This window comes from Chanodichthys erythropterus, chromosome 9 (assembly GCF_024489055.1).
Source record: "Chanodichthys erythropterus isolate Z2021 chromosome 9, ASM2448905v1, whole genome shotgun sequence".
Lineage (NCBI taxonomy): Eukaryota > Metazoa > Chordata > Actinopteri > Cypriniformes > Xenocyprididae > Chanodichthys > Chanodichthys erythropterus.
The window spans coordinates 4,065,486-4,209,664 of record NC_090229.1 but is presented as its reverse complement, the minus strand read 5'-3'; the positions used below and the strand labels follow the sequence as shown (position 1 = coordinate 4,209,664).

General features: G+C 37.3%; 5 protein-coding genes across 12 annotated transcripts in view; 2 read left to right on the top strand and 3 right to left on the bottom strand.

Moving 5' to 3' along the window:
* Positions 1 to 54,286: 54,286 nt before the first annotated feature.
* polb (polymerase (DNA directed), beta) lies at positions 54,287 to 62,202 on the bottom strand. 3 transcript variants are annotated; one of them, XR_010895857.1, is made up of 16 exons: positions 62,009 to 62,202; positions 61,300 to 61,357; positions 61,146 to 61,212; positions 60,972 to 61,046; positions 60,776 to 60,834; positions 60,648 to 60,697; positions 60,518 to 60,569; positions 59,291 to 59,345; positions 59,145 to 59,217; positions 58,996 to 59,066; positions 58,835 to 58,921; positions 58,698 to 58,765; positions 58,475 to 58,614; positions 57,024 to 57,150; positions 54,630 to 54,753; positions 54,287 to 54,399 (listed from the first exon to the last, which is right to left on the bottom strand). XR_010895857.1 is itself a non-coding variant. In XM_067393454.1 (15 exons), the coding sequence occupies exons 1-14, from the start codon at positions 62,067 to 62,069 to the stop codon at positions 57,056 to 57,058; spliced, it is 1,011 nt and encodes a 336-aa protein (XP_067249555.1). In that variant the 5' UTR covers positions 62,070 to 62,202; the 3' UTR covers positions 55,742 to 55,776; positions 57,024 to 57,055. The 3 variants fall into 3 exon arrangements, 2 of the variants coding, with proteins under 2 accessions (XP_067249555.1, XP_067249554.1); XM_067393454.1 differs by lacking the exons at positions 54,287 to 54,399; positions 54,630 to 54,753 and adding an exon at positions 55,742 to 55,776; XM_067393453.1 differs by lacking the exons at positions 54,287 to 54,399; positions 54,630 to 54,753 and having other exon boundaries at positions 55,790 to 57,150.
* A 1,759-nt stretch (positions 62,203 to 63,961) lies between these two features.
* Positions 63,962 to 77,068, bottom strand: enkd1 (enkurin domain containing 1). 4 transcript variants are annotated; one of them, XM_067394302.1, is made up of 9 exons: positions 76,933 to 77,068; positions 76,380 to 76,454; positions 67,835 to 67,929; positions 67,542 to 67,757; positions 66,875 to 67,047; positions 65,015 to 65,167; positions 64,643 to 64,785; positions 64,429 to 64,565; positions 63,962 to 64,350 (listed from the first exon to the last, which is right to left on the bottom strand). In XM_067394302.1, the coding sequence occupies exons 3-9, from the start codon at positions 67,917 to 67,919 to the stop codon at positions 64,190 to 64,192; spliced, it is 1,068 nt and encodes a 355-aa protein (XP_067250403.1). In that variant the 5' UTR covers positions 67,920 to 67,929; positions 76,380 to 76,454; positions 76,933 to 77,068; the 3' UTR covers positions 63,962 to 64,189. The 4 variants fall into 4 exon arrangements, with proteins under 4 accessions (XP_067250403.1, XP_067250404.1, XP_067250405.1 ...); XM_067394303.1 differs by having other exon boundaries at positions 76,380 to 76,473; positions 76,933 to 76,988; XM_067394304.1 differs by lacking the exon at positions 76,933 to 77,068 and having other exon boundaries at positions 76,380 to 76,629.
* vdac3 (voltage-dependent anion channel 3) lies at positions 71,416 to 85,409 on the top strand. 2 transcript variants are annotated; one of them, XM_067394305.1, is made up of 10 exons: positions 71,416 to 71,565; positions 74,422 to 74,509; positions 77,015 to 77,086; positions 77,768 to 77,817; positions 81,496 to 81,648; positions 81,733 to 81,785; positions 81,961 to 82,188; positions 83,955 to 84,105; positions 84,185 to 84,242; positions 84,723 to 85,409. In XM_067394305.1, exons 1-10 carry the CDS (start codon positions 71,431 to 71,433, stop codon positions 84,812 to 84,814), a joined length of 1,080 nt encoding a protein of 359 aa, XP_067250406.1. In that variant the 5' UTR covers positions 71,416 to 71,430; the 3' UTR covers positions 84,815 to 85,409. The 2 variants fall into 2 exon arrangements, with proteins under 2 accessions (XP_067250406.1, XP_067250407.1); XM_067394306.1 differs by lacking the exon at positions 74,422 to 74,509 and having other exon boundaries at positions 71,457 to 71,565.
* Positions 85,410 to 85,439: 30 nt separating this feature from the next.
* Positions 85,440 to 122,267, bottom strand: ikbkb (inhibitor of nuclear factor kappa B kinase subunit beta). The gene is made up of 22 exons (XM_067394298.1): positions 122,111 to 122,267; positions 121,191 to 121,311; positions 114,902 to 114,996; positions 110,354 to 110,471; positions 110,169 to 110,238; positions 102,092 to 102,180; positions 101,809 to 101,898; positions 101,588 to 101,712; positions 100,546 to 100,653; positions 98,934 to 99,150; positions 98,404 to 98,598; positions 98,210 to 98,324; positions 97,278 to 97,401; positions 97,048 to 97,199; positions 96,898 to 96,959; positions 95,304 to 95,407; positions 94,699 to 94,748; positions 94,521 to 94,620; positions 91,269 to 91,416; positions 91,026 to 91,147; positions 90,842 to 90,941; positions 85,440 to 88,603 (listed from the first exon to the last, which is right to left on the bottom strand). Exons 2-22 carry the CDS (start codon positions 121,293 to 121,295, stop codon positions 88,556 to 88,558), a joined length of 2,337 nt encoding a protein of 778 aa, XP_067250399.1. The 5' UTR covers positions 121,296 to 121,311; positions 122,111 to 122,267; the 3' UTR covers positions 85,440 to 88,555.
* Positions 122,268 to 131,705: 9,438 nt separating this feature from the next.
* Positions 131,706 to 144,179, top strand: part of plat (plasminogen activator, tissue) — a 20,318-nt gene continuing 7,844 nt past the window's right edge. Inside the window, exons 1-11 of one of the 2 annotated variants that reach the window (XM_067394299.1) lie at positions 131,706 to 131,761; positions 132,475 to 132,547; positions 132,636 to 132,771; positions 139,367 to 139,459; positions 139,541 to 139,583; positions 139,801 to 139,845; positions 141,090 to 141,224; positions 141,785 to 141,895; positions 143,560 to 143,734; positions 143,941 to 144,032; positions 144,121 to 144,179. The exon at positions 144,121 to 144,179 is cut by the window's right edge and continues 116 nt beyond it. In XM_067394299.1, coding sequence (XP_067250400.1) covers positions 131,710 to 131,761; positions 132,475 to 132,547; positions 132,636 to 132,771; positions 139,367 to 139,459; positions 139,541 to 139,583; positions 139,801 to 139,845; positions 141,090 to 141,224; positions 141,785 to 141,895; positions 143,560 to 143,734; positions 143,941 to 144,032; positions 144,121 to 144,179 — 1,014 coding nt within the window. In that variant the 5' untranslated portion in view covers positions 131,706 to 131,709. The remainder of the gene's footprint in view (positions 131,762 to 132,474; positions 132,548 to 132,635; positions 132,772 to 139,366; positions 139,460 to 139,540; positions 139,584 to 139,800; positions 139,846 to 141,089; positions 141,225 to 141,784; positions 141,896 to 143,559; positions 143,735 to 143,940; positions 144,033 to 144,120) is intronic. The other variant, XM_067394300.1, reaches the window with a different exon arrangement.

Here is a 144,179-nt window from a genome sequence, read left to right as displayed (position 1 = left end):
TGAATCAACGCCAAATAGAAAGTAATGATTTAACAGTTGTTCTGCTCCTCCTTCTCTCTCTCTCACACACACACACACACATAACTAACAATAACTGTACATTTCTGCTCATAAGGCATTTCTTAAAACAAACAAAAATAAATAAATAACAATAATATTGTAAGTAATGCCAAATATTTAATACATTGGCCAAATGTGTAGCAACAGGCATCTAAAATCTAAAATAATAATTAATAAAAAATAAATAATAAAATAATAATAAAAATGTCATTTCCTTGATATAATACAACACAGTATAATCTTTAAAACTCATTATTTCAATGGACATTAATGGACAGAGAAAACACAAACTGACCCAAAACAAAAACAAAAGTCAACATTTTCACAAAAATCTCATGGTTTTTGAATGACAGTGTTTCAGTTCATATTTCCTGATCTATTTTATGGTTTCATCACCATATTATCCCAATACATTATCTAAAATTTAACACAAAATCACCATTCACAACTTTTTTCTCTTCAGTTTACTTTTGTACAAACATTTCTAAGAAACAAAAGTTTGCTGCTATACTTTTGAGAGAATGACAATCTTGTAACAGAATGAATCATCTCAGTATTGACATGTGACGTCATTTCTCTCTCTCACTTCACAAACTTCAATTTAAATAAAAATATTATGCATGACTATTATTATTAAAAGCACCATCAACTTTTGTTGTGTAGCAGGTTTCACAACTTTAAACACACTCACATCTCTACCAAAATGTCTCTTTTACTATTAAATACACTATTATGACCTCAATGACCAGCACACACACATTCCCTCGTCTGACCAGAGGGTGGCGCCAGCAGCTCAATCATCAATCCATCAGCCTCCCAATGTGGCTACAGCACAACATCATACAGGTGTAAATTCAATTTTGGGCGTTTCTTAAACTAGAGGCACTTTTAGCCTTGTAAAGTTAAATAAAAAAAAACGTCATGTAACACAGTCTCATAAGTTTAAATAATTTGTCTAGTTTTAAGGTGTGTGAGAGGACAAACTTTCCACCACATCTCAATATACAGCTGTTATTTAAAAATAGAATAACTTATGCCACTCAAGAATTCTCTAAGATCATTTTGTAACTAGTTTTACCAGTTTTTCCACAATGTACATTAATTATACATTTGTCAAATAGATAAATTAACTGCTCTAAGGACCAAATGCTGAACTGTACACCTGTCACACTCTGAAATCTAATATTGGTTTGGGTAAGAGTTTATTATATTAGATTTTGATCGATGTGCCCAAATGAAAAGAGGAGTTGATTGAGCAGACTGAGACGACACTGTTTTTGGTGTAGGCCACACCAGAGTAAAGTGAGGCATGTTTATCTGAATCTCCAAAATGTACTGCTTGGATTTCACTCCTGTACTTGTCAATATGCAGGACATCCTCACCTTCGCTCAGATTTTCTTTCAAACCACGAAGAGCAGCACACTGGTGTCTGATGTTGGAGACACGCTTCCCCAGTTTAGTCCCATGGAAAAGTCTTCAAGCATAATATGAATACCTTCTCTTTAACTGTCAAATAGACTGGATTTTTTTTTTTTTCATCACTACCATCTTTCTTTTTCTTCAGTCTCTCCTCAGCTCTCCTACATACATTGTTTGGTATAGTTTGGAGAACAGCAACAGGGTACAATCAAATCCTCAATGTTGCTGCTTTTAGTGACTTTATGATAAAGCAGCTTGTCTGCCATACTCTGCAGATTGGCACGTGTCTTGCAGTCTGGATCTAGTCAAAGATGTCCTTCTGACTGTCCACCAGCAGAGGCTCTCCAGCCACACCTGTGTGAAACGGTCATGTGACATCAGAGCGGTCATGTGACATCAGGTACAGTCACTCTCACAGTCTGATGTGTCCTGCAGTCAAAACTTTCAGACTCCAGAAACAAAGTTGTGTTGAGCAGCTGCCGGGGTTTATATGAACACTTTTAAAGAAGAACTGTCACTGGATAGACAGTAAATCAGCAGCAACTGAACTAGACTTTTGAATGGACAGAAACTCAGAGAAACTGTTGTTCTGCTGAAGTCAGTTCAGTGTTGATTCAGTTCTGTTATGAACATCATCAATTGTTAAATAAGTTCATTTCATCTAATTGTCACTGTGCAGCTCAGTTCAGATCTCAAACAGCAGCGTCAGTAAAGTCAGATCAATGATATTGTTGAAATTTAAATGACAGAGACAATAAATGCCTATAAAGTGTTCAGTCAAACTATTGTCAAAAATATCGTAATTTCAGTAAGTATTGATACAGAAATATCTGAAACTGTTCCAGTACTCATTTTCTGCAGTATCGATACACTGATATCAGAAGTGTGTTCTCTCTCTCTCTTCTCTCTGATGGTGAAGTGACACTCACCTTCTCCTCTCTCTCACTCATCTCATTCACTCTGGTTCAATAGTGCTCATATTGCACATAATTTTAGTCATTTCCGCAGGTTTAGCGCTCACACCAAAAGCTTGTGCACCACAGAACTATAACTGTTGCACACATAAAGCCAACTCTCAAACAGCTCACGAGTACCAAATTGAGTTATTTTTTCGTGTCCTATTGCACTTTCTACTTTTTACGATTGCTTACACACTAAAATTAAAAGTAGTACACTATTAGCAAAACCTTACACTCAAGAAGCAAAACATCAGCCCATATTTGCACAACTATAAGCACATTGTCAACCTCACACTTGTTGCAAAACTCTACACACAGTGATTTGCAAAACACTAAACACACTTAACATACACTACACACAAAAATCTATCATGAAGTCACTTCCTTGCAATACCACAGCACTGACTGTCAAATTACCACACCGTCCAACCAACTGGTTCAACACAGTCATCAGGTGTGCAAACACTTGTTTGCTTAATTGTAGACACACCAATCAGGTGTATAAGCACTATAAAAAGCAGCAGGTGAGTTCATCGGCTTTACAGTTTTTTACAGACGCTAGGACACATTTCTCAATACTTAGGTCACTTTTGCAAAACTCTTCACACAGTGAGCACAACAGAAGTCTATGTGGGCTAAACTGAGGATCAATTATCATTGCTTTGGCACAAAATGCATTCAGTGACTACATCTCTCAAATTTCATCAACTCTTTTCTCACTCAGACACAACAACTGCCAAAACTCTTTGTATGTACAGGCCAATCTGCACATGCTTACATACTGTTTTCAAAACTGTTAAACTTATGTTCAAAACAATAACATAATACAAAACTGAATAAGACAGAAATTTGCTACATTCCTACAGTAATATTTTAATGAAATATATTTTAAATCTGAAAATTAAATGCTATAAAAACAATTGAATTGTATCTGTATCAGTGGATGGTGTGTATACAAATTCTTGTATTTTGGAATTATAAAAAAAATTATAAAAATAAATAAACAACATCAAATATTGACGAATTCTGCATCATGTCTGATTCATTCCAGTAACATATATTGCAGTGAATTATAAACAGAAATGTGTCCTTGTTTTACACAAGAAAACATTGTATAATGCTACATGTTGTTAGTGTTTTTCAGGTCATTGTTTTGTGGGTGACAAAGTGTGTCTGTCGGCTGTCAACCTTTGCTAGTGCTCTGAAAGAATGAGTTGATTTGAGACCTGAATACAGTGATTTGGTAGATTTAGTGCATTTTGAATGTGAAATGAACTGCTTTGCCAAACTGAAAGTTGGTTAGGAGAACTGTGTGAAGAGTTTAGCAAAAATGACCTAAGTATTGAGAAATGTGTCCTAGCGTCTGTAAAAAACTGTAAGCACAATGGAAAGAGTCAGAGAAAGAGTAAGATGAGGAGGAGAACGAGGAGAAGGACAAGGAGGAGGAGGAAGGAGAGGAAGAGGAATCAACAGAGGAAGAGGAAGAGAAGGAGGCCATGCTGGAGGTAGAGGTAGAGGAAGTGGAAGACAAGAAGGTGCTCAAAGAGGACCAAATCTGACAAATGAGATCCGCGCAACACTGGTTGACCACAATTCCGAACGGGTGAAACAACTGCGGCATGATTATGCAGAAGTATGTATTCACTAGCAGTGTGATCTTGCATACTGTCTCATAATCTTACTGTACTGTAATATGTATACTAGATCTACACTGAACTACACAATTTTGCCTGACACTGTTCTTCAGAGAGTTTTACGAATGGATGGAGAGGAGATCCAGCATGAGTTCATTTACATAGATGAGGCTGGGTTCAACCTGACGAGAACACGAAGGAGGGAAGAAACATCATTGGCCAGAGGGCAATAGTCAATGTCCCATGGCAACGTGGGGGTAATATAACACTCTGTGCAGCCATTACACAGAATGGGGTCCTCCACCGCCATGCCCATTTGGGCCCTTACAACACAGCACTCATACTTACATTCTTGGACCAATTGCACAATGTTGAAGCCATTTCTATGGAATTAATAATATTTTTTGGTTTATTTTGTAAAATCTGAGAAAAACCTGTGTTGCAAATGAAACGTAGAAATTGGAACGTAAGCATAGCCAGTGATTTAGTATAATGTAATTTGATTGGCTGTTAGATTTAGTATAAAAGAAATAGAACCCTGTGAAACAGTCAGAAGCCACTCCTAAGTTTTTATTTCTTTTTATGTTTTGAGATTCATAATTAAACAGTCAAACGAAGAACTTTGGATTCAAGACTTTTATTCACTGACGTTTTGTGTTGAGTACAAAAGAACTTTGAAGTCCTACGCTAGTGAGTAAGCTTGTTGCACTCACATCCAAAGTCAAAAGACTGCTCGACATAGTCAAAATATCGAGTAAGTTCAGAAGATCGCTCGACAAAGCCGAAAGACGAGCCGCGTGAGAAGATCGCTAAAGAAAAAGACACTCGTGATGACGGCGATCTAATCGACTGGGCGAATCTGAGGGAAACACGCTAGCGGCTGCTAACAACAGACAAGGGACAAATTCGGACGAAAAGTACGTCGCAGCAAAAGAATACAGAAAGAAAGCCAGAGGTAGCCTATCTTGAGAGTGAGTCGTTGGCTGAATGAAACTTTCCCTGGAACAGTTATTCTGATATTTTCTTCATGACTCTATTAGCCAACGTCTAAAAGTGAAAGTAAGTGTTCACTGGATATTTCATTCTTAAAGTCATAGAGCTTGACATAAATCCTGCACATCAGTGACTCTTTTAAACGAGTGTTTATAAGAAGATTAAAAGCTGTGGAAAATATTAAGAATTGTGACAGTTTTGCGTGAAGATTTTTAAAGTGACATGACATGGCAGATGAAAGCGCAGCTGCGTGTCTTGACCAAAAGAGGGCGCCAAAGCCCACAGAAAAGGCTGTAGAGGAGAAACTACACAGGCTGAAAGGAGAACGCAAGGGAAAGTTGGCACAATTAACCAAACAGAAGAATGATTTAGCCAAATTGAAGGAAAATGAACACAATGTTAATTTCATTAAAGATGAAGAATTGCTACGTTTCGAAAGATGCTTAAGACAGTATGAACGGATTAATGAAGAGTTGTGTGAGTTAATAGATGAAGATGATAAGAAAGCGGATCAAGATGCTTATCAGAACAGATATTCAGAATTTCAGCGGTTTATAGAAGACACAAACAAATGGATTGCAGATGTCCTAAAAGATGAGGAAGATGATATTAGGCCACATGATAGTGTATCCAAAGCTAACTCCGTGGTAAGCCATACTTCCAGTACGACTTCTGCAATGCTGAGAATTAAAGCTGAACGCGAAGCACTGTTGGCAAGAGCTGCAGCAATGAAAAAGAGAGAAGCAATAGAACAGGAAGAAATTCGCTTGAGAATTAAAAAAGAGCAATTGGAGCTTGAAACTGAGCTTGCTGCTTCAGACGCCAAACTGAAGGTTTACGAAGATTTTGAAGATGCTCATGAATCTAAATATGATTTATTAGAGCTACCTTCAGGACCCAGATTTGAACCCCTGATGTGTAGACAAGAAAAACACAATGTAGATGATTATGTGTGTCGTGGAGCTGGTAAGATATCCCTTACATTCGATCCAAAGCCAGTCACTCAAGTTGGTGCTTCAGATAGAAGAAAGTCATCGTCAAGGTTTGATGCTGTCAGCAGCACGCCACATCTTAATCATCATGATCACACTGATTTTTCTACAGATAGCCTGCACGAAGTGTTACAGCGTCAAAACGAAGTCACAGAGATGCTAATTAAACAACAGAGTTTGTCTCAACTCCCTCAAAGAGACATACCCACATTTACAGGAGATCCTCTGACTTACAGATCATTCATAAGGGCATTCGAGCATGCTATCGACAGTAAAACAGACAGTCATCAGGACCGGCTGTACTACCTCGAACAGTTCACGAGCGGAGAGCCACTTGATCTCATTCGGAGCTGTGAGCACATGAAACCCGACAGAGCTTATAAAGAAGCCAGAGAACTGCTTGATCGTCACTATGGAGATGAAATGACCATCGCTACAGCTTATATCAAGAAGGCCATGGAATGGCCTCAGATAAGGCCAGAAGACAGAAAAGGATTGAATGCTTTTGCTTTGTTCTTAGTTGGATGTTGTAACACAGTGAATGATGTGGACTACATGGAAGAAATGAACAATCCTACCAACATGAAGTCCATTTTATCCAAACTTCCATTCAAACTGAAAGAAAGATGGAGAAGTTATGCTTATGACATACAAGAAAGAACAAGAAAAAGAGCCAGATTTCCTGATTTAGTGGAATATGTGTACCGACAAGCAAAGGTTGCCAATGACCCGCTGTTTGGAGATATCCTGGACTCCACTTCAAGTGATCAGACCAGCTCAAAAAAGAAACCAAGCATTAGAAAAAGTGAGTCTAAAAGAAGCAGTTTTGCTGTGAATGTATCTGCTACTGAAAATAATGTCAGTAAAAGCCAACCTGAGAAGAAACCTTTTGCAGCCAAGTCAGCAAGTGTTTTTCAAAGTCCCTGTCTTTACTGCCAGAAGAACCATGCACTGAATGCATGCAACAAGATTCGAGAACAGCCTCTAAAAGAAAGAATTCAGTTCTTGAAAATGAACGGCCTTTGTTTTGGGTGTCTGACGGCAGGTCATATGTTCAAGGACTGTAAAAAAAGGGCCTCTTGTCCAGATTGTTCATTCAAGCACCCAGCTATCTTGCATGTTGTTAAAGAAGATGCTTCATCAAAGAACAACAGTGCAGACGACAAGTTACAAAGCACGAGTGAGGTCACAAGTGCTCTTGCTAGAAAAGGTGACCATACTGGGGCCGGGAACAGTGAGTGTATTCTTCCCATCGTACCTGTGCAGATAAAACACAAGAAAGACACAAAGATAATCAAGACCTATGCTTTCCTGGATCAAGGAAGCTCAGCGACTTTCTGCACTGAAGAATTGGCGAAGAAGTTGAATATGCGGGGCAGAAAGACAGAGTTCCTGCTTCGTACTATAGCGCAAGAACAGAAAGTGAATAGCTATGAACTTACCGATCTGGAGGTGTGTGGTTTAGAGGAGCAAGATTACTGTAACGAGTAGAAATATGGTGTGGCCCCTTTAAGAACTGCGCGCTCCCGTTAAACTGTTGATGATCTGCATTGTATGTGTGATCAGAGCACCGCATGTATGCGGGTTATTTTCATTCTTTTTCTGTTGCTCTTGTATTTTCATTTATTTCTCAAGTAATGCTGTGGACGGCACAACATTTGTGACAGACTGTCACCTAAATTCCATGGGGAATAAAGCGCCGGTTATGTGACACCCATCGCCTCTGTGAAGTCTGTCTAATAGTGAGCTATCCTTGTTTGCTCCGTAACCACCGCGTTACATTACATTCAGCTTCCCAATGTGTATACTCAGCCGGATATACCTGCAAAAAAGGCCAACATCCCACAGAAGAAAGATTTAGAGAAGTGGTCTTACCTGAGTCGAGTCCATCTCCCAAAACTTGAAGCAGAAGTTGGTCTGCTCATCGGTGTCAACGCGTACAAAGCCATGGAGCCATGGGAGATCATTAATAGCCAGAACGACGGACCATACGCTGTGAAGACAGCTCTTGGCTGGGTCGTCAATGGGCCAATCAGCAGATGCCAAGAGAAGGAATCAGATGATGGCAAAAGACAAAGTTTCCTTGTCAACCGTATTTCTGTGATAAGCGTTGAAGACATGCTTATGAAGCACTACAATGCAGATTTTCCAGAAAGAAGATGTGACGATAGACGAGAACAGTCGCAACATGACAAACAGTTCATGCATACGGTGACAACATCAGCTCAGCTCGTGGATGGACACTTCTGCATCAAGTTGCCTCTGAAGGATGACAAGGTGAAGATGCCATGCAACCGTGGTATTGCTGAACAGAGGCTTAACTCTTTGAAGAGGAAGATCAGTAGGAATACAGACTTCTTTCAAGAGTACAAGGCTTTTATGGACAACATACTGGTAAAAGGCTACGCAGTAAAGATTCCAGAAGAACAGTTGATTCGCAGTGATGGAAGAGTATGGTTCATTCCACACCATGGGGTTTACCATCCAAAAAAGAGGAAACTCAGAGTCGTCTTTGACTGTGCGGCAACTTACCAAGGTGTGTCGCTAAATGACCAGTTGTTGCAAGGGCCTGACTTAACTAACAACCTCATCGGAGTATTGTTGAGATTTAGACAGGAGCCTGTAGCCATGATGGCAGATATAGAGTCCATGTTTTACCAGGTGTGGATTCCAGACACAGACGCAGATATGCTGCGCTTTCTCTGGTGGCCAGGTGGTAATCTGAATGTGGAAGCAGAAGAGTACAGAATGTGTGTGCATTTGTTCGGTGCTACATCATCTCCTAGTTGTGCGTCATATGCATTAAGAAGAACAGCGGAAGATGCAGCATCAAAGAGTACCCCAGAAGCCACACAGACAGTCCTCAAGAACTTCTACGTGGACGACTGTTTGAAGTCAGTAGCCACAGAAGATAAAGCCGTTGTTCTTGCAAGGGAACTGATGACATTGTGTGCCAGTGGTGGTTTCCATTTGACCAAGTGGGTCAGCAACAACAGAGCCCTGCTGAGCCCCATTCCTGACCACGAACGAGCGGCTGAAGTGAAAGATCTTGATTTGGAGCATGATGAGTTACCAGTGGAACGGGCATTAGGCATGCAGTGGTGCACAAGTTCTGACAGCTTCAGGTTCAAAATACATTTGCCGGACAAGCCATGCACAAGACGGGGCATTTTATCTGTAGTCAGTTCGGTGTATGACCCAATGGGTTTTTTGGCACCACTCCTACTACCCATCAAACTCATTTTAAGAGATCTCTGCCAAGAGAAGAAAGGTTGGGACGAAGAGATCCACGAAAAGGAATGCCGGACATGGATGAAGTGGCTGACAGACTTAGACAAGCTTTCAGAACTCCGTCTGAACAGATGTTTCAAACCCCCTGCATTTGGGCCCACAAAAGCTGCTCAAATTCACAATTTCTCAGACGCTAGTCGAGACGGATATGGCGTTGTGTCGTATCTCTTGCTGACAAATGACCGAGGTGAGAAACACGTATCATTTTTGATGGGAAAGTCTAGAGTCGCTCCGCTCAAACAGATCACGATCCCGAGAATGGAGTTGACGGCAGCAATGATTGCAGTCAAGATCGATCGGATGTTGAAAGAAGAACTTGAAGTTCCCCTGATGGAGTTGGTCTTCTGGACGGATAGTACAACGGTACTAAAGTACATTGAAAATGATGCCCTTCGTTTCAAGACATTTGTAGCCAACCGTGTCTCTTTCATTAGAGAAGCGACTACATCTTCTCAGTGGAAGTATGTCAACACCACACAAAACCCAGCAGATCAGGCTTCCAGAGGTTTGAAGATCCAGAGCTTCATGGAAAGTAAGAGCTGGTTTCAGGGGCCTAGTTTTCTGCGAAAAGAAGTTGAATGGCCAAAACAACCTGAACAGTGTCCTTACCTGACTGAAGATGATGTTGAGGTGAAGACATCTGCTGCAGTGTCATGCACAAACTCAAACGAGTGCACAGATCCACTGAATCAGCTCGTTGAGTATTACTCCAGTTGGCATAAGCTGAAAAAGGCGGCAGCCTGGATTTTGCACTTGAGAAGGATGTTGCGGCACCTGAGCGAGAAGAGAAAAGAGTTTGAGCAGAACATACAGCAGAATGAAAATGATCTAGAGAAATGCAGATCTATAGTTGAACAGCAAATGGTGATGTGCAAGAAAAACCTAGAAAAAAGAATACTTACCGTGGAAGATCTATCCAGAGCTGAAATTGAACTGGTTAAATACAGTCAGAGACAAACTTACATGGAGGAGATAGAAGCCTTGCAGCTGGCAGGCTCCCTTGTGAAAAAGAACAGTTCTATCTTCAAACTGGATCCATACTTGCAAGAGGATGTGTTGAGAGTAGGAGGACGTTTGAACAGATCGGCGATGCCTGAGGAGGCTAAGCATCCTGCCATTCTGCATAAAAAGCACAGAATAGCTCACCTCATTCTCCACCACATCCATCAAGAGTATGGACATGGAGGTAGAAACCACGTCTTAGCCATATTGCGACAACGGTATTGGATACCAAGAGCCAATGCAGCAGCAAGAAAAGTGATTTCAGAGTGCAACCTCTGCAGAAGAATGCATGCAAAGGCAGGAGAGCAGAAAATGGCAGATCTGCCACAAGACCGTCTGCTCCCCGACAAACCACCCTTCACCAACACGGGTGTAGATTATTTCGGACCTTTCGAGGTCAGAAGAGGACGTGCAAAGGTTAAGCGTTATGGAGTGCTCTTCACAACTGTCAGGGCAGTACATATAGAAGTAGCCCATTCTCTTGACACTGATTCATGCATTAATGCCATACGGCGTTTTCAGGCCAGAAGAGGTCAAGTGTCAATTATTCGTTCCGACAATGGCACCAACTTTGTCGGTGCTGAACGAGAGCTGCGCGAGGCATTGGCAGAGCTGGATCAGTCTCGCATTAATGAAGTCATGATGAGGAAGGGTGTGCAATGGATTTTTAACCCGCCTGCTGCGTCTCACCACGGCGGTATCTGGGAGCGCCAAATCCGTACGGTGAGAAAAGTGCTGAGCTCTGTTGTGAAACAACAGCTCTTAGAAGATGAAGGACTACACACTCTTTTATGCGAAGTTGAGAGCATCATCAATGGGAGACCTTTAACCACGAACACAGATCATCCCAATGACCTCGAGCCGCTGACGCCAAATCATCTGCTCGCGTTGAAAACACAGCCTAGTTTTCCACCTGGTGTGTTCACTAAGGATGATGTCTACGCCCGCCGGCGCTGGAGACAAATACAATATATGGCGGATCTTTTCTGGCGAAGGTGGACTCACGAATACCTACCGCTTCTGCAAGAACGGCAAAAATGGCTCAGCTTAAAGAGAAGTTTCAAGGATGGAGATGTTGTCCTCGTCGCAGATTCGTTTCTGCCAAGAAACTCCTGGATGTTAGGCAGAATCATGAGGGTATTGCCTGATTCCAAAGGCATTGTCCGAAGTGCTGAAGTTCGGACGAAGACCAGCATCATTCAAAGACCCATAACTAAACTTTGTTTGTTGCAGGGAGAAGACTGAAGATGGAAGAGAAAGATTTGAATAGAATAGAAATTACCAGTTAATGTTTACCTTTAAACACTTTCCTGTGAAGAGAAGAAGATTCTTGCTAAAAGAAATAGAAAAAGTGTTAAATGTAAGTGTAAATGACTTCAGTTTAAATTTAAGTTGATAATTGATATGTTAAGGCCTAGTCAATTAGGGACCGGGATATGTTGAAGCCATTTCTATGGAATTAATAATATTTTTTGGTTTATTTTGTAAAATCTGAGAAAAACCTGTGTTGCAAATGAAACGTAGAAATTGGAACGTAAGCATAGCCAGTGATTTAGTATAATGTAATTTGATTGGCTGTTAGATTTAGTATAAAAGAAATAGAACCCTGTGAAACAGTCAGAAGCCACTGGACTTTGGAGCAACACAGTCTTTTGACCTGCACGGAACTGCAGTTAATTTGTTAGAAAAGTAAAGATCCTAAGTTTTTATTTCTTTTTATGTTTTGAGATTCATAATTAAACAGTCAAACGAAGAACTTTGGATTCAAGACTTTTATTCACTGACGTTTTGTGTTGAGTACAAAAGAACTTTGAAGTCCTACGCTAGTGAGTAAGCTTGTTGCACTCACACACAACATAACAGCAGCAAATCAGATCATATGCAATACATTGTTGAATGTGTCTTTCCACCGCTCTGCTCTGGTTCAGAACTGGTTTCAGCAACATCCACATTTCACCGTCCTATATCTTCCACCATACTCTCCATTCCTCAACCCTATAGAAGAGTTTTTCTCAGCATGGCGGTGGAAGGTATATGATCTCCGTCTCCAGGCTGAGGTACCCCTCATCCAAGCCATGGAGGAGGCCTGTGACCAGATGGAGGTAGCAGCAATGCAAGGATGGATTCGTCATTCAAGACGTTTCTTTCTTGCTAATGACAACATTGCCTGTGATGTTGATGAAATTCTCTGGCCAGATCCAGCTAGGTGAAGAGACAATGTCTTGTTTTGTTTTGTTTTTTTGTTTTTTTTTACAGTAAACTTACAGTACAATACGTAAAGTGACATTTTGTTACAGTATTATGAATCTCCATGTCAACATTTTGGCCGTGTTGACAAATAAATGAGTTTCTTCAGTCTGCAACATTGGTCTTGTGTAGTGTTTGGTGAATTAACATTATATTTGTACTACACACTGTTGATGGTAGCCTACTCTAATCATAGGGAAGTAGAAGTGCTAAAAGTGTTTTAGGTTTATCACAGCAGAGTGTAACTCGTGCAAACAGAGTATAGAAATGTGAAACGTGTGGTAACAAAGTGTGGTTTTTAAACAGAAGTGTATAGTTTTTACAAGAGTGTTTAATTATGCAAAGGATCTGTAGTGTTTTGCTAATTGTGTGTAGTGTTTTGAAAACACGGGCCCTCTTTTGAAAATTGTGCTTAAGCAATCCAAAAAAACTGTAAATAGTTTATTACAGTATTTCACAATTGCTAAAACACATTTCTTGAAACCATCACTCATTTTCTCAAAACATTAAACACAAATCCAATCTTCAAACTAATTTCACAAAACTTCTGACTCTTATGGCAAAATCAAACAAAGCTTTCAGATCATACACACATTAAGCAAAATATAAACACATACAGATCATTCATTAGACACTACATTAAAAAATGGAAAACACAACATCCAGAACATGAGGTTACAGAAAAAAAAGTATATTGTAATACAGTAAACACATTTTGCCATCACATAAAATGTATAGAAATCACAAGTAATGTGAATTTAAAGTATACTGTATGTACTGCAAGTACAGTATTATATTCAATATTATTGAATGTCTGTATATACTTACATACTGCAAACATTCAGCAGTCTAAATGCAAATGACTAAAAGGTCAAAGAAAACTCTAAATGAAAAGCATGATACAGTACACACACACACACACACACACAAAATCTAAGTTCAGAGTCAGTGAGAGATTCATTCTGCTTCAGCATCACGTCTTCATGTTGGGTCCGGCCTAAATCAAGTCAAGTCACCTTTATTTCAATTGCTATTTATACTACACAGATACTAGTCTAGTCTAGTATAGTATAGTATAGTATAGTATAGTATAGTATAGTATAGTATAGTCAAAGCAGCTTTACAGTGATAACAGGTACATGATAATCAGTAATGCAAAGAGGGTTCATTTTGGCTGTACAGCTCTAAAAGAAAATAGTGTCATTGTTCAGCTGAAGTCAGATCAGTGTTGATTCACTTACATTGTAAAGACTATCAGTTATTATGTAAATTACTGTAATTATTTTCCTCTATAAAGCAGTTCTGCAGAAAACAGTGATGTCATCATCTAGGCTAGTTCAGTTCTCATCCCATAATGTCAGTACTGTCAGATCAATAATATTGTTGATCATTGAATATTGTTGAGGACATTTTCCACATCACAGGCAATGTCGTCTCCTGCCAGGCAAAGGGAAAAACCTGTGCCGGATCCAGCCTTGACAGCCTTGTCTCCACACCCCTTGCTCTTTCTCCTCATCATCCTCTTACACATACTCTTCCTCCTCTACTTTTCAGATTGTTTCCATCTATTGTTGGTATCATCATTCAGCACCTGTGTTACCTGTGCACTCTGAACTGACCTATATTTTATACAGTCGATTTGATCACATCATTAGAAATAAGTGTGAATAATTTTGAGTCATTGTGTTTAAAGGATGACAACTGTGTTGTAGTTGTGTTTAACTTTTGCCACATGCATTTACCATTTTGCAACACAGTGCAAAATGTGTTTTAGTGAGTAAGAATGTGTTTAGAGTTTTGCAAAAAGAGTGGATGAGATTTGCAAACAGTGTCTTAACTACCTGAACTTGTTTACTGAGTTTTTTACGATTGCTTAAGCACAATTTTGAAAACAGGGCCCGGTTTGTCAAAACACTACACACAATTAACACAACCCTACACCAAAGTAGCACAACACTTCAGATCATTTGCAAAATGAAACACTTCATTCAAAACTTTACATTAATTTAACAAAACCCAACTTTGACACCGTAAGGAACACACATGGTTCATACATCCTGATTCTGTTTGATTCATTTACACACTGCTGTGCTCAATCTTAAACACTTGTAACTTTTATACTTTTCCAATGATATAGTCTGGGTTTGATTTTTTCAGAGATATTGTTAGAGTAAAGTACTTGAATATATATATATATATAAACACAAGATAAGTACTGCACATTGATGAAAATATTTATTTCTCACCACATTGTAAAAAGCTGGATCTGGCCATATCGCTTCATCCACATCTCAGGCGATGTCCTTTCACGCAAGACAGCGAGGGAAGAATCTTCTTGAAAGGTGAATCCATCCTTGCACAGATCCTGCATCAGTTTGGTCAGGCTTTCTCCATGGCTTGAATGAGGCATATCCTGACACAGGGCTGGAGATTGTAAACCTTCCGTGCCAAAAAAAACAACAAACAAACAAAAAACTCCTCAATGGGTTTAAGGAAGGAACCGTATGGTGGGATGTATTGGAGTGAAAATTGTGAATGCTAATGAAACCAGTTTTTTGACCAGGGCAGATAGGTGGAAATTTACATTGTCCCATATGACAGTGTATCTCATCTGCTCTGCATCCATTTGGTCTTCTGCTGTGACGATTTTGTGCAGTCTGTCTGAAATGTGAATATGTGGGCCGTGTTGTAAGAGCCTAAGTTGGCATGCTGGTGGAGGACCACATTCTGCGTGATTGCAACATACATTGGGATGTTACCACCGCGTTGTCCCGGGACATTCAAAATGATTCTAAATTATGTTTCTCCCTCTCCCTCTTACTGCAACATTGCCTTTCATTTTGATGAAGACTCATAAACTCACATTTTGCCTTTTTATAGTACTATAGCACCTGATTGTTGAGTTTACAGTAAAGCACCTGAGTGTCTTCACACCTGACGGCTGTGTTTGATCAATTGGTTTATAGGGTTGGTATTTTGGAAAGCAGTGTCTTGAAATGGCAAAGAAGTGACATTATGTTAGATTTCTGTGTCTAATGTAGAGAAGTGTGTTTAGTGTTGTGCAAAACAATGTGTGTAGTGTTTTGCAAAAAGTGTGAGGCTGAGAATGTGCTTATAGTTGTGCAGATCTAGCGTTGTGTTTTGCTCCTTGAGTGTAAGGTTTTGCTAATTGTGGGAAAAGTTTAATTTTAGTGTGTAAGCAATCGTAAAAAACTGTAAGGTTTTGTCTACAAAGTTACTGATTCGACAAATGGGTTTAGGTCACTGAGCATTGGGTTCAGAGAATGGGGTTTAGTGTTTTAGCAATTGTGAAATACTGTAATCATTTACTTACACTTCCTAAATGAACTACTGACAACTCCTAAATAACTGGTAAATAATGTAATACTTAATTTAGAAATGATAAATTGATTATTAATAAAGTATGAAAAACAATTATTAAACACATTATAGATATGCTTATAAATCAAGAATAAAGTAATTCTAGCTGTATTTATAAACTACTTACTAATGTCTATTAATGCTTTATAAGTGATGAATTAACTATTAACTAATGCTTAACTAATGCTTAATAGTGTGCAGTTATAAAGTGTTACCCAGTTTTTTAAATTAAGTCACCAGTAAATTGTATGGATCCTACAGTAAATGTTGTATTGTCTATATATGTTTTATTTTACCAGTTGTGGAATCCAACCATTCATCCATCTGAGGTAATGTAGTTAGCCTACTTTATTGAGTATTTCCATTTTATGCAACTTTACACATTTATTAATAGTAAATAAATAATTAATAAATTTAAGATCATTATGTTTGCAGCGAACAATATATTTCAGACCTAGTGGAGTAATAGTAATAATATCTAGGTCTGAATTGAAATAGGCTATATTGTACGTTTTAATGGATCACGCTACAAACATAATGATCTTATAATACATGATGCATTGCTGTGTCCGTTATCCTTTAATTCACACTTTTGGACACTTTTGCTTTAACAGACATTAGACAACACTGCAAAATCAAGCTGTTATATTCATATATTTATTGTCCAAAATTCCCAATTTTTCTGATGCATGTCCTTAATTTAATTTCATATGTTGGTAATAATTCAGTGTTTATAAGCCTTTTAAAGACTTTTAACCCAAACTGACTGGGTTTCTAGAGCAAAGGTTTTGTGAAAAAAGTGGAAGACTTAAACACAAAGTATGTAAAATAAACTGTAAAAAGGATTTGATGATCACTAGTGATGTTAAAGCTGGGCGACGGTGTTCCAATGGAACGTTCTGTTGACTGTCGATTCTTGTTATATTCTTTGCTAATATACAATCTCTGACTAGCGGCTAGAGAATACCCATAATGCTCGCTGAATGAATTCCCGCGTCTGACCAGAGGATGGCGCCACCAGCTGAATCATCAATCCATCAACTTCCTAATGTGGCTACAGCACAATATCAAACGTCAGTTAGTGAAAATTAACCAAGCAGTGGGTTACCTCACTTGCAGTTCAAATCAGTTAATAAACACAGACAAAAACAGATACAGAATAACTGGAGCTCTTTAATTATATGAATGATAGAAAAGAGAGAAAAGTCTCTGACTCGATGTGAAACAGTGAACTATATGAAACACTTCTATTAACACAACATTACTAATAACTCCTGGTTAATATTTATATAAATTTATTGCATTTATTTATTTTTTATTGCTTTTATATTCCACAGTTCCACATAGAAAGAAAGTTATTCATCTTTTGATCACCATGAGGGCAAGTCTAAATTGCAAGTAAATTATATATTTTTTATTTTTGATAGACATGCATTAGGAATGACACATTAAACTACTTGATGTTGTTCATCTGTCAGTCTACCGGGGGAAAATAAGTTTGAATAAACCGTGTTTATGTGCATGTCTGTGTCTGCAATGATGTAGTGAGCAGAACTGACTGCTGAACGCAGTGTTCACGCTAACCTTCTGGAGGATCCAGCAGACTGTTCGACCTGTTTTACTGCGGGGATTCGGGGAACATTGTTCGTAAAGCATTTCCTCATGACTGCAATGCAGACGGCTCTTTATAAAGGCAAACGATTGCTGCTCTGCTCTGGATATAACCCTCCTCTCCATCATATAAATTAGGCTACTGCTGCTACAGAAGCATCAACAGTAGGGTACAACGGGGCTAAAGGCACACCTTAAGAAAAAATTGCCTTTCACTACTCTCAAAGTGTATGATTGCAGGAAAAATATATATGTTTGTATTGAACATTGATAAAGCAACAGATTTTGTGTGAAATTAAAGCGGAACTCAGTAAGATTTGCGAAGCTCCCCCTAGAGGTTCCTTCAGTGAATCACACCCCAGCTAACACACGACGTAACAGTTACGTAATGTATTCGTACTTTTTGGTAATGTCATGACTTACTAACTGACAACGTAACTACGACGTCGCATGCCAGTAATTTCATTACCTTCAGATTACCATCTCACAACGTCGTCAGTACGTTCTCCTAACGTTATAAGATTACCCAGAACGTTCCAGATACGTCCTCTATTCGTAATATATTGGTAATTCCATGACTTACTAGTAACGTAACTACAACGTTGTATGCCCGTGTAACAGGGTTAAAAAGGTGTTTCCACTTGCTACACATTTTCATGTATGGCCCCTTTAATTGCACTCAACCTGTACACTCCACCCATAGAATGAACTGGTTCCGGTAGGGTCATTTAGATTCGCGCCAGCCGAGAGAGTGAATGGCTGCGGTGAGTGAGTGCTCCGTGATAAAAGTATATTGTATTAATTGTATAACCATTTCATGGACTAATATTGATATAGATATGTGTTTAAATGTATATTGTATGATTTGTGTGCATGCTTCATCACATTTATAGTAACATCAAGTTTGTTCACCTCAATATAGAACACACGAGGGTGATTTGCGAATCTGATCACTGCTGTTTAATGTTGCCAACAGAATAAAAGCCTGGCTTCAAGCGCGAATCGGTGTCCATCCTGACTCATACACAACACAACGCAGAGACAGCCCCGTTACACCCGTAATAATATTACCATCAAATTACCATATCACAACATCGTCAGTACGTTCTCCAAACGTTACAAGATTACCAAGGACGTTCCAGATACGTCCTCTATTCGTAATATAATGGTCATTCCATGACTTACTGGCAACGTAACAGCAACGTCATGTGCTCGTAATTTCATTACCATCATTCTTTATATGTTATTATTACCAGAATTTGCAATATAAAACGTGTAATTAAATGTCAGACACAAGACTGAAATGTCCCCTTAAGAAAAAAAATGTTTGTTTTCACCAAATCAGAGTATGGATGACTGCTTTTTATATATAGTGACGTGACATACAGCGCGCGCCTCCACAAATGTAGTGCGCGCGTACCCACAGTATGTTGATAAGAGTGTAAAGTTAATTTTTCTGAGAGGAGAATTTATTTTTCCGAGGTGACAACGAATAAATGGCTTTTATAAAAATGTATAAAGTTAACTTTGGAAAGACGCAAAACCTTTTTTTATTGTTATGTTTACGTTAGTGCAGGTGGCCGTTAGAGTTGCCATGGCAACCGGGAAAACATTCAAGCTGCTGGAGAGGACAGCGTCGACGTTTCTCCGTGTTTCTCGTCAGTTTTATAGCAATAAAGTTCAACAACTGCGTCAGATTGGTTAAGTAACATTACCCACAGTCTACTTTAAGTACTTTTGTTAATATTTTTACCTTTGTGATTTCCTTGATCGTCTGAAATATGTGTTATGCAAAATGTTACGTTAGCATAGCATATGTTTTTAATGATACTGAGAGCAAAACGTCTTGAATGCTTTTATTTTATGTTTCGCTGTAGGCTATATGTTTTTATTTATAGTTTGAGTGTATTTCATTATTTTTATTTGGAGTTTTGTTCATGTTCTGTGTGTTTTTCAAAATAAATGAATTGAATTAATTTCGAGTCTGCATTCATCGTTCACAGCTGTTGGAATAGCCTTTACATTAGTTTGGGCAAATGAGGACATAAATTAGGTTAAACTACTGCATGTCCGCCCATAGAAAAATAAATAAATATAAGAATTACCAACTGATGACCAACACACAACTATTGATACACAACGTTGCCACGACGTCGCAGTTACTAACTGGCAACGTCACAAAGTTACGTTGTGGCGACGTATAGGCACCTTTCACTTTTCCGGTTACGTCGCCACGACGAAAGTTTGGTCACCAAATTACGTTGCAGTTACGTAACAGTCACGTATTTTGGTTAGCTGGGACTGTCGTAAATACTCCAAGCGCAGCTCTGGACTACAACGACTACAACGCTCACCAGCGCAGCAGTTTTGGAAATACAGTACAAGAAATCTCGATGGAGGTGGGTAAATTTCGAAATAGTCTTATAAAGTCATAATATATACATTGTTTTTGAATTACCATAAAGCATTTTGTCACTCTCGCATGAATGTGAACATGAGGCGAGATTGTGTCGGGTCGAAGTGCTGTTTTTTGGCGTAGACGTGCCAGAGACGCCTCAAACACACCACTACTAAGTCAATTAACCATCGTAAGGACTTAGAAAACTATTTATGAAGGTAAAAAAGTTACTTAGTTCTGCTTTAAATCATAAAGTAGTTAATTTTGTTTAAAAATCCTATAAATGTATGAGTTGGTGAGGGGGGCCTTTTACCCCACACGTGGGTAAAAGGCACACAGTATTCATACAAATACTTTAGCTAAAATATGTTTTAATAATAATTAATAATGTCTAGGTTACTACATGTTGGAAAAAAATCACTAATTAGCTAAGTTTGTTCTATTTTCTGTTTATTTTGATAAATAAAATAATTATTTTTTGTTCAATAAATATACTGTCATTAAAATAGACCTAATAAATAGACATAAAAGTACAATCCTGAAAGCGTTGAAGGAGATTCCATAATATTTCATATAGATTTACAGTAGTAACAATAAATGATATTTTATTATGATATGATGGTTGTTTCATTAAATATGGGTATTATCTCTGACCATGTCATATCAACAAATGGAAAAGTCAGTAAACTATGTATTATCATTATTATCATTTTTATTATTATTATCATCGTCTTTTGCCCCAACAGCAGCGGCGCTTTTTACCCCAAATACCATACTTTTACATATTCTTCCGTTATTGAAAAACTATTGCTTGAATTACCTCGAACAAAACTGAAAATCATTAAGAAGACCTTTGTCTGAAAATACAAACATTAATTTATTCGATTCTCATTTGCTACGTAAATCAGCAATTTTAAAAAACATCAAATGTTAGATCAAACTGAATCAACTTTGCGTTGCTGCCCGCGATCGCATCAAGGATCAGACAAATTTGCACGTGCATTTTGAAAAGCGGACATTTAGGAAAGTGCATAGAGGAGAATAAAATCAAAGGCGACTTTACCCTAGTGAAATGCGGACATTTTGAAAAGCGGACATTTAGGAAAGTGCATAGAGGAGAATAAAATCAAAGGCGACTTTACCCTAGTGAAAAGCGGACATTTTGAAAAGCGGACATTTAGGAAAGTGCATAGAGGAGAATAAAATCAAAGGCGACTTTACCCTAGTGAAAAGCGGACATTTTGAAAAGCGGACATTTAGGAAAGTGCTTAGAGGAGAATAAAATCAAAGGCGACTTTACCCTAGTGAAAAGCGGACATTTTGAAAAGCGGACATTTAGGAAAGTGCATAGAGGAGAATAAAATCAAAGGCGACTTTACCCTAGTGAAAAGCGGACATTTAGGAAAGCGGACATTTAGGAAAGTGCATAGAGGAGAATAAAATCAAAGGCGACTTTACCCTAGTGAAAAGCGGACATTTTGAAAAGCGGACATTTAGGAAAGTGCATAGAGGAGAATAAAATCAAAGGCGACTTTACCCTAGTGAAAAGCGGACATTTTGAAAAGCGGACATTTAGGAAAGTGCATAGAGGAGAATAAAATCAAAGGCGACTTTACCCTAGTGAAATGCGGACATTTTGAAAAGCGGACATTTAGGAAAGTGCATAGAGGAGAATAAAATCAAAGGCGACTTTACCCTAGTGAAAAGCGGACATTTTGAAAAGCGGACATTTAGGAAAGTGCTTAGAGGAGAATAAAATCAAAGGCGACTTTACCCTAGTGAAAAGCGGACATTTTGAAAAGCGGACATTTAGGAAAGTGCATAGAGGAGAATAAAATCAAAGGCGACTTTACCCTAGTGTGGTATTGAGCTCTGGTTAGGCGGGGTCAGGGAGGAACTATGGGAATACTTAAGGGAGACAAGCACGGAAGATTTTGAGCGATGCACAGACACCGTGGTATACACGCCAAACAAATGCGGCACTGACGGAGGATAGGGTGAGTTATATAGTCATTTTAAGGGGTTTGATTTGACAAGAAAATAGTGTGGGGTGTTTGGTTAAGGATGTGTGTTTGTAGACCGCGAGTGCTCCCGAGAACCCCAGTAACTAGAGCGACCAGAGAGTGTAACCTGGGTGTTCTAAAAGGTATGAAGTGTGAGATTGGTTGTGGGGTTTTGAGAAGAAATGTAAAGTTATTTTATTTGTATTATATGTATTTGTAGATCGGAAGCACCTCTGAGAATCCTAGTAACCAGATTGGATAGAGTAAGAGTGGGGGTTTTTTGTAACAGGTATGAAATTAATTGGAAATTATTTGTTTGTATTATTATTATTATTATTCTTTGGGAATTATGTGATGTGTGATTGATATTTTTTTTGTATAATTTTGTTTTTTTTGTAACAGATTGCTTCGGTTTTGATTTAATTTGTCCCAGTTTGTTGATTTAATGTGGTTATATTTTGAGTTTGATTTATTTTGAATTTTCTTTGTTATTTGCAGTTTTGTAGGTTGTTTTGTTTCTTTTTGATGTAATTAAGTGTCTAAAAGGTTTTTTAAAGAAAAGGAACCCTTGTTAAATAAAAGAAATATTTATTAAGAAAGTGGAGTACCTTGTGGTGAGTGTAAACACCCACACAACAGAATTTTGGCGACGAGGATGGGATCTCCAATTTAGGGGTACTTCTTTTCTTTTTTCTTTTTTTTTTCTTTTTCTGTTGTTTTGGGGTTTTTTTGTTTGTTTGTTTCGGTGGGACAAATTAAATCAAAACCGTGGCGAAGACAGAGACGATCGAACAGGGGCTAAGGACTGTGGTTTATCAGCAGTACAGAGAGTCATAATGGAGGAGCTTCAGGAGCAGCTGGCAGACCTAAAGAGGAGACTGGCGAAGGAGAAGGAGGAAAAGGACAGACTGGCCATTGAAAATGAGAGACTTTCAAGAGATGTAGGGATGGACACTGGGACTGTGCGGCAAGAACGAAGTACAACAAAGGTAGAGGTAGTTTATGTACCAAGAGAGAAGAGATGTAAAGTGTATACAGGTAAATCTTCAAGTGTACCTTTGAGTGATTGGATTGAGGACCTGAAAAGTGTGTTTAAGGCCCGAAATTTCACTCAAGCTCAGGCAGCAGATTTTATATGGGAACACTTAGAGGGTGAGGCCAAACAGGAAATTAAGTATAGACCCAAGGAAATACGTTCCAGCCCAGAGGGAGTTTTTGAAGCTCTTCTTGAAGTGTTTGGGAGTGCTCAATCATTTACTGCATTGCAGAGACAGTTTTTGAAAGACAACAAGGGAAAACTGAAACTCTGATTGAGTTCTCACATGCATTAATGGCTCTGTTAAAAGAATTGAAAAGTTGTAATCCCAGGGGCGTGTCTGAAGAAGATATCATGCTTAGGGATCAGTTTGCAGAGAATGTGAGAAGTAAAGAACTCTGTAGAGAGCTAAAAAGAATGATTAGACAGAAACCAAGCCTAACATTTCTTGATGTCCGCAAAGAAGCGGTTGAGTGGGCTGGGGATGGAGTGAGTTCTTCTGAAACATCAGGGGGGTCTGAGACCTTTAGTACTATTGATAGTGAAACAGTGATTGCAAAGCAGAGTTCAGATTCAATGTTAGTAGAGTTGTTTGGTATGATGAAAAGTCAGCAAAAGCAGTTAAGTGATTTAACTGAAAAAATGGCCAGTTTGCAAGTCGTTAATAGGCAGCCGCAGGGAGTGTCACGAAGATCATATGCCTTTGATCCCTCAGGACAGCCTATTTGTTTTAAGTGTCAAAAAGTGGGACATATTGGACGTTATTGTAATGAGATTGTGAACCCCGGTCAAGTATGGGGGCAGCAAAGAAATACTGTTGATAATGTATCCCAGTTCCAAGCCCCCAAGCCTGGCCAGTTAAACTAACACCCCTTGCTGTGGAGAGCCACATAGTAAATAAGGGGTTACCTGGCTCTGTTGTTCGAGAAACCAGCCCAGAAATTTTCAAACAATTGGTGGGTCAATGTCCAGTCACTGTGGTGAAGATGGGGGATGCGGAAATAAACTGTTTGATTGACACTGGTTCTATGGTCTCCATGATAACTGAGAGTTGTTTTAAACAGCATTTTGCAGGAAAGAAGACAGATGCATTGAATGAGTGTGGTTGGCTGGTGTTAAAAGCAGCCAATGGCCTAGATATCCCATATGTGGGATATCTAGAGCTAGATATCAAAATCCTGGACCAAATACTTCCAAAACAGGGGGTGTTAGTTGTGAAAGATACACTAGATCTAGAGACAAGAGAAAGAAAGAAACTGGTGCCAGGTTTGATTGGTATGAATGTAATTCGAAATTGTCATGGTCTTTTGAAGCAACAGTTTGGGTCTCAGTATTCAAAAAGTTCTATAATGCAGCAATGTGAAGTCTCTTTGAAACAGGCGTTGGAAATTTGTCAATTGCATGATACACAAAAACAATCTTTTGTGAACCTGCTGGCCCCAAGTCCAGTTAAGGTGGCAGCAGGTACTCTTCAATTGGTTTGTGCAACAAGTGGGTATACTAGACTCATGCCTAAAGAATCCTTGCTGCTAGAACCTCTAGTAGAGAGTGAGGGGAGTTTACCAGCAGACCTGTTAGTGGTAGGTTCAATAGTGTCCCCAGAAAAAGGACAATTGCTCGTCCCAATTATGAATGTGGGTACTAGTGATGTGTTTTTAAACCCACACATTCGACTTGCGTCTGTACATAGGGCTGAGGTGGTAGTAAGTGGGGGGGATTTTGATATTCAGTTTATTCCGGTACAGCAAGAACAACAGTGTACAGTTTTTATTGAACAAAGTAATGTGGCCCAGTCAGGGGTAACAGTCCCTCAACGATTTAGTACCCTTAATTTTCCTCGGTTGAATGTGGAACAGGAGGTGAAGGCTAGGGAGTTATTGAATAAATATGCCTCTGTGTTTGTTGAAGGAAGTGGGGATTTGGGGTATACTGATTTGATTGAACATCGGATTCCATTGTTAGATGATGCTCCCGTCTGTCAAAGGTATAGGAGGTTGCCCCCTACTCAATATGAGGAGGTTAAAGCACATATTAAACAATTGTTAGAGCAAAATGTCATTAGGGAGAGCTGCAGCCCATATTCATCACCGATTGTGATTGTAAAGAAAAAGGATGGATCAATTCGGATGTGCGTGGACTATAGGCAGTTGAATGCTAAAACAAGGAGAGATTCATATCCCTTGCCTAGAATTGAAGAATCTTTAGATGCTTTGAGTGGAGCATGTTGGTTTTCCACCTTGGATTTGGCAAGTGGATACAATCAAGTGGCTGTGGCAGAGGAAGATAAACAAAAGACTGCTTTTTGTACTCCTTTTGGCCTGTTTGAGTATAACCGTTTACCGTATGGATTATCCAATGGGCCAAGCACTTTCCAGCGTCTGATGGAACGCATATTCAGTGATGAAAGTTTCCAGTCAGTGCTCTTATATTTGGATGATGTGATTGTATTTTCATCAACAGTGGAGCAACATCTGGAGAGATTGGAGAAGGTCTTGCAACAACTTCAGCATCATGGACTTAAAGTTAAGCTCAGTAAATGCTGTTTTTTCCAACAAGAGGTACGTTACTTGGGTCATGTCATCTCTAGTGAGGGGGTGGCGACAGACCCTGAGAAGATTCAAGCAGTGGCAGAATGGGCGAAACCTCAGACAGCGAAAGAGCTTAGATCTTTTTTGGGATTTGCAAGCTATTACAGACGTTTTGTTCAAGGATTCGCCAGGATTGCAGCCCCGCTACATCAATTGGCCGCCGTGGGGGACAGGCTAAAGGGTAAGAAGCAAAAGAAACGAGTATACTTAACTAATGAACAATTCAGACAGAGGTGGGATGATCAATGTGAAGAAGCTTTTCAAACATTAAAAAGGAAATTAACATCTTCTCCTGTGCTAGTGTATGCTGACTTCACTAAGCCTTTCTTGCTTGAAATAGATGCCAGCCATACCGGACTCGGAGCAGTGCTTTCCCAGGATGTGGGAGGTAAGCGGAGGCCGGTGGCCTATGCTAGTAGAGGTCTAAGGGAATCGGAACGTAATATGGATAATTACAGTACAATGAAGCTGGAGTTCCTTGCCCTTAAGTGGGCAGTAACAGAGAAATTCCGGGATTATTTAATTGGAAATAAGTTCATCGTGTTTACTGATAATAACCCACTGAGCCATTTGAAGACCGCTAAATTGGGGGCGGTAGAGCAACGATGGGCCTCACAGTTGGCCATGTTTGACTTTGAAATTGTGTATCGTCCAGGAAAGAGGAATGGAAATGCCGATGCCCTGTCCCGACAAAATGCGGTAGGAGGACAGGAGGAAGGGAGTGTTTTACCTCAATCTGTAGCTGCAGTGGATGTTGTTTCAGTTTTTCCTGAATTCCAGACACAAGATTTGCAGAGCTTGCAAGAACAGGACCCCGTTATCTCCCGGTTTAAGTTCTATTGGAGTAAGGGGGAAGGGCCAGGTAAGAAAGAAAGAAAAGAGGAGTTAAAAGATACATTGGAGCTGTTGAGACAGTGGGATAAAGTGGAAGAACATGAAGGCATCTTCTATAGGGTCATCGCAGATGCTAGAGGGGGTTGGGTAAAACAGCTTCTGCTACCTCAAGTCTTAAAGCAGGAAGTTCTGAGTCAGCTGCATGACCGTCAAGGTCATCAGGGGATTGATAGAACATTTAAATTAGTACGGCAACGCTTTTATTGGCCCGGGATGTACCAGGATGTTCAGGAGCTCTGCAAGAATTGCCTTCGTTGTATTGTGTCTAAGGACGTTCAGCCTAAAGTAAGAACAGTGATGAATAGTATTCAAGCATCTAAACCCTTGGAGGTTGTGGCTCTGGACTTTACCATGCTGGAACGTTCTCAGAGTGGAAAAGAAAATGTGCTTGTTATAACTGATGTCTTTTCTAAATTTACAGTAGCCATACCTACAGCTGATCAGAGGGCCATAACAGTGGCCAAGGTGCTTGTCAAGGAGTGGATTCATCGATACGGAGTTCCAGTTCGAATTCATTCTGATCAAGGGCGGTGCTTTGAGGCCGAAGTTGTGAAGCAGTTATGTGAAATTTATGGTATGCAGAAGAGTCGAACGACAGCATTTCACCCTCAAGGTAATGGGCAGTGTGAGAGATTTAATAGAACATTACACGACCTCCTCAGGGCCCTTCCTCCTGAAAAGAAATTAAGATGGGATGAATACTTACATGAAGTACTGTTTGCATATAATACCACTGAAAATAGCACAACTGGATTCTCTCCCTTCTTCTTGATGTTTGGCAGGAGTCCTGATCTCCCAGTTGACCATTGGTTAAGTGGTGGGGTGGCAGAAAGAAAAGGACGGGTAGAGACGTGGGTTACTGAACATCAGCATAAATTGCAACAGGCATATAAGTGGACACAGAAGCGGTTACAGAGTTTGGCGAAGCAGAGGCAAACACGACAAGGGGTTGTAAAAGATGCCAGTCTGAATCCGGGTGATCTAGTGTATCTACGAAATCGAAGAGTGAGGGGAAGAAATAAAATCCAGGACATCTGGGAGGATTTGCCGCACTGTGTGTTGGAGAGATTGGACCCGGATAAGGCGGTCTATAAGATAGTTCCAGTGGATCAATCACGTCCACCAAGGAATGTGCATCGTTTGGAGTTACGACGTTGTGTACCATTACAGAAGGACCCTGTAGAGTCAATTCAGCATCAAAGTACAGACTCCAGTTCAAGCAGAGCATCATCTGGGTCTGAGGAAGATTTGGAGGAGCTCCGAGTGGTGGTACCAGTAAGCCTGTCTTCGGGGGTGGAAAGGGAAAGGAGTGCAGAAGAGGATTGTTCCAGGGAGGAGGATCAAGTAATAACCACTGGGACAGACTTTTCAGTTCGACGCTCGCAGAGGGCTACAGCGGGACAGCATAGGAATCCCTTTAGAGAGCCACGATCTGTGCAGGGTATGGAAGCTGCAGCAATCCCCCCAGAATTAAATGATGGGTTAAGGCCCGCTTCCAGAAAAGTAGGGGAAATGGCAATGGTCCTAGAACAGTTGCTGCAGGTGATGAATGAATTAAAAAGAGTGATGAAAGAGGCGTAATTTAGTTTTTGGATTTGGGTAGCCCAGATAAATATGTAATCATCGGGACGATGATTTGATAAGTGGGGGTGGATGTGGTATTGAGCTCTGGTTAGGCGGGGTCGGGGAGGAACTATGGGAATACTTAAGGGAGACAAGCACGGAAGATTTTGAGCGATGCACAGACACCGTGGTATACACGCCAAACAAATGCGGCACTGACGGAGGATAGGGTGAGTTATATAGTCATTTTAAGGGGTTTGATTTGACAAGAAAATAGTCTGGGGTGTTTGGTTAAGGATGTGTGTTTGTAGACCGCGAGTGCTCCCGAGAACCCCAGTAACTAGAGCGACCAGAGAGTGTAACCTGGGTGTTTTAAAAGGTATGAAGTGTGAGATTGGTTGTGGGGTTTTGAGAAGAAATGTAAAGTTATTTTATTTGTATTATATGTATTTGTAGATCGGAAGCACCCCTGAGAATCCTAGTAACCAGATTGGATAGAGTAAGAGTGGGGGTTTTTTGTAACAGGTATGAAATTAATTGGAAATTATTTGTTTGTATTATTATTATTATTATTCTTTGGGAATTATGTGATGTGTGATTGATATTTTTTTTGTATAATTTTGTTTTTTTGTAACAGATTGCTTCGGTTTTGATTTAATTTGTCCCAGTTTGTTGATTTAATGTGGTTATATTTTGAGTTTGATTTATTTTGAATTTTCTTTGTTATTTGCAGTTTTGTAGGTTGTTTTGTTTCTTTTTGATGTAATTAAGTGTCTAAAAGGTTTTTTAAAGAAAAGGAACCCTTGTTAAATAAAAGAAATATTTATTAAGAAAGTGGAGTACCTTGTGGTGAGTGTAAACACCCACACAACACTAGTGAAAAGCGGACATTTTGAAAAGCGGACATTTAGGAAAGTGCATAGAGGAGAATAAAATCAAAGGCGACTTTACCCTAGTGAAAAGCGGACATTTTGAAAAGCGGACATTTAGGAAAGTAGTACTTAAAGGAGAATAAAATCAAAGGTGACTTTATCCTAGTGAAAAGCGGACATTTTGAAAAGCGGACATTTAGGAAAGTGCTGCGGCAAGTTTTCCATCTGGTTTAGAGGAGAATAAAATCAAAGGCGACTTTAGCCCCGTTGTGTACACCAATACATCTTTTAAATAGAATTCTGTTTACCATATGTGTTTTCTTTATGAATCAAGCTTTGTATTTCATAGAAAGGAGATGTGTTTGCGATGAACATTGACATTGTCTCATTTCCTCAGTGCAGCTCTAACTGCAGGTGGTCTGTGAATGAGATGCAGGCTTTTGCACTGAAACACAGCAGGCAAATGTGGCACTACTGTCTCGTGAGTGTTCGTCCCGGCTGTCTCTCGAATTCTGATGTCTGACAGTTCTACAACAGCAGTGAACAGACTTCATTAAATCACCAACATCAGGCCTCATGAACAAGTACAATAAACAGTCAGCGAGTGGGTTCAGAAACAGGAGGATTTCAAACAAAAAAAAAACTTTAACAAATAATAAACTGTTCCACAAATTGGGAAAGATATCACAAATCAAACACAGGAGTACATGGGGGAGAATGAGAAATGTGTAAGTCAGCAGCACCAGGAACAAACTTCCCAAAATTAATTTGCGCTTTAGAGAAGTAAGAGATATTGCGTGTGAAAGACCGCGATAGGTACCAACAAAACACAGAATGATTATCGGGTAGGGGATGAAACAAGCGATCGATACAGGCAGATATTTAAACAGAAAATGGTAGTTTACATCTGCAAAGATCAGAGGGACAAACCAGATGATCACTGAAATAACACAGGAGACATTTAGTGAATGATGAGATTTGTACCAGATTGGATGAGAAACCAGAAGATATCGTTCAAAAGCGACACATGCCATAAAATGCAGACCTACCATCAAAGAATAATAATGTGCATCACCCAATTTAAATGACCATTCAATTCTCATCATTAACTTACAAATTATCTGAATGAGATCTGAAAGAATCAATTGAATAACAAAAACTGAAGCAGAGCGATGAGATTTGATAAGAGCACACAACGCGAACAGAGTTAAGATCATGATTGGAATCTCAACAACTGAAATGATCCAGATAAATAATGGTTCTGCAATATCACGTTTCCTGTAAAATTCCATTTCCTCCCTTTTATTGTCATCATTTACTCCAGTTGATCCGTTGATGCTGGTGTTTTGTTGTGCCATTGATTCGTGAAATCTTGACAGGCAGCACTAAATAACAAACCAGTCATTAATTTATTTAAAAAAAAAATTCATTCATTTCCTATTGTAAAAAAAAACAATATATAGCATTATGTGATTTCTCTGTGATTGTTGAAATACAGTTTCCTCAGTTTGCTTCACATTTACTTTCGAGTAGACGTGTGTAATATTAAAATGCTTAAAATACATTAAGAATAAAGTTTGAAAATCCTCCATCTGAACAATCACACAAACAAGAATGCTTTTGTTCTGAATATTCAGTACAGCTCAACTGTACAATGTTTTATTACTTACGATACTGACAGGTAGTTTGTATGTTTCGTCTGCAGGTCAAGGTTTGTCGAGCAGCACACAGACTGACAGATGTTTCGCATGTTTCCACTGCCGTGTTTGAAGAGCTCTTCATTCGGCTACACGGTAAATACACACATTTTAATGGTTGTTGATCTGTAGGAAATGGCTGAGATTACAGACAAACAATCTGATACAATGTCACAATTAACACAATTAACTAACAATGATAGTTTGAGTGAAAAAACAGTGTAACTTTCAGAACTGGTTCGAAACTGAAAAATGCTTTGCAGCTGGTTGATTTCATTTTTATACTTCACACAATGTTTTTTCATATCCTCAGTAAAATAAGAAAACCATGAATAATCAGCGTTAGAAAGCACAAATGCTTTGATCTTCGTAAAATATTGATTCTTCTGCTGCTTTTCAAGCATGTTTTCTTAAAGAAATAAAAAAACTCTTTAGTTTTTCTATTTGGTGCTGCTGTACCGAAATCACACACAATGTTAAATAAAGGAAACTAGTTAAAGTAAAAATGACTACAGTGATTCCAGAGGCTGAAACACAAAGATAGTTGATGATATAAATATAAATATATATATAAATGCCTCACTCATTCATTCATTCATAAACTCACAGATGAGATGATCTCATGATCTTACCTGGAATCATAATGAACATCAAACAACAAGACAGATGATGATGTTTATGAGCTGATCGTCATTATCAAATGAATCTCAAGAACCTAAAATGGAAAGAGGTTCTGACAAGGACCTGAAAGAAAACTTCCAAAGCTGAATTAATCCCATTTTAATTTCTTCGACACTGTTCCACAAAAACAAGTGCTGAACAACATGTGCTCACGTTTGACTAAAGGCTGAAACACAATGAGATGACATGATCTTACCAGGAATCAGACTGCGGACTGAAGACGCTGCAGCTCATCAGAAGATGATGGTGTTTATGAGCTGCTAAGTGCTCTTTTATAGCCTGAATAACTCCGGAAACATCAAACAAAGATGCATTAAACATCATTTACACTTAATGCACACGCAACCCCATCAGCAAACGAAACCAAACTTCAAATTAGAAAACCACTTAAAAAAAGAGCCCTTAAGTGTTCTAGACAGGACAATGTGTACAGTGATATAATACTCAGATTTTGTCATTCTGCAAGTTTATCAAATCATATTATGCAGTGAGAGCAAAATAAAGACAAAATCTTAGAGCAACTTTTCCTACTGAAAACAAAATCGCTGCATCTATATTTGCAGTTTCATTCCAGGCTCTGATGTTTGTGGAGCATCACATCGATCCATCAGTGAACTTTGTGTTAGTTTGATTCTGCACTGTTTTAATGATGTTCCACTATTTTACCTCTGATTCTAATTACTTGATGTAGTGATAAATGGTGATAATTGGTGAAAACCTAATTCATGTTCAAATATGGTGAACAATAGAGTTTTTCACAGCAGAATAAATAATGACAGTAATGAACACTTTCATTAACATGTTGATTGTGAACACAAAAGCCATGTGATGCATATATCTCACATATGATTATTTAAAAGATTATAATAGCTAAAATGATAAACAATAGAGTTATGCATTCTTTATAGTTTCAGTCATGATGGATTTAACTTGAACCACTTCTACTGAGTATCATAATGGTTTGGTTTCTTCCATTAGGAAAATCTTCCCTGATTGAGAGGATGTGGGTGATTTTTCCTCAAATTTCACAAGATTGTTACTAAGAGAATTAGTAGTGGATGCACATTTCCTGAATTCTCATCAGCATTAATTCATTATGCATGTCACAAGGCCCAGGTCAGGAAGCAGACAGACTGGCTAAACGACCATCTGCTAGCTGTGTCACATCACAGAAGTCAGATAAATCCCAACACATAGAGACTTACATCTATATATCATCACAGAGACTGTGTCTGTACCCCAAATGAGTAAATACAAAAACTCCCAAACCCATTTAAGGGTAAAAATGAAATTGATGTTCAACAAACAAAAAACAGAAATAATACTGATGAACAAATGATAAAGCTTGGGTTGCTGAATATTAGATCCCTTTCTATAAAATCACTCTTTGTAAAGGATATGATTACAGATCATAACCTAGATGTGCTGTGTTTGACAGAAACCTGGCTAAAACAAGACAATTACATTACTTTAAATGTGTCTAGCCCTTAAGGTTACTATTATTGACACAAGCCGCATCGGAAAGGCAAAGGGGGAGGTGTTGCTGTAATTTATAGTAATATCTTACAAATATAATTCCTTCGAAGTGATAGTGCTTTATGTAACGTAATGTAAGTTGACATTTGTGCTGGCTACTGTATACAGGCCACCAGGACACCATACAGACTTTATCAAAGAGTAAGTACTGGCTGCGGATAAAGTCCTAATTGTTGATGATTTTAATATCCATGTAGATAATAAAAAAGACTCATTTGGATTGGCATTTACAGACATTCTAAACTCTATTGGTGTTAGACAACACGTGTCAGGACCCACTCATTGTCGTAATCATACTTTAGATCTAATATTGTCACATGGAATCGATATTGACGCCGTTGAAATTCTGCAGCAGAGTGATCTCAGATCATTATCTAGTCTCGTGTATACTACATTTAGCCAAGGCTGCAAAACTGCCACCCTGCCATAAATATGGTAGAACCATCACTTCTACCACTTAAAGATTGCTTTGCACTTAAATGGTCAAATACACAGTAAATTATGTGCCAAAACAAACAAAAGTCTGTTCAGTCCAGAAAATGTTCATCTTGAAATATTACTAACAATATTAAAGTTATTCTTATGTTTCCTTTAGATCAGAGCTTCCCAAACTTCAGAGTGGTAAGGCCCCCCCAAAAACATAGCAAAAGCTCCACGACCCCCCAATCCCACCCGCCCCGCCCCACCCATTATAAACAAATATATAGATCAGTAGTATATATATATATATATAATTTCATAAAGTCTCTTTGCGCAAAATTATGAACATTTATTAACCAGTTTGTAAGAATTTCTTGTGAATTATGAGAACTACCATAAAATGTAATATTTTTATATTCCTGTGAAAGATGACGTAAACATTCTTTACAAATATATTTGAAGAGTTCATTTGCAAAAACAGATAACTCCGTTTTTATGAATTCTCACAAATCACGTTTTTTATCAATCAAACTGCAGTTGGGTTGTTTTGATTAAGTAATAACTCCAAAAAATACAGGTAACTTAAGGTAAAAAAAAAGTACGTAAAAAAAAAAATAAAGTTTTAGCAAAAGCAGATAACTCCAACAGTTGTTTTTTGGCAAAAGCAACTCCACATTTCATTTTTCAGTGTTAAACAAAACCAAGTAATTTAAAACGCACTCAAACACACGTGCACGCTAACATCGGCACACGTACACACGCATCCACGCACTTCTGCATACACGCGCGCGCACACATACACACACGCAAAAGGACAAACAAGGGTTCAGCATGTAAAAGTCGTGTAAGGTGTACAAGGACTTGCAGGAGTCGAAATTATAAATCCTCGATCACTTTTAGTCAGCTTTGACTAAAATACCGGCTTTTTGACAAAACGGATTTTGAGTTCAGAACGTGCTATAGTCTGTGGAAAATAATGCACACGCACAGCAGCAAGTTATTTATTTATTTATTTATTTTAAAATGGCGTTTATCGGTTTTTGTAAATGAACTTTTCAGGTTCATACAGGATACATGTACTCCTCGCTGTAGCTACTTACTAGTTTTACATTTACTTGAAGTGCAGTTAGGTCTGTTATTGGGTTATTGTCATCCTCTGCTCCACCGTGGCATTATTGAATTGGAGGTTAATTGTGACCAACTGTGAATTCCTGCTAAGCAACTGACGTCAGTTTGAAAATAAGTAATGTATCTCACCTCGCTATAATGTGAAAAAAATAATGTTTTTATATGTTTTATGTTTGTGTAATAAGGAGGGAAGAAATCACATTTCAGAACAATTAGAATATTTTAATTTTTTAAATTATTTTAATATCTTGATTTAGCCTATCGACGGCCCCCCTGCAATACCACTACGGCCCACCGGGGGGCCGCGGCCCACAGTTTGGGAAGCACTGCTTTAGATAAATCAGTGCAGATTTCACAGCAGAAACACTGAATCACGAGCTGAAGGTGATTTAACTTAATAATAGAGTCTAAACTATCAATCAGATGACAGAAGGACTGCAGCAAAGATTTGATACATACAGTATATATAAGGAAAATTCTTACATTGTGTCTTACCTTGTACCTGTGGTGATTATATGATGATTCTCTCAGTGTCTGTGACGCTTCAGACGTTTTTGACCGAAACTAATGTGAAATTGAAACTGACTCAACCTGTTCCTGCTACATTACAACCTGACCAGATCTCACGTGACAACATTTACAATATTACAAAACTGAACTTCAAAAATAATGACACTTCTTAAGAACGTTAAAAAAAAAAAAAAACTCTTTAATGTATAAATAAATGATACAAATTGAGGTAATACTGTCACCACAGCAGCAACATCATTACAGCCATCAAAGCCTACAGACAAACATGAAACTAACTATATATTGCAGGTTTACATTCATTAAATTATGCGAAATTAGCACACCATTGGATCACCTCATATGATTTACACTTATTTTCTGTGTAACGACTGTAACTAAACCATCGAATTTCACATATCAGAAATACAATTCTTACTAGTAAAAATTAATTTTTTTAGATCAATAATTACATTGTTATTAGTAAAAATGTGAATTTTTTAGATCAAAAAATAATTTGGCACTTGAAACGTCAGTTCTTGATATCAACAATTGAATTGCTACTATAAAATATCTAAAAATGTATTTCTGATATCAATGTAATTTCAGATATGTAAAATGGCTTTCTTACTAGTAACAATCAAATTCATGAGGCTTGTAATGTATACAGTAAACTCAATCAAGATGGCAGATGTTCTTATAAGAGCAGAACCAGTTCTTTGTGTCCTTGAGTACATTTCTGCTTATATAGTATAGGCATTTCTTAGAAACAAACAAATAAATAAATAAATAATATTGTAAGCAATGCCTAATATTTAATACATTGGTCAAATGTGGAGCAACAGGCATCTAAAATAAGGAGGCAGGGTAATTTTCATTCTTTGATATAATACAACACAGTATAATCTTTAAACTCATTATTTCAATGGACAGAGAAAACACAAACTGACCCAAAACTAAAACAAAAGTCAACATTTTCACAAAAATCTCATGGTTTTTGAATGACAGTGTTTCAGTTCATATTTCCTGATCTATTTTATGGTTTCATCACCATATTATCCCAATACATTATCTAAAATTTAACACAAAATCACCATTCACAACTTTTTCTCTTCAGTTTACTTTTGTACAAACATTTTTAAGAAACAAAAGTTTGCTGCTATACTTTTGAGAGAATGACAATCTTGTAACAGAATGAATCATCTCAGTATTGACATGCATGTGACGTCATTTCTCTCTCTCACTTCACAAACTTCAATTTAAATAAAAATATTATAGGTGACTATTATTATTAAAAGCACCATCAACTACTATTATATAGCAGGTTTCACAACTTTAAACACACTCACATCTCTCCCTAAATGTCTCTTTTACTATTAAATACACTATTATGACCTCAATGACCAGCACACACACATTCCCTCGTCTGACCAGAGGGTGGCGCCAGCAGCTCAATCATCAATCCATCAGCCTCCCAATGTGGCTACAGCACAACATCATACAGGTGTAAATTCAATTTTGGGCGTTTCGTCAACTAGAGGCACTTTTAGCCCAGATTCATCTCATCCTCCATGATTTAAACATGATTCATTCTGGTGTGATTTGACTTTTAAACCTGTAAGATGTCACAATGTTGTTTTTTTGTATATTGTTTTTCTACGGAGCCCTGCACATGACATGCAGGAAAAAAATAGTAGATAAATAGCTAAATCGTGTGCATGCTTTACTTTTTCCCCTGCGTGTCATGTGCGGGGCTCTGTTGTGTGTTACATGTTTACAAATTTTATACTGCACCAAAAATCATCCTTTGGGCTTATAATAAACTGTAAACTTGATCTTGGATAGTCAAATAAACTAAGTTGCTTAATTCTAGAAAGTGTTCATCTCTAAATTATCAAAGTTATTTTTTCATTTACTTAATACAAATTAGTAACGGTTTCACAGCAAAGACATGAACCATGAGCTGAGGGGAGGATGTTTTATTAATTATGTGGATAAAATAAATTGTGTTTGAACCGTTGCTGAACCTCAGCCAGTTTTGAAGAACACAATTCTTTTGCCAGCAACAGAGAAGCTGATATAAGTGTTCGTGTTAGGTGACACGCTGGCACTAAAGTCCCCTATAATGCAGTGCCAGGAGAGCCCATGCCTTCTGTCAAACTCCTGTAAGGAAAGACAGTATTAATGTTCCACAAACTCACATCAACAAAAACACTCAATCTCCTTCATCAAAGTCCTGACCACAAGACAAAAAAACCAGAGCACATTTTCTCAATACTGAATCAACTGCATTTCACTCAGACATTCAGTTTCATTAAAACAGAACTGACCATCTTAATGTATTGAGCAATGTCTTTATCCTCTGTGTACATATTCACAGCCAGAAGAGCGACCTGAAGAACCTCACGCTGCATCTCATCACTCATCTGTGATCTACGGACCTCCATCGATGTCTTCAACATGGTTGATCTGCAGCTGTAAACACAAATGTTATTTTAATGAGCAAGTGTGAAATAAACAGGATAGAATTTTTAGTGGTTCGACATCTCTTCATCATGAAGTCCTTCTGCCATTTATGATCAGAAATTGTTGGTCCACCATGACACTATTATCAGACGAAACCAAACTTTAATACCACAAGCCATAAAAGTTAACACTATAAAGCCTGACCTGAAATAATGGTCAGAAAACTGAATCTTTAGACAAAATATCTAAAATAAATCTTTAAAAAAAAAGGTATATGCATTTTTGTTAAGTATCATATTTGATTTATCAGACTGTCATGGCTCATATTATAATGCAATACAATGATGATTGACAGATGAATAAATAAACTACTCAAAAGCCTGATGATCGTATTTAAGCCTATAATTTTTCTAAAAAATCATGTATGGATAATCAAGTAAACAAAAGTCTCAAGTGTTCATCTTGAAATATTACTAACAATATCAAAATTATTCTTATGTTTAGATGACAGAAGGAAGTATATTGTGTGTGACGGGTTTATCACCAAAGTTTTGATTATGCTGATATATATATATATATATGGGAAAAAAAACTTACATGGTGTCTTACCTTATTTATGTGGTGATTATATGATGATTCTCTCAGTGTCTGTAATGTATCAGACGTGTTTGACCAAAACTAATGTAAAAGTGAAACTGACTCCACCTGTTCCTGCTTCACAACCTGAACAGATCTTACAACATTCCCAACATTACAAAACTGAATTGCAGAAATAATTACTGCATAAATAAAGTATTACCTCAATTTTTATCATTTATTTGTGCAATAAATAGATAAATGATAAAAAATGAGGTAATACTTTCACCTCAGCAGACACATGAAGCATTACAAAGCCTACAGACAAACATGAAACTGTTTATTGCAGGTTTACATTCATTAGATTATGTGAAATTAGCACCTCATTATGATTTTCACTTATTTTCTGTGTGAAGACTGTGTAAATATGAAGGTTTTGAACTGAAACTAAAACCAGAACTATTTGTGTGAATTGAAGAACAAGTAGGACTAGATTTTTGTAACTCTCAAAATAAAACATGAATGACGGGATCAAACACACCCATGACACAGATCAGTTCTGACAAACACTGTCTCAGGACATCTGTGCTTTAAACCGGCTTCACACATTACAGACACATGAATCACAACAAAGTGTTTGAAGTATGAAACACACACACACACACACACACACACAACTAACAATAACTACATTTCTGCTCATAAGGCATTTCTTAGAAACAAACAAACAAACAAAAATAAATAACAATAATATTGTAAGCAATGCCTAATATTTAATACATTGGTCAAATGTGTAGCAACAGGCATCTAAAATAAGGAGGCAGGGTAATTGCATTTCCTTTAAATAATACAACACAGTATAATCTTTAAACTCATTATTTCAATGGACAGAGAAAACACAAATTGTCCCAAAACTAAAACAAAAGTCAACATTTTCACAAAAATCTCATGGTTTTTGAATGACAGTGTTTCAGTACATATTTCCTGATCTATTTTATGGTTTCATAACCATATTATCCCAATACATTTATCTCAAATATAACAAAATCACCATTCACAACTTTTTTCTCTTCAGTTTACTTTTGTACAAACATTTCTAAGAAACAAAAGTTTGCTGCTATACTTCTGAGAGAATGACAATCTTGTAACAGAATGAATCATCTCAGTATTGACATGCATGTGACGTCATTTCTCTCTCTCACTTCACAAACTTCAATTTAAATCAAAATATTATGCATGACTATTATTATTAATATAAAGCACCATCAGCTACTATTATATAGAAGGTTCCACAACTTTAAAACTTTAAACACACTCACATCTCTCCCTAAATGTCTCTTTTACTATTAAATACACTATTATGACCTCAATGACCAGCACACACACATTCCCGCGTCTGACCAGAGGATGGCGCCAGCAGCTCAATCATCAATCCATCAGCCTCCCAATGTGGCTACAGCACAACATCATACAGGTATAAATTCAATTTTGGGCGTTTTTTCAACTAGAGGCACTAGCCTTGTGAAGTTTAATAAAAAAAAACTTGTTCAAACGTAACGTAACAGTCTCATAAGTTTAAATAATTTGTCTAGTTTCAAGATGTGTAAGACCATAAATGTCATTTCCACCACAGAGGGCAGTGTGGTGGAAATGACATTTCTGTAGTTTTTTGTGGAAAAATGGAAGATAGCTTCACTTATTAGCTTTGAAGTAATATTTAGCATTTCATGTATGCAAAATACTCAAATTTTACTTAACATTTTTAGCTTTTCAAAAACACCTTTGAAGGGACAGCATGTTCGGAAATGACGTAGGAAAAATATATTAACTGATCAAGCAATATTTACCTTGATTTTTCTTCATTTGTTGTTGATGAACATTTAAATTTCCTCCATGTCCAACATGTGCTCTGGTGTAACTGAACATTTCCACAGAAACCAAATAAACAATCTTCCACACAAACTTTTTAAGGGGACATTACAGCGTTCTGGTGGAAATGACACCAATACTGTGCGACAGCTATATTTTGTATAAAAAGTAATATTGATAGTGGTCTCACATTAAATACTATAATGTATTTTAATTATTTTACTAGTGCTTAATTCAGGTACATTAATAGGTCCGTGTACCTTCAGATAATTTGTTTTCTTGTTACCTACATATTCGACCCTCCTTATGAGAAACAAATCTCGAGTCGTTTTTTCATATTTTTATTTTGATCACACTTTGTTCTAATCCGCCAAATGGAAAGTCAATAAAAACCAAAAATGGATAAACAGCTTGAGGGTCCGTTCACACTTGTAGTTCAGTTTATTTGGTTAATTTGGTCCGGAACAAAGAAGAAAAAAAACAAAAACATTTAGTCCTGGTCCGATTAGCGTTCAGAATGGCAATTTTATCACCGAACCTTAAGGCATAGGGATACATTCATAACGTGATTGGTTGGATTTTATGTCGTATTGCCTATTTTAAAGGTTCTCTAAGCGATCCTGGGCGGAGTAACTTCCTGTTGATGTTTGAAGTGTTGTCAAACAAAACAGAGGCTTGCTAGACCCTCCCGCACGTCTGATGCCTGTGATGGGCAAACTCGCAACTATGACAGGAAAAACCGACATGCGTGATGAATCTGTCCTTTTTAGGTTCTCATCTTCCTGTTTTTGGTTCGTTTACATGTCTTTGGTCCATGTTGCATTCATACTGTATATCATTCGAACCGCACCAGAGTTCGTTCGGAAGAGGACTGAGGGTGCATTCACACGTCTGTCACGTTTGGTTCGATTAAAACGAACCCTGGTGCGATTGCTCGGTTAGTGCGATTCATTTGAACATATGTGAACGCTGCCATCCGAACCCTGGTGCGCACCAAACAAGCGGACCGAGACCGCTGAAAAGATGGGTCTCGGTCCGCTTCCAAACGAACTCTGGTGCGGTTCGAATGATATATGAACGCAACACGGACCAAAGACATGTAACCGAACCAAAAACAGGAAGACGAGACCCTAAAATGGACAGAATCCTCACGCATATCGGTTTTTCTCGTCATAGACGTGAGTTTGCCCATCACAGGCATCAGTCCGCGTCTCCACGCAGCAGATCATTTGTGTGTGACGGATGGATTCCCGCCGGTGTTTTGACTACTTTACACATTTTATAAGCTCTTCACGAGTTTCCAGCTGGCCAAAATACCATCACACGCAGGCTACGCACACACAACGAGCGAATTTACCTCAGCACACAGCACTGTTTTGGATGTTCGGTAAGTTAAATAGGCAATACGTCATAAAATCCGACCAATCATGTTATGAATGTATCCCTGTGCCTTAAGGTTCGCTATCTTTAGGTTCGGTGATAAAATTGCCAAACTGAACGCTAATCGGACCAGAACTAAATGTTTGTTTTTCTTCTTTGGTCCAGACCAAATGAACCAAACGAACCGAACTACAAGTGTGAATGCACCCTGAGACCCATCTTTTCAGCGGTCTCAATCTGCTTGTTTGGTGCGCACCAGGGTTCGGATGGCAGTGTTCACATATGTTCAAATGAACCGCACTAACAGAGCAATCGCACCAGGATCGCCATCTATTACTCGTACTGAAATTAATACGGATTCTTGCTTACCTTTTGTTTTGTTTCTGCCATTAAGTGGAACATTAACATTTTAATAGTATCGTTTGCAGGGAATATAAGGTATTTTATCGCATCGCACGATCATTTTATTTATTCATTTATTTGTTCACTGAAGTTTTGTAGAATTTCGTTTACAATGTTGTTCCCTTTCGATACTTCACTCGTACTGCGTATGGGGAAAGGTCTCCCTTTTTCCCCGCTGCTGAAGCCTTTTTCAATAACGCAGTGTAACTGCACCGTCATTGGTTCACTCATAGACAAGTTGTTGAACCAATGACGGCGCGGCATAGCTGCGCGGCCTATGGCGACAAAGCGCGCGAATATTCCCGCCGAAATGGGCGGGGTTAAGGGCTATATAAGCAGGCGTTTCGCCATAGGATTTCAGTGTTTTCTCCTTCAGCGACGACCTCATCATCTCCTCGCTGATCTCCGCCTGAAGCCGAGAAGCTCGCCGCCTTCCTGACTGCTCTCGCCGCCGTCTGAAGAGGCTCCCGCAGCGGACTCGCCTGGACTCGCCGGACTGAGGACAGCGCCGGCGCCCTCTCCGACTGCAGCGTCAGCGCCGTCGCCGAGTCGCCGCCTCCCGCTTCCCGCTCCCGGTCGCTTCCTGTGTGTCCCCTGCCGCCATCCGGCGCGCCGTCTTGAGAGCTTCACCGCGGCTTAACGCCGCTCTAAAAGAGCGTATTTCAGCGGTTTTCACCGCTTCTAGAGCTTCCGCGGCCCTCGCCGCTCTAAAAGAGCCACCCAAGTGCCGTTTTCACGGCAACGGCGTCTTCTCAGATGCCCCGCCACTCGTGTGGCACGTGCAGGGCCCCCCTGCACGACGGTGATGGTCACAGCGAGTGCGTCGCTTGCCTGGGCAAGCCCCATGCGGACGGCGCGCTCGCTGGGGACTCATGCCCGCACTGCGAGTGCATGAGTCTCAGTTCCCTGCGCTCGCGGGTCGCCTTCTTCACAGAGGGTGATCTCGCCGCTCGCGCCCTCCCGTCTCCTTCCTCCCGCGAGCCGGCTAGGAAAAGACAGCGGGGCAGAGCGACCCAGCGCCAGGAGATAGGCGAGCTCACGCCGGCCCAGCTCCCGCGTGCCTCGCCCTCTCCTCCGAGGGAACCCTCTCCCGTCCTGTTCTCTCGGCCTGAGCAGCGTCCCTCTGCGGAAGCGAGTGACCTCGTCTCATTCGGTGGAACAGACGACGAGCAGGACGACTCCATGTCTCTTGCGGCTTCCGAAGCAGAAGTGTGGGCTGGCGAATCGGACGATCCCGCCCCCCCGCCTCCCTTGGAGCCCATTGAACATGGCCAGGGCATGGATGCCGAGCTTTTCCGCATCCTATCCAGAGCCGTAGAAGAGCTGGACCTCGACTGGGCCCCACCTGAGGAGCCGTCGCGCAGTCGCCTTGACGAGTGGTTCCTGCCTGGCCGCCGCCAAGCCCCTCGCCAGCGAGCAGCGCCCTTTTTTCCCGAGGTCCACGAGGAGCTGACGAAGTCGTGGCGCGCTCCGTACTCCGCCCGCCTTCATACCACGCACCGCTCCGCCCTCACTGCCGTCGACGGCGCCGAGGAAAAGGGATACGAGCACCTGCCACCCCTTGACGAAGCAGTGGCTGCTCACCTCTGCCCTCCCGCGGCTGTGGGATGGAAAGCTAAGAGGTCACTCCCTTCCAAGCCCTGCCGGACTACTTCCACCTTAGCTGGTCGAGCTTACACTTCGGCAGGACAGGCCGCTTCTGCGCTACACTCCATGGCCATATTCCAAGTCTTCCAGGCCAAACTCCTCCGCTCTCTGGACGAGTCTGGGATTGACGCGCCGGCTTTCAAGGACCTTCGCAGCGCTACTGACCTTGCCCTGCGAGCCACGAAGGCTATGGCTCAGGCCATCGGCCGTTCCATGGCCAGCCTGGTAGTGTTGGAGCGCCACCTGTGGCTTAACTTGACGGAGATCAAGGACAATGACAAGACGGCCTTCTTAGACGCCCCGGTCTCTCCCTCTGGTCTCTTCGGCCCTGCAGTGGATGGCTTCACTGAACGCTTCACAGCGGCACAGAAATCGTCTCAGGCCATGAGACATTTCCTGCCCAAGCGCTCCAGCTCTGCTTCCAGCCGCCCCAGGACTGCGTCGGCTCAGCAGCACAAGCCCGCTCCACCTGCAGCACCGCAGTCAGCGCCACCTAAGGAGCAACGCCAGCGCTCGCGCTCTGCCAAGCGCCATCCCTTCCCGAGACGCCAGGGACCCCGGCCCAAGATTGTGCTGGACCCGGTGCCTCCGAAGTCATCCTGATCTGCCAGGAAGGAAGAGGATGGGGAATCGTCCCGTCGCGACCGGACCACCCCAAAAGCTCCCACGAACATTTTCCCCTCCGCCTCGTTTAAATCCGGGCGTGGGAAACATGTTTCAAGTGACAACTGGGCCCACAACTGTTGCGCCCACTCCAAACGCCGTTTTCACGGCGAACAAATTTTTATATCATCTAAAAGGGAGCAAATTTCCTCTTCCGCTACTCTCGGTGTACAACCCCCTCAGCAGCGGTCTGTCACACGATATCATTCAACCCCTTGCCACTCGGGCCGAGGCTTGGCAGGCCATCCCCGATGTGTCAGATTGGGTCATGGGGATCGTAACTCAGGGTTACTCGCTCCAGTTTGCACGCCGGCCCCCTCGCTTCGGCGGGGTGCTTCAAACTTTGGTCAATCCGGACGACGCCCATGTCCTCCGAGCCGAAGTCATGACGTTGCTAAGAAAAGGAGCTGTGGAAATAGTTCCCCCCGCGGAAAGCGAGTCAGGCTTCTACAGCCGCTATTTTCTGGTCCCCAAGAAAGATGGTGGTCTCAGACCCATCCTGGATCTCAGACTTTTGAATCATTCCCTCATGAGACGGAAGTTCAAAATGCTGACACTGAAACAGATCCTCGCGCACATCTGCCCTGAGGACTGGTTCTGCTCGCTGGACCTGAAGGATGCGTATTTTCACATCCAGATAGCCCCTCGTCACAGACGATTCTTGAGATTCGCATACGAGGGAGTGGCATACCAATATATACCAACATACCAACATGTTGGTGGCATACCAACAGCCCTTCGGGCTGTCTCTGGCTCCTCGCACTTTCACCAAGTGCATGGACGCGGCACTTTCCCCTCTCAGACAGGCGGGAATCCGAGTCCTGAATTATCTCGACGACTGGCTCATTCTAGCCCGTTCGCGAGTCGAGCTGGAACACCACAGATCCGTGCTCCTCAGCCATTTACAATGCCTGGGTCTCAGGGTCAACGCAACCAAGAGCTTGCTGTGCCCCACTCAACGAATATCGTTTCTGGGAGCAGTTTTCGACTCAGTCCATATACGGCAGTAGTCTCGCCAGAGCGCGCTCTGACGATTCAGCAGCTCACAGCCTCAGTCAAGAACAGAGCCTGCCTCCCTCTGAAGTTTTTTCAGAGGCTGCTAGAGCTAATGGCTTCCGCCTCTCCGGTACTACAGCTCGGCCTTCTTCGGATGCGGCCTCTTCAGTACTGGTTGAAGTTCCGGGTTCCTCCCAGCGCTTGGCGGCACGGCCGCCTTCGCCTCAAGGTCAATCAGGCCTGTCTTCTAGCCCTGAAACCTTGGACGAACCCTGTATGGTTCAAGCGCGGAGTGCCCTTACAGGCGGTCTCACGAAGGACGGTGCTAGCAACAGACGCCTCCAACTCGGGTTGGGGCGCTGTGTCCGACGGCAGACCGGCCTTCGGCTCTTGGAGCCAAGAGGAAAGCCTTCTGCACATCAACTGTCTAGAGATGCTAGCAGTGATGAAGGCCCTTCAGTTCTTTCAGGCTCATTTGACAGGGCGTCACGTTCTAGTCCAATCGGACAGTATGACAGTGGTGTCATATTTAAACCACCAGGGCGGTCTCTCGTCCAGCCGCTTATGCGCTCTGGCGAAACGTCTACTGGAATGGGCTCTTCCGAGGCTTCAGTCGCTCAGAGCGACTCATGTTCCTGGCAGGAACAATCTGGGTGCAGATATGCTGTCACGGAGCAACGTCCCCTCCGACGAGTGGACACTCCATCCCCAAGTTGTCCTCAGGATTTGGGAGCTCTTCGGGAAGGCAAAGATAGACCTCTTCGCCTCAGAAGACAACTCTCATTGCCCAACATTTTTCTCGAAGGAGGTCGACGCTCTGGCCCATTCATGGCCCAGCACGCTCCTTTACGCTTTTCCTCCGATCGCCCTGATCCCTCAGGTCATCAGGCGCATCAGAGAAGACCAACACAGAGTCCTTCTAGTGGCCCTGCTCTGGAGGAACCAGATTTGGTCCTCGGAGCTGTTCAAGCCCTCTCTGAGAGCCCCGTGGCCGATCCCCCTGAGACGGGACCTCCTCTCTCAGGCGAACAGGGCAATCTGGCACCCACAGCCGGAGCTCTGGGCTCTGCACCTCTGGTCCCTCGATGGGAGCCTACTAACCTCCCCAGGGACGTCCTAAATACCATTTCTCAGGCTAGAGCGCCGTCCACGAGACGCCTCTACGACCAGAAATGGTCGGTCTTTGCTGACTGGTGTTCGTCACGCAACATAGACCCAATGGAGAGTGACGTATCTTCTATACTGTCTTTCCTCCAAGAACGCTTGGAAATGGGGCGCACCCCTTCCACGCTCAAGGTTTACGTAGCAGCCATTGCAGCGTTCCATGCTCCTATTGCTGGCCAATCAGTGGGACGAAACGGACTTGTCATCCGTTTCCTGAGGGGCGCTAGGCGATTGAATCCTCCTCGCCCCCTCACCGTTCCCTCCTGGGACCTGTCTTTGGTCCTCAGGGCCTTAAAAGGAGCCCCATTTGAACCAATGGGCTCAGTCGACCTCAGGCCATTGACGCTAAAAACCGCCTTGCTGTTAGCACTGGCCTCGGTTAAGCGTGTTGGCGATTTGCAGGCCCTCTCTGTGAGCCCTGCATGCCTCGAATTCGGGCCTGGAGACTCTAAGGTCGTTCTGAAACCCAGGCATGGCTACGTCCCTAAGGTGCTCTCAACGCTGTTTAGAGCTCAGGTCATCTCGCTCTCTGCTCTGCCCCCTTCGACGGAAGAGCAAGGGCTGGAGTTACTCTGCCCTGTCAGGGCATTGAGGACCTACATAGAGCGATCGCAGTCTTTCAGACAGTCAGATCAGCTCTTTGTCTGTTTTGGAGGCCGCACCAAAGGATCTCCGGTCTCAAAACAGCACATTTCTCGTTGGATAGTGGACGCTATTACGCTGTGCTACTCCTCACTGGGAGCCAAATGCCCCATAGGAGTCAGAGCCCACTCCACTAGAGGGATGGCCTCCTCATGGGCTTGGTCCAACGGAGTTTCCATCCAAGACATCTGTGTGGCGGCCGGCTGGTCTTCGCCGTCCACCTTTGTCAGGTTTTACCATCTCGATGTCCCGACCTTACAGGCTCGAGTCCTTTCAGTGTGATAGCGGCCTCAGATGAGCTCCGCCTCACGCTATCATGGAAATAAATTTCCTCTAAGTGTAACGCAAGGGTTCGGTAAGGGCTTGCCCTCTCGCTTGTCTTTTTGGCCCCCTCTCAGGTGTCCAAGCTTCAAGCTATATCGTTCCCAGCCGTGGCACGGCGTGGTTGAATTCGTTCCCCATACGCAGTACGAGTGAAGTATCGAAAGGGAACGTACTCGGTTACTAACGTAACCTCGGTTCCCTGAGATACGGAACGAGTACTGCGATACTTGCCGTGCCACGAGGTTGCGGCTCAGGGTCGTCGCTTCAGTCGAATGACACTGAAATCCTATGGCGAAACGCCTGCTTATATAGCCCTTAACCCCGCCCATTTCGGCGGGAATATTCGCGCGCTTTGTCGCCATAGGCCGCGCAGCACGAACACACTGTATTTTTATATTTATTTTAACAAATGACAACCACACTAAGCAATTTCTTACCTTTATAAAACCATCATGAAGAAAATGTATAAAATGCTTGCATTTTAAGTGATACTGAAAGTTTATATTTTTGTCTCATCCGTTTTTCATTCATATTTTGGGCTCATTTGCGTATCTCCACACAGTATGCTTTAATAAATATGTACAGAATTGTTTGTTTGTTTCGGCGCATTAAGTCACATGAAGTGTTTTTCTTGTTAAGCATTTGAGTCCCCGTTCAAGTTCTGCTAATTCGCGAGCAGAGTCAGACTTGCAAAGGTAACGTTAATTATTAAACCAAACAAAATCAAAACGTTCAAAAACACTTAGCAATGTGATTCTTTTTATTGAGTGATAAACAGTGGGTTTAATCAGTGCCATTATTAAGAGATTTGCCACCTGTCGTCTTCTCGTCATCTCCTCGACCTGCTTCCCTTGGTGTTTTTACACGTAGAAAAGGCGAAAAAACGTTTTTCACTGTCTTGTTTTCTCTCAGAACGATGATCTGAGTTACTGTCACAATTATCGATGCAGCATTAATGACATACAATGGTGACATTTTTCACAATCATGACAGAAAACAAATTACTGCACTAAACTCAATAACGGAAAGGCTGCGCGATCCTGTCAATATGGCGGATAAACATAGAAGTTACTGTTTCGCGGTGTGTATTTTGATCTTAACACCTTTTAACTTTATTATTTATTATTCTCAGGTTAGGTAAAGTAAGTATAGTCTGGCCTAAATTATAAGCATTTTAAATAACTTACAATTTGGTCAGAAGACTCCTCTGTGGTACGTTCTTTTTCAAAGTCTTAAAACACTATAAATCAAGCTAAGGTATAGGCAGCTTTTGTAATCAATTAAATTTCTTTTAATTGGTTACTTTTATAATAAACAAAAATGTAAAGGCAAATAAAACTTCATCATTAAACTAGGGCTGCACGATTAATCGCATGCTATTCTCACGCGCATTTCGTCAGTAAAGCCGGTTCCCTGATTACCGCTAAATCGCCATCACCTGCTTTCAAATGAAGCGTCATTTAATAGACAGAGCCGTAGATCACTGAAAAGCCACGCAATATCGCGTTCATATCGCAGATGAATCGCCTGCGATAATGAACGCGATATTGCGTGGCTTGTCTGTGAACTACGGCTGTCTATTAAAAGGCGCTCCGTTTAAAAACAGGTGATGGCGATTTAGCGGTAATCAGGGAACCGGCTTTACTGACGAAATGCGCGTGAGAATAGCATGCGATTAATCGTGCAGCCCTACATTAAAGTATAAAATACAGTAATCACTCTTGAGTCAAAGGTGTAGTCAGCTCTGGGCTTCCCATCTTCAGCTTGGGGTTTCTTGTCCTCAGCTCTGGGCTTCTAGGCGTCGGGGGTGCTGACGTATCAGTATCCGAAGAGGCAATCAACTCATCAGTCTTTTATACTCGTGCTGTTTATTGCAGACGTTGGGTTATCTTCTTGATTGACGTACGTTGCTTTTCACTCTGTACATGCTGCCCTTGGGAGATATCATTAGGAAGCATGGCGTTAGTTTTCATTGATACTCAGCTCTATATTTCTTCACGCCCTGACGAAACTTACCAATTCACAAAATTAACAGAATGCATAGTTGATATAAAAAACTGGATGACCAGTAATTTCCTACTACTAAATTCCGAAAAAACAGAGATTCTAATTTTTGGACCAAAAACTTCTTCACGTAATAACCTAGAATACATTCTAACACTTGATGGCTGCTCTGTTAAGTCTTCGTCCTCAGTTAGGAACCTGGGTGTGCTCTTCGATACCAATCTTTCATTTGAAGGCCATGTTACTAGCATCTGCAAAACCACATTCTTCCATCTTAAAAATATATCTAAACTACGACATATGCTCTCAATGAAGAATGCAGAACAGTTAGTTCATGCGTTCAGGACCTCAAGGTTAGATTACTGTAACGCTCTACTGGGTGGTTGTTCATCCCGCTTGATAAATAAACTACAGCTCGTACAAAATGCAGCAGCTAGAGTTCTTACTAGAACTAGGAAGTATGACCATATTAGCCCAGTTCTGTCATCACTGCATTGGCTTCCTGTTAAACATTGTATAGATTTTAAAATCTTGTTAATTACTTACAAAGCACTGGTTTACTTACAAAAATGGTTAAGCTCCCCAGTACCTAAGTGAGCTCTTAATGCATTATAGTCCTTCACGTTTATTGCGATCTCAGAATTTAGGCCAGTTGATAATACCCAGAATATCAAAATCAACTGAAGGCGGCAGATCCTTTTCCTATTTAGCACCTAAACTCTGGAACAATCTTCCTAGCATTGTTCGGGAAGCAGACACACTCTGTCAGTTTAAATCTAGACTAAAAACGCATCTCTTTAACCTGGCATACACATAACACATTATCAATTTATATTTTCAAATCCGTTAAAGGATTATTAGGCTGCATAAATTAGAAACAGGGAACCGGGAACACTTCCTATAACACCAGATGTACTCGTTACATCAGAAAAAGAATGGCATCTACGCTAATATTAGTCTTTCTGTTTATCCCGAGGTTTACCGTAGTCAACCGGATTCACGGCCATTTCCAGATGAGACCGAGGACCGGTGCCTTGATACGACCACAACGCAGCCCTGAATCAGCAGAGATCGAGTCGACTAGATCATCCATTGTGAAGACATCATCGACACGACAGCCAGTGCCACAGTTTCCTCAAAATTATAATCACGATTATTATTGTTTATTCTATCAAAAGAGTAATGTAACTATGGCTATTTTGCAAATTCTTTACCAACCTACACCCAAAAGGCCTGTAGGTGGCACAAAGACTTAAATTTAACCAACTATGATAACTTCGTTAGATGGTAAATCAATACAAAACATGGTTTTGGTGAGCGCTTTGTAATATGTATTCACATTAGATTTTAAAAGCAACACAATTCGTTTGCAATAAGACAAACCAGATTCAAACTGCCCAGCAAATTCGTAAAGCAAAGAAAAATCATTTCTAGCTGATCAACATTATGAAAACTGGTAAAACCTTTAGGAACTTAAAAAGATAAACCAGCGAGATTCCTAATATTACTTCCAGTATTTCCAAATTATGTTCATTTTCATAGAGCGGGCCAATATCGTGACGATTATTTAAAATCAATCGAGAGAAGCAGATATCGTTATCGTGATAAAATACGATTAATCGTGCAGCCCTAATTTAATTTGACTTGACATTTGATATTCAACAGTATCCTTGACATTTATTCAACAGCGCTTTTGATCTGCCTGCATTGACACTATTCTTTAAAAGGAAAAATTATATACCAATTATCACTGTAAAGCTGCTTTGACACAATCTGCATTGTAAAAAGTGCTATATAAATGAAGGTGACTTGACTTGACTAAGAGCTTTATTTTTATGCAGAAACTAACTCAAAATATTGTTTTTTCACTAAAAAGTAGAGAAACATCCGCCATGTTTTTTGTTCTCACGGCCGGGCTCTCTAAAGTCACGTGACTTGGACGCAAAACAATAGGCAAAAAAAAATTATGTAACAGTCATACAATTTAAGGGCCATTATTGTAACCCCTCTACGTTTTGCACTTTGGACCAATGTAGTCAGGATACGTTTTCATATGAGAAATGGTTGCAAGTCAATTTTCGAATTGAATATTAACTTTTATTGTTTGTTTTTAAATCCCTGAATGGGCTGGCACCAAAGTATCTGGAGACCGTAATGAACCGTTATTCTTCTGTGAGGCCCCTGAGATCTTCTGACCAGCTTCTTTTAGCGGTCCCCAGATCTAAACTAAAATTACGCGGAGATCTTTCTCAGTAGCTGCTCCGAAGTTATGGAATTCACTGCCCCTTTCTATTAGATCTGCTCAGTCAATTTCTAGTTTTAAATTTCTGCTGAAATCTCATCTACTTAATATGGCTTTCAAATCTTCAGGTGATTGATCCTTAGATGTGTATGTGTTTTATGTTTTGTATGCTTTATATAAATTGTGCCTTGTATTTTCCTTATTTTAATGTACAGCACTTTGGACAGCTTTTGTTGTATTGAAATGTGCTTTATAAATAATAAATACAAATACAATCCAAAACGGATGTCTCTTACAGAACTCACTGCAGGTCAACATCCTGTTCTGCAAGGCAACATTAGGAGAGTGTGGCGGTGGACATATAGGCCTGCATTGTGAGGGTTTTTTAATTTCCTCTCGTTTATTTCTTTGATTGATTCTCCATTGTCTTTCCCGCTTTGACAGATCTGCAATGGCTTTTACTACTCCTTTTTCTTTTTTCCTCAGCTATCTCTCCCTGTCTCTTTTAAGTCTCTCTTCATATTTTATAGGGTCAGCTTTATTTTGTCCCTATAGGCCTGTGACCTTTCTTTTGTTGTCTTAGGTGGCATCTCAAAAATAGATCAAAATGAAATCAATTATTATGAAAGTAATATAATTTAGAAATAAAAATAATATCATAATATAAATATAAAAGTATTGTAATATATTATTTATAATAAAAAGTATTACCTAGACCCTTAACACCACCAGTTATTCCCATGTGCTGTGCGAAGAGGATGTCAGCACTGTGCTGTTTTCTTTACTCAGAATCCATCGTGTCTGCACTACTTTACATACACTCTAAAAAATGCTGGGTTAAAAACAACCCAAGTTGGGTTGAAAATGGACAAACCCAGTGGTTGGGTTACATGTTTGCCCAACCTGCTGGGTAGTTTTATTTAAACCAACTATTGTTTAAAAATTGCTATATGGCTAACTTAAAATGAACCCAAAATAGTTGGGAAATTAAAAACCAGATCCAATTAGAGACAACAATAATAGACAAAAGGTGAATGTTTATTAATAAGCTTTAATATTTTATTAATATAAATTTAATAGTTTATTAATATAAATTTATTAATAAGCAATTTAATAAATGTTTATTGTTTAATAATTATTCATTGAACATTAATAAATGTTCATTTCAAACATACTTTGGGTTAATTCTAATTAAGCAATACAGTAATTTTTAAACAATAGTTGAGTTAAATAAAACTACCCAGCAGGTTGGGCAAACATTTAACCCAACCGCTGGGTTAAAACAACCCAATGGACTATATGCACGGAGCGTTCTTTAGAACTTCCGCATTAATATAAGCCAGCTCGAAAACTTCCGGTGAGAGTCATTTGCTGGTGTGTTGAGCATCAGTAGTGTAATACTTAGTTTATAATCAGAATATAGTCACTTAAATATTCAGGAATAGCATTAATTTAGTTATTCAAACGCAAGACAGCATAAAAAATAAATAAATAAAGACGTACCTCAATGTTCCTCCTCGCCTAAATTCAGTTCGACCATTAGTTTTCAAACTTTTATGTGAGAAAAAAAGCTTCAAAAATTAAATATTTATTGTGCACTTTAGTTAGATTAATTGAATAAATGTGTGTTTTCACAAGTGTGCTGAAATCATTGATCTTGCGCTGCACTGACTGACAGCTGCTGTGATTACAAAGGTGCTCGCTTTCTGTGTCATTCACAATAAAAGTTATTGTTTTTCATAAGATTTTGTGAGTATTTCATACTTCACATTGACAAAATGTATTTTAAACCTAGTTATTTTTTTATGTTTAATATTTAGTCAAAAACGAAGTGAAAAACGTTTAGAGGAAATGGCTGATATGTGCGCAAATAAATGCTACTTTGCCGCCATCTGGTGGTTAAAATGCTAATTACTGTCTTTTTTATTTTTAAATTCGTGTTTTCTATCAAATGTTAAATTTCCTATATTTTTAAACGTTCGGTTTTACAATGGGGACAATCTCAGAAGGATGAACAAATAATGTTTGTGGTCATCACATTAAAAATAACATTTGAAGTGCTGGGAAAAAATGTGTGTGTGTGTCTAATTACAGACAAGGCATTTTTAAACGGTCCCAATAGCTTCGTCTTTATTGCAATCAATAAAACTGGTTTATTGGCAAATTAGGTAAATGTGATGACTACATTAAAATATAAATACAACATTAAAAAGTCAACCATAGATGGTTTTCTGTCGATGTACAGCGACTACAGAATGAACAGCTAACAGTTCACTGGAAATGCTCGAGCTGGCTTAACCACAACCAGGAAGTAACCGTGAATATAGTCCATTGCTGGGTTTGTTTTTAACCCAGCATTTTTTAGAGTGTATTACCAGAAATAGGAAATGTGGGTGTGTACATGTGTGTGTGTGTGTCTTCAACTTCTGGTTGTGACAGGTGGAACTCTATGAAATAAGAAAATATAAACAGTATGGTAAATGTTAAACATTGTCAACCAATGTAAGATTATTGTCATTAAGCAGACCGGATCATCAATGGTTGTTTCACAGAAAGCTAGAGCTACTCTTCATCTCATCCACTGTTCATGAATTTAACATGATTTATTCTGGTATGAATCATAGTATCCCTACTGGACATCAATCGGCACAGTCATTCTTTTATTCCCACTGCAGTAAGGATTTTACACTGAGAGATGTCAGAATGTTGTGTTTGCTGTTTGTGTGTTGATTATTGTGTTTTGTACTACTTAAATATATTTATACCTTTTACTGTGCCAAAATTTGCCCTTTGGGCTTATAATAAACTTTGAACTTGGATAATGAAATAAACTAAGTGTTGAATCTTGAATTATAACTAACAATATATAAAAATATATGTTTACTATATAAAAATCAGTAAAGATTTCAAAGCAGAAATACACTGAAGCACGAGCTGAAGGAGGATGTTTTATTAATGATGATTAATTGCTGAATTTCAGCCAGTTCTGAAGAGTGTAATTCTTTTGCCGTCAACAGAGAAGCAGATATAACTGTTCCCTTGATGTTGCACCCAGTAACCAGAGTTCCCCATAATGCAGTGCCAGGTGCGCCCATGCCTTCGGTCAAACTCCTGTAAAGAAAGACACAATATTAATGTTCCACAAACTCACATCAACAAAAACACTCAATCTCCACCATCAAGCTCCTGACAAAAAAAAAAAAAAAAAAAATATATATATATATATATATATATATATATATATATATATATATATATATAATAACATAAAATATACACAATACTGAATCAACTGCATTTACTAAAACATTTCAGTCTCTCAGTAAAACTCTAGAACTGACCTTCACAATGTAAGAAGCAATGTCATTATCCTCTGTGTAGATATATACAGCCAGAAGAGTCTCGTGCTGCTGCTCTTCACTCATGTCTGAGTTATAGACCACAATCGACATGGTTCATCTGCAGCTGTGAACACAGATTCTGTTTTAATAAGTGTGAAAATATGAAATGGGACAGGATTTGGAGATTAACAAATTTGACAGCAGAAAAACACTGAAACATGTTTGTACAATTACACTAAAAGACATTTACTTGCTAAAGAAGTCTAATCTATCAATCAGACGACAGAAGGACTGAACTGTAGAATATTTGACTGTTTTTATGGAAGACTACTGGCTAGTTGCATTGCTTTCACAGTAGGTTATTGTGTCATTTTTACAGATAATAATTGTGAAAATACAGATACTGTGACCTCACAGCAGTTATTCCATATTTCTGTGATTTGCTGTTAATTTACACTTTTAAACTATTGTAAAATACTGTCAGTTTTACATTTTTATCCGTTACCATCCTATAACACTGAAAAGATTTGCTAAATTTAATTAAACAAAAACGCAAACAATTTTACACCATTATTTGGTAGCTTAACAGTTTGTAAACCATCAAGAGGTATTTTGGATGCACTCACAAATATGATTATAATGAAAAATATGTAACACTTTAGATTACAGCCCGGAAAGTACTGCGTAATTACAACAAATTTACAGCGTAACTTTCAATATTTATAGTGTAACTATACAGTAAGTATGTGTAAGTATAGGGGAACAATATGTGAAGTATTGGGAATAAAGGGGGAACAACCAGGAAAATAACAAATTATTTTATACTTTAAATATTTTATAACTAAGGGGTACTTAAGACATCACGGGCCGTAAATTAAAGTGGTGCTTGTTACCCTCTTATTTCATATAGTTACAGGGTAAGTAATTAATAAAATGTGATATCACTGACTCTGAAACCTTTATTTGAAAAACAACTTTATTAAAAACAGGTCTACAACACTTATTATTCTTTTTTTTAAATCAACTTTTCATTTCAAACTCTAAAGTCCTGACAGAAAGTAACAAGTTTTGTCCATTTTTTGGTTGTTGTTGTTTCTCGCTTGGCTTCCTCCTGCTCTCGTTTCTAAGAAGGAATCCCGTTGCTATTCTGTATTATAAGAAAATACAGTACAGTAAGTATGTGTAGTAGGGGAACAATATGTATATGTATACACTATAATTATTGAAAGTTATGCTGTAAATTCATTGTAATTACGCAGTACTTTCCGGGCTGTAATCTAAAGCGTTACCAAAAATATTAATTTAGTGCTGAAGAAAGCTGCTTATTTAATGTTCGCGTCTAATCTGCGTGTCATTTTATAGCCGTACTGAAAGCAACAATAAACACTTCACCTCATGTCTTCAAAATAAATGAAACGTTTTTACTGTTTTTGAACAGACAAGTGTATTCCATGACAAAGATTGTTTCAGTAACTCAGTATTTTTAATAATGACAAAATGGTGTAATATTCATGAATTTCTTCATGTACTTCAATTCAAGGTTGTGATAAAATGAAGTCAGATGAAAGAATGAAACTGCTTTGTCACACTGAACACATGACAAATGCGTTTTGTCTCTTCTGGTTTATAAGACACACCTACTTATTGGGCACACCGACACTTGCACTTAGTTACAACCAGAAGTTGAAGAGACACACACACACACTTACAACTTCGCCATATATGGTAGGTGACTGTTCTTCTGAATAAATGTGCGACACTTACAAATAATCTATCTGAGATTGAGATTTCCTTCCAGTTCCATTATATGGTTTTGTTTGTGGTCATGTGATTAGACAGATGATTCTGTTCACTGTATTCTCAGCAAAAAGTCTGTATATCATCATAGAAGAACAACTGATTATTATTCAGATGTATTGATTTGGAGAAAAAAATCAAACCAGATCTGAACTGATGTGTGGGAATTTTAATGCCAAACCCAAATTTTCTCACAATCTTTTCTGTTATAATATAGAAGACTAATATCCAAATAAAAATATCCCAATAACATCACAATGGACCGTACAGACTTTAAATAACACAACCACACAATCATCATTCATATATTTTCAGTTGTCTCTCTTTCATATCAGTGAAGTATGTTGAAATAAAGACGTGTTTACTGCAATACCTCGACCATCTATAGTCAGTCTCAGTTCACTCAAACATCTCTGAGAGTCAGACCTGGATTTAAAACAACATTCATTAAAAGCACCATCAACTACTGAAGCAGCTGATTGTTGACCTTTGAACTTTAAACACACACACACCTCTCCTAAATGTCTCTTCTAGTATTAAAATACACTACTATTACATATTTGACCATCTCACACACACACACACACACACACGCACAGTTCGAGGTTGTAGTTTTCTCTCTCTCCGTTTCACTCGCTGCGGTCCTTTGGTTCCCTGTATTTCCACTGGATGTAGTCAAAGATGTCCTTTTCACTGTCCACCAGCAGAGGCTCTCCAGCCACACCTGTGAAACAGAGCAGTCATGTGACATCAGGTGCTACAACTACAGATCATAGGAAAGAATGAGTCGCCAGTTAAAGTAAACCAGCAGCAAGTGAACTAGACATGTGGATGGACTTAAAGTCTGCACTAGGGTTGCAAAGGGGCAGAAAGTTTCCAGAAACTTTCCACGGGAACTTAACCTGGGGAATTTTGGAAATATTCCAACTTGGAAACTTAACAGGAATTTATGAGAATGTATGGGAATTCATTGGATATTTTGGGAAATGTATAATATTTATAATATTTAAAATGTACCATATAAAAAATAAATATAAACAATTTGTTTGGTCATAACATGACATAAGTTATTTTTCACATTCAATTAATTTTAATTTAGTAAATATGTAAAATAAATATAGTTTTATTGCAGTAATTGTTATGTGTTATTTATTTCAGTGTCACATGATCCTGCAGAAATCATTCTAATATGCTGATTTGATACTCAGTTATTATCAATGATGGAAACAGTTGTGCCGCTGAATATTTTTTGGGGAACCTGTGATACTATTTTCAGGATTCACTGATTAATAAAAAGTTAAAAAGAACAGAATTTATTCAAAATAGAAATATTTTCTAACAATATCACTTTAATGTCACTTTTTATCAATTTCACACATCCGTGCTGAATAAAAGTATTAATTTTGTTCAAAACAAGAAAGAAAAACAATTACTAACCCCAAACTTTTGAACGGTAGAGTAAAATGTTACAAAAGATTTCTATTTTAAATAAATGCTGTTCTTTAAAATTATTATTCATCAAAGAATCCTGAAAAAAGTATCACAGGTTATAAAAAAATAATAAGCAGCACAACTGTTTCAACATTGATAACTGAGTATCAAATCATCATATTAGAATGATTTCTGAAGGATCATGTGACACTGAAGACTGGAGTAATGATGCTGAAAATTCACCTTTGATCACATGAATAAATAATATTTTTATGTATATAAAAATAGAAACCCCTTATTTTAAACTGTAGTTATGTTTCACAATATTCCTGTTTTTTTTTTATCAAATGTGCATGTTATGGACTGGGGGAATGCAGGGGGTGTGGCCTCAATAGAATGTGAAGGGTAAAAATTCATTAAATGTTGTTTTAACCAAAATTTATGCTGCAAGATGTTTTTTTTTTCAACCACATTTAAGTACCCTGTTATAGGCTAACCTGCAATTTTGCAAATTCCCTGTTTATTCCCATGGAAAGTTTCCATCTTTGAAAATTCCTGGAATTTTGCAACCCTAGTCTTCACACTCTTCTATGCTGTGATGTGTAACTGTGTCTCACCGGTGACGCCCAGTGGACGGATGGTGTACTCGTTGAGAGTGAAGCCCTTCTCCAGCGCGTGAGTCCTCATGTTCTTGTTGAAGATGTCACTGCCGGTGAAATACAGCACGCCGCAGAAATACTGATCCTTAGGAATGAGCCTGAAGAACCGGAGAGAGAGAAAGACATGAGGAATATGTCTGAAAAACTCATCTGTGTCAGGAACATCCTAAATAATGAGAACCTGATGTCAATACGGCGGTGAAGATACTCCTCCTCATCCTCCTCTTCTGTCTGCAGCTGACACACACCCTGAGGAAATCACATGTCTCATTAATTCATTTATTATTATTAGAGAGACACACTGAGACAGAGACTCACCATGAACTTAGTGTCTCCTTTAGACAGCGTGTCGGTGATGAAGCCGATGGACTCCAGATGATCCACAACAGCGTGAAGAAGCTTCGGCTGCAGGACAGAATCACAGCAGGCGTCACGAGAGGAAAACCCTTCAGACGTTACATCTGAAAACGGTCCGTTACCTGTTTCTCAGACTGAGAGGTGAAGTCCGGATGGGTCAGCAGGATATCAATATCACCGCTCGACTCGGCTCCTGAACATCAACAGATGCAGTTACGACACATTTACATGAACACTGACGTCAGATATCAGGATCAGAAGGATCAGTCACCTCTTCTGTAGCTGCCGCAGATGGTGCCGATGTACTCGGGGTCCACCAGATCCAGTTCTTTGAGAATCAGAGCCTGAAACAACATTAATACAGTGAGACGTCACAAATGTAAATCGATGATAAACATCGAGAAAAAAAAGTCCAACCTCCATTTTCTGCATTTCTGCTCGAGGGATTCTCTTCTCAAACTCTTCAAAGTACCTTTAAGAGATGAAGAGAGGAACATAAAAAAAAACATCATTAAAAAACAGAATACTTTCATGAGAAATACATTTAATTCATAAATCAGATCAGAGGTTTAAACCGGGGAGTTTCGAGAAAAATATAAAAATAAATAAATCATAATAAAAAAGATCTAACTGAAATTGATTGATTGCAATACATGCAAATTTATTAAAATAAAAAGGACTAAAATAAATCATTTGACAAATTTTAAAAGAAATATAAAATTGGTTAAAATAAACAATGATTTAAATAATACATAATACAGAACTATAGTAAATAGAAAAAAGGTATATTAATAACAATAGAAACAAAATATTTTTCAAATATACATTTATAATATTCATTTTTCAAAGTCATAATTATGAGATCAATTCAAAATGATGATATATTAGCTCATAATTATGAAATAAAATGTCAAAATTATGAGATTAAAAAATCATAATTGCTGCATAAAGTCATAATTATGAAATAAAAAGTCAAAATTAGAATATATTAACTCATAATTATGAAATAAAAAGTAACAATTATTAAATTAAAATAAAGATTATTAAATATTATTAACTCATAATTATGATTATTAAATCATAATGAAGAGATAAACAGCCAAAAATTATGAGATTAAAAATCATAATTACTACATAGTCATAATTATGAGATAAAAAGTCAAAATTATGATATTAACTCAAAATTATGATTATTGAATCATAATGAAGAAATAAACAGCCAAAAATTGATAGATTAAAATTCATAATAATTACATAAAATCATAATTATGAAATAAAGTCAAAATTAGGATATATTAACACATAATTGTTCAATAAAAAGTAAAAAATTATGAAATTAAAGAAAAAATTATTATATTTTATTAACTCATAATTATGACTATTAAATCATAAAGAAATAAACAGCCAAAAATTATTAGATTAAAATTAATAATTATTACACCAAGTCAAAATTATGATATATTAACTCAAGTATTAAACGAACAGTCAAAATTATTAAATTTAAAATCATAATTATTACATAAAGTCATAATTATGAGATGAAAAAAGTCAAAAATATATTATATTAACTCATAAATATGACATTTTAGGATGGGGTCCCTCAGATGATCATCATATTTTCTATAAGATTCAAATGAGTCTTACTTTAAGCCGATCTGCTGATGATGGTTCAGTTTGTGTTCGATCTTCTTCAGATCTGAAACGTCAGATGTGAATTAAAACACACGTGTGACGTTAAATGAACGGCTCTGCAAATGACCGACTGCATACAAACCTTCCAAGTTCCTGACGCCCTCGTCATAAAACTTCCTGGCCGCGGCAGGACTGAAACACAGAGAGAATGAGTGTGAATTGAGCTTTACACAACACTCATGTTATCACAGGAAATCAAGAGTGTCGTACCCGATTCCAGTCACTCTGGTTAAGAAGTTGATGGAGGAGCTTGTGTCGTCATTACGAATCTACAGGACAAACAGAACACGAGCATGTCACAATCATATATAATATTATATATATATATATATATATATATTCTCTATGTGACAGTGTTTGATTTCATAAACAGGCCCATCTATGAAAACATGCACTTCTCAAATACCTTCTCCAGCTTACGCAGTTTTCCTGTCGCTAAAAATTCATCAATTTTCTCTGCTATCTTTGCACCAACTCCATCCTGAGAGGAAAAAAAGCAATTTTTCATAAAATCAAATGTCAACAAATAAGCGTTACTCACTTTTCAGGACAATAATGCTATTAAAACCAGAGTCTGTACCAGTTTCTTTGCTTCTGTCCCACTTTTGATCTTCTGTGGGTATTTGGCGATCACAGACGCTGCTTTTCTGGACACAAAAATATAGGTTACATATGTCTAGTTATGACATTATATCTTTATACAGTATTAGACACATTAAATAAAGCTATCTTACCTGTATGCATTGTATTTATGGATGGCTCTGTTGACATTTTTCTCATAATTGGCCAACTCTGAAACAAAAAAGACCATTAAGACTAAGAAGTTACATAAACCTCAGTGTATAAACTGCAAAATCTCACTATAAAATGATATTTCACATTAGATATTTATAATGATGAGATTAAAGTCAAAATTATGATATATTACCTCATAATTATGAAATGAACTGTCAAAATTATTAGATTAAAAATCATAATTATGACAGAAAGTCATAATGATGAGATTTAAGTCAAAATTTTGACTATAAAATGATATTTCACATTAGATATTTATCAAATAAATAAACAAAACAATCAGGAGAATCAGATGATGTTTGAGCGAGCAAACAAGATTTGATGAATATAAACAAATAAAACACTAACAATAATAATATTTAATTATTGTTAATTTTTTACATGTATTATTATATATTATAAATTAAAAATAAATATAAACACGGTGCCATACCCTTGATAGCATATATTAAATTGTAAAAAATGGTGATCATTGATGTTTTATTTCCACTTCAGGTATAAAACAAGGTCTAAAATCACTCTAAAGTGAAGTTTCTTGTTTTAAACGGACTTTATATCAACAAAATCGATCTATTTCCATTCATTCAGCATTTAAAGGTCCAGTTAGCTTAGCCACATGCTAATCCGAGCTGTCACAACAAAACTCACCTATGAGGAAATCTGTGATTCCTTCGTTCAGAGTTTCTTGTGGCGCTTTTCGTTTGCTCATAGTTGAAAGTTATTTATAATATGTATGAATAATGTGTTTATTTTCACTTTATATCGTCTAAGACACAGCTGAGTCAGTGTTCAACACTGCAGGACAAAGCCTTAGCATTAGCGCTGTAGCCACGCAAGGTGGAGGGCGGGGCTTAGAGACGCTCCTCCCGTTACGCATACGTCGCCCAATCAGAGGTCTGTATTTAATATTAAACAAACAGGCACGCCCACACTAGCTACAAAATGTGCTTTTGGAAGCTCAAGTTACACAAATCTGATAAATGTCTTAAATTATCATTAAGAAATATGGCATAAATACACTTTGCAAGCAAAATATGTGATTAAACGAGGGTTTTGAATGATCAAAAAATAGATTTCTTTCATACACCCACAAAAAATCACTGCAATAATCATACATAGGTAATAATTTATGTAGTGTAATAATGCAATGACATTCATAAGTTTGATGCAAACATATTTGGGACACTTTATGGGTGTATTTATTTATCAGATGTACAAAGATTGTCATTATGCATTGAGTGTAATGTGATATTACAGTCAAAACAAGCACCACTGTCATAACGCAATACTAAAATTAATTTCAATGACACATCAAAACTATTGAAAAGAAAGATTTGCTAATACCACACTAACAGCGTTATGATTTATTTGAAGATCAGCACCTTGTCATAGTAGACATTCAACAACTGTTACTGTACATGGCAGCGGAAATACTTTTATTACAGTCTAAAAGTAAAATTCACTCATTTACAAACAATTCTGAACTATCAAACAAATCCACAGAATACTACGGAAACCAATTGTTCAATTAATCATGCTTTAGTAAATGAGAATTATGACATAAAATATCAATTATTACATAAGAGGTCAAAATTATGACATACTTAATTGTAATTATGAGATAAAAAGTAAAAATTATAAGATAAAAAGTCACAATTATGATATATTAACTCATAATTCTGAAATAAAAGTCAAAATTATAAGTTAAAAAGTCACAATTATTATATATTAACTCATAATTCTGAAATAAAAGTCAAAATTATAAGATAAAAAGTTACAATTATGATATATTAACTCATAATTATGAAATAAGTCAAAATTATAAGATAAAAAGTCAAAATTATGATATATTAACTCAATTATGAAATAAAAAGTCAAAATAAGATAAAAAGTCAAAATTATGATATATTAACTCATAATTATGAAATAAAAGTCAAAATTATAAGTTAAAAAGTCAAAATTATGATATATTAACTCATAATTATGAAATAAAAAGTCAAAAAAATAAGATAAAAAGTCACAATTATGATATCTCATAATTATGAAATAATAAGTCAAAATTATAAGTTAAAAAGTCAAAATGATGATACAGTGACACAATTATGAAATAAAAAGTCAAAATTATAAGATAAAGTCAAAATTATAAGATAAAAAGTCACAATTATGATATATTAACTCATAATTATGAAATAAGTCAAAATTATAAGTTAAAAAGTCAAAATTATAATATATTAACTCATAATTGTTCCATAGTCATAATTATGTGATAAAAAGGTCACAATTATGATATATTAACTCATAGTCAAAATTATGATATTATAAATCATATTTACTCATAATTATGAAATAAAAAGTCAGAATTATGTGATAAAAAGTCAAAATTATAACTCATAATTATGAACTAAAAAGTCAAAATTGTGATATATTAACTAATTCAGTCAAAATTATTCCATAAAGTCATAATTATGAGATTAAAAAATCATTGTGATATATTAATAATATTATATTATGATATATTAAAATGCCAAAAGTCAATTTACTTTTTAATCTCTAAATTTAGATTTTTTAACATTTCATAATTTCTACTGTACTCTCATAATTTCAACTTTTTATCTCAAAATTATGACTTTTTAATCTCATAAGTATTATTTACTAAAGCATGAATGCAGAACAATATGATAGCAAAAAAGAAATCAATGACTTCTGCCACTAATATGCGTAATATGTCTTCACAAATCTTTGTGTCAAGCATTCTCAGGAAACAGAAGATCTGCTGCTCACTAATAAACACACAAATATAGCAGAAACAGCCTGATGATGCGAGTGTGTTTACGAGTCGACTTTCACATAGACTTTGTCACGTGAGAAGATCTTGATGGCCTCCTCCACCTCCGAGAGCCGCTGATCGAGTCCGGCGCGTCGAGAGCGAAGGCTCAGAGTGTCGGCTTTCACCGGGAGAGACAGCAGCTCGCTGACCAGAGACCTGTGAGCTACACACACACACACACACACACATCAGAAATAATGCCACACTACAGGTGAAACAGACGCTGCTGATGAAGACGTACTTTCTTTGAGGGACTGCAGGGTCTCCTGCCTCTTTCTTTCAGACATCTGCGTGTGTCCGGCAGGAACGGAGGGATCAGGAGTGTTTCTCCTCCTCTCCTCCTCCTCTTTTTTCCACTGCACCTTCCTCTGCTCCAGACTAACAGAGAATCAGGTCAATGTTTAACTCAAAACTATGCATTAAGTGCGGTATGGTAGTGTAAATCAGCGACTCACTATTCTGGCACTTTGCCCTTGACGGCGCTGGGAGGGGTTTTATCTCTGAGGTTCTGTAAGGACTGAGATCTCCTCAGGTTCGTCTTCCTCGCAGCACGAGCGTTATGACTCACAAAGTCCACCGTGTGTCCTCTCACGTGCATCTACACACACATAAACACGCCACAATGAGAGAGGAGTGAAGTGACGTGAAGGCCAAGTATGTGGCTCATACTCCTGCTGGTATTGAGACTCGAACCGTGACCTTCAGGTTACAAGTCAGACTCTCTAACCATCATGCCACAACTGCTCCAAACACATTACAAGCTCTCACGTCATACAGTAGAGACTAACACAGTGTGTTTTATGTTTGAGGTTGATCTGAGTATGTACTTCAGTGTTGGAGTCTCCAGCAGCAGCGGTGGCTGACGGTGACGGTGACGGTCCGCTCTCTGAGCGACGGAGCGGCGGTCGACCTCCAGCTCCACACTGCGAATGAGCCTTCAGGAAGTTCTGACATTCAGCTTTCTTCGAGGGGCTCGTCTCCTGCACAGACACAGAGACGCAGCTTTAATACACTGTTTTACTGCAACTGTTGACTGACAGGTACAGTATATAGGCATCTCTTCACTGTCGTCCAGGGTGGATTAGTGCTTGTATTACTAGTTTTGACCGCCTTCAAATGTGTTTGAAAATCTCAAAGCGTTTTGGACCCTAATTGCATGTGTATTTTGCATTGTAGCATCAAACAGATCAGACAAAAATTATGTTAATAGTCAAGTGTGAATAGAGCCAGAAACACTTTATGAGGTTAAAATGTGGCAAAATTGTCACAATCAGTCGGTTTATTGACAGTTTTAGCAATGGAGTATTTTATGAAATTATAGTGAAGACATTTAATACAAATATACAGTTTTAAATATCATTTATATACTATTATGCTATCTTAATATTCTGAATTAGCTTTTATTATTATTTTTTTATTTTTCATTTTACATTTAAGTAATTCTCTTACTTTAATTCATTTTTTATTTCAGTTTTTGTTTTAGTAATTTCAGTACTTAACAGGGCAACATTTCTTCAGTTTCTTAAAGGATTCGTTCAGTTCGGAATTAAAATTTCTTGATCATTTACTCTCCCCCATGTCATGTTCATGTCTTTCTTTCTTCAGTTGGAAAGAAATGAAAGTTTTTGATGAAAACATTCCAGGATTTTTCTCCATATAGTGGACTTCACTGGGGTTCAACGGGTTGAAATGTCAGTTTCAGTGCAGCTTCAAAGAGCTCTACATGATCCCAGACGAGGAATAAGAGTCTAATCTAGAGAAACCATCAGCCATTTTCTAAACAAACTGAAAATGTATATACTTTTTAACTACAAATGCTCGTCTTGCACTGCTCTGTGATGCTCCACGCATTACGTAATCATGTTGGAAAGGTCATGCGTGACATAGGCGGAAGTACCGCAGTAGGGCGAAAAACTTGCATCGCATTTTCTCAAAATTGCCTGACATCGTTTGTTTTACCTTTTTTTTTTTAAAGGGCGTTTGACTTAGTCTTTGAACGTTCGCTTTGTAAACACTGGATCTGTACCTCCATTTACATCACATGTGACCTTTCCAACGTGATAATGTAATGTGGCGCATCCCAGAGCAGTGCAAGACGAGCATTTGTGGTTAAAAAGTGTATAATTTTTCCTTTTTCTTAGAAAATGGCTGATGGTTTCTCTAGATCAGACTCTTATTCCTCGTCTGGGATCATGTAGAGCTCTTTGAAGCTGCACTGAAACTGACATTTGAACCTTCAACCCGTTGAAACCCAGTGAAGTCCACTATATGGAGAAAAATCCTGGAATGATTTCATCAAAAACCTTCATTTCTTTTCGACTGAAGAAAGAAAGACATGAACATCTTGGATGACATGGGGGTGAGGAAATGGTCAGGAAATTTTCATTCTAAAGTGAACGAATTCTTTTTAGCATAAGTTTTATTTCAGCTTCACTTCAAAGAACAAAAAACATTTGTAATAGTTTTAGTTTTAGTTAACAATAAGAATACTCTACAGTAGATATCTATAATACTGTATAAGAAAGAATATGGCAAAAAAAATAAATGAGGCACTCCATGTTTAGACTGATTTCTTTGTTTCTCTGCATGGCCTTGTATGGCCGGCTCTAATGAAAAATAACTCGCTACTACTGCACTTTGGAAATAACAAGGGAAGAAGGTGAAAATGTGACTTTCAACTCACTCACCTGTAACTGGGCCATTACCCTGGAGGGGACGTCCTGATATTTTGGAGAGATCCAGAGTGCTTTAACCGGCACAGGTTTGGCATGTTCCCTCTGCGCCTCCAGCTCCCGAAACCGCCTTTGGACTTCACGGAGCTTGCGCACATTTTCTTTCCCGAAGTCTCGTATGGCCGGCTCTGACAAAGAACAACATGGAGGAGATGGAAATAACTAAGAAGAGGAGAAGGCAGACTAAAATAATGAGCAACACAGTTCAAAAGTCTATTAAAAAAAATACTTATATTAATCAAGGATGCATTAAATTGATCAAAAGTGAAAATAAAGACAATGTAACAAAAGATTATATTTCAAATAAATGCTGTTCTTTTCAACATTCTATTCATCATATAGTCCCAAAAAATAAAAATGTATCACGGTTTCCACAAAAATATGAACTGTTTTGAACATTGATAATAATCATAAATGTTTCTTGAGCAGCAAATCATCATATTAGAATGATTTCTGAAGGATCATGTGACACTGAAGACTGGAGTAATGATGCTGAAAATTCACTGCAATAATTCACTTAGAAAACTGTTATTTTAAATTGTAATAATTTTTCACTGTTTTTTCTAGCAGTAAAAATTAATTTACTTTCCCGAGATCAACAACATATATATTCTGATCTTACTAGGTTTGGCTGGACTGGGGTTCAGCGCCACTCCCTCCAGTCTCAGCAGGCCTCCCACAACCCCCCTCTGTCCTCTCTCTAGGATGTGAACAGCGTTGGCACCGATGCGGGGTCGAGGGCTGGAGCGGGCGCTGTAGTACCCTTGGTCCGGAGCCAGTGGGCCCTTCAGAAGAGGAGACGGGCCATTCTGAACGTTTCCCTCCAGCCGACCACGAGCTTCATCAACACAACAGAGAGATCAAATGAGCCATCGCACAGGCAGAGCAGAGTGAACGTCACAGGCTCAGTCTTACCAGAGGACGGGCGTTTGTAATATTCAGGAAACAGCGTGGGGTCTGGAGGAATGGGACCAGAGATCGCTGACGGTCCTTCACACATGCTGCTGCGGCTACAGAGGAATTCATGACAAGACTTATTATTCGTATACCAACAAATAAAACTGGAATATAAACTCGTCTCCCCTTATAAAGAAGAAGTTTATTCAAGTGTGCTATTAGTATACTTCTTTTAAACTAAAAATAAGACTTATACTCACAGAAACGTCAAAGTATATTTGGCCAATACTTGTACTCAATCTTTTGATAGAGATATTACTTAAAAGTAGGCTATAATTAAGTATGCTAAGTATACTTGGCTTTCAGTTGTGTTTACTTTTGTTTGCTTGTTTGTTTTGGCATCCAGTACAACAGATTTGTTTGAAAATATTGATTTATAAAGAAAATTCTGAGTATGTGAATTTTGTGTAGTTCACTGGTAGTGTACATATAAAAATACTTGGGTACAGTTAAAGGTATATTTCAAGTGTAAATTTAATACTAAATAGGAACATAGAAGTATACTTAAAGTGTAAAAATAATACATAAATAGTAAACTATAAGTATGATGTTAAGTTCAGATTACAAGTATACTTGCAGTATAAAATTACTAAACTAGTAGTTAACTGAGAGTATGCTTCAAAGTGTACTTTTATATATTAAAAAAGTGCTGCAAGTATTTAACTAGTAAACTATCATACCTATAAGTTCACTTGTAGTATAGTTGCAGTGCAAATGAAAAATGTAGTTGGATACTAGTGTATGCCCAAAGTTTACTATTGTTTACTACTGTAGTACACTAAAAAGTGGGCCAGTTTAGTACCAAGTAGTATTGAAATACACTTACAAGCATACTACTAGTACATTAATATTAGTATACTTACTACATAAAGTATACTTAAAAATATACTTGAACGTTGCTTAAGTATACTTAATAAAAACGAAATTGAATTACACTGATTTTTTTAAATGTTATAATTTGTTATCTTTAATTTAATTTTTGTTATCAATTATTTAATTTTAGCATAGAGCGAAAGATAATATATAATTATTATTAAGTACGGTGTTAAGTTCAAATTTTAAGTATACTTGCAGTATAAAACTACCAAACTAGTAGTTTACTGAGAGTATACTTCAAACTTTTATATTTAAAAAAAAAAGGGCTACAAGTATTTAACTACTAAACTATCTTACCTATAAGTTCACTTGTAGTATAGTTTCAGTGCAAATGAAAAAATTAGCTCTAAACTACTCCAAGTTTACTAATGTTTACTACTTTACTAGTACACTAAAAAGAGGTCCAGTTTAGTACCAAATAGTATTGAAACTGTACACTTACAAGCATACTACTAGTACATTGATATTAGTATACTTACTATATAAAGCATACTTAAAATATACTTGAACATTACTTAAGTATACTTACTAAAAAAACTTGAAGTTTATTTTTTTTTCAGTTTATAATTTCTTTTATTAATTTTAAATCTTGTTATTTTTTATTTAAATTTTCCATAGAGTGAAAAAATAATATATAACTAGTAAACTAGTAAAAAGTAGAGTATACTTTAAAGTGTACTAAAACGTTGTGCTACAAATATTTAACTAGTAAACTATCATACCTAAGTTTACTTGTAGTAGTTTCAGTGCAAATGAAAAATGTAGAATACTATTGTATACTCCAAGTTTACTACTTTACTACTGTAGTACACTAAAAAGTGGGCCAGTTTAGTCACAAGTAGTATTGAAATAGTACACTTAAAAGCATACTACTAGTACATTGACATTAGTATACTTACTATTGTACACAAAGAATACTTAAAAATATACTTGAACATTACTTAAGTATACGTAATAAAAACAAACTTGAAGTATACTTATTTTTTTGAAAGTTTATCATTTGTCATCTTTTATTTAATTTAATTTTTATCTTTTTTTCAGAGTGAAAAATAGTATATAACTAGTAAACTATAAATATGATATTAAGTTCACTTAAAGAAAACATACAAGTATAAAACTACTAGTTGAGAGTATACTTCAAAATGTACTTTTATATACTAAAAAAATGTGCTACAAGTATTTAACTAGTAAACAATCAGTATAAGTTCACTTGTAGTATAGTTTCAGTGCAAATGTTACTACTTTACTAAAAAGTGGGCCAGTTTAGTACCAAGTAGTATTGAAATAGTACACTTAAAAGCATACTACTAGTACATTGACATTAGTATACTTACTATTGTACACAAAGAATACTTAAAAATATACTTGAACATTACTTAAGTATACGTAATAAAAACAAACTTGAAGTATACTTATTTTTTTGAAAGTTTATCATTTGTCATCTTTTATTTAATTTAATTTTTATCTTTTTTTCAGAGTGAAAAATAGTATATAACTAGTAAACTATAAATATGATATTAAGTTCACTTAAAGAAAACATACAAGTATAAAACTACTAGTTGAGAGTATACTTCAAAATGTACTTTTATATACTAAAAAAATGTGCTACAAGTATTTAACTAGTAAACAATCAGTATAAGTTCACTTGTAGTATAGTTTCAGTGCAAATGTTACTACTTTACTAAAAAGTGGGCCAGTTTAGTACCAAGTAGTATTGAAATAGTACACTTACAAGTATACTACTAGTACTTTATGTAGTAAGTATATTGATATCAAAGTATACTTAAAATATACTTGAACTTTACTTAATCTTATTATTATTTTAAAAAAATGTTTATATATTTATTTAATATTCAGACGTGAATGCTCTTTATAATGCTCTTATCTAATGATCAGCAGGTCATCAGGAGATTACCACACCAAAATAAACATGTATTCAAGCAGGATTAATTAATATGATAATGTGCAAACTGCATTTCTCTTATTTGATCACAGATTGTTGTCCTGCAGGAACTCTAACACCTGCTGATACACATCATACTCGCTTCAGAATGATCAAGCGCCATATTAATCTGTGTATGAACATTAACAGTATTATATATCAAGAAATCGAGTTCCTAAAGAAACTTACCTTTAATAAAAACCGTCAGTTATTTGATAATTGTGCAGAAACAGCGCGGTATTAGCTCTATTTTTCGGTTACACGCAGACTGATGACGCATTAACAACAAGCTCAAAGCTTCACCATGGCAACGTCTTAAAGAGACAGCAGCGGTTTTGTAACCGAAGCCTTTACAGCATTGTGCAAAATATTAAATACGCGAGTTATGTTTTATCAGTTGTATTAAACATAATCTATATATACTATAAACGTGTATTTAATATAATATAAACGTGTATATATAATATATACACGTTATATATATATACACGTTTTAGATGTATGCTTATGGTCCCTATATTATCAACATCCGATAAATTAAATGTGGACCCGATTCTAAAGGACATTATTACAGTCTGTCTATCGATCCGTCCGCCTGTCTAAAATACACTAATTCATTCAGAGAGAAAGGTCGGTGTGCTAAAATCTGAGGAAACAATACTATATATTTTTTAATAGAGGAATAAGGAATAAAGTTGCGAAATAAAGTTAAATTTCATATACATTTACATAATCTATGAGAAAGAGGAGAGCGCTGCATACTGCGCACGCGCAGTTCACGCGCCTCCGCCGCGTTCTCCTTCAGTGTGTCCTCTCGCGCTGTACAGTGAGTGCAGAAACACCGTCAGACACATCGACACGGCAAAACACGGTAGGCTTTTATTAATTTCCTCTCAAAGCATGCTGCACTGAATTAGAAAAACAAGCGTTCAAAGACTCTTTGCATTCTGTCGAGAAATAATGAGCGCTGTTGTTATTTTTGTACACATACACGCGCATAAGACAGTTGATTCAGGGCCTCAGAGACGTCATAACTCCATAATACTCATGATTATAAAATCGCATTTACATTTTATTCCTAAAACATGCGTTTTAATTCTCATTCTGGACTATTACGCGCCTAATCCCTGTGGATTCATTATCTGAATAACGGACTGTGTGTTACGCGCGCGCGCGACCTTTGATGTAACAGTCAGAAATAAACCAATAAACCTGAATCAGCAAACACTCTAATTAATACTAATAATTGATCTTTAAGATGTCAAGCTGTCCCGTTATTCGTTATCTGGGCGTTGTGCGTGCGTGCGTGCGTCGCGTCAGTCAGTCATGCGCGATGGTTATGCAGCCTTGAGAGCGACTTTCTTTCTTTCTTTGTGTGTTTGATGTGATTTGGGACGATACTGAGAATCAAAAACATGATCAAATCCACTTAAACAGCCTCAGAAATGTCCTTGTGTGTAAATGTGTGTGATGTTTATCTCATTGTGACGTCTGCTATTGTTCTCTGCTCTGTCATTGTTTTCCTCTACATTATAAGTAAGATATTTAGTTATTTAGGGGTTGTTAACATCTTAACGATTCTAATTAAATCATATCAGAAATGAAAATGTTATTATGTTGGGCTAAAAACTATGTTTAGGGCATTATTGTGACATATAGAAATCACAGTAGCTCACTGAAGCATTAATTAGTTTCTAATTTGGTGCGAGTAAAAAAACAAAACTGAATGTGAACAGAACTGAATGTGGTTTAAAGCTGCTCAAATTAAACCATAGCAGCTTTATCTTCTTCATGTGTAGCTTTCATAATAGTGTGTACGCATGTGTGTTTGAGTGGTTTGTTACAGAATTATAGGGAAGGTGTCTAGTGTACAGACTATATTTTTACAGATATCGCATGACGGGTCTTTTTTTTTTTTTTTGTCCAAAGGCCTTAATAATAATAAAAAGATATGAAATCCAAAGTGTGTAAGATAGTACAACTAGATCTCTTTTATTGACTACATTATATATAAATGTATTTTAAAGATTTTGAAGTGTCAAAAGGTAATTCGGTTTAACCGTCCAATACAGCCATTTCATTAGTGATTAAAATATCTTAAAATGTAATAAATGTATGTTTTTATTATTCTGGCATGATTTTATAACATCAAATATCAGTGCAAACAAATTTGGTGTAGAAGTCGTTGCTTTGTTATGAGAAAGAATGTTCGGAAAAATGAATTTCATTGATGTCATTTGGAGTAACCAATATATTTTGGATCAAGCCATGTGGTCAATATCATGTGACAGGATGTGACATCATTCAGACGCTTGCAAAGGACCACATGGTCATGAAGCAAAGTAACTAATGTTTTCACTTGCTCATACAAATGTCCCGAAACATCAGGTCATTTGGTGCAACTGCTGTAAAACATGAAAAATGTTGTAATATTTTAAAAACTTGTACTAAATATAAAATGTTTGATTGTCCTTTTGTTAGATATCAGCCTGTTAGCATTGTTTGAAAATATCGTCATTCGGTATAACCAAAAGTGTCATTCGGTAAAACCGAAATTTTTGTTAAACTGAATGACTTTTTTGGTGACAAATGTTGTCCATCTTGTGAAAAATGAAAAAAGCAGTGTTAATTGATTATAAAAACCAACACCTAATAAAACTTAAATACACATTATAGCCAGAATATGATTGCATTATAAAGATAAGCTCTTAACACGGCACACTTAAAGGGATAGTTCACGAAAAATGAAAATATTGTCATCATTTAGATCACACTACACTTTAGTTCCATTGACTTCCATTCATACGTGTACGAAAATAGAATATTTTTGCAGTAAAAACTAATAAATTGTATATTTTTACATTTTGAACGTATTACTATTTGTAGGTTGAATTAATGTTTATAAAAAAGACGCTGCAGAGTGTGAAGTCATATTACGACCATTGCAGTGTCCGAAGACATTTTGCATGCTGAGACCGTGGCTTTACTGCCTCTCGCCCTTTTGCTCCAGATTGTTATTGTGATTGTGTGTTTTTCCCATGAGCTGCACTCACTCTAATGGCCTCTGGCTGAGGATGTTCAGTGGATTTGTTCTTGACTGATGACTGTCTGGCAGCAGTCTGAGACTGTGTTTGTGTTAGCAAATGATGAATAGCAGGTACAGCAGGTGGATTTTAAAGCTGCTCTAATTTCGTGTTTGTTTTTTGATACAGCAGTGGTCCAATCAGCATGCATGCAACAGTTAGTATTCGGCTGGTCATGTGATCTCAACATGGCGACCCCCATGAGATCTAGAATAAAATGTTTTGTTTTTTTCGAACACTGATTTGAGTCGTCATCTCATGCATGCATTATTTTAAACAGATCTGATAAAAGTACAATTTGATGTTTCTTAAGAAAGAACTGACGATGCATCCTGGTGTTAAAGTGTCCGGTGTTGAGGAAAATATTTCCCATTTCGTAACGCCTCACGTCACATGGAGCAGCGGTGTCGGTTGAGTCTATTTTTAGAGTGTGTGTCTGGGGATCTGGGGGAGGGGGACATGCTTTGTAAAGATGCTGCCTCAGTATCCCATGATTCCCGTCACCTGCGATCTGCCCCTTTCCCAAGGGCAGAGGTTGCCATGGTGTCCCCCTCCGTCTGACCTCACAGACCCTCGTTCTGTTATGTAGGGAGTCAGTGTGCCGTGGTTTATGGTGTGTGCTTGATTGTGATCTCTGACCCCAGATCATGTCTGAGAAAGGACATCAGCAGAAAGAGACACAAATGAAAGGAAGCAGTGAGACCTGCCATCACTGCAAGCCAAAGACATGCGGTGAGTGACGATAGAGAGGACGGGGCCGCCAATGCCCTCAGATAGATAGACAAATAGATAGATAGACAAATAGATAGATAGATAGATAGATAGATAGATAGATAGATAGATAGATAGATAGATAGATAGATAGATAGATAGATAGATAGATAGATAGATATACAAACAGACAGGCAGGTAGATAGACAGACAGACAGACATAGATTGACAGATAGACAGGCAGGTAGATAGACCAATAGACAGACATGCAGGTAGACATACATACAGGTAGGTAGAATGACAGATAGATAGACAGATAGATAGACAGATTGATAGGTAGACAGACAGACAGACAGACAGACAGACAGACAGACAGACAGACAGACAGATAGATAGATAGATAGACAAATAGATAGACAGATAGATAGACAGATAGATATATAGATAGATAGATAGATAGACAAACAGACAGGCAGGTAGATAGACAGACAGACATAGATTGACAGATAGACAGGCAGGTAGATTGACAGATAGATAGACATACAGTCATACAGGTAGTTAGATAGACATACAGACAGACGGATAGATAGATAGATAGATAGATAGATAGATAGATAGATAGATAGATAGATAGATAGATAGATAGATAGATAGATAGATAGATAGATAGATAGATAGATAGATAGATAGATAGATAGACGAACAGGCAGGTAGACAGACAGACTGTTAGATATACAAACAGACAGGCAGGTAGATAGACAGGTAGAATGACAGATAGACAGACACGTTGGTAGATAGACAGATAGATAGACAGGTATGTAGAATGACAAATGGATAGACAGACAGGTAGGTAAATAGATGGATAGATAGGCAGGTAGATTGACAGGTAGATAGACAGACATGCAGGTAGACAGACAGACAGACAGACAGACAGGTAGATAGATAGATAGATAGATAGATAGATAGATAGATAGATAGATAGATAGATAGATAGATAGATAGATAGATAGATAGATAGATAGACAGACAGGTAGATAGATAGATAGATAGACAGACAGGTAGATAGATAGATAGATAGATAGATAGACAGACAGACAGACAGATAGATAGATAGATAGATAGATAGATAGATAGATAGATAGATAGATAGATAGATAGATAGATAGATAGATAGACAGACAGACAGGTAGATAGATAGATAGATAGATAGATAGATAGATAGATAGATAGATAGATAGATAGATAGATAGATAGACAGACAGACAGGTAGATAGATAGATAGATAGATAGATAGATAGATAGATAGATAGATAGATAGATAGATAGATAGATAGATAGATAGATAGATAGATAGATAGATAGATAGATAGATAGATAGACAGACAGGTAGATAGATAGATAGACAGACAGACAGACAGGTAGAATGACATAGATAGATAGATAGATAGATAGATAGATAGATAGATAGATAGATAGATAGATAGATAGATAGATAGATAGATAGATAGATAGATAGATAGATAGGTTGGTAGAATGACATAGACAGATAGACAGGTTGGTAGACAGACAGACAGGTAGGTAGACGGGGCTGTCAATGTCGACAGACAGACAGACAGACAGACAGACAGACAGATAGATAGATAGATAGATAGATAGATAGATAGATAGATAGATAGATAGATAGATAGATAGATAGATAGATAGATAGATAGATAGATAGATAGATAGATAGATAGATAGATAGATATGACTCATCAATCATGATGTAAAAAAACAAAATCACGTTTACAGTCATGCACTTACAATGCAAGTCTATGGGGCAAAATACTGTATAGCCACAAGACTGTACATGTTAACATGATTATAGTGTGAGAGAAATCACTTTACTAACCTTGTCTATGTCAGATATTTCTTTCCAACTCCTCTCATGACCTCCAAAAGCTGGTACTCATGGTAATTTTGCACGCTTCACAAGGACACCAGAGCTGCACGCTCACAGGAATTTTGTGCAAAAGAATTAGTACATGTGCTTTATCAAAAAATACAAGCTGTGCATTTTTGCTTTAAACCCACTTCAGTTGTACGTGCATCACTGTAAACATGTTTTTAAATGATTTTCTGTGGTAATAGACGATATACTGTGGAACTCGTAGTAAACCCAGAACTTTCCTTGTGTGTGTGTGAGCATAGAAACACACTCTGCTGTAGCTGATGGTAGTCGTACGCTGCTCATGCATCCTTTAGTGTAAATGTGTGTTAACATGTGACATCAGCAGCTGAAGCTTCTCACAGCAGCGCTGAAAATGGCAAACGTTGCACAACACCTGTGCTAGCATGCTGCTTCCAGCGCTGTGACTGCTCCAGCCGCGAGTAGGAGACTCAACTGTTAGGAGGCGTGTGCTGCTGGTATTTGTAGACTGTTGTAAACATGTTGCACAACTTACGTGCACAATGTCACACGGCTGACGAGCTCCAAGCCACTCAAAAGACTCGTATTAAAGTGTCTTCTTGTCTCTTTCTGTCTAGCAAACATGGCTGTCCCTCCTGCATACGCTGACCTTGGCAAATCTTCCAAAGATATCTTCAGCAAAGGATATGGTGAGTGTGTGACAAACACAAAGAATAGTTTGGAACACAACCTATTGAGTATTAATGCAGATAGATTTTTGCAGCTGCTCGTTGTAGCATGATATTATCACTACAGAATCAATACTGACCTTCTGACAGATGGAGGTGGGTTCATGTCAAGGGTTAAACGACAGGAAAGAGCTCTAGAAGGAAATGACCATCCTTCACTGAGACTCATGGGAGTCATAACACTCTCTAAAAGCATTGCAATCCACACACATGGGAATGTTTTATCATGCAGTGTGTAGAATTAGTTCACATACTGATGTCTATATATTGACTGTATATGTTGCTCAAAAACATTATTAAACACCAGTTATGATATTGTAGATCAGCCAGGATTATATATGATCTTGACACTGAAGACTGGAGTAATGATGCTGAAAATCCAGCTTTGATCACTGCAATAAATTACATTTTAAAATATATTCACGGCTATTTAATTTATAATAATATTTCATAATTTTACAGTATTTTTGATCAAATAAATGTAGCTTTGGTGAGCAGAAGAGACTTTTTTCAAAAACATTAATAAATCTTACCAAATCTAAACCTTTGGATGGTAGTGTATGATGTGGATGTTTCACAGAAGCACTTTTTAATTAAAAGAGACAAAACGTTTGGCTTATTTTCTCTCTGCGTGTGTTTCAGCCTTTGGAGTGGTTAAGCTGGACCTGAAGACCAAGTCTCAGAGTGGAGTTGTGAGTTGATGTTTTTCTCTCTGTTTTTTCACTTACAAACTAAATACACACACATACTCATGGTACATGAATGATGATCAGTCAGGATCATGGTGTATGTCAAAGTATCATGGCTTTGCCATCTGATATCTTCACTGTGTGCTTTTATGTATGAGTTATTTTCCTCACCACTCTTGCTGCTTTCTTAAAGGATTAGTTCACTTCAGAATTAAAATTTCCTGATAATTTATTCACCTCCATGTCATCCAAGATGTTCATGTCTTTCTTTCTTCAGTGCAAAAGAAATTAAGAGGAAAACATTCCAGGATTTTTCTCCATATAGTGGACTTCACTGGGGTTCAACGGGTTGAAGGTCCAAATGTCAGTTTCAGTGCAGCTTCAAAGAGATCCCAGACGAGGAATAAGGGCCCTATAATACACCCGGCGCAAGGCGCAGTGCAAGTGTGTTTGCTAGTTTGCATCCGGCGGCGTTCGCGTTTTCCCGTTCAGCGCCACGTCCTTAAATTAGTAAATGCATTTGCGCCAGTTAGTGCGCCCATGGGCGTGCTGGTCTAAAAAAGAGGTGTGTTCAGGCGCATTGCTATTTTAAGGAGCTTGAAAAAAGACTGCGCCATAGACCAACTCAAACCTGGTCTAAAGTCTAAAGTCAATGGCGCAATATTTTTTTGTTAGAACGCGTTGGTAGAAACTGCGCCTCTGGGCGCGTCCACAGTGCGGCTTATTACACACAGGGATGTGCATCACCAGAGGTGGGTAGAGTATCCAAAAACTGTACTCAAGTAAAAGTACAAGTACTTATAGAAATATTTACTCAAAGTAAAAGTGAAAGTAATAATCCTAATAGTTACTTGAGTAAGAGTAAAAAAGTATCCAATAAAAATCTTACTCAAGTAGCTCGTTACTAGTTACTTTTATTATATATACACACACACAATAGCATGTTATTATTTAATGTTTATTATTTAAATAGATATTTAATTTATTATCATAATTAGATATCAAACATAGAAGAGTCAAGCATTATTTCTAGCATCTGTAACCCGAATGTATCGTTACTATATTAATTACGTATACAGCTAACGTTACATTTTAAAGAAGAGAGAAAACTCTTTACATGTGCTCGCGCTCATATCTGAACTTGACACAAATAATGATCACAAACGATGATCAAGAAGATCATTGACGGATCTTCTTCGGTCTGTTCTCCAAAATGTAATCAAATGTATATTTCAGCGGGCGCGTGTAAACTGCTTAACTGTGTCAACGCAAAGCGTTCATTTTCAAGACGAACAGGTCGCTGGCGCCGCCATTGCGCAATAGTATATGTATAAATTAATGTATAAATTAAGATATATGCCCATAAAAACGGTAAAGAAATACTACATACTTTTGTTATAGTGATGTAATAATCTGTTTGGTTGTAAAATGCTATTGGCTATATCATGAAGTAAAATCAAATGAAATCGATAGGCCTACCTGTGGAATTGTTCACAGACAGCATACGCAGCTCAACTAATAAAGGTCTTCATCGCTGGCAAACAACTGGATGCATTTGCAGATTTGCTTTTAATTGACTGTAGGTCCACTGCCACTTCATCCGCTCCGAGTGAGAAACCGCTTCAAACGATTCAGCGCGTGCAGGAACTGAACAAATCATTCAAACTGTTTCGCGAATCAATTTAGACAGCTTTACCAACTTGTTTGATCAAGTCTTTGAACATAATCGACTCAAAAGAGTGATTCATTTGTGAATGGGGCATCGTTCATGAAAAAAGAGACAGCGTGCATGGAATAAACTAAGCATTTCTTAACATTTACAGTATTGAATTAAAATAAAGTAACGAGAGGAACGTTGCCCATTGTAGCGAAGTAAAAGTACAGATTTTTCATTACAAATGTACTCAAGTTAAAGTAAAAGTACCCACATTTTAATCTACTCTAAAAAGTACAAATTTTCCAAAAAACTACTCAAGTACATGTAATGAAGTAATGTACTTCATTACTACCCACCTCTGCGCATCACACAAAAATGCCAAATATTAAAAACAAAAGGATTACAGTGTAAAATAATATTATTGTGTAGGCTACATAAATATAAAAATGGAACTTCGTTTAACTTGTAACTAAACGCTTAACTTCGCGCACGAGCAGATCGGTTTCTTCGCTTGAAAAGCGTTCAGCTTTTCCGCCAACAAATTCCGCCATGTAAATAGCAATCCGCCATGGCGCGAGCGCATCTCGCTCTTAAAGGGAATGGGAGATGACACTCTGATTGGTTTATTGAACGTTACGCCCATTACTCATTAAGAGAATATGGACAACCCATTTCAAAAATGCGCTGAACCGTTTTTCTGTCGTTAAAATAGCAAAAGTGGATTTGGACACGCCCTGAGTGCACCTGCGCCGTGCGCTTCACACTTTGTGTTTAGATCGTTAAAATAGGGCCCTAAGAGTCTTATCTAGAGAAACCATCGGCCATTTTCTACACAAAAAGAAAATTTACATATTTTTTAAACCACAAATGCTCATCTTGCACTGCTCTGAGATGCGCCAGTCATTACGTAATCATGTTGGAAAGGTCATGTGCGGCGTAGACGGAAATACCAATCCAGTGTTTACAAAGCAAACGTGCAAAGACTAAGTCAAACGGCCTTTTCAAAAAAAAAGGTAAAACAATGATGACGGACGATTTTGAAGTTGGAGGAGAAAATGACCTTTGCAACATGATTACGTAATGCGTAGCGCATCAAAGAACAGTGCAAGACGAGCATTTGTGGTTAAAAAGTATATAATTTTATTTTTTTTAGAAAATGAGTGATGGTTTCTCTAGATTAGACTCTTATTCCTCGTCTGGGATCATGTAGAGCTCTTTGAAGCTGCACTGAAACTGACATTTGAACCTTCAACCCGTTGAACCCCAGTGAAGTCCACTATATGGAGAAAAATCCTGGAATGTTTTCCTCAAATTTCTTTTCGACTGAAGAAAGAAAGACATGAACATCTTGGCTGACATGGGGGTGAGTAAATTATCAGGAAATTTTAATTCTGAAGTGAACTAATCCTTTAAACTTAGTTCATGTTTACTTGTGAACATCCTCTTCCTGTAAAGAAAACATCTTTCAGGCGTTCAGTGTGTTGATTCAGTGAGACCCGCAGATGTGTGTGTGGCTCCTGTATTTCTTAATTCCACATGAATCTAAATGACTGCATCTGTGTGTGTCTTTCCTAACCTGCTTCTTTCTGTCTTTCTTGCTTTCTTTATTGGATGCCGATGTCAGATGGTAAGACTGAGATGTTTTACAAGAGGATGTGAATTGGTTCACTAATGTTGAGAAGGTTTCATGTCTTGTTGGCAGTGCTAGATCTGTCTATCCATAGTTAACTGTGAAATGCACACCTTTTTAACACTACTTCCTGTTTACAAATGTGCATCCATAAAGTAAGACGTCAAAGTCTTGCATTAAAAACAAATGGTGCAGTCAAATTAAATACTGAGCTAAATCGGTACTAACCAGTGATACTGGTGCAGCCCAACCCTCCTCATCCAACTCTTTCTTCATTTCCTGTTAATTTGTGAATTCCTCCTCTTCCTCTCTCTCACAATTCAGCATCTCTCCCTTTTGTTCTTCCTCTTTCCCCGCATCCCTTCACGTCCTGTGTTTTTCTTTCATTTCTCAGGAGTTTTCCACCGGCGGCTCCAGTAACACAGACACCGGAAAGGCGGCTGGAAACCTGGAGGTCAAGTACAAAGTGAAGGATCTGGGCTTGAGTTTGAACCAGAAGTGGAACACGGATAATACTCTGACAACCGAAGTGACTCTGGAAGATCAGGTGAGTCCAGATCGCAGCTTCTAACATATGCATAAACATTTTAAATGGGTGTGTAATGCACTGTTTGGTCTTGTTTCTGTGTAGCTGGCCCAAGGTCTGAAGCTGGGATTGGACACATCGTTTGTGCCCAACACTGGGTACGTGAACTCTCGCAAACCACTTTGATTGGATGCAATTCAAAAATTATTTTATTTATATTTTTTAATTCAACACTTCCCGTGTTAAAATTCATTCTTTCCAGTAGAGTGAAAAATGTATTACTCAGTAAACTGATCCCAGCATTCAAAACTGTCATCCTCTCTCTATCTTCAGGAAGAAGAGCGCTAAGCTGAAGACGGGATATAAGCGTGATTTCATGAACGTGGGGTGTGATATAGATTTCGACCTGGCTGGTCCCACAGTTCACGCCGCAGCGGTTCTGGGTTATGAAGGATGGCTGGCCGGTTATCAGATGGCCTTTGACACGGCCAAGTCCAAACTCGCCCAGAACAACTTTGCTTTGGGCTACAAGGCGGGAGACTTCCAGCTACACACCAATGTGTGAGGAAACACTAAACCAACACTTCACACTCAAAACACCACTGATATATCATCATTAACTCACCTTCATATCCTTCCAAACCCAAATGACACAAAGAGGAGAGGTCAGGATGAACGTCCAGACAGTGATCAGATAGGGATTAAGGAAGTGCTTAAACATGTTAAATTCCTAATTATTAAAACATGATAAAACAAGTCAAACTGTGCTAGCATCATGTTAACAACATATTAAATTGTGTTAACATTGCCTTGCTACACGCTAAAACGTGCTAAGAACATGCTAACATCATTCTAATGCCATGTTAACCATGTTAGCATAATAGTCCCAGTTCGTGTACTTATGCACTAATCTATGACGTTTAAATAGTGTGAGTAGTGTGTTCACACTGAAAATTCCAAAAAGAAAAAGTACACTTTAAATACCCAAATGATGCACTAAATTAACGGAAAAAACGAAGTGTGGAATGTTGGACACTTCATGCACTCAACTGTCGTTAAATGACAAAATAACCCTATACAATTCACGCACTACATGGATGAGTACATAGTGTATAAGTATGTAGTGTATAAGTGCATAGTGTATAGTGCGTCATTTGGGACGCAACAAATGTCAAACATTAGCATCTTGCTCAAAACATGTTAGCAACATTCCATTTGTGTTAGCATAATGCTAACAATATGCTAATCGTGTTAACATTATGCTAACAACATGTTAATTTGTTCCGAATTTGGAACCGCATGCTATTACTCATACTTTCTTTATCATATCTTTCTATGGCAAAAATAGTAAGAGTAGTATGCGGTTCCGAACTCAGCATGTGTTAGCACCATGCTAGCAACATGTTAAATGTGTTAGTATCAAAATAGCAACATAAGCATGTTAGCATCTTGTTAAAACAACACCTTTATCCCTTTCAGAATATCATAGGCTATGTTAAGACTGCAGGCAAATCAGATCTGGCACGTTCAGAGTGACTCAAAAGACCATTTGAAATCTGATTTGAGCAGCCAGAGCATCCAGACTAACTCCGCGTCCTAACTAGCCACGACTGCGACACGCGAATATTCTATTTTAGAAACGGTTTCTATTTCTCCGCAATGTCACTGCTGGAACAGCTACACAAATTATGGCAATGATAATATCAGGTACTGTTTATGTGCTTTATTTAATGTTAAAAGTGTCTAACGTGAGTTTGAATATCATTCTGTGCTCCCAGCTTTTTACCTGTAATGAAAACAACACTGGCTAATTCACCTCAGATCTTGAAAATAAATTAATGGGCACAAGAACGTTCAAACTGTCACCTCAATGCGAACAAACAAGCTTATTCTATGACAAAGATTGATTCAGTCACTCCACTTTAAATAATGTTTAAATTGTGTAATATTTAGAATTTTACTAAGTACTTGCCCATTTCTCTTCTGATTGGCTGTTGTTTTTGATTGATTTTATCACTTCTCATTTTCGCATCGCTACTAGCGTGAACAGATTGCTCGTATCATCTCCATGTAATCTACAAAATCATACATTTGTGAAAACGGTGACGCCAGGCATATTATGCGTTTAGCCTATTTGCGCGTAGTGTTTCTTTACAAAGTGACATCGCCATCTACTGGCCTGACAGCAGAATACAGCGAATTTAGTCATTTCCGCGGATCTGTGTGAACGGGGATCGTCATCTATACAGGAGAAATGCAAAGGAAAAACATCATTGTAGCAGTCCTCTGAAAGTAATTGTGTTCTTCTGTGTGCGTTATGTTGGCAGTAATGATGGTACGGAGTTCGGCGGCTCCATCTATCAGAAGGTGAATGATCAGTTGGAGACGGCGGTGAATCTGGCCTGGACCGCAGGCAGTAACAACACACGCTTTGGCATCGCTGCTAAATACCAGCTAGACAAAGAGTCCTCCATCTCTGTGAGTCTACAGAACTCTGTCCTTCTAAAACTGACAAATATTTCTTACGCCTGATGCCAATGTGTGTCTCTCTCTTCAGGCTAAAGTGAATAACGCTAGTCTGGTTGGAGTAGGATACACACAGAGCCTCCGGCCAGGTAAAAAAAACACCTTTATGATTTTTCATGTTGTTTTTGTGCTCTACTAGAACAGGTTTTCCTGCTTGAATGTTGATTATTTTCCTCATATTCTCCATTGTTGCAGCTCCTCTCTTCCCAGTCTGTCAGTAACGCTCTGTTTAGTTCCTGTCTCTATGAAGCCCCTCCTTCTGAAAAGCACAATGTGCTCTGATTGGTCGGCTAGAGCAGTGTGTGATTGGTCAAGCGCTTCCAGTGTGTTTGAGAAATGTCCCGCCCCTTACAATAACTGCCAGTTTCAACACACTACTAACTCAAGCAGGCCCCGCCCCTTTATTCTGCATATGAATAATTTAAATGAGGAATATTGTTCCCGGAAGAAATCTCAAGACTACAATGGACGCTAAAGATTACACACTACTTGTAAAAAGCATAATTGGTCCTCTTTAAATCTTTAACAAGTGCCAATGAAGCATAATAATTGTCTTGTATCTTCTGCAGGTGTGAAGCTCACTCTATCTGCTCTGATCGACGCCAAGAACTTCAACGCCGGAGGACACAAGGTGGGCATGGGCTTCGAGCTGGAGGTGTAACAACGGACGGATGAAAGCTGAGAGGCAACTGTAGAAAGGGAAGAAACACCAGGGAGCTGACAGCACGACTTCTGCGCCTGCAAACACACACTTTTCCCCTGTAATTCCTGGTTAACTAATCTGGCCTTAAATCCTGTAGAACTTCAACCAATAAGAAACAAGATCATCAGTCACATGATTTCTGTCCACACCAATCCTCCAACTCACTATGTGACAACATATCAGCAATTATTAATGTGACACCGTTTCTTTTGCTTTTAAATTGAACTAGATAAATATCCTGATGATTGTTTTTGGTGAGCTGATGTGTATGTTGTGCTCATAGTTCATGGGTTTAATGGTACTCTCTGAATGTCACACCCCTCTCACTCACGTTTGTCCACTTTCTTCAAAACGTTCATTGCCAAACACATAATATATTATCACACAAGTGGGTTGTCTATGTTTGCGGGCTGAAATTATTAGAGGACGGTCCATTGACCTTCTCTGTATTTGTTTTTATTCCCATTAAAAAACAAAAAAATGATTTATGTTAAAGCAGAGGACTAGAAGAAACTGGTGTTGTGGAACTCAATAAAGAGAAATGTTGAATGAACTTTATTCTCATTTGCTTTTTATTTCTTTTTAGTAGTATTAAAAAATATTTAAAAGTAAATTACACTAGAAAAACGAACACAAAATGCTTGTATACACCATTTTATGTGTAAAAAAAAACTGTACACCAGGGTTAGTAAATACTGAGCCCCGCATGTGACATGCAAGAAAAAAAATGTTATTGTGCGCACGATTTACTATTTCGTTCCCTCGATTTACTAATTCTTGCACACGATTTACTATTTTGATCCCTCGATTTACTAATTCGTGCGCACCATTTACTATTTTGATCCCTCAATTTTTACTAATTTGTGCGCACCATTTACCATTTCGTTGCCCCGATTTACTAATTCGTGCGCACCATTTACTATTTTGATCCCTCAATTTTTACTAATTTGTGCGCACCATTTACCATTTCGTTGCCCCGATTTACTAATTCGTGCGCACCATTTACTATTTCGATCCCTCAATTTACTAATTCGTGTGCATGATTTACTATTTCGATCCCTCGATTTACTAATTCGTGCGCACCATTTACTATTTCGATCCCTCGATTTACTAATTCGTGCGCACCATTTACTATTTCGATCCCTCGATTTACTAATTCGTGCGCACCATTTACTATTTTGATCCCTCGATTTTTACTAATTCGTGCGCACCATTTACTATTTTGATCCCTCGATTTTTACTAATTCGTGCGCACCATTTACTATTTTGATCCCTCGATTTTTACTAATTCGTGCGCACCATTTACCATTTCGATCCCTCGATTTACTAATTCGTGCGCACCATTTACCATTTTGATCCCTCGATTTTTACTAATTCGTGCGCACCATTTACTATTTTGATCCCTAGATTTTTACTAATTTGTGCGCACCATTTACCATTTCGTTGCCCTGATTTACTAATTCGTGCGCACCATTTACTATTTTGATCCCTAGATTTTTACTAATTTGTGCGCACCATTTACCATTTCGTTGCCCTGATTTACTAATTCGTGCGCACCATTTACTATTTTGATCCCTCGATTTTTACTAATTCGTGCGCAACATTTACTATTTTGATCCCTCGATTTTTACTAATTCGTGCGCAACATTTACTATTTTGATCCCTCGATTTTTACTAATTCGTGCGCACCATTTACTATTTTGATCCCTCGATTTTTACTAATTCGTGCGCAACATTTACTATTTCGATCCCTCGATTTACTAATTCGTGTGCACCATTTACTATTTCGATCCCTCGATTTTTACTAATTCGTGCGCACCATTTACTATTTTGATCCCTAGATTTTTAGTAATTCGTGCGCACCATTTACTATTTCGATCCCTCGATTTACTAATTCGTGTGCATGATTTACTATTTCGATCCCTCGATTTACTAATTCGTGCGCACCATTTACTATTTTGATCCCTCGATTTTTACTAATTCGTGCGCACCATTTACCATTTCGATCCCTCGATTTACTAATTCGTGCGCACCATTTACTATTTTGATCCCTCGATTTTTACTAATTCGTGCGCACCATTTACTATTTTGATCCCTAGATTTTTACTAATTTGTGCGCACCATTTACCATTTCGTTGCCCTGATTTACTAATTCGTGCGCACCATTTACTATTTTGATCCCTCGATTTTTACTAATTCGTGCGCACCATTTACTATTTTGATCCCTCGATTTACTAATTAGTGCGCACGATTTACTATTTTGATCCCTCAATTTACTAATTAGTGCGCACGATTTACTATTTTGATCCCTCAATTTACTAATTAGTGCGCACAATTTACTATTTTGATCCCTTGATTTACTTATTTGTGCGCATGAATTAGTAAATTGTGTGCATGATTTAGCCTATTTTTTTCCTGCATGGCATGTCCGGGTCTCCATAAGTAAAGTAAACTAAAACCAAAATCATAAAATAGACTGAAAAAAATAAAATAAAAAAATATAAACGTTTTATTTCAGCTACATTTCTCATTTTTAGTTAGTTTAACTTGATGTACTAAAATAAGAAACTAAAATTGAAATTATTAAAAACTATACAGACAAAAATGAAGAAAAAAAAAACTAACTTTAAAATAAAAAAAATATTGCAATTGTTTTTGTCAGCATATAAAAATAATTTCCTCAACTGAAGATGTACTTTGCATATTTCATAAAGCCCAAAGCATAGTTCACTTTTTACGCACACGCGAGGGTCAGCGAGCGTACAGTGCGCGTGATGCAAATTTCGTCATCTGAAGAATACCCATCGGATTTTTGTAACCGTGCGTATACGCACATGCGCACTTATTTATTTGTTCGTATGTTTGTTTGCTTGCATTAATTAGTCTATTCACAAGGCGGCTAGGGGGCATCGATTCTCAAGGCAGTCAAAGAAAAACTGCATTAACAGAACAGACAGTAATGGATAGACGAGAGATTGTGCAAAGAGGTTAGAAAGTACCTTCATTTGAACAACTCTAGCATGAAAGAATTCAAAGACGTGTACATGGGTTGTAACTCGTGGCGAGATCGCTCAAAACTGCGTACGTCGAATGCATGTGTACGCGTACGAGTCAAATTAAGTATACTTTCCAAGGCTGAGCGCGTACTCAGGGCTTGAGTTCACACACTCATCTGGACAAGATTATCTTTTTTCATGACCACAAAAACAAACGACCACATTTAAACATCATTTACAGCTACTAGAGTGATCAGTCCATCTAGTCACAGTGAGGTAATGACGAACTAGGACAGATTTATGTTTGCATTTACTCTTTAGTGCAAACTTTTATCCAAAGCGACTTACAAATGAGGAACAGCACAAGCAATATGTCATAAAGCCAATAATATTCACAGTACACAATTCAATGGGCACGTGTGAAGAGGCGTTTGCATAGAAGACAGCAGAAAGGCTGGAAAATAGTCAAGTATTTTGATACAAGAAACTTTGATTAAGAAATTATTATTTTTTTTAAAAACTGTTTTTAAGGGTTTATAACCCTATTAAAAGTAAGAAAGGCATCCAGTGTGATTTCACAGGAGTGAATTGGCCAGCACACACTGCCTGCAGTATCACGTTTACTCCAGTTGGTGGCGGTAGAGCATCATTTCTGTTTGCTTTTTGAGGTAATGAGCCGTTTGACTGGCAGGTAACCATGACATCAAGCCAGATCCTGCCCTCCATTCAGCCACTTCCACTCTCTCAGTATCTGAAAGAGAACAAGAGAAACGTCAGTGATCAGCGTAATCTCATTCTGGGGCCGATTCACAAAACTTTCTTAAGAATAAAATTCTTCTGGAGTGCCATTTTCCTAATAGTAAACAGTTACAAAAATGTTGCATTTTCCAAAACTACTTCTAAGAATGTTATCTTCTTTCTTAAGATTGATCTTAAAACAAAACTTGTTAAAAGAATGATTATTTTTATAAATAATTAATCATAAATACACCTTTACATCAGGATGACCTCTGACTTAAATCTTAAAAACTGTAATATGTTTTATGAATTTATTGTGTTGTTCAAATTAATTATTATGCAATTAGTCAATAAAAAAAGTAATATAATTATGATTACTAGGGATTTGCTCGAGTACTCAGAGGTGACACCAATAATTGATAATGTCAACAATTACTGTTACTTTTTGCTGATTTTGAAATTAATTAGCAACACGAATCAAGTAGTTATATTTCTTAAAGTTCCCCTATTATGCATGTAGTTTGCAAAAATCTGCAGTTTCAAAGATTAAAGTGCAGATAAATGGAGTTTTTTTGTCTCCCAAACAAAAGAAACGGCCTGAAACGAGTAGGTTTGTAACTCATTTGCATAATGCCAGCGTATTGTGTTCATTGGCTGAACAGCATCTCTATGCCCCGCCCTCAAACACTGTAGTTGTATCTGAGACTGGTAGAGTTTGGTTTGTGTTGTTCATGTCGGGAAAACACTGTTTTCTGTTTTCCACTTTGATGAGATTGATACTGTAAAACGATGATGTTATTTTGGGTCTCTTCAATCCGCGGACATGAAAAACAACCCCCGGCAACAGTGTTAAAGGAGTCCAATTTTGCGGGAAAACCGTGGACTTGGCAACACTGATCCAGAGATATGCTAATAGACATTTGGTTTCAGACCAATCACAACAGACTGGGCTATCTGACCAATCAGAGCAGAGGAGACTCTCAGAAAGGCGGGGTTTAGAGAGACAGAATCTTCGAACAAACTGTTTATGGGAATTTATGAGAATTTATGGGAATTAATTATGGGAATTAATTGGAAATTTTGGTAAATTTATAATATTTCTATAAAATGTATCATATAAAAACAAATATAAACATTTGGTTTGGTCATAACATGAAATAACAGTTATTTATTTTTTGCATTCAATTGATTCTAATTTAGTAAACATGTAAAATAAATATATTTTTATTGCAGCAATTGTTAAGTGTTATTTATTTCAGTGTCACATGATCCTGCAGAAATCATTCTAATATGCTGATTTGATACTCAGTTATTATCAATGTTGGAAACAGTTGTGCCGCTGAATATTTTTTGGGAACCTGTAATACTATTTTCAGGATTCACTGATGAATAAAAAGTTAAAAAGAACAGAATTTATTCAAAATAGAAATCTATTCTAACAATATCACTATAATATCACTTATTAATTATCAATTTCACACATCCTTGCTGAATAAAAGTATTAATTTCTTTCAAAACGATAAAAGAAAAAAAAATTACTGACCCAAAAATTTTGAACAGTAGTGTATAATGTTACAAAAGATTTCTATTTTAAATAAATGCTGTTCTTTAATTTTTTATTCATCAAAGAATCCTGAAAAAGTATCACAGTTTATAAAATAATATTAAGCAGCACAACTGTTTCCAACATTGATAATTGTGCATCAAATCATCATATCAGAATGATTTCTGAAGGATCATGTGACACTGAAGAAATGATGCTGAAAATTCAGCTTTGATCACAGAAATAAATTACATTTTTATGTATATCAAAATAGAAAAAATATTATTTTAAATTGTAGTTATGTTTCACAATATTACTGTATTTTTGATCAAATGTGCATGTTATGGACTGGGGCAATGCACAGTGCATGCAGGGGGTGTGTCCTCAATAGCCCTGCAGTAAGTCATGTGATGTGTGACTGTGATTGAGGAATGTGTAGGGTAAAAATTCAACTAAAATTGCAACAAATATGGTACTTTTAATCAAAATTATGCTGCGAAATGTTTTTTTCAACTACATTTAAGTACCCTGTTATAGGCTAACCTGCAATTTTGCAATTTATTCCCATTAATTCCTGTATATTCCCTTTAATTCCAATGGACAGTTTCCAGCTTTGGAAATTCTGGGAATTTTGCAACCCAAGTTGTAGGAGACTTTAAAATAGATTAATACAGGCACTTTAAGTAGACTTTCATGCCCACTGATTACCTGCATGCTGGTCTCTGTTTCCTGAATGGTGTCTTGCACTAAACTCTGCAGGCGGTTCTCAAACATCTTGCTCTCCTCAATCACAAGCTGAGACTCGTCTCTGAACACACACAAGAGACAAACGCTCATGATGGAAACATGCAAATGAATGCAAATGTGTCTGACACACTGGCGCTGAACTCACGTCTGCGGTACGTCGGACGAGCTGCTGGCATGTGACGGCCTGTGAGACATCAGCGGGTGTCCGGGGGCCGGTGGAGTCCGTCCTCCATCTGGACTGCCACTCACGGGACTACGAACCTTACTCTAAAACACACAAACTCAAATCAAGCATCCAGTGTGATCTGTGTATATTTTGGCCATCTGGGTTTTCCATGTATGCAGAGATGGTTTGCATAATATACTCTAGTATGAGTAGTATGCATACACAGGCGACTTTGAGCAGGTTCCACAGCTCCTTCTGTCTCTTCTCCTGCAGGTGGAGCAGTCGATTCTCGCTCCGGGCCATCGCGCTCACCATCCCCTCCACACGCGGCAGCAGCTCCAGCACTTTCTGTCGGCACACCATCGTCTTACTGCACACACACATATACTATTTTAACTTTATTTTTATGTGTTATACGAACAAGTCATTCTTTGACAGTGACAGTATACAGGATAGAGCAAAGACAATATGACAAAACACAAAAAATCATGTTGAAATGATCAAGTAAAAGGCACAAAAGAGGAACTGGTCCAAATTATATACTAATTAGATACAGATACACAATGAATAGAATTTAAAACCTCAGCTTCCTATCAAAAACAACTGGAGCTAGTCAAGTCACATTTACTTAACAGTGTTTTATTCAATACAGATTGCTTCAAAGCATCTTAAAGGGATAGTTCACCCTAAAACTAATGAATTTCTTTCTTCTGCTGAACACAAAAGAAAGAAATTCATGCCATAAATGATGCCTGAATTTTCGTTTTGGGGTGAAATATCCCTTTAAGATGCTTTGATTCTTTATTTATTTATTTTTTTGTTAACTATGTCCTGTCCGATCCCACATGAAATAAATACTATAGTAATTTATAGTAAATACTAGTGTTTTTGAACCATACTATAGTAAATTGTAGTATACTGTATATATTATAGTATTTATAACACTTTGTTAATGAATGCTACAGCATAATGTAGTATTAACTATAGTGAACTGATAAACTGTAATAAATACTGTAGTATACTTTAGCTTTTACTACAGTAAACTCTAGTGTATTGTAGTATAATTCTAGTTCTATAATTTCTAGTGTTTTATTACCACAGCAACTATAGAATTACTACAACAAATTAATTCAAGTAGTATGGTTCAAAAACATTACAGTATTTACTATAAATTACAATAGTATATTTTCATGTAGGATGTTATGGCTTATTACTACAACATCCCAACTTCAGATATGCTAATGCACATTTGGTTTCAGATCTATCACAACAGACTGGGCTATCTGACCAATCAGAGCAGAGGAGGCTCTCAGAAAGGCGGGGTTTAGAGAGACCAAATCTTCGAACAAACCGTTTCAGACACTGTGAGAAAAGTTAATGTGTTATGAGAAAATTAAGTGTTTTTGACCTTGGATGAGTGTAAATCTGTTGTAGGAGACTTTAAAACAGCATAATATGGGCACTTTAAGAAGATTTTCATGTGGGATGATAATGGTTTATCATCACTACAACATCCCAATTTCAGATTCAATCTCATATTTACACTGCACAATGAATATCTTCTTATTAACACTGTGTTTATACTTCGTTGGTCGTTATGAAATGATTCGCGGACGTCTTAAGTGGATTCTGACTAACAACGCCTCTGATTGGCACGACGTAAATGGAAACGTTTGATGTCTGAACGTGAATAAGTGAGTTTTGAATATGTAAAATTGCACTGTGTACTTTTTAGAATGAGTTTTTAGAATGAGTGAGTTCTGAACATGTAAAATGGCATTGTGTATTTTTTCTTAGAACTGAATATTGTGTTTTTATAGTAGAAAGGCCTATCCAGGGACGGGAGTTGAAAATTAGCACTTGCTATAACCTCTATGTGAATCACATCGGCTGCAAACTTTGTTCTGTAACTATGTTTGATTGCATTGTCCCTGTCAAATAAACAAATAAAAAAATAAAAAAAAAAACCGTTGACGCTTTACAAGAGCGCGCACAAATATGCGCGGGAGGATTTAAAATCAGCCATCTATCAACGGGTACCGAATTGAGGTAGTTTTTTTTTACCATTTCAGTATCGACTTTGTATCGAAATAAGTGCTTTTGACAGTTTGATTGGCAACTTCGTTCTGAATAAAATGTTCTCCATTTAAAACAAAACAAAACAACAAAAAACACGATGTAAATGGAAACCGTCAACGCTTTTCACAGAGAGCAAACAAATATGCGCGGGACGGTTTAAACTCAGACTTCTACCAGCAGGTACCGAATTGAGGCATTATTTTTACAATATTATCGACTTTGTATCGAAATTATTTGTTTTTGTATTTGTTTTCAAGTTGTTTTAATTGACCACTGCGTTCTCGCGCTCGACAGACGTGTTTGTGATTGGATAAAATGTACACCGCTTAAAAAAAAACACGATGTAAATGGAAACCGCTGCTGCTCGTCAGTTGTCATAGAGCGAGGAGTTTGAAAGCAGCCATCTATATGGTACCAAACTGAGTTTGTATATTTACAATTCCAGTGTCGACTTTGTACCAAAATAGAGGTGCTTTTGACAACCCTACTACCTAGACGAAATCATAAAGCATTAAGTTAAAGGGTTAGTTCACCCAAAAATGAAAATAATGTCATTAATTACTCACCCTCATGTCGTTCCACACCCGTAAGACCTTCGTTCATCTTCAGAACACAAATTAAGATATTTTTGTTGAAATCCGATGGCTCAGTGAGGCCTGCATAGCCAGTAATGACATTTCCTCTCTCAAGATCCATTAATGTACTAAAAACATATTTAAATCAGTTCATGTGAGTACAGTGGATCGATATTAATATTATAAAGCCACGAGAATATTTTCGGTGTGCCAAAAAATGACATATTTAGTGATGGTCGATTTCAAAACACTGCTTCAGGAAGCTTCAGAGCATTATGAATCAGTGTGTCAATCATGATTCGGATCGTGTGTCAATCCGCCAAACTGCTGAAATCACATGACTTTGGCACTCCACTGATTTGATACACTGATTCATAACGCTCTGAAGCTTCCTGAAGCAGTGTTTTGAAATTGGCCATTACTAAATAAGTCGTGTTTTTGTTTGTTTTTGGTGCACCAAAAATATTCTTGTCGCTTTATAATATTAATATTGAACCACTGTACTCAAATGAACTGATTTAAATATGTTTTTAGTACATTAATGGATCTTGAGAGAGGAAATGTCATTGCTGGCTATGCAGGCCTCAATGAGCCATCGGATTTCAACAAAAATATATTAAGTTGTGTTCTGAAGATGAACGAAGGTCTTACGGGTGTGGAACGGCATGAGGGTGAATCATTAATGACATTATTTATTTATTTTTTTGGTGAACTAACCCTTTAATCAAAAGGTAGGAAGCATAACTTAATCAAATCAAATGTGTTATTCATTGTTGTGTCTGCAAATAAGCTTGTAATTGAATGTCTCACAGAAACAGACCTCAGGTGTGTGTAAAAGTCCCGTAACTTCCTCTCGTAGAACTGTATGGCTTGAACCACCAGTTTGATCACTTCCTGACAGTCGCCATTACTGCGCTGCTCTGGAGACAGTAAAAAGACTTTCAGATCACATGACGGAGCGGCTCATCCGGACAGAGCAGAGTAAAGGTGAAGCTTACCTCTGGGTTTCTCTCTCAGTTTACGGAAGAGCTCCATTGCCTTCACCTCACTGCAAAACACAACACAGGTGAGTGGGAGCGCATGCACACACTCATGGTATTTTAGGGAGTCAGACACACAGGTTTACGTCAGTCTGATGGGAAACAAGTCATGTTTATGATGTACCGGACTATGTTTTTTTTTTTCTTCTCAAGTGTGAGCTCCGTATTCCCACTATATCTTACTATATGAGCCATAAAAGCCTGATGTATCAAATATGATACAAAACAAAAAACACATATGCAAACATTTTTAGGTGGGATTTTTGTCTAAAGGCTGAATAAACACTTCCATCTGAAAAAATTATTATTGCATATGTCAGAGTAAACTAGATCCACAAACACATCTGTATAGTAATCTCAAGTATATGCCCCTAAATGTCATAATTATACTAATATTTGTTAAAACTAATATTAATACAGATATTATTAATAGTAATATTTATTTTGTTTATGATTAATCATTTAAACTGATAATACTGGCTGCCTCAAACCAATCATATTGTCATCAGTATGACTGCATGAGACTGGTATGAGTGTGTGTGTGTGTGTGTATGTTGGTTTACAGCGTCTCTAAAGCCTCTCCACTCCTCCACGGCTGTCTCTGGAGTTCAACGATATCAGTTTGAAGCGTCATCATCTCCTCCTCCAGTTTATTCACGTCTTCTGTCTGATGCAAACACAAAAATGACAACACTAAAACACACGGGTGCAACCACACAAACATTCGCTCTGACAGTAAACATGTAGGGGTGTGTGATGATACACTCAGCTCATGAGACGACGCACGATATTGGGTTCACGAGAACGATTTTAAGAAACACTATATTTAAGAAATCTTCAATGACAAAATATGACTGGAAAAAGTCTTTTATTAGACTGAAATAATAATAAAAATAGACCTAAGAGAACAATAACCTTTAAAATGCATATATAACAACAACAAGGCAATAATAATTGGCTCAAATAAAGTAGTAAAAGCAAGTTATTTTATGGTTTTATTGAATAGCACTGTTATAATACATAATGTAATATACATGATATTATAAACAATCAACTTATGCACATTTTAGAACAGTTACCTGCAGAGGGCGCCAACAGCCTGATCATTTCTGTTGTTGGGTCATTGACAAATAAGATTTTCAAAGTGTAAAAAAAAAACATAATGGAGATTTAATTAATTTTGAAGTTTTATTAAGTGTTAAAAATGAGATTATGTGGCTTTTATAATCAATTAACACTGCTTTTGTCATTTTTTACAAGATGGACAACATTTGTCACCAAAAAAGTCATTCGGTTTGACCAAAATTTCGGTTTTACCAAATGACGATTTTTTCAAACAATGCTAACAGGCTGATATCTAACAAAAGGACAATCAAACATTTTATATTTAATACAAGTTTTTAAAATATTTCATCATTTTCCATGTTTTATAGCGGTTGCACCGAATGACCTGATGTTTCAGGACATGCGTATGAACCAGTGAAAACATGAATTTATCAAATAGTTAGGTTACTTTGCTTCATGACCATGTGGTCGTTTGAAGGCGTCTGAATGATGTCACATCCTGTCACATGATATTGACCGCATGACTTGATCCAAAATGGCCCCTTTATATTGGTTACTCCAAATGACATCAACGAAATTAATTTTTCCACATTCTTTCTCACAACAAAACAACGACTTCTACACATAATTTTAATATCATTTTGTACTATGTTGATATATGATGTTATAAAATCATGCCAGAATAAAAAATATATACATTTATTACATTTTAAGATATTTTAATCACAAATGAAATGGCTGTATTATGATACATTTATATGTAGAAAATATATCATAACTTTGTTTTTTTATTATTATTAAGGCCTTTGGACAAAAAAAAGACCCTTTATTTTGAAATCACGATGAACAACAGTTTGCATATTTAGAAACACACTAATGTATTCTCCAGTGTTAGTGTAGGTTTATAAATGATAGCACTATGCTATATTATGATTTTTAAACTGTTTTAATGTATCGTGCAGCCTTAGAAACACTATCTAATAATGCGGTTAGATAGAGACAGATTCTAACCTCGACGAGTAATATTGTCACGTTTTAATAACGTAAGATCTCATCACACCCCTACAAATATAACATCAAATAGGCATGTACCTGTCCACAGTCGAGGGCAGTTTGCTCCATCTCTCTCCAGACACTCAATAACTTTTCAGAAGCTGGAAAACATGATCATTCAGAAAGTAATGCTAAAAACAACGTGTCAGTTTGGCTACACTAATATTTCATTCTGAAGGTGTGCCATACCGATCCCCGTAGCTCTCTGCTCCTGGTATTTGTCGATGTCGATGTGCAGACTAGTGCTGAAAAACTCCAGCGTGGCTTTTAACCTCTGGTGCATCGACACCATCTCGTTCTTCTGCTTGGACAATGTGCCGTTATGTCTGAGAAGACTCATGCTGGAACAGAGAGAGTGAACGAGTCATTTACAGCCTCTCTCATCAGCGTTAGCTCTTTCAGATCGCTTCCTGTCTTACATGGCGACTTTCTGGCCTTGCTGCAGCCTCTGCCAGTCTTCCTTCAGCGCGCGGATGGTGTGCCACGCTTGACCCCACGTGCGTCTCTGGGAGCTGTAGGGCAGCGAGCGCTTGGGCTCGTTCTCTACATCACAAAAGACCGATTAGTGAGATGTAGACATTACCGGTGATGCACAGTATAGTGGCCACTTTAAAATACTGTAAATTATTCTAGATAACTTATTTCGAACTTCTTTTCCATCAACCTTCGGGTGTGCTGCTTAAAAAATGCTTGCGCACTTTGATGTGAACAACCATAACACGGACGAGAAGCATGGGGAAACAAGCGTTCAGCTGAATGTAAATGCAAATTCACTCTCTGACAGTAGGTGGCGCTTCTGGAAAGGCAGAAATAATGCAGTTGTATCGGTTACCCGGTTAACTTTCTGTTTGTAACTAACCTGTCATGGAGAAAAAAAAGGAAGTCAAACAGTATTTACATGTTTTCAAACAGCCGTTCAGATTATTAATACTTAAAAAATTTTACATTTTAAGTAGGGATGCGCCGATATGAAAATTTTGTCCGATGCCGATAACCGATAATTCTTTATATTTGAAAACCGATAACCGATATATCGGCCGATAGACCTAAATTCACAACATTCTTTTACAGTAGTGTTCTCATAATTTTTTGTAGCCTATATGACAGACTTGCACTGCAAATATTGCACTTAACCGTATTTATTTACATAATCTGAATCTGGATTTAAACCGATATCTGAACCGATATTCTTTATTATAGTTCTTCTGCACTTTAATGTTAGAAACATTTGTTTATTTTAAACATTTTCAAGGTTTTTGTTATATGAAAAAAAATCTTATTTTTAAAAGAACAACATGTAGTTTGTGTCAATATAGTGATGAAGTCTACTGAGAAATGGACAGTAACTCACGGACGAATCGGACGTTCTCAGGAAGGACACGTGGCGTAAACTGAGGCTCGTAGCTGCAGCACGAACGGTCAAACAGGAAAACAAGCGGCTCATCTGTGCGCCGAGCGTCCATCAACTAAAAAACACAACAAAATCAGGCTAAACTGGGTGAACACAACTGGATTGAATTTCAAACATTAGGCTTTCAAACATACGCTATAATCGATCGCACACTGCATGACGCTGTTATGCGGCTCAAGGGCTAGCCCCGCCTCCAGCAGCAGCTCCTGATTGGCCGGAGGAATGCGAGCGTCCTGTGCGATTCGCTCCTGCAGGGACGCCACGTCTTCCTGCGGCTGCACGGAGTAGGTGAATATTTCAGCAGAGGTCATGTTGAGTACGTGTACCAGCTGAGAAGAGAGAGACGATCACATGAGATATATGATACTGTGAAACCAAGGGTGTATCCATATTTTATCATATTTAAAACTTTATTTACTATAATAACTAGCTTCTGGCAGACAGACCCACATTATATAGCTTGGACGAGCCAGGATATTTTAAAATATATATCTGATTGTGTTCATCTGAATGAAGAAAGTAATATACACCTCGAATGGCTTGAGGGTGAGTAAATCATGGGGTATTTTTCATTTTCGGGTGAACTATCCCTTAAATCAGGGTGCCCAGAAACCCCAGTGATGCCCCTGCTGTGATCATTCCATCATCCAGAGCTTCGGCCTACCTTTAGATTCAGAATACGGCGTAGTTCATCAAAGCAGAAACAGGAACTTTTCGGAGAGTCTTTGCCACCCTCTGGACTGGTTTCTTTACTGTCCTCCTCCGGATCTTTGACCCCCTCCAGACTGTCTTTGCTCTGCTGTCTTAAATCTTTGCCTCGCTCTTTTGGTGACCATCTCAGCATCATTTGAAGCCAGCTCTCCAGCTTACCAGCTAACAGTCTGAAACACATATTTACAGTTAGATTAACCACTCTAGCTACATATTCCCTCTGAATGTGGTAAAATGTATCGATTTAGCTGTACTTTAAACTATTGAATGAATAACTGTCGCTGAATTATTTAACTTAACTCTATGGGCACTATCATACACCCGGCTCAATGCAACTCCAGATGTTTTTTGCTAGTTTCAGCCTGACGCAGTTATCATTTTCACGTCCAGAGGCACGTTGTTTAAATAGCAAATGCACTCGTGCCCATCCGTTCGCCCATGGGCATGCTGGTCTGAAAACGATCTGTTCAGGTGCATTGTTGGCGTGTTGCTATTTTGAGGCAACTAAAAACGACTGCACCATTGACCAACAAAAACCTGCTCTAAAGTCAATGGCGCAGTATTTTTTGTGATTTAAAGAGCGCGTTAGTAATATGCGCCTATAGGTGTGTGCACAATGTGCGACACTCTGCTTGTTACACACATTATTGTGTGCAAATGAAGATAAAAATGACATGTTATAATGGATAGTCATTGCATGTATCAAAATGACCTATTTGCAGTAATGATGAATGAAATTGGCTAATTATTTGACCAATCGTGGCAATCGTCAGGTTAAGGGGTGTCTATATTCCGCCATGTAAATAGCAATCCGCCATGGTGCAAGCGCACCTCTCTTTTAAAGGGAATGGGAGATGACACTCTGATTGGTTATTGTACGTTACGCCCAAAACACAGCCATGACTCATTAAGAGACTATGTATGACCCTTTTGGACCTTGCGCCTGGTGCCCTGACCATTTTTTTCTGTCATTAAACAGCAAAAGTGGATTCGGACATACCCAAAGTGCACTTGCGCCGTGAGCTTCAGACCATCGTTAAAATAGAGCCCAATATCTGCTAATATTATTAAAATACTAATATTAAAAACTAATGAAATTATAAAAATGACTAATTCCTGAAATTGACTAACTTTGCTTATACTTTCTGTATATTACTGTGAAGCTGCTTTGAAGCAATTTCTATTGTATAATAAAGCACTATATAAATAATTGTGATTTCATTTTGTTTGATAAATGGGTAACACTTTACAATAAAGTAGCATTAGTTAACCTTGTTGTAAAGTGTTACCAATAAATTTATGGGTTCTGAAGAAAAAAACAAAACAATCTTTATTAAATTGTAAAATATTATTATCTTCTGTTGTTGTAACCAAGTAGTAGAGTTGAAATAAAATTAACTAATAATATCACAGACCACTTTCGTGATCCAGTCAAATAATGATGGATAAAAGTCCCGCCCTACATTACTTTCCCTCCAAAATATTCTGTTTCACATTACAGAACACATACAGAATTAAATGTATCAGAATTAATGTATAACAGATCCACCCATCACAGGACTCACTTGTTGAGGTTGTGAGGGTTCGGCAGGTGTTTGGAGAATCGAACTTCTCCCGTCAGATCCTCATAAACCACAATGTCATCCACCTGTTTCTTCAACAGCTTGCTATGCCTGAGGAGAGAGAGATGTGAGTTCCAGCGAACTTGGGTTTATTTTGCAACACACCCTTCAGCGCCGGCGTCAGTTTTGATTTTTCTTTCATTCTCAGATGTTATATTTTAAAAACAATCCATGTGGTGAGAATACTGGAGCACAGCCAATCACAGTACAGCGATCTCTGGAATAACAAACGATTGAAGCAGGAATATTATCTTTACTCAAACATAAGATATAAGAACAATAGTGTGTCATGCAAGATTATGAAGGTCTTTTCTGCATGAAGCACAGGACCTCTGGCTCAACTGTCAGGTCATGACTTGTTCTTTTGTTCTGAGTCTCTCGAATTCCCACAATTTTGGGATAACAAAACAAAACATGAATATACGAGAAAGCCTCATTTTAAAAGTGTAATATCTAGACCTGGAAAAGTCATGGAAATTAATAAAATCTTAAAGTGCCCCTATTATGCTTTCTCGAATATTACCTCTTATGTAATGTGTAATATCGCTGTTTGTAAATGTATCTTATCTTATGTTTGTATATGTAAATGTATCTTATCTTAGTCTTACGGAAACAAGGGATTTAGAGAGAACCATTTTCAGACTCTTTGAGAAATGAGGTGATGTGCAATGAATATTATGAGAAAATTAGTGTTTTTGACCTTGGATGTTTGTAAACTTGTTATAGGAGACTCCAAAACAAAGTTAGAAATTTTTAAAATAGCATAATAGGTGCACTTTAAAACAACTTTTATAAAGAATATACTTTTTTCTAGCTGTGACAAGCTCTAAAAAAATATTTTATCAGGTAGAAGTTGTTTAATATTTTTATAAATACACATCTTTACAGCAAATCACAAAAGACTCAAAAAGGTTGAGAAGCACTTAAAAGATAACCATCAGGCCTTGCGGTGTATAATTCAGCTGACCATTGAGGGCATAATTACCATTGCACGGGTTGCCAGTTTGGTAGAAAAGGCCTGAATCCTGTGATACACTCAAAAACCAGCGTCCCGAAACTCCAATAATCCACCGCCACAGTGTACTTCTGCTGTTCTAACAGCTCAGGGGCCTGAGAGAGACACAGACAGACTTTATATCAGTCAAGATGAGATAATAAACCATCAAGATTTTCTGGCATTTTGCACAAATTTGTTGATGTACCCACCAAATACTGCAGCGTCCCAACAAACGACGTGCACAGGCTGCTCTGGTCCAGCTCTTTAGCGTAACCCAGATCTATGATCTTATGGACCAACTACAAGATGTAATAAATGTTTAATTTAGCAATAAAATGATATAAAATATGAGAGGTTGTGAAAATGCCATCTTATTGCTTTTAAAAACAGAGTTACTGCAAAATAAATATATTAAAGACACTTTTTTTATTATACATTATTATTTAATGAATCGGATCATTTTATACCCATCAATCAAACACTTTCGCTCACCCTTTTTTCACCCTGTTGAAGGACAATGTTTTCTGGTTTGAGGTCTCTGTGAATAATTCTCATCCCGTGGAGGTATGTCAGCGCCGAGGCTGGAGAGAGACAGATGTTTTTGTTTTTTAATTGGCTATATTTACATTTTAATAAGAAAATAGTCAGTATAACTTTAGATATAACTTGCTTTGCCAGCCCACTGTAATCATGCAGGTCCTGAACGTACAGCGTGTTACTGTGGCGGTAACAAACCTCAGAGCCATTAAAACCAGGTGTGTTATTATTCAGACAGCTAGACATAAAAATGTCAGTAGTTTAACTTTAATTATCTTGCCAAAAGGTGAAGAAGAGAGTAATTTTTGTGAAAAAAAACAAACAAATGACATAGTTTTGTCCTCAATATATACCATTGGTTCAGCCAGTGTTACTGCTTTAAGACATTTTAGGAAATTAAACTACTAATGGTTAATAGTGATTCTAGATATATAAAAGTATTTTAAAGGAGACCTATAATGCCCCTTTTACAATTTGTAGTAAATAGTCTCTGTTGTCTCCAGAATGTGTGTGAAGTTTCAGCTCAAAATCCCCCACAGATCATTTATTATAGCTTGTCAAATTTGCCTCTATTGGGTGTCAGCAAAAACACGCCCTTTTTGTGTGTGTCCCTTTAAATGCAAATGAGCTGCTGCTCCCACCCTCTTTCCAGAAGAGGGCGGAGCTTTAACAGCTCAGCAACAACAAAGCTGGAGAATCTCACGCAGCCAAAATGAGGAAAGTGTTCAGCCTTACATTGTTCAAACCGGAGTCGACACTGATGGAGAGACTCAGGAAGAAGTTACGACTTTTAGACGTTTCTGAATGGTTAGTGGATAAATTGATGTAGTTGCTGTGGAGTTGATTCAACTCATCCACTAGCATGTGCCGTCATGTTCATCTTTTGTGTTGAATTGAGCCTCGTTTGTGAAGCAGTCCGGCGTAAAAATGACGGCATTTACAAAAACAACTCTTCCTCTTCTCTAAAGCAGCCCAACATGTTCTTAAAAAGCTATTTCTGTTAAAGAAAATATCTCTCTTTGCTTTGAACTTTGAGCGTTGTAACTTTGCAGATGTTTTTATGCTCAAACACCAACATTATACACAAACTAAAGTTAGTAAAATCATAATCAACCACCCCTTTACCTTGACAAACTATACATCATTAAAAAAATCTAAGACTCGAGCTTCAATTTTTAATCTTTATTTTTACTCTCAACATCGTATAGTAACCGTTATTTGTTAATATGCGTCGGGAGTTATGAATATGAGAAACGGAGTCGTTACCTTTTCATTGAAATATGAGCGTCAGCTTCAGCCATTGAGAAAAAAACTCTGTACGATCATCATGAAAAAACTCCACAAAATAACATCCCTCGGGGCTTTTAGCTTAAAAGCATGCACATTTGGAGAAATATTGATGGATTCTCATACGTTTATGTCAATTTTCTATACAGAGGAGTCATATTTATTCCATTTTTACCCAAAACACACTGTTGTCGTCATATGAGCTCTGTATACACTGACTACAGTGTTTTCAACTCATACCTGCAGCCGGAGGGCGCTCTGTGCACCTTTAGTCCACAAATAACATTGATATAAACATACAGAACGTCACTTTTGAAAGTAATAAATACACGATTGTGACAATATGTGGTTTATCTGTGTTCTTCACGCCATGTCAGGTATTCATAATAGTAGATTATATTTATAATGCAATGCTAATCGAGATAGCTTTTCTCATTGTGTAGAATAGCCTAAAATGATATATTTTCTGTCTGATTTTTGATCCAAAGCCACATCACATCAAAGAAGGTTATTTAAAACAATCGACTAGTAAGTTTGAAAAAAAAAAAGTGGCTTTAATCTTATAAATTGTTGTGTTTTGTTGGTGTGCTAAGCTAACATGCTAACAAGCCCAGAGATGCACCTGTTCTGAGCTGATGCAAATAAATAATTTTTAATCGTAAAGCTCACTTTTTTTTTCTCTTTTTTTTCCCAGGAAGGGCATTAGATACAGTTTGAAAGTGAGAAGTTTGGTGAATGAAATGAGGGATTAAATCATCTTGAATAGAACATCAGTAATTATAATAGAGACAAAAGAAAAGAATAATTAGAGCCATAAGCTGGCTGGAGAGGTGTGAATGTGTTCAGGGGAGACTGAAACTGAATGGGGCTGTTAGCACGACAAAGCATAGAAAATACACTTGAATAGATGTAAAATAAACATCAGTTAACATTTTAGAGTCCTTTCTAAATAAAGTCTCATGACATGGTCTTGAAAAACAAGTAATAAAACTCAGAGTTTTAAACCTATCATCTTCAGATTTGAAATATAACATGGTCAGACATGTGGCTTTAGCTGCAGTGCATTTCTAGATTGCCACAAGGCCAACTTCACTTTCATTTTCATAAATATATTTCATAAAAATAAATTTCTAATAACTTTTCAAAATTTCGAAGCTATTTTTAACAATTTTCTTCATTGTGACAATAATTAATTATGAGTTTACCATAAACTGCAAAGTGTCTGCTTTCAAATGAGACCTTACTTATGCAAAGGGTTCATGAACTGTATCTGTTTCAGTTTGGGTATGTCATTATTTGGGATTTTCCAAAAGCGGGGGTGCTGGCTAACAGGTTAAAATCAACAACTTTACACAGCTCACCTTTAAAGGGATAGTTCACCCAAAAATATACATTCTGTCATCATTTACTCAAACTGTATGACGTTATTTCTTAATAAAAGAAGATATTTTGAAAAATGTATCTTTTTTTCCCTTAATTTTTTTTCTTTTGGTTTCTGCAGAAGAAATAAGACTCATACAGATTTGAAATGACATAATGGGCGAGTACTGTAAATGATGACGGTATTTACATTTTTGGCTGGACTGTCACTTTAAGACATCAAACTCAACACTCTGCTGTCACTGCCAGAGTGAAATTCCAAGTAAAGTTCTCACATTCTCTTTCTCAAGGCTTCCTAATAAATCCTCAGTAACATGCTCACATAGGATCAGGGTCTAACCAATATTACTGGAAAAATGACTTCCACATCAACTGACAGATCAAGTTCATCTCGCATATTTCAATACGGTCACTTATGAAACCGCAGTGTTTTCAGTTAAGAGAGGAAACTGTACAGGATGAGCCTGGTGACTAAATCCAGGTTCATGTTTGTGATTTAACAGGAAAATCTCTGGTGGACCACAGAGTGACGGTAACGCGGAGTTGTATATGGCACATGACATGTTGTTGTATACAACTGCATTTGTGACCTTTCATTAGATCCTGTTTGGGTTTGTTAGTTCTGGATCGAGTGTAAACAAAGAGAACCTACTCATAGTGGATAATAAACGGCAGGCATACTGTAACAACCCAAGCCAAAATATCTCTATAGTGACTAAAGGTTATAGGTCAAATTCGCAAAGAAACCAAAGTCTGCAATCAGAAGTCTCAATATGAACTCAAACATTTCTCGTCCAATGATCTGAGCTGCTCCACATTCATTTATAACTCTTTACTCATACTGCATTGACTCATTTGGGTCAATATTTCTACTAAGGGATTCTAGGAAAAATGTCTGAAACAAAGCTGAATGAATCATAGTTCAATTTCTTTTTGTGTTCTACATACGAAATCAAGTCATACTGGTTTGGAACGACATAAGGGTGAGTAAATGATGACAGAATTGTCATTTTTGGGATAAACTATCCCACAAGTCCACAAGTTTTTGTAGAGCTCCCACTCATTTTGTGATGTTTTTATTTCTCTGCTTTCTTTCTAAAAAAAGTCTTACACTGCATAATGTATCAGAGGTCTTCTCTCTGGTAGTGTGTGTGTGTGTGTGTGTGTGTGTGTGTGTGTGTGTGTGTGTGTGTGTGTGTGTGTGTGTGTGTGTGTGTGTGTGTGTGTGTGTGTGTGTGTGTGGACATCAGATTGGTCTGATTCATACTCTCCACCACTTTCAGCTGCAAATCTGGGTTAAATATTTGACTCGGTTTATGTTCTGACATTTGCAAGACCTATTCCGACACAAACGCAGTCACCACAAGATTTCGGCTGACCTCCATTTACAGCTCACATATGTTCACGTGCTCACGTGATTAAGGTCAACTAGTCTGGTTTGCCGTCTCCAGGGACTCAAGACTGTGCAGGAAAAACTGAGTTAAACAGCTGGATGTTATTTGTGTTGTAGGGCCCTATTTTTTCCCAAATTCCTTTTTTTCTGTTTTATTTTTTCTGGATTCCTTTTTAAAGGGCTGGTTGATTATGATTTCACTTTTTTAACTTTAGTTAGTGTGTAATGTTGCTGTTTGATCATAAACAACATCTGCAAAGTTACGACGCTCAAAGTTCAATGCAAAGGGAGATATTTTCTTTTACAGAATCCGCTTTTTAACGGCTGGTAGGGACTAAAACAAGCTTCTTCCCGGGTTAGTGACATCACAAACCCCAAATTTACATAAACCCCGCCCCTGAGAACACACAATAAAGGGGGCGTGGCCATGTTGGGCTGCTTTAGAGGAGAGGAAGAGATGTTTTTGTAAATGCCGTCATTTTACGCCGGACTGCTTCACAAACGAGGGTCAATTCAACACAAAAGATGAACATGACGGCACATGCTAGTGGATGAGTTGAATCAACTCCACAGCAACTACATCAATTTATCCACTAACCATTCAGAAACGTCTAAAAGTTGTAACTTCTTCCTGAGTCTCTCCATCAGTGTCGACTCCGGTTTGAACAATGTAAGGCTGAACACTTTCCTCATTTTGGCTGCGTGAGATTCTCCAGCTTTGTTGTTGTTGAGCTGTTATGCTGCGTTCACACCGAACGCGTTTGGGGCGTTTGAGGCGTCTGATTTACATGTTAAGTCAATGTAAACGCGCGAATTGAGCGTTCACGCGTCTGACACGCGAATTGAGCGTCTGACGCCCAAACGCCCGAGTTGAAAAATCGGAACTTTGGCGTAAATTCGTGGCGCGTTAACCAATCAGGGACTCTGCTTTGGTAGTAACGTGGTTATGATGTGATCAGTGGTGGAGAAGAGATGTCGCTGTGTGTGGCCACCCTGAGCTCTATGATGTGTCATTATATTTTTTTATCGAGACAGGAATAAAAAGGACCTTGCCTGGAAGAGAATAAGTGAAGAAATCGGACAATCTGGTTAGTTGTAAAACTTTTTGCATGATTTTAGCCGTTGATACTAGCCTACCTTCTACAGTTGTGGCCAGAATTATTAGACACCTTCATAAATAAGATCAAAGATGACTCTAAAAATAAATCTGCATTGTTTATCCTTTTGATCTTTAATTTATAAAATTAGCAAAAATCAAACCTTTCATTGAAGGAAAAGAATTGAAAGTGGGGGGGAAATAACATTAAGAAATAAATGTTTTTCTCCAAAACACGTTGCCCACAATTATTAACACCCTTTTATTCAATTCTTTTTGCAACCTCCTTTTGCCAAGATAACAGCTCTGAGTCTTCACCTAGAATGCCTGATGAGTTTGGAGAACACCTGAAAGAGATCAGAGACAATTCCTCCATACAGAATCTCTCCAGATCCTTCAGATTCCCAGCTCCATGTTGGTGCTTCTTCTCTTCAGTTCACTCCACTCATTTCTTTAGGGTTCAGGTCAGGGAACTGGGAAGACCATGGCAGAAGCTTCATTTTGTGCTCAGTGACCCATTTTTGTGCTGGTTTTGATGTTTGTATTGGATCATTGTCCCGACGGATGATCCAACCACAGCCCATTATAAGATTTCTAGCACAGTTGGTCAGGTTTTGATTTTTTATCTGTTGATATTTGGTAGAATCCATGATGTGATATATCTGAACAAGATGTCCAGGACCTCCAGCACAAAAATAGGCCCACAACATTAAAGATCCAGCAGTATATTTGACCGTGGGCATGGGGCACTTTTTATCCATGTGTGCACCAAAACCATCTGGTGGGTTTGCTGCCAAAAAGCTCTTTTTTTAGTTTCATCTGACCATAGAAGCTTGTCCCGTTTGAAGTTCCAGTCTTGTCTGACAACTGAATATGCTGGAGATTGTTTCTGGATGAGAGCAGAAGATTTTTCTTGAAATCCTCCAGAACAACTTGTGGGGATGTAGGTGCTTTTGATAAAAATTTTTTAGGCTTTCTGAGATTCAAGACTCAACTAATCTCTGCAATTCTCCAGCTGTGATCCTTAGAGAGTCTTTGTCCACTCAAACTCTCCTCCTCATTGCGCATTAGGATGATTTAGACACATGTCCTCTTTCAGTCAGATTTGTAACATCTTTAGTTGATTGGAACTTCTCAATTATTGCCCTGATAGTGGAAATGGGGATTTTCAATGTTTTAGGTATTTTCTTACAGCCACTTTCTATTTTGTGAAGCTCGACAATCATTTGCTACACATCAGAACTATATTCTTTGTTTTTTCTCATTATGATGAATGATTAAGGGAATTTGGCCTTTATGTTTCCTCATGTTTATACTCCTGTGGAACAGGAAGTCATGGCTGGCCAATTTCATGTTCATGATCACCCCGGTGAGCTAAAAAAATTTAAATAAGAATGGGAATATACTTCAGAGATATTTTACTCATAAAAAATTCTAGGGGTGTTAATAATTGTGGGCAATGTGTTTTGGAGAAAAACATTTATTTCTTAATGTTATTTCCCCCCACTTTCAATTATTTTCCTTCAATAAAAGGTTAGATTTTTGCTAATTTTATGAATTAAAGATCAAAAGGATAAACAATGCAGATTTATTTTTAGAGTCATCTTTGATCATATTTATGAAGGGGTCTAATAATTCTGGCCACAACTGTAGCTAGCAAAAGTCGGCCGGCATAACCGTGTTTAATTGCCACTACAGGTTTCCAACTGATGAGATTATGTGTTTATTCAGAGGATCTGTGCAGAAAGAGATGAAAGCCCCTCCTATGATGCGAATTCGCGTCTGAACACATTTTGTTTAGACGCGCGAATTGAGCGAATTTTACGTGCGTCTGAAGCGTCTGACTTCAAAATGTTCAAGCGTCCAACTAGATGCATCTGGCGCGAATTTGACGCCCCAGACGTGTTCGGTGTGAACGCAGCATTAAAGCTCTGCCCTCTTCTGGAAAGGGGGCGGGAAGCAGCAGCTCATTTGCATTTAAAGGGACACACACAAAAATGGCATGTTTTTGCTCACACCCAAATTTGACAAGCTATAATAAATGATCTGTGGGGGATTTTGAGCTGAAACTTCACACACACATATTCTGGAGACACTTATAATACATCTTGTGAAAAGGGCTTTATAGGTCCTCTTTAATGGTTAAATTAAATTTCATTAATCAGAAAGCATGTCGAGTTAAATGAAATCATGAAATTTAAACAAAATAACAACAACTTATTACAAGTTTAACAAAAATTAAATTTTTACAACTCAGTTGGTTTTATTTTTTCTGAAATTCCATTTAATTTTTTTTCTGGATTCAGTTTTAATGGACTAATTACTTTTTTTTTCAATACCCAAAAGCATGATGTATTGATTGTATTCATAAAACTATAACAATATAATAATAAATTAAAAATTTTACAATTTTTTATTTTTATTTTTTTCAGAAATTCTGTTTTGTCTCTTTACAAATTTACTAGAAAAATGGTGGAAATCAAATGAAGGCATAAAACATTAAACTAATAAATCTTTTAAAATTTAATCAAATGGAAATGCAAGTTTTAGTTTTTGCCAAACAAAGTGCTGCACAACAAAGGTTTACTATTAAAATTAATATATTGAAGAAAAACTATATTTTTGAGCTTTAATAGTCTTTTCAACACTAGTAGTCCATATCGCAATTTCTTTAAGTGTACAGCTCTTACTTTTGATTTATTCATCCAAAATCTGCCAAAATCCGTAACATTCCACGTTAAACTGAAAATTCTATTTTTATGACTGGATTCCGCAATTTCATTTGTGTTTTCTGCATTGTGGAAATCATAGAGCCCTAGTGTCAAGACTCATGGGAATAACGTTCGAACGCCATTCGCTGGTGTATGTGGACTTACATATATCTTGAATCAGTGTCAGTACAGCAGCTTCTCTCATGCCACAGCAGTTCTCAAGCAGGTTCAGATACTGAACATACAGAAAGCACAGAGATTATTTTGATAATGCAACATGAACATGCAACTGAATTACGGAAATATTCATATACCATGGTTTTACAACACTGCATGACCAAAAACCACACCTTGCGTAGGTCTCCTCCCTGGCAGTACTCCATGGCCAGCAATGGCAGGTCATTTGTGGCCAGTTTCTGGAGTTCCTCTGGAACATCTCTCGCTGCCACCACATTCATGTGATTCAACCTGCGAGAACAGAGACGCTTCATCGTTACGTGCAAACAACAGAGAACTCAACGTACATATAACCCTCTCATAATCTGGGTTATATAATGTTGTTATTAAAAATGTGTTTGTAATATTCAGACGGCTGGTCCGCCCTGCCCTACATGAACCTCCTATAAAACACGCTCAGGACAAAAAGGAATAAAAACAGACGGATTCCAGGCACCATAACAGGATAACTGTGACGGCAACACCTAAAACTATCATCTGAGAACATAAACAGCTCGTTTTAACCTTCACAGACAACTATCCTGACATAATTGCTTTAATAACAAAAATTAGGCCTTGAGTAACAACGGGTGAGTTGTATAAGAGGCATTTCATTACGTATTTCATTCATTACGAGTTTCATTTCATTAAAGCATCTAAACTTTGAAAATGTCACACTTTTTCCTTTCCTTTAAAGATGCTGATACCTTGGAGAAACAAACCTCTTACTGTGCTTGAGATCATTTTCAACAGCAAAACGGCTCTCCTAACCCAAAATTCACCAGATGAGTCAATTTCACTAAGTTTAGTTCAATTAGAGCATCACAAATTAGAGTTAATATTACCCACAACCCCTTGTGCTTCGGAAGACATTCTCTATCGCCTTTTTCAACTGAAAAACAAAAACCACATAGAAACTACATTTTCCAAATACTGCAGTATTATCAGTTTTACACAGCTTCAGTATACAAAAAAAAGTTGTTGTTTGTAACCTGTAGTGTAGCTAACTGCTTTTTCAAAAGGGTACAGAGCAAAAAATAATATTATTTTTATCTTGTTTTCCAGTTAAAATATCTAAAATTCCTTATAACAAGATAAGTTTACTTGAGAAACAGCACTGCATCGGATAGTAAGACTTGTTTTCACTAGGGATGCACCGATAAGAACAATTTGGCCGATACCGATAACCGATTATTCTTTATATTTGAAAGCCGATAACCGATATATGTTTGCCGATAAATCAAAATCAGAATTTTTATACAGTTTTTGAGAGTCTGATTACAAAAACAAAGGTGTCACTATTAAAAGCCATGTCCCAAACACACAATTATAATATTATGTAGCCTTTATGACAGACACATGTTGCACTTAACTGTATTTTCCTTTTTGAAGTGATTTCAATCATATTTCAAGCAATTCAAAACCATAATTTCGGACAGTGCACATTTGTCTCAGCTGAAGGACATAATCCATTATTTGTCAACTTTAATATGTATGTCAAATTTTCATATTGGACCGATAATGATAAAATTAAAAATGAACATATATATCGGCCGATACCGATAACCGATAATTCTTTATATTCGAAAGCTGATAACCGATATATTGGTCAATAAATCTAAATGAGAACTTTTATATAATTTTTGAGAGTCTGACTATAAAAACAAAGCCATATCCCAAACACACAATTATAATGTTCTCATTATAATATTATGTAGCTTATATGACAGACTTGCGCCGTACATGTTGAGCTTAACTGTATTTTCCTTTTTGAAGTCATTTCAATCATATTTCAAGCAATTCAAAATCATAAATGGTATTTATCGACTTATATATAATATTTCAGCCAAATTTTCTTATCGGGCCGATAACGATAACATTAAAAATGAACATATCAGCCAGTACCAATATGGTGGCGGATCTATTGTGCATCCCTATTTTTTTTTTTTACTAATTGTATCTTGAATATGAGTGTATTTTGTAAAGATACAAAAAGTTCTAAAACTTCTAATATCTTATGCTTCTTGTTTGAAAAATAACCAGTGTTCAAGATGACCTTAAACAGCACCAACCAAAACATTCCTTGTTGGAAAGTAATGAAGCAGACAGCAAAGATTCATCACAAACGGTATGTTATCATTATGTGACCACTCACGTTGGGTTACGGTTGACGCGTCAGAGTCTAACACGCTCTGAAAATCACTAGTTATTTATCATGAGGGTCGAGTTCAATCAGACTTCATGCCCTTTTGACGTCAATCCATTTCAGAGCTGCTGCCAGTACAATCTAATTCCTTGGAAAAGATGACGGGATTCCTTTCCCTCCACAAAACAAGGTTGAGCAGCTTCAACTGAATGACTGAGATTGAACACTGATATCATCATTGTTGAGGGTTGATCATCACCGAATGTGTGAACTAGAAAAACCCAGTTGGCCTGGGTGTGTTCCCCAAAAACATCTGTGTGATCGTTGTGGTTTGGCTTCATACACACTGAGCTCTACAAGAGGGTGTTTGAGTCCAGGTTTGTGGCTCAGACCAAGTCTGTGGACAGTCTGCTATAAATCTGAGAAAGCCAACATGTCCCCTAACCCCTCTCGCTAGTTAACTAGCAATCCATGCAACCACACCGCAGCATCACGGAAACACTCACACTGTGACATTCAACGAACAACATGTAGTTTTAACCATTCAAATTTATCTTGCATGCACAATTTAACTAGGTTGAATTTAGTGCGGATGACACCAAGACCTCTGGATGAAGATTTCTTCAAAATCTATAAAAACAATAGTACTACAATGGCTTATTGGACATGTTGCATGGTAATACTTTGATATTCTTTTCAAGGGTTAGTTCATTTGTCATTAATTACTCACCCTTATGTGGTTCTTCTACACCCTTTGTTCATCTTCAGAACTCAAATCAAGATATTTTTGATGAAATCCGATGGTTCAGTGAGGCCTGCATTGCCAGCAAGTTAATTTACACCTTCAGATGCCCAGAAAGCTACTAAAGACTAAAACTGTTTATGTGACTGCAGTGGTTCAACCTTAATGTTATGAAGCGACGAGAATACTTTTTGTGCCCCAAAAAAGCAAAATAACAACTTTATTCAACAATGCAAAACACTGCTTCAAGAAGCTTAGAATCTTTACGAATCTTTTGTTTTGAATCAGTGATTCAGAGCGTGTACCAAACTGCCAAAGTCACATGATTTCAGTAAACGAGGCTTCGTTACATCCTAACTGTTTAGAAACGTTTCGAAATTTCAGTGGTTCACCACTGGGGGGCAAATTACCACAAATTTACTATTACTGTACCATGGTGCTTTGTTCCAATGAAAGAGTCCAAAGATTGGTATAAAAACAAATGGCAAGTCTTATGGCAAAAATCATTCTCATGATTATTTTGGTCAGTATTGAGAACATGATTGTTCATTGTGATTTCTCACTGACTTTGGAAACATCATGCATTTAATAAACTTTCATCTCGATTCAAACACTCACACGATCCATTCTTAAATGACAACAGTTCACCTGTGTCTATTAAACCTTCGACAAACTAAACATTGATGTCCACGGAAGTGATCAGAACAGAGAAAATCACCTTTTGAAAGTAACTTGGCGCTTCAAATAATGATTGTATCAATTTCAGACAAGTGACTGTTAAAAAATGTAGTCATTGAATCATTCACTCCAAAAAAATTGGTTCAAAAACACTGATTCATCCAGTAATGAAACAAGTATTGATGAGTGAGTCATTGAATCATTCACTCAACCTGTTTTTTTAAATGATACATTCAGATTGATTAAACATTTTAAATAGACTACAAGAATATTTAATAATACTGTAATAATTAAAAATTTTTCAGAACCTCTAGTAAACCATTTTGTTAGGGTTGTCGGTTCAGAATCATGGGAGAATCATGTTTGAAATAATAAAAAAAAATTGTGATTCTCAATTTATCCAGAGTCATGCAGCTCTAGTTCACGCCCAAAAAAACTTAATACAATAAGCAGCTTTCCAATAAACAACTGGACATGAATACAGCCACAACAAAATCATCCCTATACTAATAACAGGAAGAAAACCTCCAGTGATGCACTTGCTCCTAATTTAAGATGAGCCTGAAGGTGTTGTGACGGCACAAACCGATGCTGCGGCTGCTGTACTGGGTCACATTTTTACTACTGTGGTGTCATAAATCCATCCCTCTTTGTTTTGCTCAGAACTTTTGTTCATAAAAACACTTATAAATAGCCGAATAACAACAGAAGGCTTTGCGTGGTCGCTTAATGGACTGCACATTAAAAGATGGTAAACATAGATGAGATTCAGAGGGCAAAAAAATGGAAAAATACCATGAAAATAAGAGTGTTTTCACTTTAAAGAAGCATCTGCTATGATGTGAAAGCCAAAGAATCAGCCAAAAAAAATGGGTGTAGTCATTTGCAGAATTACTGTGGAGTCATTACATATATTATTTTCGTTTTTTAATCACCCTGAGTTCCAATGACAATGTTTGTGCACCAAAAACGGTTATAGTTTGTTTTTCGTGAACATGTTCCTTTCTCTCTGACGCTGATCAGACCGTAAATGCCCCCTGAAATGAGGAACAGACCTGTGTTTGAACCGTGCTGACCTACAGGGAGAAACAGGAAATTGACTCTTGATATATTCACCTCTTCATGATCTGAATCTCTAAACTCCATCTGCCCTTGTTCTTGACGCTGAGCTCCTGCCGACACTGTTTGATGGCGATCTGAACGCTGCTCTCCTGTACACAGTGACACATGTTAGAAAACATCAGAGACAAAATTACTGTGACAGTACCATAGTACATTGATGGTATCAGATGGTAATACCACGGTACTTTAATATACAGCAGGCACAAACAATGGGGAAGTGGAAATGATCCGCTTACATTTCATAACCGCAATGTCTCACAATACATTCTTCATTTTAACCATTAGATCTATTTTCATTACAGTACATGACTCTTGCTTTAATAATAACATTTTATTTATAGGGTCATTCCGTGTCAAATCAACCAAATTCCGGAAGCTCAAATTTTTTATTTTGTTATTTTGTTAATTTTTTCTGTAGAAAGACTGTATAAATAGTGATGAAAGCCAAAATATTAAATGTCACAGATATATATTTACTCAGTAATTCACTTTTTTTGCAGAGGAGGGTCAAAATGACCATTTTCACTTGAGATTTGGAGCCAATTTACAGGGGTGTAAAAATAACTTTATAAAGATGGTAGCATCGTTATTTTATTTTATCACAGAGATTGGTAGGTTTATTAGTAAAATATGTTGACTTTATCAATCTGTGTTTCATTATAAGCCAACAGTGACAATTAAGAAATGGGAAAAAGCACTTCTTTGCCTCAAGTTTGCATGCCTGTAACTCAAAAAGTATTAAAGATATCTTAATATCCTTTTAGATTCTGGTTATTAACAAACTTTCCTTTTGACATCTCCAATTTAAAGGCCATCGATGGTTCAATCCCGGAGATATGGAGATCTTAATGCGGCTCCATGAGTAAATTGTACACATTTTCAGGTGTCAAAAATCCAATGTGGGTCACTCTGCATACAGCTGATACTTTTTTTATTTTAAAGAAGAATATCTGAAAAACAAATAAATGTATCTCGATTGAATCAATTCAATTGCCTAAAACATACCTGTCTAAGTGCCATAAATATTCCTTTTCCAGAGTTTGCATGCCTGTAACTCTAAAAGCATTCAAGATATATTAACATCCTTCTAGATTCTCATTATTAATAAACTATACTTTTGTAATCTTCATTTTAAATGCCCTATATAGTTCAGTCCCATAGATATGGGGATCTCAAAACAGCTCCATGTTTAAATTGTTGAATTTTACCTATTTTCAGTGATCGAAAACCAAATGTGGTTCACTTTAAACATAGCTCATACTTACTGCACTTAAAGAGAAATGTCTGAAGAATAAATAATGTTTAAACTAGAAATGTATCTTGTTTCCCTCTATCAAAAGAATTGCATAAAACATAACTCTCTGAGTACCAAAAATCCACTGAAGATGACTGAGGCACATTAACTCGCTCTCAAAAGTGTATTTATAAAAATCTATATTTGAATCAGTTTTAGGGATATTTGGAAGATGGGATTTTGTTCATTTTAACACCTTTTGAAGCTACGAGAGTTCAAATACGCAGTATCGTAACAACGTTGACTTCTTTAAACACAATAACTATCAGCCGTTTAAAAAGTTACCTACATTTGGTTTTTGACCATTGACAATTCAACAATTTAAACATGGAGCTGCTTTGAGATCCCCATATCTATGGGACTGAATCACACAGGGCCTTAAAAATGAAGATTACAAAAGAAAAGTTTATTAATAATGAGAATCTAGAAGGATATTAAGATATCTTGAATACTTTTAGAGTTACAGGCGTGCAAACTTTGGAAATGGAGTATTTATGGCACTCAGACAGGTATGTTTTAGTCAATTGTGTTGAAAAAAAAAATAACGAGATACATTTCTAGTTTCAACATTATTTGTTCTTCAGATATTCCTCTTTAAAAGGAAAATGTATCAGCTGTATGCAAAATGACTCACATTTGGTTTTTGACCACTGAAAATGTGTAAAATTTATTTTCGTAACAACGTTGACTTCTTTAAACACAATAACTATCAGCCGTTTAAAAAGTTACCTACATTTGGTTTTTGACCATTGACAATTCAACAATTTACTCATGGAGCCACATTGAGATCCCCATGTTTCTGGAAATGAACCATGTTGAGCCTTAAAAATGAAGATACCACAAGAAAAGTTTGTTAAGAAGCCGAATCTAAAATGATATTAAGAGATCTTTAATACTCCTTGAGTTACAGGCATGCAAACTTGAGGCAATAAATAACAAGAAGTGCTTTTTTGTCACCTTTGGCGTATAATGAAACAAAGATTGATAAAGTCAACATATTTTACTAATAGATCTACCAATCTCTGTGTAAGAATAAAATAATGATGCTGTCATCTTTATAAAGTCATTTTTACACCCCTCTAATTTGGCTCCAAAAAGTAAAAATGGTCATTTTGACTCCCTCTACAAAATAGTGAATATCTGTGACATTTAAAATTTTTCCTTTCTTCTTCATTTATGTATTTCTTTCACCAGAATAAATATTAACAAAATCAAAATTTGAGCCGGGGACCTCTGGTTGAGTTGACACACAAACTGTCATGAGGGTGAAATGCGTCCATGACCTTCAGAGCCTAATGTGAGTCTACAATCATAATGAATGAATGATCAATAGTGAATGAGAGATGCATGAGTGTCTCTGTGGCGGGTAAAGAATTGTCATACTATAGTGAAATTCAGGGAGGAAATCAAAAAGGCGGCACTTGAATTCCATTTTGCCCGTTTCCTATGGTACTTCCTGACAGGAATTATGACGACCGGTGACATCAACCGGAAAGCGGCGGAAAGAGAGAAACCAATGCAGTCAGGTGAGTAAGCAAACATGATGCATGTAGTAAACTCAATGACATAATCATCATGAGTCTTTAACTGTAATGGCACAAATCTATTTTGAAGATATTTCTATTTTGCACTTATTTAATATGATTATTCAATGTGATCTCAGACGTTTGCACATGAACAGCAGCCACAGACACACAAAAACAGTATTTCCACTCTGGTTTCAGTGAGCGCTCATCAACATCCGCTTCACCAACACCCTAATTATTGGTGACATGACATGATGTCACCCCTGAACACAACCAGTGCTGGACAGGATATAGAGACAATAAAACGTAATAACACTGTTATATGGTCCAGCAAGTAAAGTGGTGCATCTGATGACTTATTAAAGCAACATGAACACTTATTAAAACAGCCCTGGACAAGGAGTCATTAACGTTTAATCTTCTTCAGCATTCCTTGCAGAATATATGATCGTCACGCTCAGTTAATCACTTTAAGAATGTGTGTGTGTGTGTGTGTGTGTTTCAGTGCAGGCAATGAGTGATCATGATGTCATCCGTGACAGGAAGTAGGACAAAGCAGGTAGATGCATTTCCTCCTTTCATCTTATTGTTAGAGTCCCAGTGCTGTGAAGGTTAAATCATGGGAATCTGAAGTGCCTCTATTTTAAGACAGTCAAACACCTTTATCCTGATGTGCTGTGTCAGGATGGGGTGGGACGACCCCGGTGCGCCGTTTACCAGCAGACCACCCAAAAAAAAAAAAAAAAAAGACTGTGACCCTAATTTGAGTAACATATTATTGGATCAACATCCTCTCTTGATCCTTGCATTGAATTCTTATTATAATATCAGTGTCCTAAAGCACTGTGTGTCATGAAGTGCCTTTTTTAATTTTTCTAGTTAATTGCTGAGCCATTCAACAACCACTTTTATTTTACCATTGTTGATGTAATATTTTAGTTTTTTTTAATAATTAGAATTTTACTTTTATATTTTTTGTTTTCATTTTAGATTTTTGTAATTTAGTTGTGTGCTTTCGTAATTTTTAAATGTTTTAACTTATTATATATATTTTTATTAAAGGCCCACTGAAGTGTCTTAAAGGTGCCCTAGAATCAAAAATTTAATTTACCTTGGTATACTTGAATAACAAGAGTTCAGTACATGGAAATGACATACAGTGAGTCTCAAACACCGTTGTTTCCTCCTTCTTATATAAATCTCATTTGTTTAAAAGACCTCCGAAGAACAGGCGAATCTCAACATAACACTGACTGTTACATAACAGTCGGGATCATTAATATGTACGCCCCAATATTTGCATATGCCAGCCCATGTTCAAGCATTACACAAGGGCAGCCAGTATTAACGTCTGGATCTGTGCACAGCTGAATCATCAGACTAGGTAAGCAAGCAAGAACAACAGCGAAAAATGGCAGATGGAGCAATAATAACTGACATGATCCATGATATCATAATATTTTTGGTGATATTAGTAAATTGTCTTTCTAAATGTTTCGTTAGCATGTTGCTAATGTACTGTTAAATGTGGTTAAAGTAACCTTCGTTTCTTACTGTATTCACGGTGACAAGAGTCGTCGCTATTTTCATTTTTAAACACTTCATTTATAAATCTCTCCAACAGTTTTTGCACTATCAAATTCATTCAGAATCAAATGTAAACATCCAAATAAATACTATACTTACATGATCCGATCCATGCATGCAGTATGCATGACGAACATCTTGTAAAGATCCATTTGAGGGTTATATTAGCTGTGTGAACTTTGTAAATGCCCTGTATTATAGTCGAGAGCTCAGAGGGGGGGCGGAGAGCACGAGATTTTAAAGGGGCCGAAGCCTGAATCGGTGCATAGTTAATGATGCCTCAAAATAGGCAGTTAAAAAAATGTATTTAAAAAAATCTTTTTTTGATTGGACCGAAGATTTGATGAGAAGCTGAAGTGTGATGTGATGTCATGAAAATCCGTGATCCATGAGAGACTGTAAGTTTTGAATGCTTATATCTCCTAAATGCGAATTTTGTCATTGTTTTGGAACACACCAGCTTATTCATAACATTAAGACTAACATATTCATACTACAAGCTGAAAAAATCTAAATTTTGATTTCAGGGGGACTTTAAGTTTTAGTTGTTAGCATTAATTTACTTTGTTTTAGTTATTTTAGTACTTCAACTTAAACTAAATGAAGTTAAATAAGTTTTATAATTTATTATTTAATTTAAATAATATGGTTTTAGTATTAGTTAACAATAATAAGCCTGACTACAACCCTTCCCCATATATATATATATATATACATATATACATATAAATCAGAGAATAGAGATATAAAAATTTCTCCACCGATACCAATAGCCAATCATTCAGAGTGATATCTGCCGATACCGATAGCGATACCAATAGTTTGGGGGTTCTGCCTTTTATACAGCTTTTTTTAAATTAATGATCATTTCATTATAATTAATTACTATATTTTTAATTATTATATTTTGAAAGAAATGCAAATAAAAATGTTATTCTCACCATTTCATCAACTTGTTTCAGAGTAACTGTTATCAGTTATAAACACATTACTCAAATTAATATTAACACACATTAACTAAATTCTGAAGATTAAATTCATATTTCTTAACTCTCTGAATGTTGTTAATTTATATAATTACTATTAATATTGAACATCAAACTGGTTTCTTAGCATTTTCTTTACACAAAACTCAAATGCAGTGCATTTTCCTGCTCTCTTTTGATTGACAGAATATATCGGCCCTAATTATCAGCTGTTGGTAAACTGTAAAAATTTGCTTATTTGATTACTAACATAGAAATAGAGCAGAATGTTAAATCCTTCCAAAGCAATTCCCATAAAATGTGGTTTAAACTCTAAAGTTTGTTTATTTTGTGGTTTAGATCTGAACCCAAGCCTGTATCCACTTGGATCATGAATCACTTTTCATAAATTAATATAATTATAGCATGCCTTTCTCCACCATGAGAAACTGAGCATCTGCAGCTACGCATATATACTATACAAATATGCATTTCACAATATATTTGAACAGGAAACAATAAATCAGTTGAACACATCTGACGCTCGTCGTGATCCTGATGCATAGCGGACAGTAAATGCACACTGACGCATGCTGAATGTCATAAGAACCGATTCACCCTCATCTACGTCTGTGTGTCCAATCAGCTTGATTCACTTATAATACAACACTGTGGTTTAAAGCAACTTTTAACTCCCATTTTAAAAACATTCCCACCATTATAAATCAGTCCTAAAACTCTGAGGAACATGAAAAGTTGATAAGAATGTTTTTAAAACACTAAAACTAATCCGACTGCTTGAAAGAAGTATTATTCCAGCATGTTGATCCAGGCAAATGTTCTAGTCATGTTGCGGATGGATTGGGTTTATGAGTGTGCTTCGCTTGACTTTTTAAGGAATCATATTTTACCTTATTTTGCCAGAGAGTGACATTCCCGAAGCCTCCGGTTCCCAGTCGCTCTTTCAGTTCCCAGGGGCCACACATCTGCGGCTGCATGGAGGGCGGACGGCTCATGACGGCCCCTCAAAACCTGCAGAGAGAGGGAACGATATCAGAACGGTTAAAAACACAGATATCCATGTGTACTATAGATTCATGAGTATATGTGTGAAAATACAAGAGCTAAATATGACACCTGAAGAGGTCCTCATTTGTAAAAATGACACAAACTAAATGTTTTATGATAATTATTGTAATTATCTAGATAATTATTATTATTTAGTTTATTATTAGTATATATTTGAGGGTTTTAGTTAGTATTTAGACATTTAAAAGACACATAAAGACAAAATATAACCCTGAATATGAAGCAGCACAACTGTTTTCCACATTGATAATAATAAGAAATGTTTGAGTGATTTCTGAAGGATCATGTGACACTGAAGACTGGAGTAATGATGCTGAAAAATTCAGCTCTGATCACAGCAGTAAATCACACTTTACTATATATTCACATACAAAAAACTATTTTAAATTGCAATGATATTTCACAATATTACTGTTTTTACTTTGTCTTTATATCTAAAAATGCACTTTTGGTGAGCAGATGTCCATGTCCTCATTTAGTCAGCTAAACACGTGTGTAAGATTTCATATCGCTTTATTTTCTGTTTTAAGCTCTGTTGATTATATTGTGTGAACTTGATGTTATGAAACACAGTTTTGTACACAAGATCAGATCAGTTTACCAAACTTTCATAAAGCTGTTGCATCACATAAAACTAACTAAAGTTCATATGTTTACATATAAATAAGTTTAATTCGCAGTATACAGTGCGATAAAGCAGCTCGTGTTCACCTTTACTGCCGTTATTGTGAAGTGATTTTACCTGCTGCTGTCAGATTTGATCTGATCTACTCCAAAACACTCTCAAAACAGAGGATTCCTGCGATCTTTACACATCTAAGGTTTTCTTTCGTAAGTAAGTAAATGTTTATGATTATGTTTTGAAAGCAGAAGAGCATTGAGTTTCTCTACTTCCTGAAACTTTCCTTTACCTTAAATATTGTAAAAGAGCAGACTCGCAAAATAACATCCGTACTTACAATAGGCTACTATACTACATAGCCTACTACGCATATCAAATCATCATACTTAGCCTACAGTTTTGTACATTAAACATTATCTATCTATCTATCTATCTATCTATCTATCTATCTATACTCATCTGGTGTTTAATGCATGAGTTAAAGTGCATTCAAACAATGAAAAATGTCACCAACCTTTTAAAATATATTTTAATTTATGCTGAATGCATAAATTACAGAAATGATGTGCATTATATGAAGAAATGATTCTTGAGATAAGGGACAAAAACAAGTTTTAGAAGTTAGTTTTTATTATTTAATAATACATTATATATTTGTAGACAAAGATCTCAGTTGATGAACCATGTAAGGCAACAGGTTTTTAGCCACTTCATTTGTATCAACTCCAGACACATTTAAAAGCATGATATTTTAATTTGATCCATCCAACAACAGTGTTCAATTATGTAATAATGGTGTTCAGAGCTAAGTGAAAAAAAAATAATTCTCTACATTTTTTTCTTGGGTTAGGGGTTATAATCTAAATTCCTTAATTCTCTAACCTTCTTTTTAATATTAAACATATATAACCAATGTTCTTAGGTAAGTCACTCATGATATCATGTAGTTCGGTTGATGTTTTAGGGCCAGATTTACTAACAGCTTGCTCCAGCACAAACCCTCTTTTGGCATTAAAAAACTACTGTCAGGATTTACTAAAGACACGCAGTGCAAAAATAGCACTGAAAAGGTGTGGGCTGACTTGTTTTTGCGGCTGACCTTATTGCATATGCATTTGTAGGAGTTTCCCTTTCAGAAACAAAATTTGCACTGCTCTTGGTAGATTGGGTTGGTCATTATGGAAATGATTGTGACTGTGTCTGTGTTCTTTAATTTGCACATCAGCAGATCACACGCAAAACTTGCCACTCCCATTGCCATATTTGTAGAATTGCGCTCGCACACTAATTTGCCCCATTTAGTAAATCTGGCCCTTAACATTTTAACACAATTAATTGAAAAATGAACATTTACATTAAAATGAACAAAAAGCTTCACCTGACGGTGTTAAATACTGACAGAGTTGACAGATACTGTCGGAGTTGACAAATAGTGAAAGGAGTTGACAAATACTGATGGTTTTCACAAATACTGACGGTGTTGACAGAGTTGACAAATACTGACAGAGTTGACAAATACTGATGAAGTTGACAAATACTGACGGAGTTGACAAATACTGACAGAGTTGACAAATACTGATGAAGTTGACAAATACTGACGGAGTTGACAAATACTGACGGAGTTCACAGAGTTGACAAATACTGAAAGAGCTGACAAATACTGACGGAGTTGACAAATACTGACGGAGTTGACAAATACTGACGGAGTTGACAAATACTGATGGAGTTGACAAATACTGACAGAGCTGACAAATACTGACGGAGTTGACAAATACTGACGGAGTTGACAAATACTGACGGAGTTGACAAATACTGATAGAGTTGACAAATACTGACGGAGTTGACAAATACTGACGGAGTTGACAGAGTTGACAAATACTGACGGAGTTGACAAATACTGATGGAGTTGACAAATACTGACAGAGCTGACAAATACTGACAGAGTTGACAAATACTGACGGAGTTGACAAATACTGACGGAGTTGACAAATACTGACGGAGTTGACAAATACTGACGGAGTTGACAAATACTGATGGAGTTGACAAATACTGACAGAGCTGACAAATACTGACGGAGTTGACAAATACTGACGGAGTTGACAAATACTGACGGAGTTGACAAATACTGATAGAGTTGACAAATACTGACGGAGTTGACAAATACTGATGGAGTTGACAGAGTTGACAAATACTGACGGAGTTGACAAATACTGATGGAGTTGACAAATACTGACAGAGCTGACAAATACTGACAGAGTTGACAAATACTGATGGAGTTGACGGAGTTGACAAATACTGACAGAGCTGACAAATACTGACAGAGTTGACAAATACTGATGGAGTTGACGGAGTTGACAAATACTGACAGAGCTGACAAATACTGACGGAGTTGACAAATACTGACGGAGTTGACAAATACTGACAGAGCTGACAAATACTGACGGAGTTGACAAATACTGACGGAGTTGACAAATACTGACGGAGTTGACAGAGTTGACAAATACTGACAGAGCTGACAAATACTGACAGAGTTGACAAATACTGACAGAGCTGACAAATACTGACGGAGTTGACAAATACTGATGGAGTTGACAAATACTGACGGAGTTGACAAATACTGACAGAGTTGACAAATACTGACGGAGTTGACAAATACTGACAGAGCTGACAGATACTGATGGAGTTGACAAATACTGACGGAGTTGACAAATACTGATGGAGTTGACAAATACTGACAGAGCTGACAAATACTGACGGAGTTGACAGAGTTGACAAATACTGACAGAGCTGACAAATACTGACAGAGTTGATAAATACTGACGGAGTTGACAAATACTGATGGAGTTGACAAATACTGACAGAGCTGACAAATACTGACAGAGTTGACAAATACTGACGGAGTTGATAAAAACAAATGACGTAGTTGACAAAAACAACTGATGTAGATGACAAATACTGACGGAGTTGACAAATACTGACAGAGCTGACAAATACTGACGGAGTTGACAAATACTGACGGAGCTGACATACTGACGGAGTTGACAAATACTGATGGAGTTGATAAAAACAAATGACGTAGTTGACAAAAACAACTGATGTAGTTGACAAATACTGATAGAGTTGACAAATACTGACAGAGCTGACAAATACTGACAGAGTTGACAAATACTGATAGAGTTGACAAATACTGATGGAGTTGATAAAAACAAATGACGTAGTTGACAAAAACAACTGATGTAGTTGACAAATACTGACGGAGTTGACAAATACTGATAGAGTTGACAAATACTGATAAAGTTGACAAATACTGACAGTGTTGACAAATAATGACAGAGTTGACAAATACTGATGGAGTTGACAAAAACAACTGACGTAGTTGACAAATACTGATGGTGTTGACAAAAACAACTGATGTAGTTGACAAAAACAACTGATGTAGTTGACAAATACTGATGGAGTTGAAAAAACAACTGACGTAGTTGACAAAAACAACTGATGTAGTTGACAAATACTGATGGTGTTGGCAAATACTGATGGTGTTGACAAATACTGATGGAGTTGACTAAAACTACTGATGGAGTTGACTAAAACTACTGACGTAGTTGACAAAAACAGCTGATGTAGTTGACAAATACTGACAGTGTTGACAAATACTGATGGTGTTGAAAAAAAAAAGAAACAGAGTTTGACAGAGTTGACAAATACTGACAGAGTTGACAAATACTGATGAAGTTGACCAATACTGACAGAGCTGACAAATACTGACGGAGTTGACAAATACTGACGGAGTTGACAAATACTGACGGAGTTGACAAATACTGACAGAGCTGACAAATACTGATGGAGTTGACAAATACTGATGGAGTTGACAAATACTGACGGAGTTGACAAATACTGACGGAGTTGACAGAGTTGACAAATACTGACAGAGTTGACAAATACTGACAGAGCTGACAAATACTGACAGAGTTGACAAATACTGACAGAGCTGACAAATACTGACGGAGTTGACAAATACTGACGGAGTTGACAAATACTGACAGAGTTGACAAATACTGACGGAGTTGACAAATACTGACAGAGCTGACAGATACTGATGGAGTTGACAAATACTGACGGAGTTGACAAATACTGATGGAGTTGACAAATACTGACAGAGCTGACAAATACTGACGGAGTTGACAAATACTGACGGAGTTGACAAATACTGACGGAGTTGACAGAGTTGACAAATACTGACAGAGCTGACAAATACTGACGGAGTTGATAAATACTGACGGAGTTGACAAATACTGATGGAGTTGACAAATACTGACAGAGCTGACAAATACTGACAGAGTTGACAAATACTGACGGAGTTGATAAAAACAAATGACGTAGTTGACAAAAACAACTGATGTAGATGACAAATACTGACGGAGTTGACAAATACTGACAGAGCTGACAAATACTGACGGAGTTGACAAATACTGACGGAGCTGACATACTGACGGAGTTGACAAATACTGATGGAGTTGATAAAAACAAATGACGTAGTTGACAAAAACAACTGATGTAGTTGACAAATACTGATAGAGTTGACAAATACTGACAGAGCTGACAAATACTGACAGAGTTGACAAATACTGATAGAGTTGACAAATACTGATGGAGTTGATAAAAACAAATGACGTAGTTGACAAAAACAACTGATGTAGTTGACAAATACTGACGGAGTTGACAAATACTGATAGAGTTGACAAATACTGATAGAGTTGACAAATACTGACAGTGTTGACAAATAATGACAGAGTTGACAAATACTGATGGAGTTGACAAAAACAACTGACGTAGTTGACAAATACTGATGGTGTTGACAAAAACAACTGATGTAGTTGACAAAAACAACTGATGTAGTTGACAAATACTGATGGAGTTGACAAAACAACTGACGTAGTTGACAAAAACAACTGATGTAGTTGACAAATACTGATGGGGTTGGCAAATACTGATGGTGTTGACAAATACTGATGGAGTTGACTAAAACTACTGATGGAGTTGACTAAAACTACTGACGTAGTTGACAAAAACAGCTGATGTAGTTGACAAATACTGACAGTGTTGACAAATACTGATGGTGTTGAAAAAAAAGAAGAAACAGAGTTTGACAGAGTTGACAAATACTGACAGAGTTGACAAATACTGATGAAGTTGACCAATACTGACAGAGCTGACAAATACTGACGGAGTTGACAAATACTGACGGAGTTGACAAATACTGACAGAGCTGACAAATACTGATGGAGTTGACAAATACTGATGGAGTTGACAAATACTGATGGAGTTGACAAATACTGACAGGGCTGACAAATACTGACGGAGTTGACAAATACTGACGGAGTTGACAGAGTTGACAAATACTGACAGAGGTGACAAATACTGATGAAGTTGACAAATACTGACAGAGCTGACAAATACTGACGGAGTTGACAAATACTGATAGAGTTGACAAATACTGATAGAGTTGACAAATACTGACAGAGCTGACAAATACTGACGGAGTTGACAAATACTGACGGAGTTGACAAATACTGACGGAGTTGACAAATACTGATAGAGTTGACAAATACTGACAGAGCTGACAAATACTGACAGAGTTGACAAATACTGATAGAGTTGACAAATACTGACAGAGCTGACAAATACTGACGGAGTTGACAAATACTGACGGAGTTGACAAATACTGACGTAGTTGATAAAAACAAATGACGTAGTTGACAAAAACAACTGATGTAGTTGACAAATACTGACAGAGCTGACAAATACTGACAGAGTTCACAAATACTGATAGAGTTGACAAATACTGACAGAGCTGACAAATACTGACGGAGTTGACAAATACTGACGGAGTTAATAAAAACAAATGACGTAGTTGACAAAAACAACTGATGTAGTTGACAAATACTGATGGTGTTGGTAAATACTGATGGTGTTGACAAATACTGATGGAGTTGACTAAAACTACTGATGGAGTTGACTAAAACTACTGACGTAGTTGACAAAAACAGCTGATGTAGTTGACAAATACTGACAGTGTTGACAAATACTGATGGTGTTGACAAAAACAACTGACAGAGTTTGACAGAGTTGACAAATACTGACAGAGTTGACAAATACTGATGAAGTTGACAAATACTGACAGAGCTGACAAATACTGACGGAGTTGACAAATACTGATGGAGTTGACAAATACTGACAGAGCTGACAAATACTGACGGAATTGACAAATACTGACGGAGTTGACAAATACTGATAGAGTTGACAAATACTGACAGAGTTGACAAATACTGACAGAGCTGACAAATACTGACGGAATTTACAAATACTGACGGAGTTGACAAATACTGATAGAGCTGACAAATACTGACGGAATTGACAAATACTGACAGAGTTGACAAATACTGACGGAGTTGACAAATACTGACAGAGTTGACAAATACTGACAGAGCTGACAAATACTGACGGAGTTGACAAATACTGATGGAGTTGACAAATACTGACAGAGCTGACAAATACTGACGGAATTGACAAATACTGACGGAGTTGACAAATACTGATAGAGTTGACAAATACTGACAGAGTTGACAAATACTGACAGAGCTGACAAATACTGACGGAATTTACAAATACTGACGGAGTTGACAAATACTGATAGAGCTGACAAATACTGACAGAGCTGACAAATACTGACAGAGCTGACAAATACTGACAGAGTTGACAAATACTGACGGAGTTGACAAATACTGATAGAGTTGACAAATACTGACGGAATTGACAAATACTGATAGAGTTGACAAATACTGATAGAGTTGACAAATACTGACGGAGTTGACAAATACTGACGGAGTTGATAAAAACAAATGACGTAGTTGACAAAAACAACTGATGTAGTTGACAAATACTGACGGAGTTGACAAATACTGACAGAGCTGACAAATACTGACGGAGTTGACAAATACTGATAGAGTTGAAAAATACTGACGGAGTTGACAAATACTGATGGAGTTGATAAAAACAAATGACGTAGTTGACAAAAACAACTGATGTAGTTGACAAATACTGACGGAGTTGACAAATACTGATAGAGTTGACAAATACTGATAGAGTTGACAAATACTGACGGTGTTGACATATAATGACAGAGTTGACAAATACTGATGGAGTTGACAAAAACAACTGACGTAGTTGACAAATACTGACGGTGTTGACAAAAACAACTTATGTTTGACAAAAACAACTGATGTAGTTGACAAATACTGACGGTGTTGACAAATACTGATGGAGTTGACAAAACAACTGACGTAGTTGAAAAAAACAACTGATGTAGTTGACAAATACTGATGGTGTTGGCAAATACTGATGGAGTTGACAAAACAACTGACGTAGTTGAAAAAAACAACTGATGTAGTTGACAAATACTGACAGAGTTGACAAATACTGACAGTGTTGACAAAGGTCCAGCTGGGGCCAAATATGCAGTATATATAAATAGAATCATGAAACAACATTAGAAGAATTCCCCATATGCAAAAAACATATTAAATCACATTATATAGACTTTTTGAGAGCACTTGTAACCATCAGACCTGATGGAGTTGACTTTTTTTTCCACCTTAACCACGTGTTGTACAGTGGAGTAATTTTGTTTTCTTTCTCAGTTGTAGTTGCCTAAATAAAAATGCCAAGATTTATCCCACAACTATTTAAAGAAACTATTACAGCGGGATGACGGAGTTGACATGTTAAAGCTGTGACCGCAGAGACTTCAACATTGTTTGTATAAAATATAAAATGAGCAGGAAAAAGGAAAGGGGTTCTCAGAGTTAAAGATGACCATGACACCACCTGATTTATTCAGAATTATAAAAAAATCCTGACGGAGTTGACGCAAAGTGAGGACACAACTTTGATAGGCATTTTTTATGGAAAATATAATTTGTGACTTAGATATATTACAGATCTCTGCCTTTCAATTTAAATGTATATCTTTGAATTTGTTGCATTTTTAAATACTTTGTTTGGCAATTTTACATTGTGACCTCATGCAGAGGACAGGCTACATTACATGTGTTTTCCCTGTATTTAAATAATACTAACAAAAATATTTAAAAAAATAAAGGCAATTAATGTCCTGATTATCCAGATTTCCGTTATAACTTAAGTACTTTTATTTTGATTAATTTATTTATTTTTAACATATAGAAAGCTTTTGTGTGTAAATGACACGTTTTGTCCCCCATCTCAAGAATCAGTGAAAGGTTTATACATTTCCTCCGTCTCTTGTACCCACTGTTTGAATCACTGCTACGTACTCTTGTGATCATTTCCTCAAAAAAGTGAGCTGTTAATGATGATTTCCTGTGGTGCCACCCTCCAAGAGGACAGATTTACAGATATAACCTCTCAGCCTTGAAAATTGGAGTTTCCTTCATTTGTTTTTTGTTTTTTTCTTTTTCTGTCAAAGGATTGACGTTTAAATTTGTAAGAATTTCTGCTGAACTGATTTAAATCTATTGGGAGTAATGCAACTTTATAAAAAGATCAAGTATTCTTGTTTAATCTAATGCATAAAAAGCAATATTTGTAAAAGTAACTTTTATTTGTGTAATGATATCAGATAAATAATCATTTGACTGTGTCTCTGTACTGTCAGGAGACACCCTCACCTCCTCATTATGACACGTTTTCTCTTTAAATGTCCAAATAAATGGTTGCTTTTATGGGTTTGTTCCTCAGAGATGTTTATTTTACAAGAACTGCTGTGTTCCTAAATAGCCACAGTAACATAATAATCCTGATGTCCTGCGTCATTATGAATAATCTGCTCTCTGAAAGTGAATCTAATGAATCTTTTGGCCATTTTCGGCCTGAGCGATACGGAAACTCTCAGATGTAGCCTGTGGAAACGTCATCGTTGAGTAAATAACAGAAGGAGGGTAAACAGCTAATAAATCTTAATCAGATGCTCTTATGAATCGCACGTTGCCTCATATAAGAAATTCTACGGGTCATTTTGGTGACATTAGTCCATTCTGGTCACTAGCTGATGATCTAGTGCGAGTGACGAAGATGGCGTAGATGTGATGTCCTGAAGCACCCCAGCTGCTCTTGTTATGTGTTTACACTGAAGTTTCCTGTTACCGTGCATAATACTTGATGATACAAGAAGATAATCTGTGTTTAACATTATACAGATAATAAACATGCTTGAGTCACACAATACCAACACAAAGACAGTCACGAAAAGCACTACACATAGGCCTATAATATATAAAAGAGTTATCTTTCTCTTCCTTTCTGCATTTCACTTCTCTTGCTTGTTTACTAATCATTGTTGGCTCAATCTGACAAATTGCTTCTGATGCTCTTTGGATAAAACATCTGATAACATTGCGTGACGTAAATTGAAGTTCATTACACTTCAATCTCAAACATAGTACTTAACAGCTGTCAGGCTGGGGTTTCAGTGGGGTTTTTATATCTTTACACCAGTAGATGGCAACAATTAAGTGACTATTATAAATGGGAATTGAATCATTCATTCAACTGATTCATTCAAGAGTTGATTCCTTCATGAACTAGTCATTGAATCATCCACACAATCGATTATACAGGAACAAAAGAAATGAGTCATTGAATTATTCACTGAACCAATTCGTTCAACAAAGGCGTCAAGAAACATGGAACGGTTCTGCTGTGGTTTTGTTTGGATCGTTGAGGGAACAAAAACAAGTAAGTAGTGAGCAATAATGTGTCTAAAATGTATGTTACTCATTATTAACTTCTTGTTTATTGAAATTTAAAGCAACATCACACAGTCGCCACTTTGTCAATAATAGTAACCAAGCCATCGTTGCTACTTAACGTGCGCCTCTTTTGAACTAGCAACTAAAAGTTTTACGTTCTCAGTTCTTTCACCTCCACACCAAGCCAGACCAAAACCCAGGCCAATTGTTTTTAGATCCCGCCTGGTTCCATGATGGAAGTTGAGACGTCACAAAGATTTTTCCCTCAAAAACACACACTTTGGCTAATATATACACCCACATAATTGTGGAATGAGCTACTAAATATACACCAGGGTTAGTGGTTTACAGCACAGGCGCCCAAGGTGATTTAGTCTTTTAATTTGTTGTCTTAATTTTCTGCTGAGTAAAACGCCAAGACTTCTAAAGGACTCACAGATGTCCGCTACAGCTAAACTACACAGCTGGGCAAATAGGAATCAAGAATATTTTCTTGTTTTCTGCAACATCAGAAACATCTTTCCATTAAGTTCACATTTCTTTAGCTATAGTATTAGTATCATGTATGAAGTAATTTCTCCTCATGTGTAGTTCTGCACTTTAACATTAGTAAGTGTCACAAAACGTTTTTGTCTTTAATACTATATTGTTTTATCGCCTAAAACCGAACGAACTTCTTTTTGTCTGATATTTTAACAGTATCTGACAGTTTCTTTGATGTTGGCTTATGCAGTTCCATGCATACGTTTTTAAGTGCCAACATACTTGTTGGGTAAGTATTACATCCCCGATACGTCACTGATACTGTATGTCATTACTTACTGAACTAACGCACTCTCCTTCTCCCCGCCCCCATTCAGCATCATCACCTCCAGAATAAATATCCTGAGATTCACGAGCTCAGACACAGAGACCCGGAGGAGACCCAGAGAGACACTTTGGATTAAGACGCATTTACGCGCATTGAAGAGGAGTAACGCGCACTTGTTTCGGGAGGTAAGACCTGGAAACAGCGGCTTTATTTATTGCTTGAACAGGTTTCGAGTTCAAAACCAGGGCTGTGTTTCAAAACATTCTTCCTAGACAGCATCATATAATCACATCTGATGCAGGAAAACTTGCAGGAACGCACCGATGATGCCCACAAATGCTGTGATTTGAGACACTATGGTTATGCGTTTATTTCAGTTATATAGACTACAAAATTGCATCGTGTTTGAAAATAATACACTGAAAACATTAACATAAGTAACTGTTTCCTTAAGTTTTTATCTATATATGATATGACTATTATATTGTTTCATTATTTAATACTTAAAATGTAACCTAATTTAGTCAGGTTGAGTCATATATAATAATATGCATTTATTAAAAAAAATTATATTATGTTTTATCATTTTGTACAGTGCAAATAGCCATAATATAAGCAAAATTGAGCTTATATATTATAATAGTATAATGAAAACAATGTGATTTTTGACTTTCTTTCTGTGGTTTGGGATTTGAGACACTGCCAAATAACTTATTACTTGTGTATATATATATATATATATATATATATATATATATATATATATATATATATATATATATATATATATATATATATATATTATACACACACACACACACACACAGTAAACATGAACATGTGCAGTTGTTTCCTTAAAACTACTTTATTATTTTATAGGATACTTCAGTCATAATGCAGTCAGTTTGATTCAGTCTTATTAAGTATTTTTGTATAACATGTGACGTTGTATAAAAAACAACTATAATGCAAGTAAAATCTTGTCTATTTATATTAGCTATATGTATATCTAGAATAAAATAATGTGATTGTAAGGATATGTCAGTTAATTTTTATACACTGTAAATACTTGCAATGTGGTTGATCCAGTAAAACCAGTTAATTTCAGTTTAACCGCAATTTTTACATTTTCATAATATATGTATAAAAGCATTGGTTTGTGTTTCTCTCTGTATCACACAGTGTTCAGATCTGCATGAAACTGTGCTGTTATTGCACTGCAGTCGTCTTAGGCATTGATCCAGCGTTTACAGTAATCAGACTATAATTCATGTCGTCTGTATAAAGTCCTTCAGGCTCATGTGACGTCGACGCTCAGGAATTCAATATTGCCCTAATAAAGTTCTGCTGTGTGTAAAGCTGCTCTTATCTGCAGAATTACCAAACAACATTGCTCGTGCCGATGAACGTCCAGCACTGCTTGTTTAACGTCATCCGTATGAGAGATACCGGGCATCAGACACACTTGACGACAGCTCCAAAACTAACCTAGATTGGACAAACTACAGGCCAAAACCCCTCTGGCTTTTATTAAGACCAGGGTTATGGTGCATATCTCTGCATTTGTTTGCAGTCGGATCATAGTCAGCACATTAAGACCATGTTCTGATGCATTAGTTTTGTGCTTTACACTGCTGTGTTAAGGGGGTTGGCAGGACCTTGTTGGTTTAAGTAAGATCTGCTCATAACTCACCAGGTCTGCTTGTGCTGACGTTAACATGTTGCCAGTAAGAGTTGTTTTTTGCTTTCAAATTGCAGGCAGCTTCTCTTATCCTACGTTGGTTCAGCCGTGGTATTTATCGAGAGCTTACAGGCGGACAGATGCAGGGCAGATATATACACGCTCGTAATGAGAACACCGTGTCTCTCCTTTCTTTCTCTCTGCATGCGGTGACTCAGCTTCACTCCTTTACAAGCTTTTAGACTCACTCATCACGTTTGCAGTAATCTATTCGTCCATTCTTCCTCCCACATGAGTTGTGTCTGCTGGACAATAACGCTCTGTTCTGCCTTTGGGGCCCGGGATTGGATTTCACACTCTATCACACACACACACACACACACATACAAATGTAGACGGCTATTAAATGTTGCTTAGTTTCAATGCAACAACTCGTTGTTTTCCAGATTCCAGAGAAGAAACATTTCTTAATATATTAAGACTTGTTTGCAAAGAATATTGCATGTGATTTGTTTTGTTTGATTTTAAGATTTGTGACACCCATTTCAATACAAATGTTGTCTAAATGTAGTGGGTTTTATGCTGTGAAAAGACAAACGCTGCTTATTTTAAAGGGGGCCTTAAATGCCCCTATTAAGTCTCTGGTGTCTCCAGAATGTGTGTGTGAAGTTTCAGCTCAAAGATCATTTATTATAGCTTGTCAAATTTGTCCCTATACACGCAGTTTTTGTGTGTGTCCCTTTAAATGCAAATGAGCTGCTGCTTTCCAGGAGAGGGCGGAGCTTTAGCAGCTCAACAACAACAAAGCTGGAGAATCTCACGCAGCCAAAATGAGGAAAGTGTTCAGCCTTACATTGTTCAAACCGGAGTCGACACTGATGGAGAGACTCAGGAAGAAGTTACAACTTTTAGACGTTTCTGAATGGTTAGTGGATAAATTGATGTAGTTGCTGTGGAGTTGATTCAACTCATCCACTAGCATGTGCCGTCATGTTCATCTTTTGTGCAAAACCAGCCCTAGTTTGTGAAGCAGTCCGGCGTAAAATAAACAACACTACTACAACAACTCTTCCTCTTCTCTAAAGCAGCCCAACATGGCCCCGCCCCCTTTGTTGTGTGTTCTCGGGGGCGGGGTTTATGTAAATTTTAGGGTTTGTGATATCACTAACCCAGGAAGAAGATTGTCGTAGTCCCTATCAGCCGTTTAAAATGCGATTTCTGTAAAAGAAAATATCTCCTTTGCATTGAACTTTGAGCGTTGTAACTTTGCAGATGTTGTTTATGCTCAAACAGCAACATTACACACTAACTAAAGTTAAAAAAGTGAAATCATAATCAAGGACCCCTTTAAGATGCATCCTCTATATGTTGTGCAGTGTTACCTCTCAGATCAAAGAGTCGTGTTTGAAGCATATTTTGACTGGAAACTAGACTAAAATATTGTGGTTGTTGCTGGCTGTGGTTTTGTATGCATGTGACTCAGAAAGACAGACTTCATACTGACTCACTATAAGAGCTGAATGAGGTCAAATAATAAAGAGACCAAGAGAGGAGAACGGAAGGAAAGGCAGTTAAGAAAGGAAAAGGGTGTCATTCTGCAGACGGTCGGCTCACATCAGGTCAGACAGATCCGATTGTGTTGTTTCTGAGTCTGTGTGTTGTGAAGGGGCTTCTGTGTTGCATGTGTGTGTGTGTGTGTGTGTTTTCACTCTCATGTCAGCTGGGTCCATATGTTTCCTGCACAACATGGTGCCTGTATGTCTCACGCCCGTAATGAACATGCAAACCATGTTAACTAACCGCTGCATTATACTGCAGGAGTGCTGACTTTATATGCATGTGTTTTTGTGTTTGCATTTAATGCCAACTCTGTCGCAGATGCAAGTGAGTCAGCTATTGACATGCAGTGATCTGATCAGTGATCAGTGTCTTGGGAAATCTGATGATGGTTTGAGACAGTTGAGATCTCTTCTGAAGCTCTGGAGGAAACACGTGTGAGATTACAGGGGGATTTTCCTCTGGAGAAACATCTGAGGAACAAGAGACTCCATTTGATCTGCATTCTCATTGTCTTTTAGGAGAAACAGCTGTGAGATCTACAGGTGTGTTCCTGTTATTCATTCTTTAGGGATATTCCTACTATAATCAGTCAGCACAGCACGTCACCCTGAGGAACGCTGGTTGAACGGGTTCGTTTGTATTCTACACACTGACCCTTGAAATGCATGAATATTATTTTATCAGAGACTTTATTACTCAAGCTGTCCACGGACTTCACTGTGAATGTGTTTTACTATCAGGTATTTCAGGTTTTTTTCATAATCATTGCGTTCCTCAGAAATGCTTCCTTGTTTTCTCAAGTTACACCCACACATATAATCAACTGTGTTTACAAGACACTGCAGCCAATAGGAAGAGACCCATAAACTTCCTGTCCGGCTTCATCACACACACACACACACACACACACACACACACACACACACACACAGAGTTGCTTGAAATCCTTGTCCTTGTGGGAGCATTTTTTGGTCCTCACGAGGAAAGCAGCTTATAAATCATACTAAGTGATGTTTTTTGAAAATGTAAAAATGCAGAAAGTTTTCTGTGGTGGGTAGGATTAGTGTAAGGGGACAAAATATACAGTTTATTCAGTACAAAGACAATTATGTCTATGGAAAGTCCCTATAAATCATGGAAACCCAGTGTGTGTGTGATGTGGTGATTTGACTCATTCCTGTTCAAGAAGCACAAACTCTTTTCTCTGTTTTGTGGTCAGTGTTGAAGTCTCTATTGTAGTTCCACACGGGACACTCACAGTGTCAGACAAAAGAAAAAAACGGATCATAAAGCCATTAAACCCTTTCTTTTTTTAGACTGAAATGCCCACGCATCACCACAGAAATTTGTTTATAAGTGGAAACTCATTGCATTTCTGCTGATGCCATGACACATTTTTGTCATTTTTTTTGTTATTTTAGTATCATTGAGATACTATAGTTTTTACTAATATTTTTTTTTTTTTAATTTCTAAGGGGCCGTTCACACAGAACGCGTCTTTGCGTCTAAAAACGCGAGACGCGCTGCTCAGGAGTGTTTTTTTTTTTTTTTTTTTTTTTAAACGCAACGTAGAACGCGAGGGTCTCGAGACGCGCTTTTGAGACGTGAGGCAATAACGACAATAACGGAAATAATAGAAATAGGCAAACAGCAGTATTGACAGATACAAGTTTTGACATGGAAAAAAGGAAAATAAGATAATAATGAGCGCCTCCTCCATCATGTTGCCGTCATATAAAACAGTTGTCATGCCAACTTGCTACTGTAAACAGAAGCTCGCAACGCTTGCCCCGCCTCCGAGTTCCTTATATTCCTATAGTTTATTCAAGTAGTGATTAAAAAAAAAAAAAAGGTTAAAAATTTGATTTTGGGAAATAGTGCTTCAGCAAGTGTACATGGAATGTACACTCGAAATCAGAGAGAATTGTGGGTATAAAGTAGTGAACGAATGTAGGGAATGAAGTCGTTCACTCAGAATTCGGACGCCACTACAAAATGGCCGACACCCGATATAGTGGACTATATAGTGGATAGGGAGCGGTTTCAGACACAGCTTGTGTGTCGGAGATATCTGTCTCAGAAACGGCTCGACACACGATAAAACTATTTTATCCTACATGTCATTTACATTATAAAACAATGTTAATAACAATAACAATCATAATGACTTTATTTTGTAATCATACATGCCTCTGTGCCAGCTTTGTAGTTTAATCGATGTATATTTTTTTGTCATGCTTAATGTGTTCATAATCATTTAATACTATAAAATACTGCAAACAAAAATAAACACATTAACAAGTGTATATAATTTCATGTATTTATCCTTTTTAATAAAGTTGTTAGAAACGATCGCGCTCACAGATGACGTGGTCTTTGAGCGCCCTCAGGCGACCGTTATGATTTGAATACGCTACCTATGATTAACGAATTTTTTTAAATCATCCACTAAATTATCATCTTTTAAAGTTTAATGAGTTAACAGTGCCACAAATTATTAAAACACATTGCTGTTAGTAAAACACATTAAATTTCTTTTTTTTTTTTAATTCATCTATATAATAATGTCCCCCTACATTTTAGTAGGTTTTATTCAAGTAGTGATTAATAAAAAAAAAATGTAAAAAAAGGTTAAAAAAAATAGGATTTTGGTAAATAGTGCTTCAGCAAGTGTACATCGAATGTACACTCGAAATCAGAGAGAATTGTGGGTATAAAGTAGTGAACGAATGTAGGGAATGAAGTCGTTCACTCAGAATTCGGACACCACTACAAAATGGCCGACACCCAATATAGTGGACTATAAAGTGGATAGGGAGCGGTTTCAGACACAGCTGCTCTGATTGGTCCACTGTTTTGGAACTGACATTGATGAGCGGCGCTGCGTGTAAATGTCAAGCGCGTGTTAACATAGAAAAACAATGGGAAAGTAGCGCATTGAATAGAAAAACGCGTTCTGTGTGAACGGCCCCAACACTTTAAAGGGGTGGTTGATTATGATTTCACTTATTTAAATTTATCCACTAGTTTGTAACTTCTTCTTGAGTCTCTCCATCAGTGTCGACTCCGGTTTGAACAATGTAAGGCTGAAAACTTTCGCGTGAGATTCTCCAGCTTTGTTGTTTTTGAGCTGTTAAAGCTCCGCCCTCTTCTGGAAAGCGGAGCTCAATTGCATTTAAAGGGACACACACAAAAATGGCGTGTTTTTGCTCACACCCAAACAGAGGCAAATTTGACAAGCTCTAATAAATTACCTGAGGGGTATTTTATTATTTTTTATATTTTATTTCAGTTAATGTTTATTTATGTTTAAGTATTTTATGGTTTTAGTTCTATGAACTTTTTGTTTTTTCATCAGACTTTCCACATTAATGTTATAGCTGAGCTCTGTACTCTTACTGTACATCGACTACAAATATGTTTTAAAATAATTATCAGAGAATATTTAAACGAAGCACAAATTAATTTTCCATGCAAGAACAAATTATGAGTAATAACATCATGCAAATGTGTAACAATCATTTCTGTTTGTTTTGCAGGTGTTTACAGAGAGATATATACAGGAGAACATGAAATTATTACTGAACCTGCTGCTGCTTCTGCCTGTTCTGTGCAGCGCTGCAGATCCCACTGTAAGTGTGTGTGTGAGTGTGTGTGTGTGATAAAGGTCTTAATGGATGATATCTGTATTGAACATTCTGCGTCTCTGACAGGTGATGCATCACAGGCAGAAGAGAGGCACACGCACTTACAGAGGTGAGTTTTACTCTCTGGCTTTATTCAAAATAACTTCACCATATACTACTCATATTGTGTCTGCAGTATGCAGCATGCTAATTTCCTGTACGCATGTAATACAACGGAGGCGAACTCACATGGTTAGCTTATGACCAACACTTCTGCTGGTGTAAGACGTCAATAAACAATAATAAATCTCTTTCCTTTTCATCATATTTATTTATGTATTTTCTAGATTCTGTCCCCTGGCAGACGACAACACGTCGGCTGCGTCCGAAAGGTACCTATTTTGAATAAGTAGTTACTTTGCGACCTCTCAAAAAAAATCCGGACGTATCACATTCGCCATGTGACCAAACAATGTCAGTTGCTTTGCTTCACCGCCATTCACAAATCCTCTCCAGTGGATCTTTTTCATCTACTATACAATAGGAAAGTGTGCAATTTCGGATGCAGCTGACTGTGTGCAAGCAAAAAGTTTATCCAATCAGAATTTGTTCTGTGCCTTTAAGTTTAAGCCCCGCCCCCAGGGTGTCCAAACTCAGGGCGACTGTCCTGCGGAGTTCAGCTCCAACTTGTCTCAACACACCTGACTTTAAGTTTCTAGTATGCAAGAGCTTGATTAGCTGGTTCAGGTGTGTTTCTTTGGGGTTGGAGCTAAACTCTGCAGGACAAGCTGGCTTAATAATTCAGTGTCATGTCATGTTTTCTTTTGACTGTAATGCTACTAACCTAAATATGCCTTTCAATGCTATTGTGCAATGTGTTATTGTGGCTTTTCCAACTGCAAGCTACCTTTACCTACGAGCAGCTGTAACGTGATTCTAGTGAATCAGTTCGCTCTACGCTAATTCATTTAAAATCACTTATTGTTTTTGTGCCAGAGACAATATGGCTATATATAAAAAGTTATACATATTTTAATTATTTGACCAAACTGTGAAAAGTAATTTTTACACAAAATTGGATGAAAAACAATTTAATTTAAACAATTTAATTTAGCAAAAGACAGTTAATTGTGTGCATGTGTGTAAAAATATATCTATAAAAAAAAAAAAAAAAATATATATATATATATATATATATATATATATATATATATACATTATATGTATTATATAATACTATACATATATATATTTATAATAGTTTATTTTAATACTTTATTATTATTTTGTTTTTTAATAGGCTGTATACTACAAATAGTCAAATAGTATAGTATTCAAAATAGCATTCTACTATATGTGTCCTCAGTGTGTTGTTGTCCATGTTGTCCACTAGGGGGCGCAATATAAGCAGGGAAAGCATGAATGTCACACATTCTCAAGCAGAACTTCAGCATTCAGGACAAACACAGTGAAGCAACACAGCCTCACTTTTGTCCTCTGTTTGCTTCTGTCCTCTCTGTCCTAACCCAGTCTGTGTTTCAGCTGTGGAGGAGAATGCTTGAGTCATTTAATTTGCATTTATCCCTAACCACAATCATTATGTCCATTTCCGTGTCATTTTGTGTGTGTGTGTCAGAATCTTGTGTGGACACTGATTCGGCTGCGGTCAGAGACATGGGGGCGACGTGGTTGCGATGGAAGGGTCCAAAAGTTGAATTCTGCCGCTGCACCGGACGAGCAAGAGTCCGCTGTCATGAGATCCCAGTGACCAGTGAGTGACCACACACTCTAATAGACTAAACTTTTTAATAAGTGTATAAAAAGTATAAAATGTATATGTTTATGTTTCCCCTGTTGTGTGTGTGTCTCCACTGCATGAAAACCACAGAATTTCTGAAGCACCACCTATTTTCATTATTTCAAATCATTTAAATTTCAGTGCCGAGCGTTTCCTCCCCATGAGTCACTCGCTCAACACTATATTCTCATCCTGTGTTCTGAAATCATGGAAAATTCACTGGAATTAAAAACACCTGTCATTTCGAATTATGCATGGGATTATAAGTATTACAACTTGACCACAATTTATGGATGTTGTAAAAGTTGTCCTCTTTCTAAATATAAAATGATGTAAATATTATATAAAAAGACTTTACACCCAATTACAAATACTTTGGAAAGACCAAAAATGTACGTAGCACACTTAAAATAGCATTTTACCATAGAAATGTCACACAGAGCAGCAGATATAATTTATTAAAGTCAGAAATAGTCCTCAGGATATGAATGTGCATAGATATTTATTGTTCTGTTTTTCTTCCTGTTCCTCAGCATGTTTCATGTCTAAGTGTTATAATGGAGGAACGTGTAAAGAAGCCCTTTACTCCAGTGACTTCATCTGCCAGTGTCCGCCAGGCTTCACAGGAACACAGTGTGAAATCAGTAAGTTTTGATCTTGTAGCAAAATACATATTTACTATTAATTATACTGTTTGTCACTGCATTTAGATGCTTTCAGTTATATTAGTAAACTTACTGTTTTTACTAGTATCATTAGTTGCTAGTAAAAGTAGTATAACTTACTATTTTTAGTATTGTTAGTTACTAGTATAGTTAATATAACCGTTATAACTTTTTATTATTGATAGTTGCTAGTATAGCTAGTATAACTAGTATAACGTATTGTTTCTAGTATTGTTAGTTGCTTGTAAAACTTGTATAGTTAGTATAATCTACTATATTTAATAATGTTAGTTGCTAGTAAATTAGTATAACTAATACAACTTACTATTATTATAATTATTAGTTGCTAGTAAAAGTAGTATAACTTACTATTTTTAGTATTGTTAGTTACTAGTAAATTAGTATAACTAATACAACTTACCATTTTTTATAATTATTAGTTGCTAGTAAAAGTAGTACAACTAGTATAACTTAATCATTTTAATATTGTTAGTTGCTAGTAAAAGTAGTATAACTTAATATTTTAGTATTGTTAGTTACTAGTAAAATTAGTTAGTATAACTAACTAGTACAAGTTTTTAGTATGGTTAGTTGCTAGTACAATTAGTATAACTAGTACAACTTGCTATTTTTAGAATTAGTACAAGTAGTAGTACAACTAGTATAACTGACTAATTTTAATATTGTTAGCTGCTGGTAAAATTAGTATAACTAACTAGTACAACTTTGTAGTATTGTTAGTTGCTAGTGCAATTAAAATAACTAGCATAACTTGTTTCTAATGTTGTTAGTTGCTTGTAAAATTTGTATAACTAGCATAACACACTATGTTTACTATTGTTAGTTGCTAGTACAATTAGTATAACTGGTACAACTTTTTAGTATTGTTAGTTGCTAGTGCAATTAGTATAAATAGTATAACTTGTATTGTTTGTTGTATTGTTTCTAATATTGTTAGTTGCTTGTAATATTTGTATAACTAGCAAAACACACTATGTTTACTTTTGTTATTTGCTAGTACAGTTAGAACTGGTACTTAATATTTTTAGAATTATAAATTGCTAGTATTAAAAATAGTATAACTAACTACTATAACTTACTAATTTTAGTATTGTTAGTAAAATTAGTATAACTTACTATTTTTAGTATTGTTGCAAGTAAAATTAGTATAACTAGTACAACTTTTTAGTATTGTTGGTTGCTAATACAATTAGTATAACTAGTATAACTTATTGTTTCTAGTATTGTTAGTTGCTTGTAAAATTTGTATAACTAGCATAACATACTATATTTAGTAATGTTGCTAGTACAATTAGTATAACTAGTACAACTTACTTTTTTAGTATTGTTGTGAGTAAAATTAGTATAACTAACTAGTACAACTTTAGTATTGTTAGTTGCTAGTACAATTAGTATAACTAGTATAACTTACTGTTTTTAGTATTGTTAGTTTCTAGTAAAAATGTGTGTATTTAGCTTTTTCTGGTTGAAGAAAATGAGTGCATGTAAACTTACCTACTGCAGTTTAACTAAATTATCATGATTTATTAGTGTCTTGTAACTTGAAAAACTACAGTTTCAAAGCAGCTTGACCAGACCACTGTAGCTGAATACTGTCTGCTTTTCTTGCTTGCTTCTCTTAGACACAGGTGAGAGATGTTTGAGGGGTCAGGGGTCAGGTTACCGTGGCAGCTGGGGCATGAGCATGTCAGGACTGGAGTGTATTAACTGGAATTCCAGCTCACTCCGAGGAAAGAAATTCACTGCCAGGAGACCAGAGGCCAACACCCTGGGACTGGGCAACCACAACTACTGCAGGTACACATGCTCTTCCTCTTCTAGCATGAATTAATTCATGCATGGAATTATTTGTTGAACGTTAATGTATTTTTTCATATTGCTCTTCCGTGCAATTTGCAAATTGATGTCACCATGCACCAGCGTGTTGCTTTTGTGCAGTAACAGTAGCTGCATTGTGTTTTTGGTGAGTAATTGTAGTGTTTGGGTTGTGTTTTATTCCTCAGGAATCCAGACGGAGACACTAAACCCTGGTGTTATGTTTATAAAAAGGCTCAGGTCTCATGGGAGTTTTGTTCTGTACCAACCTGCATAATAGGTACAATCATTCAGCACACACATACTGTAGACACAAACATCCGTATCCATATAGTCTACTAATGTTGTGTGCTGTGTTATCATGTCAGACCCCTATCTAGAGTGTGCACAGGGATCAGGACAGACCTACAGAGGGACGAAAGCCGTC

Coding starts and splice junctions, on each gene's coding strand:
- enkd1 (XM_067394301.1), bottom strand. CDS start 74,319: ATGGCAACCTCTGCCCTTGGGAAAGGGGCAGATCGCAG. Junction 67,930..74,281: donor GGGAAAGGGGCAGATCGCAG/GTGACGGGAATC, acceptor ATTCCTCTGTAG/CCGCAGCAGCATGTGTGAAG. Junction 67,758..67,834: donor TTACAAACGCCCGTCCTCTG/GTAAGACTGAGC, acceptor GTGTTGATGAAG/CTCGTGGTCGGCTGGAGGGA.
- vdac3 (XM_067394305.1), top strand. CDS start 71,431: ATGAGAAAGAGGAGAGCGCTGCATACTGCGCACGCGCAGTTCACGCGC. Junction 71,566..74,421: donor CATCGACACGGCAAAACACG/GTAGGCTTTTAT, acceptor CTCTGACCCCAG/ATCATGTCTGAGAAAGGACA. Junction 81,649..81,732: donor AAGTGACTCTGGAAGATCAG/GTGAGTCCAGAT, acceptor GTTTCTGTGTAG/CTGGCCCAAGGTCTGAAGCT.
- polb (XM_067393454.1), bottom strand. CDS start 62,069: ATGAGCAAACGAAAAGCGCCACAAGAAACTCTGAACGAAGGAATCACA. Junction 60,698..60,775: donor ACCAGAGTGACTGGAATCGG/GTACGACACTCT, acceptor TCTGTGTTTCAG/TCCTGCCGCGGCCAGGAAGT. Junction 59,218..59,290: donor CAGAAATGCAGAAAATGGAG/GTTGGACTTTTT, acceptor ATGTTGTTTCAG/GCTCTGATTCTCAAAGAACT.
- ikbkb (XM_067394298.1), bottom strand. CDS start 121,295: ATGAGCCGTCCGCCCTCCATGCAGCCGCAGATGTGTGGCCCCTGGGAA. Junction 96,960..97,047: donor GCAGAGAGCTACGGGGATCG/GTATGGCACACC, acceptor CATGTTTTCCAG/CTTCTGAAAAGTTATTGAGT. Junction 95,408..96,897: donor CTGCCCTCGACTGTGGACAG/GTACATGCCTAT, acceptor TGTTTGCATCAG/ACAGAAGACGTGAATAAACT.